The sequence below is a fragment of the Enoplosus armatus genome, chromosome 4, assembly GCF_043641665.1.
Source record: "Enoplosus armatus isolate fEnoArm2 chromosome 4, fEnoArm2.hap1, whole genome shotgun sequence".
In the NCBI taxonomy this organism is placed as follows: Eukaryota; Metazoa; Chordata; class Actinopteri; order Centrarchiformes; family Enoplosidae; genus Enoplosus; species Enoplosus armatus.
Window position 1 is genome coordinate 10,439,727 of NC_092183.1, and position 144,179 is coordinate 10,583,905.

Sequence of the window (144,179 nt, forward strand, 5' to 3'; positions counted from 1 at the left end):
ACATGCCTTATCTGCTTTCCTTTATGGCTACCGCTTATCAATGATTCCTTTCCAGACATTTCAGGGGATTAGGCCAGATTTACTTTAGGATTATTTCTCTTCCGGAATGCCATCCGTTTACACTATCATGTCAGGGACAATATGATAACACTGACAGCCTGAAACATCTATTTGTGGGAAAGGGAACTCAAATAAACGTCTACTTGAGGCAAACATTCATCCATTCAATTCCCCATGTAAAGAAAATCTGATTTGAGAGAGGATAATGGTCAATTTCTCCATTTTGGACATCACTAAGTGTGATCCGTGGCGCCCGCGACATTGAAGGCTGTTTTACAGAAGAACTCTTAACATGCTGTTTGTTTGTATGAGAGATAAGTACTTCCAATGATGACATACAGCTCTTGTTCCCATTGAGTTTAAATGGACTTATTTTAAGCTGTTTTGGGCAAGAACATCTGCCAAATATCCTATAATGAACGCCTTTCTCTGCTTTGCTCCTCATACAACTGCACTAAAAGGCCAAGACTCTATGGTGCAAAACCTATCCATTTACTCAATCTCCTTATGATAGCCGGATTAACTGTAGTGATTTCTTTTTAAATATATATATAAAAGATGGCACCTGTGAACACAGGCATCCAGTAAAGGACTAGTCTGCATGAGGAAGTTCAGGTTGCAGAGACTTCACTCCTAACTAGTGTTTTAATCAAATTACTATCAACACATAATTACAATGGGCTGTTCCAGGAGAGGCATTATATCAGGCACTGTATCATTGCTTTGTAGGAAGGAGTGTTTTTAACATCACAGGTGTAGCATTGCAGGCACCAGCATGAGCAAATCATAACACCTGATGGAGGGCATGGCCACATAACCTGGCACGCGCGACCTCACGCAGTTGGCAGTTGGCACTGGCAGACACAGCATCATCATCATCATCATCAGCGTTAAACCATAACGTTACACACACAGGCAACAAAACACACGCAGTAAATAAAAACCAGCTAGGCCACCGGACACAACAGTATAACAGCAAGTAACAACACAGCCACACACACACCTGCAGGAACCGCACAAACAGCAGCTCACAATGTGCAGCTATATGCACAATATCAACTAAAACAGGCAACACAGCGAGAGCAAAGTCTGTAAATGTCTTGCCTGTGATGACTGCACCTCAGCAAGTACACGGTTCCACTACAGTCCAGTGATTTAGGTCTGTTTCAGGGAAAGCATGAAGAAAGTTCAGACTGTGTGTCACCACTGACGGGGAAAATGGCGGTGCAACTTTGAGAATGACAGCTGATTTAGGACTTTATTAAAACTTTAGGCCAACTAAACGCAGCTAGTTTGATAGGCTTCCTGTCCTCTGAGCAGCGCTGCAGAGTGAGTGACAGCAGGATCAGGCCCACCTGGTTAGTCCTCCTCAGCCTGCGAAAACTGTTGCATAGTGTCCTCTGTGGCTCAGTCCGACAATGTAACCCAATATAATGATTGGCTTTGATACTACAAATTCTTTACAGAAATCCTACGTTACAAACTGGGCGTTTGGGCATTTATCCTGCAGAGAGGGTTCTAACGAATCGCGCCATTGAGTGGCATTATGGGAATTGTAGGATCCAATCTTGTTGGCTGTTGATCCATACAGGGAACCATTCTTTTTAATGCAACTCATGTGGGTCCCCTAACTTTATGGAAGTGAAATACTAAATCGCTGTGGTGCCACTTTAAGACAATCTTCTCCATCTCCAGAAGACTCCACCCAATGATGAAGACTGTGAGATGTGGTTAGAAGTTTTAAAGGGCTAGAAAGTCTTTGAGTTTAGTTCATTTTTGTCAAACTACTATTTACTATTTTTTTGTCACGATGTAATGTAAACTGTGTTCACCCGTCCACCTTGACTAAATACTCACCACAGATATTTTCACTTGTATCACATTAGCTTTGGGTGACGTGTGAAACCCATTTTTGATATCCTTTACAGTCAGCGGATAGGATGGAGACTTGTCAAGACTAATGAAGACTGACTACTTTGTCAATATCTAGTTCAGTCAAGTGAAAGCTGCCTAACAGGTCTCAATTCAGTGCATCACAGAGTTTGACTTAAGGACAAAAGAAGTTGATTATTGTGCTCAAAGCAGAGATCTCCTCTGGGGCTCAGAAACAACACAGAAAATAAGAAACACAAATTGAAAGAAAAAAAGACTTGGCATACTGTGCTGTAGAACAAAGGGACAGATGATTGGTTTCTGCTCAGTAACATATCAACAATTTAAAGGCATAAAGCAATCGATGGGAAAAAAGCAATCCCATAGGTCACCAGGACCTTAAAGATGATCAATGCAGTGGTCAATTCCATACATCACCTATGTGCAGTGCCAGGAAAACCTTTACATACGCCCCAAAGCACACTATTCTTGACAACACATTTTAACCTGCAAGGTTGTGAAGTGAATCATAATCAGGTAAGAAAACATACTTTTAGGAATCACTAGGACTAAGTATCCTTTGAGATTTTTTTCAACTAGTATCAATACCATCCCTACTGATACCAAAACTACCCTAACCTTAGGTTGAGAAATCTAAACATGTTTTTCATTCCACAAAATAAAAAACGTCTCAAGGCAACACTGAATGTCAAGCAGCCACACAGGAAATGTGTCTAAATAAAATAAAGCCTAAAACTGAGCAATTTCCTGATTTAGATAAAAAATATTTGATCAAAGAATAATAAAGTAGCATTAAAAATCTGACAGAGTGTGTCAAAGTTACTTAAGATATTTGACAGGTTTTGATACTCGATGCCACAGACACATTTTAGTTGATACTCAAAAGGTGATATCCAGCCCTAGGCATCACCTTAAGAAGTGTTGAGTCATATCCTGAGAAAACTGACACTGCGGTGATAAAAGGGAGAAAATGTGACAGTAATCTGATTAGGCTGCAACTACTAGTCTACACTATATGAGCAGGAGGGAGGCGAGACAGAAACAGACTATATTATTACCAGAGGAAAACCTAGTGCCCACCTGTCTGATTAGTATTGGCAGCACTCCCCGCAGCCTGCAGCATGATAAATACTGTAATACTCTGAGATGAGAAGCAGATTCCTGTCTCTGTTCTTCGACAGAATATGAAGTTTTATTTTTGTTGCACTGTGTCATCATCCAGTGATTTAACTTGAAGAACAAGTTGTGTGGCGGCGTTTTGTCACTTGCAATGACGGTGATATATGAAAGCATTTACGGGTTCTGTTAAGTGTTAGGTTGTGTGTCAAGTACTTGCCAAAGAGCCCTCAAGGACTTATGTTTTACAGCCTGGAGTACATCAAAGTAAGGGCGCACTAATGATTATTTTTAGTACAGATTAATCTGCCAAATATTTTCTCAATCGATCGATTCAACTTTTAAAAAGATGTCAGGAAATAGTGAAAATGCCTGTTACAAAAAGCAACACATTTTCTGGAACAAAAAGAAATATTTGCTTGAAAAATGAGTTAAATAATTTATCAAAATAGTTTTTTCCCGTCCATCGATTAATTGATTAATTGACCTATCATTTCATTAAGTCTGTGAGGTTGGACATCAGCACTTTTCCTCTACATTTAAACACACATACACACACACACTCCACATGGTGCCATTTATGCATGACGTGTTAATCGATCTCCTGTCAGTGCTATGTGAATAGAGTCAAAATGGGTTAAGGAGTTTAAAAGCCATTGTTAGTTGCCTCCATACAACTGTCTCACTTACCCTATGAAGCTCATTAATCAATGGACCAATGCGTGGCACTTTAATCAGTGGACTTTTCACATTCCTGTAACTCTCTTTAGTGGCCAACACGAGCAAGATGTTGCACAAATACGGGTGCACACAGGGACATTCAAGCTTGAATACCCATGGTGCCCATACACCCACTTGAAAGGCACGCTGTATGGCCACATAATGATTGCACATGCGTGGAACCTCAGGTTTTAATTACAGGCTTCAACAGGCAGACAAGAGCAGCCACTTCTAATCAGAATCAATACGCAGAGACAGATAGGCACTCACCCTCACACTGTCACTGATACTTTGCTGCTACAAAAGCCCTCACACAATCAGAATGACAGGTAACCGTCAAAGCACAGGAAAGGAAGGACATATTCAAAGTACATTTAAAGCAAGAGCTTTTACACAGCAGCATTTTACTTGTCATTATTCTCTAAGTCAGGCTCAATAAAAAAAGATTTCGGTGACTTTGAGAGATGTCTGATGTTTCGCTCATGTGTGGCAGGAGTGTCAGTGATCAATATGGGTAAACTTGTTGATGCTGATCATGTGGTTCAGGAGACAGACATTGCCATGGATGTCAGAGGGAACAATCTGTGAACAGAACTGCACATCTGTAGTTGGTCAACATGAAAGGTCAAACAGGATTACGTAAGAAATTGCAGAGAGATCCTCAAACACAGTCAAGGGCACAGTGTCGATTGAAGTTCAGTCTGTGAAGGTGTCACCAGTATTTGGGTAAAAGTCAACTGCATTATCTCAACAGGATTGTTACATTAATATACTGTATCTACAATAACAGGGTGGAAAGCTGCTGTCATACATATAGTATCACAACCATCGAATGCAGCGTATGTATTTGGAGAGAAAAGAATCACAAACTCATTACTTGAAAACTACTGCTCCTGTTGCCTCCACACACTGTGAGACATTTTAAATGCTGGTGTGGTGGATGGGATCCGAGGCTTCAGATAAAAAGTGTTAAAGGAGTAGATCAACAGTTTGCTTTCTTGCTGAGAGCTTAGCACAAAACCAGAAACAAGCTAGCCTGGCTCTGTCTAAATGTAGCAAAATCCGCCTGCCAGTACCTCTAAAACTCACCAATTCACATTTATATATAATGTTTATAAAATTATATCTCAATTGTTTAATCCATTCAAAAACAAAGTGTAAAAATGACACCTTTAGGACAGAGCCAGGTTAGCAGCTTCCCCGTTTCCAGTCTTTATGCTAAGCTAAGCTAAGCTAACCATCTTTGGCTGTAGCTTCATATTTATTGTACAGACATGAGAGTGGTATCAGTCTTCTCATCAGACGCTTGGCAAACAGTTCCATCTACAGCTTTTATTTTGTTGTTCATATTTTACAATGCTTTCCACATGCAGACAAATGTCTATAAATGCAGGTGCATAAATAAGAAAGTGAACAATTACTTAAAGTTTTAGAGAGAGGAACATTCCGCTGTGTAGTGATAATCTTTGAAACTAATCCAATGAAGAACGCAGGTTATAGATTAGAGCTAATCCGCCTGCTCTCCTCTGTCATGCATTCCACAGGATAATTAACAAAAGGCCTCGCCAATAGTCTACCTGTGGCTCTTATCTGTCTCTAAAGGACTACACCGGTAATAAGTGTAATAGGAGTGAGGATGAAAGAGAGTGGGAGAGGAAAGATGAATGGCTGAGTCCTTTGGATTAATAGTGCTCGGGAGGAAGAAAAGGCAGGGCTGGAAGTGAGGATGGGTGTAGAATCCTTAATCGTCTCTTTGCACTCTATAAGCCACTCAAGTGACCAGTTGCCAGAAGTACATTTATTCTCGAGCACTTAAGACAAATGGGTCGATGCTGGCCACTGTTGCCTTTGTTTTCTTGTCCTTTGGCATGAAAAAGGAGTTTGCAGCCAAACTTAAGGGAGAAGTTGTCAGTCTGTAGAAAAGTGTGCTAGATTTATTCACTTTGTAGAGCCTGTAGTTACTGAGCAGCACTGCTGGTACAACAGCTACATATGTAACCATTAAAAAAAAGTCTCCCACTTGTTTATTACTGCAACATTTTCTGACTGCTGCAGCATTTAAAGAACCCCAAGAGCAATAGTGTATGGAAAAAGCAATATAGCTTTTTTTGTTCTGTCAGCAGTCATAATAAATGGTCATCTTCTGTTGAATAACACATTGATTTCTTCTGTGTAATAATCAAGAGTTACTCATGGTATTAGTAAGGAAAGTACCTGAATGAGTGCACAGTATCTTTGATGGATCGTTCACTAGGAAGGTAGCTCAATGTTGCTAGTGGTTTTAATTTTGAAAGTAGAGTAAGACTGACATAATACAACTTAATACGAGGTAAATGGAAACCAGGAAGCTCACCTAGTCCAGCACATGCACATATTTTGTTTTTTTACAATTCATTTGAATTTGACAGGATGAATTGTAATCGTTTTGGTTAGCACCTCATCTTTCTATCAAGTGCCATCATCAGGTCTAGATTTCAGTTTTGTCTTTGGTTTATGACCAAATATGTGCAAAACTAAAGACATTACCTAAAGACATTATCAGCCTCAGCTGTACATTATACCTGGGAAACATTACGGCATTATGAGCATGTTAGCAATGATGACATTAGCATTTTGCTCAAAGCCCCATTGTGCCAAAGTACAGCCTTACAGAGTCGCTATCATGGTCTTGTTTCCCCATTCCCAGTCAATTAATTTCCTTCCCTTTCTCTGGGTACTCCCACGCCATTTTTTCCAATAAGTGCAATTCTCTGTGGTTATCTCCTGAATATCTAATCAACTCTTTCCCTCTTTTTCTGAGGTCACTCCAAAACCTGACAGTATATGCTTGCCATGATATTGCTCTTTCAGTGCACCCTTTCCACTACTATCTCACTACTACAATGTTTAGGTCATCAATGGTGCAGTATCCAGGGTAACAATTTGTCCATCAGGCAGTTATTAAACTTGATATTAGTGCCATGTTGGTATGATCTACTTGAAATAAACTCACATGTGTGTTTTCAGTTACGTGTATTTTATAATAAAAGTAATGGAAATACACACACAGTATTCACAATATTGGATGATTACTGCATTTTATTGAAGGCTTTGGAAAAAGCATCAAGAATTATATTCCATCAAAAACATAACCAAATGTTTAACCCAAAAACATCTCTCTACTGCGTGTTGTGTTCTAAACCTCATAATTACCATCAATAACAGAATAAGAGTACAGAAATCTTCTACTGTTAAACTACTTGAGAAATAAACATAATACTAAGAAAGGTCTTTTGAGTTACAAGGATAGGCAAGGCTGAAAGCATAAGGCCGTAATTCTGACCGCTACTCAACTCTATCACAGTGTCACAGGAGCTATTGTCAGGATTATCTCCGTCCCAGGGGAGGATGACCAACCCAATGAGAGCAAATGAAACCATATTAATCCATAAATTCCAGAAGAATAGATTATGAAAGCAGGGCGAGTCACGATTTTCTCTTTATGAGTTTCAAATGACAACAAACAATTTTTCTAGACCACGTTTCAGATTCTGCGTGACACAGGTCGACATGCCAATTGTATAAATGTTTTCATTCAACTATTAAAGACCTAAAGTGCCAACATTCTCTAATTTGTTATTTTTCTTTATAATATAGTTTTGCCAAATCAATAATCAATTCTTCTGAGAAAACATAGTGGAAAAACTGGTTCTTCTGTCTAATCAAATATATCAATGCTTCATTTCTACATTGAAAAAGTCATTCATGACTGGCCAAATCAGAAAAACTGGGCAGCAGGATAGCTACACGCAACTCAGTCACAGTGGCTCACAATGTGACTTCTTTAACAGCCACTTCACTCAGAATTCATAAAAGTCTTTCAAATTAAATAGTAGAGACACAACTTAATGGCATGTTACGTTTGCAGTCAGTAATTTCTACAAGTTAGCACTGAGACATGAGAAACAATTCAAGATGAGGGTCTTAATGCAACTAAAGACTAATTTGCACAATCTTGCCGCACTGCTCCAAGGCTTTCTACCACTGTGTTATAGTCCAATGATGTGAGCCGATGTACCACTGAGAAAAAGATGAAAACATGTGAAACAGTTTTTGGTTATTAAAGTGCTCTGACACACCATCAATTAGCAGCAGTATGTATTTACATATAAATGTGGTTCAGTACTTACAAATCAACCATTTAAAAATCACCCATTTTACAATCAAGAAAAATTCCCTCTAACGCAACTCAAAAAGAAAGAAAAACACCTTCGAGTTCTCTCAGTAGTTACTTCAACTTGACCTCTGGTTATGACAAAATTATCTTTTTTTTTTTTTTTTTTTTAAAAGGAAGAGAAATGAACAAAGTAAAAACAAACTAAAAAGTAAAATATCGTCATGCAGATTATCATCCATACTTTATATACATAGAAAATTACATTTCTTTTTTTCTCTTTTTAAGAATAAATTCTGTAAACACTGCTTTAGGTCCTTTAAGTTCTACTGTTTATCCACATTTCTGCTACGTTTTTTTCCGTAGAAAATAGTCCGAGGCTCCCGCTCTGGCACCTGCAGGTGATTTTTCCCCAAATTTTATACCATCCGTCCAATTTCTTTTTACCCATCCCACGTTAAAACCACAGAAAGAGAAGAAACTAGAAGAATTGAGTGGAAGCTCAAGTGTGGTGATGTTTTTATGTGGGCGTTTTAAAAATGTGAAGGTACTTTGACATTTTTAAGTACCCACATAGACCTCATCTTGATAAAAAAAAAGGATGTAAAGGAATCCAGATAATAGAGAAAGGGACATGGGGTGTTATAGCTGAAGACAGTCGACAAGGCTAGGTCTGAATATAGATAAGGCATAGCATGGGTAGAGGCTGGGAAGGTTTGGATTAGGAGTCCACACATCAGGCAGACTGTTAGCCTTTCCAGTACATTTTCAAAAACCAGGGGAAGAGGGCAGCATTGGGCGAAGATGTTTGTGTAAGGTAGTGAAGGATTGTAGATGTGATTCAGAGGCCTTGGAGGAACTCCTGGAGCTGCCTGACGAGCTCTGTGTCCACAGTCTCCATCAGGACGCCGAAGCCTTGGTCCCCCATCAGGGCCTGCTGCGCCTTCAGCTTCTCATAGACAAACTGCTGGAGAGAAACACTGTGCACCGGGTCCTCCAGGGCCAACTGTAGAGGAACAAAGACAACGGAAAGTGGGAAAATTACAGTTAGGACGGCTCCTGAGGAAGTGTCTCCAATCAGCCTTTTGAGAGAAAGACCATGGGTTACAAAGATATTAAACTGTAAATGAGCTGCTCGTATTCTTTCTCATGCACTTAGACATATACTGCCATCACAAACTATTCCACCAAAGTGACATTTCCAGTCATTGGTGGTGAAATGAATTAAAACTTTTTCTTGAAAAGAATGCCACAAATTACATGCAGACATAATTCATTTTTCAGTCTCCTCTTCTCCATCTCACATTTAATACTGGTGGGTCAACTGACACGAGGGAGAGGAGATACAGACAGATATTTTTTCCAAATTTCTTCAAATTCCAGGACAATTTAACACTACCCTGTGGAGAAGGCGTAAGGAAACTACACCGATTACAAAACCACCATCTTTGGTTGCTGTGCTGATACAGAAGCAGTTATTGTAGTTTATCTGCTTACTTCATGTTCAATGAAAGGACAAATATACATAGTATATGCTTGTTTGACTTCTACCTTACAGTCTGGAGCACAACTACACATTGCATTTCCTTTCCATTATGTAGAGTTCTTGGTATTACATAATATAAACAGTGGATGAATCTTTATTCACAGTATGACAGGAACACATAAAGGCAAATCTGTATAGAGGCGCTCTATCAATAAACGATAGACACATTCTTTTTAATACCATTGACTGGAACATTAGGTTCATTTAAAAAAACAAAAAACAACCTAATAATATAATTAGACTGCTTAATGAAAATGTAAATCGACAAATAGTTCTTAATCCTATCAATTTCTGCTGAAGTTGGCAAAAGTAATTGAAAAGGACACTCAGTTGTAACACTGAGCTCACACTGTTTTAGTCACTTTTGACAAAAAGGGAAGGAAAAGGCAACCCAGACAGGTCTCCATTTCCAACTTTGACATATACATCCAACACAAAATGATTCAGTATATGCAACTGCTACCATTCATCTTACGCAGAGGACAGCACAGGAAAAAGAATCCTCAACAATAGAGTAAAAACGCAAATGGAAAAGTTGGATGGCGGACTAGAGCCGACACATTTATGTGTGGAAACACATGGCCGTATATTTTCTGAGGAGTGAAGGAGGCCAGAGGCAAAGTATGAAAGCCTGCACTCTGTTTGCAAATTAATCAGAGGGGTATATGCGTACTGTGAACACCATTCCACAATCAAAACTTTACCATATGGCCAACTTTTAATGTAAACTGTACTTTCTTTGAGTTGAATCCGCCGTGCACCCTTAAATCACCAAATGCTTTTAAAGTGATATAGGTGTCGTGTGTGTGCTTGTGCACCTGCATACCTGCAGTTTGATTCTGGCTCTCACTTAGATCTTCCCCACAGATTAATTATTGTTATTATGTGATGTTGCTTGACCCTCCTCATCTGACCTTTTGAAAGCAGGTTAGTGTAATAAACTACACAAACACAAGCTCCCTCAGTGACTGAACCTCCTTTGCAATCAATCATACACAAACTTGATATTTGGACATACTTGTGCACTCTCACTGGTGCAGTCCCAGAAGAGCCCCACAAACCCCACAGACAAAAAACCCCAAAAAACTTTGGGTCCTTAACACTGGAAAGAATACTTGTCATGCTAATTAGTTCTTTGTCATTACAGTGCAATCAAACTACTGAACAGTGGCTGCTGGAGAGTGGCTTAATGGAAAAGCTGTCATCTAACCTGCATAATTACCTTCAGCACAAGGACCTGCTGGATGAGTGTGTGTGTGTGTGTGTGTGTGTGTGTGTGTCTCTCAGTGGAACCATGGCACGAACCACTCTAGTGTGTGTGTGTGTGTGTGTGTGTCTCTCAGTGGAACCATGGCACGAACCACTCTAGTGTGTGTGTGTGTGTGTGTGTGTGTGTGTCTGTGGCTGTGGCTGTGTGTGTTTGGAGCCAAATATCAACGTAATTTCTTAATCACTCTGATCCTCTTAAATGCCTAATCTAACTGGGAAAAGCATTAATGATGCACGTTGGCATAAATCCCAATAAATATCACATATTAGCTCTGGTTTAATGGGGAAACAGACAAATTCAAGTCAGTAGGTACAGTGTGTAATGTCTCAGCAACAATATGTCCAATCAAAGGGGACTGCGCACATCATATATACTGAATGACCTTATACACAGTGCTAAAGAAACAAAGTGTTAAAACAAAGAGAGCGTTTGCAGAAGTTGTGTAAATTGAAGGAAGGATAACACAAGATAAAGGTGCAACAGATGAAGAGACAGTTAAATTGAGAGAAACAGATGCAAACAGGATGTTATGAGTAGACATGAGCTTAGAGGCAGAATGTTTTAGATAGCTGACAACAGAGCGCTGAGATAAACAGCAATATGCTGAGGACGCCTGCTGTGCTGAGACTCTGCGCACAAAACAGCACTGATACAAACCAATCTGAAGAGTGGAAGCTACCAATAAGAACAATAAGCATGATCCACTGGGGAAAATCAGAGGCAGAGATGAAAAGACAAGAGAAGAAAGAACAAAGGAGGCGAGAGGCGAGAAGAGGTGAGGATGTGATTGCCACGAAGAGAAGGAAGGTGAAAAGGAAGGTAAAGAAATTGGCAACAAGGAAACACAAACGCAACAAGAGAAAGGAGTATTGACGTGCAAGAAAAGAGGTTAACCAGGATCTAGCATGATGACGTTGCGGCAGAGAACACCGTAAAGAAAGCGAGTGACGAAAACAAGATGACGTGGGACGCGGAGAGAGTGGGCAATCACAGCTGTACCTCATTGTTCAGGACAGAGAGGAGGAGGAAAGAGAGGAGTGGGAAACATGAGAGAAAGATGAAATGACAGAACCCGTGAAAGCCCTCATCTCTAATGCAATCCCTGGACTACTGCTGCCCTTTTCCAAAGCAAACAATGTAAAGAGTCCCATGCCATTACTGTAAAAACATCACTGTTGTACAACATCTGCCTGCGCCAGGGATTTGAAACATCTCCCATCTCTATAACACACACATTTAGTGCACATACACCCACAAAGTGTGCCTACAACCCAGACATGTTTATTGCTCTAAGCTCTCTGAATGACAGGCCCACACAAAGGCAAGCAAAAACCAGCTACATATCACTACTGTTGCTTCAGGAAATATGGGATTAACCAGCAGCCACAGATTCACGGATCATCAATTTACAGAATTAACACAAGTGGGCCTTTACCTTCTGACCTCTCAGACCTGTTCTTTTATTTCCATTCCTGTCTCTTTACCACTCCAATTCTCTCACAGTCAATTTCTCACCACAATAGGCTGCTCTACTCAGCGGAAAAGCATGTTTGTAGCAGAGGACATTAAAGGAAGTTAAGCCAGGCAGGCAGTTGCTAACTGGAGTTAATGATGCAACAACCTGTACTTTTCCAGCCTTTATCACATATCCCGTGGTGCCTCATGTCTAACTGCAAACACACAAATACAGTACATGAGTGTGTGTCAGTGTGATGTAATGAGCTGCGGGGCTGTATGATGTACTGAAGTGTAAACTAAGAACTGTATTGTGTGAGGGGATGCTGACAGCATGGGGTTCAAAGGATTACAGATGTTAATTTCATCAGCTAATTTATGACATATCATCTACAGGCCTCGCTAGCCAGTCGCCCTCGGCAATGCTGACTCGACTTGCAAGCTGCTCTCAAGTGGTCAAATTTGACTCAAAGCATCATATTGTTCAAGACGAGTGATTCTCAACACACGTTTTAATGGTTTCATGCTTATGTATGACAATAAATCTACGTGCAAAATGCAAAAAGGCGTGTTTCCCCCTGGTTGTTCAGTTGGACAGTCTGTTCCAGTCTGGAGACAGGTTTGAGGTTTACAACTGGAATGTGGATGCTTACACAACATGAGCCAGTGGGAGAGATAACAATAAAAACAAAAGACTTCCAGTTGCTCAGTGGGTTTTCTTTACATCTACTCAGTCACTGTGTATGTGCGCCTTTCTGAGCGTTGAAACCAAAAACTCAGAGCAAGTTGGTAGAAACAGTCTTTAAGTCTATCCCCAGCTTTGGTTTATGGCCAAATTGTATATATAAAGTGGTCTTCATCACTTTATTTATCTATATTTGGTCTGATGTTACTTCTTACAAAATGTACAAAACTCTCCACACAGATAAAGCACCAATCAAATGGGGTCCGATCAGTGCTGTCCAAGATTTCTATTTATGTCTTGTAAATGGACTTGTCTCTCTCACACACAAATCAATTAATCAATAGCCTAATTGAATGACACGGTGACCTATAAAACTTGCTGCTGTCACACATGATACCATGGTTACCATGGTGTCTGCACAGCCATTTCTCTTGCGTTACTCGAGACAGAAAGGATACTGGGTCAAGGCTTTTCTCCGCCTCTTTTCTTGAGGCTTAAGGTGGATCTTATTAACTAACTCTCTTGCTGATGTAAGGTTAATGTGGTGCATACCATGGTTCTGAATATATCTCTGTTTGGGATGCTTTTTTGAGTTGAAAGGCAGCTAAGTGCATAACTTCAAATGAGATTTATTTGATTCATTTGTTTTGTGTACAGGCATTTACAAAGGCATGAGGCCTGTAAAAAAGTGCCATAAAGGGTAAAATATTTCCATTACTTCACTGCTAATTAAATGGATTTGTAGGATTTTTGAATTTGACTTATCTGTTTAGGTTTAATTGAGCCTATTAAACATTTGCAGTACATACTCTATATTTCTAAATTCTTTAAATCTTACCAGTAATGCTGGTCATCAATAACAAAAAATAAAATCGTGTGAGCTAACTATTGAACATATAGCATCTCCTAAAATGAAAAGTCTACTGACATTTCTCACAGTGAAAGAATTGGTCAGTCAGAAAGCATTAAAAGCATTGATCAACAACTTCAGCTAAGACTCTTGTTTTCTCTGTAAGTCCCTTTTCAGTGTCCTGTCCTAACTCACTCATCTAAATATGGTTATTTTAAATATGGCGGTCTGATGCCCAGGACGAGAGACAAGAGAGAGATAAAAACTGATAATATGTGTTTATGCAACCCATCAGAATACAAATGTTTCAGGGTGAAAGTAATTTTATAAAGTGAAAGTATGTCTCATTTCTGTCATTTGCTAAGCTAGTTGATGCGAGTTCATCGTGTGAAACGTGTTTGGTTAAGATCATCTGAGGCAAGTTGACCACAAGAGAAGTAACCGTTTTACATTTTTAAGTTTGGCTTGTCAGGAAGATGAAACGGAGAGTAATCTGGGCATGTGGATGTGTGAGGAAAAGCTAAAGGCAGCAAAAAGATGGTGGGAGGAGAAGAGGTGCGATGAAAAAAAGAGTGTTCAGCCCTGTAGAGAAGTGCAGCTACAACAACTTACCAAGTGGAGTGAAAACAAGGGAGAGAAAACCTGACCAAATGATGAACTGAAGGACAAAAACAATCTGCATGAAGATAAGGAGCACAGCCAGCCTGATGGTGCACAAACCAAATACTCCTGTCAAGGCAAAAATGCAGAGGAAGGAAAGATGAGGCCGGTGGAGGCTTGAGGAAGAAGAGAAATGGAGTGATGATGAGAAGAAAGTAGTGATGGTGAGAGGAAAGGATAGAGGGAGAGTGACATGCCCCCTGCTGCGGCTCACTGATAAAGAAGCACTGGTCTTCATGCCTCAGAGAGCGTGGAAGATAAATGAGAGTCAGGATGAAAAGGAGAGAGAGACGGATGAGATGTGAAGAAAGTGGAAGGGGTTTGGTAGTTGCCTAGTTAGCCCACGATGAGAGAAAGAAGCAGAGAAGACAGAATAGAGAAGTAGGCGAGATATGCTAAGAAGAAAAAAACTGTAATTATGACAATGACGATGATGATGATGCTGTGCGCCCACGGCAGCAAAAGTCTGGCCGAATTTACCTCATGGAAAATGCCCATTAAAATAAACAGGTTAAACTTGTTATATCTGTACTGACATTATTAGGATTGTCCTGAGGTTGACAAACATTTTGTATTTCTTCTATAACCAGGGTTGTCGTGCAAACAACTGTTTTGACGCGGCACAGTTTCACAACTCAGTAATGTGCATTTTAGCCTTGAATCTCAATGTAAGTTTTATTGTCTGTGAATGAAGCCGATTGGTGCCAACTGGCTGGAGAGGAATACAGCTTGAGCACATACTGACAGAGTTTTGTAGCAAGATAGTACGCTTTGAAATGATCTTTTTTTTGATCACAGTATCCCCTCTACACTTCGGGCCCTGGTATTGTGCATGCTGGTTTGGCTTGCTGACACCTAAATGGAACAGGGCCTTCATTAATGATAGTAGCTACACCTGTTCTTTGGTTGGAACCAAGTGGCTTCCCCAGAGAGGAGGGCTACTGTACCTTCAGGAGTTAGATACTTTAGAAAAAGAAATACAGGAAAAGTAGAGTTTCCATACGTTTCTTACTGTCAACAAATCCCACAAAATGACTAAAACCAACATTAAATTGATCCTACTAACAAAGGACTGTTGCACTGGGTGAGATGTTCCTTTATAACCATGAATATGGGCACTTTATCTTGAGTCAATCCCACATACACCATTCTCCTGCTGTAACTACACACTAGAACACAAAATCCACAGCTGAAAATAGTCCCCAACAAATGCACTATTTACTTCCTGTTTGAGTAAGTAGTAAAACTACAGAGCAGAGTTGTTTTAGGCAACAATTTAGCCTTTTTAAAAATGTAACCACATACTTGTGACCAGTTTTTAAAGATTTATATCTTCAGTAGGAACAAATAGGCTTGGCGGTGAGTGCCAGAGACAGGAAAGTATTGAGAGACGGACTAACGCACTGTTGGTTTTCCTTTGTTCATGAGATTTGTTGACAATGAAAATGTAGAATATCCAAAGCCTTATCCTTTAAATACTCTGTAAATCCATCACAACTTAAACATTTGAGGTGGAACATTTGAGTAAAACTTGCAAAGGATTGTTTGTATGCGTGTATGCCAGTATTTATGGCTGCATATGTGAGTGTGTGGCTAATGGATATTATGCATGAGAGAGAAAGTCTCTCTATATGTGCTTGTGTTGGCAGAGCTGCACTGGCTTGATGGGAATGGGCCTGCTGAATATCCTAGTCTGACACTAATCCTATTACCTCAGGCTTCTCCTACTCCACCTCCTGCAAACATCAGCTATCTACTGTCGTCCCCATGTACACCGCCCTGATTGAAGGACATCTACAAACTTGTACACACACACACACACACATATATATATATATATATATATATATATATATATTTGCTGAAAAGAATTTACAAATCACAAAAAAAATCTCCTGGCCACAGATATTCCAACCTGATGCAGATGCCATCTTTACATTGGCTAGTACAAACTCTCAGATGATTCGTTATTCACCTTCAGATGGAGAGCAATGCCGTTTTAACATTGTGCTGCCCACCCCAGGTTCTTTATGCTCATAAAACAGAAACCCTGGGACCAGTCAGTCTTTCTCTCCCTCTCATAAAATGCAGTTCAGTCTCTCACAAGTATGCTGTGTCACTTATACACATACACTACCTGCACACAAACTGTTAGCTAGGTCCGGCATTAAAATCAACATTTCACACAAACTGCCCAGTGGAGGTTTACTGAACAAAAACCAGAATATTCAGCGCTCCCTCGACCAGATGAAAAAATAACGGAGCAAGAAATATTTAGAATTTCAATTTAAAGGTAAGCACTGTACAAAAACCAAAAACCATCAGCCTGATGTGTAAAGCAACACATCGTGGCTGTTTTGGTCTATGAACACTTCAAATGAAATTATGATTATCACTGCAAGAAAATATTATTATAATAATTTAATAATTTAAATATTCAGCTTCTGATATCGACGTCTTTCAAACTCTGTGCCCCAAGTTAGTAACTTTCTGTTGTAGTCTGCAACGCCTAGCTGAGGTAACCCTGATGACATCACTGGGGTAGTTTGTTCAGACTCATTCAGTGCCACAGAGGACATTATACTGTTATTATACTACTACTACTACTAACTGTTTTCACAGGCTGTGTAGTACTCTCCATGAATAGTAAACTGATTTTAATCTGTGAAATTGGTGGAGTTCCCTTTTATAATTAATGTAAATCATAATAAGCACCATCAACCTCATGACTGCATTACAGAGCTTCTAAATTGTCCCAATTATAACTTAGATTAACATTTCTTCATCCATGGTCATTTAAATGATTGCAATTTAAACCAATTTGGCTACACGGACTTGTTTTTGGCAAAATAAATTGTGTGTATGTGACTAAGTCTCTGTGGGTAATTCAGACTGTCTGCAAGGAATGTGTATTTTTCCAATAAAAAAAAAGACAGGTAGTCAGGGAGAGCAGATATGTGTGCGCTTTTTTAGCTTTACAGGGACGTGTTGAAGCAAATGTCCTATCTGATGTATACAGTCAGGATCTCTAATCACTGTGTCTGGACCAAATCAGTGGCTTAGCTCATCTGGACATGAGGAAGAGGTTTAAATGTGGGGAATGTTGGTAGCGAGTAGTTCTTGGGGGCCTTACCCCAACACTAAGTACACACTGAAAGGCCCTGGTTTTACTCCTTTTTTTTGCAAGTACAATTCTTGACATACCAAATCACAAGTTTTATACTTGCACGTGTGTGTAAAAAGAGAAAAAAAACACCCCATAAAAGATAGAAGGATATGTGAAATGACAACAACTATAATTTCTGATCAGTTATACAGAAACACAGAACAGGCAATCACACAGTTGAAGGCAACAGAACAAAGCTTTACCCTGGTAAGACCAAGCGGAGTAACCACCCATGTTTGTCAAAACACCCAATCTTCCCAACCACACTCTTTACCAGACGGTAGAAGTAATACGAAGCAAGAAGTAGAGATTTAACAATGTTTCCTTTGTTGTGTATTTCAGTGTTGATGGCAAAACTTTCAAAAACACTCTGAAAATGCTAATGTGAAGTATTTCAATGTGTAAACAACATTTTCAAATGCATTCACATTAGTGTGGACATGGCCTTAATAGCAAGTGGGTTCTAAGCTGCACTGACCAAACAGAAGAGAAACCAAACAAAGTCAGAGACAGAACAGTGAGCTGAGAGATAAGGTCATGTACATTCATCAACGTTATTATATTCAGGGATTGGTAAAGATTGATCAACCATACAGAAAATAGACAGCAACATTTAATAGTAATCAAGAAAGAGACAAGTGGAATTTAAAAAGTACAAGACAGGAGAGGTCAGAGCAACGTCATGGAGAAACAAGGTCAAGAAAACGGAGAGAGAGAGATTGCATAAACTGTCGCCCCCAAACGCAGACAAACACACACCTCTGTCTCCTTTTCTGAGGTTTCATTAGTTCATGGTCTCTTGACTTAGAGGGAGGATTATAATTTGATTGCAGTAATTTTCCTCACTAAATGAGGCGGCACAAATTGTAATACCCTAATTAGTATTGTAGTAGAGGGCGTAAATATAAGAGCCCTTTAGCAGTCTGTTATAAGGGTGCATATCACCAAACATACCTTTAAGTGTAGGAGTGCGTGCATGCATGTACACACATATGCACACAAGTAGATAGGAAATATGGGGAGAACTGGGAAGAGCTTTAAATCTGAAGAGAGAAGGCCACCCGCAAAATTGATATTGTTGTATTGAGTATTGTTGTTGAGAAGGACAGCAGCTAAGGAAGCCACCAAGAGGTCTACAGCAACTCTGAAGAAGCTGCATGGTTTGCCAAAAGGTGGAAGGTTCTATGGTCTGATTAGACAAAACCTCTGCATTTTAGTCATAATCCAAAAGGCTACAGTATAATATAGGCTGTTTAATACAGGCTTCGTTTCTACACGGTGAAGCTTGGTGGAGGCAGCATCATGCTGTGGGGTTGCTTCTCTGATGCAATCCCCAGAAAGCTTGTGAAGGTAGAGGGTTAAATAAATGTAGCAAAATACAGATGCAAAACACAAATCTACAAAGTAGTGACGTAATGAAATGTCATGCCCCAACATGTTGGGCTAAAAACGTGATACATATCACATCTTAGAGCTGAAAAACTGATCTCTTTATCAACTAAATCTTATCAGTTGGTGAAGTGAACTGTGCAGGGTGGGAGCCCGTAAGTCACTCCAAGATAAAGAGGAACTGCATTTCGATACAAAGACAAGTGAATGTTTATTATGCTCTGACTGTTGGAGCAGTTCAGTCCGTGTCTACTGGTCAAAAGCAGTCAATAGACACGTCCCCCAGCTGACATTAGTTGTGTTAACAAGCAGTGAATGCCCAGGCTTATTTTCCAAACTTACCACTTTCCTTTAAAACCTCTCCTTTGTGCTTCACAACAAAACTCAGAATAGCTAAAGCAGGCTTTTCTTTGCCTCAGTGTGCAGTGAATAGAGTGGATTTGCTCATGTATTCCATTCCTTTTCACTGTAAAATGCAACTGAATAGCCTCATTCATCACATTTACTTCAGTAAGTGGGGCTCGTGGTTTGCTTAAGGTTTTGGAGAATCTTAGTCCAAAATCCCAAAAGGTGAATTTGTTCATTATGCGCTGAAATGGATAAGAAAACATATATATAAAAAACATATCGAGCCCTGTATTGTCAACTGAACTGAATTGCATCGATACTGTAAACAATAAAATGTGAGTCCAAGGGAGTTGCCTATGTTTATAGGGATTGTGAATGTTTATGTGACCAGTGTACATGGATTAAGTGGGTGTCAAGAGTGAAATGAATCCTCAGCTTTGAATAATTTTCTCAGCAATTCCATGCAGGACATTAAATTAGCTTCTTTATTTTTGATCCCTTAAAATCAACTCAATGATTTTACAATGTACGAACCTGTAGGATGGTCTTGATTTTCTGCAACCTTTTTTTTTTTTTTTTTTTTTTTTTTTAAACTTGTGAGCGCAAACCTTCACAGTGCTCTAATGGATTTGGCTGAGCGATTGGCTGTGACTTGGAGGACTCTTGCAACTGGGGCTTTGAACGACAAGCTGGGTCAAACAGTGATATGTGGCATCCTGTCTGAAATCTGCCGTGCCATCTGGCTGGCACCGAAAAACCAATTTCTGCATTTATAAGATGGGACTCAGGAGTGGAAGGATGCAGTCAGCAACTTTCGCAGTTAGGAACTTTTAATGTCGTAGTTACAATGAGGGAATGCACAGCAAAAAGAAAGCACTCAGACTGAGGAAGAGTACCCCACTAACAAAGCAACATTTTCAATTCTTTGTGATATAAACTTTAAACTGAAGATTTATTATTATTGATTTCAATAGATATGAGTGTAATAATGTTTTTTTTATGATACACTGCAACAACCATCTTGGTGCTTAAATTGATTCACTACAATTTATAACCTATATGTAATATATATTACATATATGTATATAATATATACTGTATATACACACACATACACACATATATATATATACATATACACATATATATACACGTATATATATACTACCAGTGGTGGGGAGCCCAGTTGTAGGACCTTTGGAGGACACAATGCAAATGAATAATTTACTAATTCTTCAACTCATCTAAATCAACTCATTTGAAATACATAATTATGCAATGCATTTCATTGTATTAATAAGTATCAAAAGGAGACTGTTCTGTAGTGCATATGAAAGTTCAACCAAATCAAGCTCAATTAAAAGATTGCCTTTACAGGTATCATCAGTAAATTGATCACGACCACAAAATCTTGACCCAATACAGGTCTCTCTAGAAAAGTTCTTCTGAGGGCTTGTAACCCTCTGGGAAAGTATGTAGACCACTTATTGGGGGATATAGATTTGTTTTGGCTATTGAGACAATAAGTGCTGTCTGTTCCCCTTCCCCAAATTACATTTGCGTAGCATCACATCTCTTCAGTTTCACATTGTTCCACTGATTGACAGTTGGTGCTGTTACCATTGCAAAGTGAAAACAAAGCCAAGGAAAAAGAAGACTGGAAGCTAACAAGCGTTGACGTAAACAATACAGGATTTAAAGTAAAAAACGGCTTTAATGTTTTTTGAGGAAGGTAATGCATTTTGTTAGTTAGACCTCAAGGATACAGTACGCACAATATGTTATGTAAAGATTATTTACAATAAAACTGCACAGAGTCCCTTCAAACTGTGAGTTGGAAACTTTGGTTGTAATGTGTTTTAAAGTAACACCAGCACTGTTAGTCAATATTAATTTTTGTTCGGGACAGATTGATAATTGCAGATAAAGAATTACGTTTAATATTCAAGTGGTGCTGTCAGACCAATTCCCTTCCTTTGACAATACCACCGAGGTATCTTCTTTATTATTGTGCCAGCTCATTTCCCAGAGACAATTGTGTTGTATTTGTCAGTGATAAATAAAAAAGATAGCTTAGTAAAACATGACACATGATCCAAACAGAACATTTTGGTATTTCATGTATTAAAAGTCCATGAGCCAGTCCTGGTAAAATCTGAACAACTGGTGCATAAGCTGTAGAGTTTCTGAGGTCCATTTCAGGTCAGAGATAAATAGCATTGAGGATTCCACAATGCTGGTGAACAAACACTTCATGTCAAATAGAGAATGTGTGAGTCTCATAGGCTTGTTCAAATATTGTCAAATCTCAAGTCATGACACAGACTGAGAAATACCCTAAACTAATAACTTGCTGCTTTTATGCATGAGAATCTGAAGAGTAAACAACACGATGCTGTTGCTTCGAATTGTGAAGTTAAGGGTAGGGTTACATACTGTGAAGGGACATTTCCACGGGAGCAAACGGTGTTCAGTGACTGTTGCTAGCTATAAAATACATCTCTGGTCTCTCTTATCACTACAAAAAACAAATTATGTCAACTGCATGTACAAACTCAAGAGCAACCTAGTCAGTCTAACTTATTATTTACTGTCATGACTCATTTGAGCTTATGCTTGGTAGTTCTGATCTATTGGACAGAATTGTTTACAGTGCACAAGTTTGGCACTACTCTAAGTCTGAAAAAGTTACACTTAACTAAAGAATCTAATACTTAGTGTCAGTGTAAAGTAATCTTCAAAGTTGAGCTAAAAGTTTTGGTTTCCTGCAAACTTCCCAGTGATAATTTGCAGCATTGTTCTGGACACCTCATACTCTGTGGACTTTCTGCTTTAACAACATCTGTTGTGTGAGTGCCAGCCTTACACTTGAAGCTCAATACTAAATGAATTATATTTATATTTATTATTTCATCAAGAGAACAGTGCATGCTTTGAATCCCACTTCAAACTATATTATTGAACTGCAAGCAATATGCCAAGGGCTCATGTTCTGTAGATCCACATTTGCTTTCAGTCAATCAAGGTTAACGCTTTATTTGATTAAAAATCCACCTGTCCTGAGCAAAGATCAATAAGTCAATCATTTTGTCAATTGTCTGACAAGCCCTGAATTTGAGAGCAAAGGGTGAGAACCAGCAACCAATCAAAATCACAGTGATTGGTTTTGACTGTAATGAGCCACACGCAGAATGAATAAGCTTCACACTGGTAATTAAGATTTATTCAAATCAATTTAACAACTGAATTGTCAGACCAAAGATCAACTAATTAACGACGAATTAACTCCCCATAAATCCAAAGAGCTGACAGGTGAAAATACTAAACACACTTTTGGCTGCATCGTCATCTGATCTGTAACATTAACACAAAGACAGACAGAGATGTGAGTGAGAAAAATGATTCTAGCGTTCCCTGTGGTGCATGCTTTCCATTTTAATATCTAGCTACTCTCTTTATAATAGCAGGCTGCCTCCACAGAACAGCTTAGGATTATGGCAAACCTAATGATAAATGTTTAGGACTACTCTAATAGTCTCAGAATACTTACCAAGGTCCCGCACACCCACACACTGCTCATGTTGAAGATGGGTGGAGCTATGATGGAATTTGTGAGCTCGCTGGACTTAATGTACTACTACGAATGATAAAGGTATAATTTGTCCCGCCCTGACAGACTAAGAGAGGCGAGTCAGGGAGCTGTCAATCAAGCACAGCCTGTACACACCCACAAGATGTAATCAGCTAGAATCAGTACAGTCACCTGCGTGGGTTTACCACAAGAGATCTTTTCATACTGCAGTTACTATATATATATATATATATATATATATATATATATATATATATAGACATGTCAGAGCAGGAAAAGCACAGGTGTATCAGAGCCATTGTTAATGTTATTAATTACACCTGTTCTTTTTCTGCAACGAAAAGTCAAAATGTCTGCTGTGAAAATGGTCAATATCACCATGAGGGAAAAAAAAGAAAAAAGAGACGCTGGAAAATACAACACTGCAACTAAATTGCTCACCCCTTCTCCCTGTTCTCCCAGGGACACTCAGTTGAGGACGGCTTGCTCTAGGCAGATTTACAGCTGTGCCATATCTTTTCAGTTTTATCATTACTGCCCTTTATTGTACTCCAGGGGATATTCAGTACCATGGAAATATTCCTTTTTCCTTTACCTGACCGAAACTTGCCACATATTGGCAGTAAAGTTTTTTCCTTTGTCTTCATGATGTAGTTTCTTTAATTCGGTTTGCTCTGACATTGACTTAACAGTGATTATGACCTTCCAGATACAGATGTATGTAACCTATAATTACATTTAACCTAAAATCACTTGTCATACCTGGTGTGTCAGAGTATGGGTAAATACTCAAGCAATCAATTTCACACCTTAATGTAATTTAAACCAATCTGTAGATTTACTTTATCTTTGGCATAAAAAAAAAAGAAAATAATAATAAAAAATATATATATATAAATATACACTATATTGCCAAAAGTATTGGCTCACCTGCCTTGACTCGCATATGAACTTAAGTGACATCCCATTCTTAATCCATAGGGTTTAACATGTCGTCAGTCCACCCTTTGCAGCTATAACAGCTTCAACTCTTCTGGGAAGGCTTTCCACAAGGTTTAGGAGTGCCTTTATGGGAAGTTTTGACCATTCTTCCAGAAGCGCATTTGTGAGGTCACACACTGATGTTGGACGAGAAGGCCTGGCTCTCAGTCTCCGCTCTAATTCATCCCAAAGGTGTTCTATCGGGTTGAGGTCAGGACTCTGTGCAGGCCAGTCAAGTTCATCCACACCAAACTCTCTCATCCATGTCTTTATGGACCTTGCTTTGTGCACTGGTGCACAGTCATGCTGGAACAGGAAGGGGCCATCCCCAAACTGTTCCCACAAAGTTGGGAGCATGGAATTGTCCAAAATCTCTTGGTATGCTGAAGCATTCAGAGTTCCTTTCACTGGAACTAAGGGGCCAAGCCCAGCTCCTGAAAAACAACCCCACACCATAATCCCCCCTCCACCAAACTTTACACTTGGCACAATGCAGTCAGACAAGTACCGTTCTCCTGGCAACCGCCAAACCCAGACTCGTTCATCAGATCGCCAGATGGTGAAGCGCGATTAGTCACTCCAGAGAAGGCGTCTCCACTGGTCTAGAGTCCAGTGGCGGCGTGCTTTACACCACTGCATCCAACGCTTTGCATTGCACTTGGTGATGTATGGCTTGGATGCAGCTGCTCGGCCAGGGAAACCCATTCCATGAAGCTCTCTACGCACTGTTCTTGAGCTAATCTGAAGGCCACATGAAATTTGGAGGTCTGTAGCGATTGACTCTGCAGAAAGTTGGCGACCTCTGCTCACTATGCGCCTCAGCATCCGCTGACCCCGCTCTGTCATTTTACGTGGCCTACCACTTCGTGGCTGAGTTGCTGTCGTTCCCAGTCGGTTCCACTTTGTTATAATACCACTGACAGTTGACTGTGGAATATTTAGGAGCGAGGAAATTTCACGACTGGACTTGTTGCACAGGTGGCATCCTATCACAGTCCCACGCTGGAATTCACTGAGCTCCTGAGAGCGACCCATTCTTTCACAAATGTTTGTAGAAACAGTCTGCATGCCTTGGTGCATGATTTTATACACCTGTGGCCATGGAAGTGATTGGAACACCTGATTTCAATTATTTGGATGGGTGAGTGAATACTTTTGGCAATATAGTGTATATATATTACAGCCACAGTGATTCAATTAAAAAAATACAATAGGATGAAACCAAGATGGGTCAATAACTTTTTGTAAGCACTGTACTTTGTATACTATTCCCATTCCTTTAGAGTGTAATTAATTCTAACTCTACTGACAGCCATTAAAAAAAACCCAATACCAGCCTCAAACCTTTATAACTGAGATACAGGCTTGTGCCCTGCAAGGACCATCCATATAATATATAGTATCTCTGAGTAACCCTTCTAGCATGACTTACCCGCTGTCCTATATTTTTGGTTAATTTAAAAGGTGGAAAATTACAACATGTTTGCCGACATCCTGCCACACCCTAAAAATGTAGAACTCCCAGTACTCTCATATGGCTGTAAAGCTGAGAAGCGACAGAGATGGAAACTAATTGTGATAGTTCTGTATGCCTTAGGCAGCACAAAGGAGAATCTTTATATCTTGTGCAGCAAAATAACACTGTCAGGGAGGTCTGTTATTCAACAAAACCAAATTATGCTGACACTGATGGTCTGCTTGAGACTAGGAGCAATAATAAAGCAAGAATGGCAAGTCTTCATTACTAATGCTTTGTGTGGCCCAGAGTGAATTGATAACACACTGAAACTCATTTCCTATAAATATATACCTCTAGAGGACCTCTGGAGTCAGTTTGATTGTTCATTAAAATGAAATAATGTTGAATGACAAAAACAATTTCACGATTAATCGGTAGTTCATTAAAGCTTGAAAAAGCATTTTTGGTTCTCTCTGACCAATGACAGTCACTGAGTAATCATGTAATAGGTATCATTTTCTATCATTTCCTTTCATAAACATCAAAGCATGCACATTTAATGGACTTGTCGTTTAAGGGAACTAAATCGCTCTTATTGCTAATCTATGCAAAATAATGAAAATGAAGGGACAATTTCATGGCTAATTAATAAGTGCTGGAAAATGTTTTCCATTCAATCTGAGCAATAACAGCCATGGGGCAATAATGTAATAGGTATAATTCTTTATCATCCTCTTCTCAAATTTCAAAGCATGCACATTTAATGGGATGCCCTTTCAAAGCCCCATTCCATCAGAAAAAGTTTTACCGGAGGAGATCCTCTGATTGGAATTTTTACAATTTGGATTACAGGGCGAGGTGGGCGAATATTTACTATGCTCCATACTCCACACTGAAGTTGGGTATCACTTAGATTTTAGCAATTCTGATTCTTATCAGAAACTTGCTCAAATTCTTGTTAACTTTGTAAGAAAATAAAGCAAAACATGGTGAAAGCAAATATTCACAATATTTTCTACAGATTTAGGCTGCTGAGAAATGGTAATTAGTCACAAATCATGAAGTATTTTTTAGTAAAAAGATAAAATAAAGGAAAATGCAAGTTTATATGTAAATATTTGCTGTCCCACGCTTGAGTTTGACGCCTTAGCTGATTCTGAGGCATTTTTACCACAAGTGAGAACAATGAAAACGTGTTCTTCTGTATTCTTTTAGTCGGAGCTGCTGCCAACTTCTGCTGCTTTCAGAGTCATCATATGTACAGTACTGAGACTTCTTTTTTGTTGAATTCAAAATTAGCATGATCGCCTTTAAATCTGAAAACAACTGGTCCAACTGTGAGTCTAACGTTTATTATACTATCATATGTATTCACTATTACCGATACCAATCACAGGAAGACGCACTCCTGAAAACCAACTCATTAGCCTAATTGCCTGGAACAAAAAACTCATCAGTTACACATCCTGAGCAAATGCTATAAATGACTAAACCAAGCATTCTGTTCAAATAAATCGAAACTACATTAAACAACAAAGTACAGCAAATGGGACTTTAAAAAAGAGGGTTGGTCTGCACCTGGGATGCTGCCAACAGCTGTGATAATAAACCAGAAGAAATAATATGTCTGATGGGTATGAAGTATGATGCCAAGATGTGGCACTACAGAGTGAGTGTAACTTCTTAGGAAAGGAACTCCACATCCAGTCTTTTGTGGGGTGGTTTTTAAGACCAGATTTCCAATATTTGAGCAAAAACAAAAACAAAAATATCTGCATGGCTGCAGTAGATATCACAAAAGGTGTGAGGGACAACTAATCACAATCAGTTGAGACCTGCCTTCTAGCTTACACCTAAGTAGTGTAAACCATGATGCAGTACAATAGTTTGTATGTTTGGCCTTGATTCAATACATGATACCATGTTTTGCCTCCATCACCATTCAGGGAGGAGATTTAGCAACCCACCCCCTCATTTTATCCCAGTTCTTCCTGCACTATTGTGTTTAATAGGGCACATTCGTCTTCTTTTTTTATGTTGGAGTCTAATCAGTCATTGGCAACTACTCACACAAATGCAACACAATAACCTGTACGTGTGTTGTGCATGTACATTAGTCTTTAGGAAAAAAAAAAAAAAAGAGAGAATAGGCTCAAGTGGGTGTGTGCCACCACAGCACAACAGACGGAGCCCATGTCATTAGTACCCAGTGGGGAAAGTCTTTGATGTCGCCTATCCTTCTTGTTTGATGGTGCTGGCCTTGTAGATGAAGCACAAGAATCAAATGATGCATTATGTACCGCGGCCCAAACACAGCATCAGTTAGCCTAGTCTAGTTGCCTGGAACACTCAGATCAAAGTGAGGGGCCCTTACAAATCCCAGACAAGATAGAGTGGAACAGTCAACAGCTTCCAAAACACAAAACAAACTCCGCACAGAGAAACATGACAAGTTAAATTTAGGGAAAAATCAGATGACGGCAGCAGTGGTGAGGCAGCCTTGGCTCCCACAGAGACTATAAATCTTAAGAGCTGCACCCATGAAGACAACCTCTGAATGGAATGATAGATCGAGAGGAACGTCGAGTTACCCAGGACATCTATCCATAAGATAAACCAAACCTAAATATTTAAAGCTTAAGCATTTCCTTTTTTTGCATTTTCCTTAATTCTAGGTTTTATCAAATATCAAACTCAAGTGTAACAGGCCAGGTCTCTTCCACAAACACACATGTACAATGTGTTTGTGTAAAATATATTTCAATCCAATAACCAATAACTAACCAATAATGCATTAGTTAAGTTCAGTTTAGTTAAGATATTGAGTCTGAGTTTTTCAAAGAAAATTATTTGTTATTGTGAAATGAGTTGAGTTGTTCTTCATGCCCCCAAATTTGAAAAAAAACCTAAACAAACGCTAATTACTTTAAATAATGTCTAGTATGACACTTGTGTACTGTCTTAAATGTGAGCTAAACTGGTCCCATTTTCTAAAGATAAATGAACTTTATATTGAAATTGAGTACTGAGCAAATTAGAACCATTTGTGCATGAAATGGTACATTTATAGAATGAATGAATTAAGATTCAAAGGAGAGCCACCGTGTCCTTGTGTGGTTAAGACGCCGACCATGAACTGCAAGTACCTGGTTCAGATCCAGGTCTTTTGTTGCCATCTCTCTCTCACTCATTTCCTGTCATCTCTCTACTATCACTATCTCATGAGGACCAAAAAATATATTAACAGAAGTAAAATATTTTTCCGACTCATGGACCAATACTAGAGGAACATTAGCTTGCATTAACAATGCTTTAATGATGTGTTTTTGGTGCACCAGCCAGGGAAATCCCTCAACCATTCTTTTAGTATTTCTATAGTATTTTCAGCGTCATCATGAAAATACTTTAATTTATCATAAGACTGCCTAAACTGCTTACTTTTCAGGGTCAACACCTTTTAGTAAAAAATAGCCAGTAAAAAGAGAATTAAAATATCAATTACAAATGTAAATTGCTCATTTTCTTTCTGCCATTGCAGCACAAAACAGCTTTAAAAGCACTTTGTTTCTAACACAGTCAGCAAAACACCATTTGAATTTGGACTACAAAGTACATACATATGCAATAAACTGCATTTGCATCTTGAACGTTAGAAGTCACAGCCTTTAATGAGCTTTACCCTGGAAACACCCATGTTTGAGTTCATTAAAAGAAAAGATCAAATTGTTTGCTACAGTTGTGGGCTGTGGTACAATCACCGTCATCTTAAAAGCAAATTATGTGGCAGAGTGTCTTGTGAGAGAAGTAATAACTACCAGCACGTAAAAATTCCCAGAGGTCAAACTGGACAGACACACAGACTAAAATATCCGAGCTATAGGAACTGTAAACTAGTGACAGAGTGGAGAGGAAAATATTGTAGTGTGTGATGTGAGGACAGGTGATCAAGATAATTTGCCCTTTTTACCTGTATTGACTCTATTCATATTTTATGCAAGATTGCAGGTGATGGACAGGAAACTGCAAGCTAATTCAACAAGACAAAACAGCCTAAACATACAAATATCAGCTGCAGACAAGAGATGGTGATGCGAGAACGCTGCACAAGTAGAAGTGAGGAAGTAAGATGTGTGGGGGGGGGGGGGGGGGTATGCGAGAAAGGAAAGGAAGGTGGCAGAATTATACTATATGGACATGTGTGTACGTAGGCAGAGCGTTTAGTTTTCTTTTTTTCTTTTGTCTGCCTCTGCCAACTTCCACCACTAACCACTAAACATGTGACATAAATAACATCTGGCAATGTTTACTTCTTTTTTGTGTATACATACAGCGAACATTTTTGATAAGGATCCCTTAAAAGTATTTTCTAAAACAAATTGAGACCAAGAAATACACTGAGCTAGACATTTCACAGTTGAAGAATAACCTTGTCAGTGATCTGGGGTGGTAAAACTATGCAACTGCAACACTATTTCTAATGACCTCAAACCGATCTTTGGTGTTTTTGCAGTGCAATTTCTTGTTATTTATTGGCTGATGTATACACTGATATGGATATATCTGCAATAAGCTAATAGCAATGGGAAAGATTACCATGTAAATGACTTGCGAGTGTTCATGAATTGGCCATTTGAGAATTAAAATACTGTGCATTGACAAGACAATGTATGTATTAGTGCCAAGTCAAATATATTGGGGCTTTAAGAAATAAATTTAGTTTCCCCAGTTGTAATTATGACTTGGATGTTGACATGAACACTATTTACAGGTCAAAACTCGTAACTACAATAACCCCAATGTGACATGAACGCGGCATAGCAGTCTAGCTCTACTCAACATAATATCTGTTCTCTCTCTCTCTCTCTCAAAGTAACTAAAGGACTAATGTGTAGGATTTAGATGGATCTATTGGCAGAAATGGAATATAATACTCATTATGTTTTCATTAGTGTATAATCACCTGAAACTAAGAATCGTTGTGTTTTCGTTACCTGTTTTTGCAACCTCACCACTAGATGCCACTAAATCCTGCACACTGGTCCTTTAACATCCACAGAATTACAGACAGCAAGTAAGTAAGGAAGCATTTTACAGTGTACTTAATCATTTATATGTACCACATATAAAGGGGAAACTCAAACATAGTAGGGCTCAGTCAGGGAACCATGACTAGTGAGTCCAGACTCTATCCAGAACTTTGGTTCTAAGACTAGTGCTGTGTATAAAGGTGATTCCAACTATATCTTTTTGGTATTGCTTCACCTCCCCCACTCGCTCAAGCTTCTTCATTCCCATTCAAGTGACATTTCACGTCCCAAGCGGCAGCTTTCATAGCCAGGCTTCCTGCTTTTACCTGCTGCCACACAGCAGACCCCAACACCTAACCTTTCAGATGGTGGACACACATGGCAGCTTCTGATAAAAGCTGGCTGAACAAAAGTTGCGTGCCATTGAGTGAATGCATACTTTAAATATAATTGAGCAATGTCGATGTGATTTATCTAAATTCTAGCATAAAACAACATGTTGTATTGAATGACAGATGCACACAGTGCAAGTGAGGCATTGATGAACAAACAAGACAGTTCGCAGTTACTATTTACTATGAGAAAGTGATAAAACAAACAATATCCTCCATCTCTCACCACTTCTTTCAGACTAGCACAAACACACACATTTGTTTACACATAAATGCTTATACACAGATATGCACACACCTGCCAAGGAGAGAAGCCATAAGAGAGCCAAACTGGAGTCAATAAATGTTCAAAAATGTCACGGGTCTCCTTCCTCATTAACTTTCTCCTCAAACTGAAAACTGTCTTACGTGGGCACACACACACACACACACACACACACACACACGTATTCATGCACGTCTCTATCACACACACTCCGACACACATTAAGAAGCAGAGAGAGGTGCGACTTTAAGTCTCCTCTTCTCTATTCCCTGGAGCAAAAAGTCAGGGTCTGGGCTGAGGTGATAAGTGCACTGGGATACCGCCCAGCAAATACACATATACTCACACACAGAGAAAAACTCACACAAAGTCACCCTAGAAAATAAATACAGCTGTATTTCTTCATTCAAACACCAATGAAATTAAGTATGTATGTAAACTGAATTTTGCTCAAGCGCTCATTTGGAGAAGACCTCACACAACATCTTAATTAATCTATATTTTTTACATTGTGAAGTAGTGTTTCAATTTCTGAGGTTCCACAGCGTGACAGAGTAGCAGAGAAACGCATTCTCACACAGAATGCATGCTCATACATACATGCATCCCTGTTCTGTTTAACGGGTATACATTCATTCCCAACCTAGGGACCATTTATAGGTACTCAACAACATCCATGCTTACCTAAAGTGACTTGAAGCATGCTACTATGGCACATGCTTGCATCCACGGGCTGTACTTAAAAGTGATTATGAGGTGCTTTGCATGAAAAGCTGTAGCAGCTTTTTGAACAGCTTTTGAAGCGGAGAGGTGGCTCTGAATTGGTACATGACTAACGTAAGTGACCACCTTTCTCTGTGCTTACTGGAGAGAATTTTTTTTAAATTTTGTATTATGAGTGCCGATATAGCATAAAGGATACCAGAAGGGGATTCAGTAAATCAGAAAGCATTGTATTATTGAGCTATTTGTGTAAAATCTAAAATGAGAATGAAACAACAGAAAAAGCTTTCATGATTACAAAACTAGATCTTTACTGTGTGTGTGTTTGACTGACCAGTTTCTTCCTCTTGTCCTGCTCAGTTGGTGGCTCTTCATCATCACTCAGCTTGGGCTCCTCAAAATGGCTCATCAGCATGCAGCTGCAAACACAATCATATTCAACTCGATATCAATAACCACACATAAACCTGCACAGTAGGAGACAACTTCAGAGCAGGCAACAGACACACACACAGGCTCACAAAAAATGGCTGAACCCTCTGGCACTCTAGTGCACCTCTCTGTCTGCTATTCATATTGGTTCATCTGCATGCAGAGAGCATTACAAGCAAAACATTTGTGCTCAGTCCAAAGTCTGTGTATGGTCTTTTATTTCCTTTGTCCTTGTTGCTTAATCTTTATTGTGAATAGAGATAACGTAGTGGGGTCTTGAATGTCACATTTTGTGACTTTGACATGTAGCATTTGATAACTCGTGAGCAGAAATGTTAACTAAATTCTACCTGAACTCTAACTAATGACATTCAAACTAACAAAAAACAACTTACTAAAAGGTACCGGTAATATCTTAGTAACTACAATCCGGTCTCTCTCCTCTGGGGTGAACATGCCTTGAAGTGGCTATAACCAATAGTTTCATAATAATGTATCAAAGGAAAATATGAAAACAATTTGGCAATGTGAAAGGGGTCGCTCATAGTGATGAATCTATAGAGAATTATCACCCAAATATGCAGCTTCCCTCGGCTTTACAGAGCTTTAAAGCAAGTTTCAGCTCGCAACTATACTGTTTTGGAGCACTCTCACTAAATCGATGTTTTTGGCTGCAGCTGTTTTCAGTGGAAAAACACAAAATGGTTTTTCAAAAAAGTTTTGAGAATGACACAAATATTAATTTTCACAAAGTCTGCTGCCTCAGTTTTTATGATGGCAATTTGCATATACTCCAGAATGTTATGAAGAGTGATCAGATAAATTGCAATTAATTCGAAAATCCCTCTTTGCCATGAAAAGGAACTTAATCCCACAAAAAACATTTCCACTGCATTTTAGCCCTGCCACAAAAGGACCAGCTGACATCATGTCAGTGATTCTCTCGTTAACACAGGTGAGAGTGTTGACGAGGACAAGGCTGGAGATCACTCTGTCATGCTGATTGAGTTAGAATAAGCTTTAAAAGGAGGGTGGTGCTTGAAATCATTGTTCTTCCTCTGTTAACCATGGTTACCTGCAAGGAAACACGTGCAGTCATCATTGCTTTGCACAAAAAGGGCTTCACAGGCAAGGACACTGCCGCTAGTAAGATTGCACCTAAATCAACCATTTATCGGATCATCAAGAACTTCAAGGAGAGAGGTTCAAATGTTGTGAAGTAGGCTTCAGGGTGCCCAAGGAAGTCCAGCAAGCGCCAGGACCGTCTCCTAAAGTTGATTCAGCTGCGGGATCGGGGCACCACCAGTGCAGAGCTTGCTCAGGAATGGCAGCAGGTAGGTGTGAGGGCATCTGCACGCACAGTGAGGCGAAGACTTTTGGAGGATGGCCTGGTGTCAAGAAGGGCAGCAAAGAAGCCACTTCTCTCCAGGAAAAACATCAGGGACAGACTGATATTCTGCAAAAGGTACAGGGATTAGACTGCTGAGGACTGGGGTAAAGTCATTTTCTCTGATGAATCCCCTTTCCGATTGTTTGGGGCATCCGGAAAAAAGCTTGTCTGGAGAAGAAAAGGTGAGCGCTACCATCAGTCCTGTGTCATGCCAACAGTAAAGCATCCTGAGACCATTCACATGTGGGGTTGCTTTTCAGCCAAGGGAGTGGGCTCACTCACAATTTTGCCTAAGAACACAGCCATGAATAAAGAATGGTACCAAAACATCCTCCGAGAGCAACTTCTCCCAACCATCCAAGAACAGTTTGGTGACGATCAATGCCTTTTCCAGCATGATGGAGCACCTTGCCATAAGGCAAAAGTGATACCTAAGTGGATCGGGGAACAAAACATCGAAATTTTGGGTCCATGGCCAGGAAACTCCCCAGAACTTAATCCCATTGAGAATTTGTGGTCAATCCTCAAGAGGCGGGTGGACAAACAAAAACCCACAAATTCTGCCATCAGTCAGGATGTGGCCCAGAAGTTGATTGACAGCATGTCAGGGCAAATTGCAGAGGTCTTGAAAAAGAAGGGTGAACACTGCAAATATTGACTCTTTGCATAAAGTCAATGTAATTGTCAATAAAAGCCTGACACTTTACACTGCTTGTAATAATAATAATAATAAATCCACATATTTCCCTCAGGAGTAGGTGACCAAAAACAAGAAAAACACATGGTCACATGTTTACTTCCTTTTTAAAACTTCTGCAGTTTAAACTTTGTTGCACTTTTCTACAACTTAATCAAATGTTACATACTGGTCCTGTGCAGTTCAGTACAGTACAGTAAAAAAGACGTTTAAACTTTTAATTCCTTTTATAGCGGTCAAGTGGCAAGTGATTGAATTTCTACAATAACACTAGAGTACTCTGCTGAATTGGCTTGCCAATTGGCATGTTATTTCACTCAATTTATCCATGGCAGCCAGGGCTTTCATTTGTATTCCACACCACGCAAGAACAATTCCAAACCTTTATGACAACAGAGGAATAAAAAGGAATGTCTGTTCATTTCGAAACGCGCATCCACAAAAATGTTTTTGTCCATTATGAAGCACAACTGGGAACCAAAACAATTCAACACATCACTGGCAAATACAGAAACATTTACAGTAACCTTTCTACCCGACTTTTCAGTTTATTTCACACTGGCACATCTTAGGAGGGTGCTGAGCGCTTTTGACAGCAGAGAAAAGGTGTCTGCATGTAGGTTAACATCTACTAAGAAATGTGCACCATGCTACTGCCACCGAGAGCCAGAGGGGAGAGTGATGGGGCAGCAAGGGGGGTGGGGGTGGGGATGTCTCCTTTCGTAGTCAGCAAGTGTTTTCTGGGCCATTTCACAGGCCATTGTTTTTCAAGAGAACAAGTGTCCTGTCCAGCACTCCCACTCAGCCTCCTTCAGCACACTGTCATGATCCATTAGTAAGGGATTGTTTTTATATCATTCATTTAAAAACTTTCTTCAGATGTTTGTTGTTGATAAATTCAAGCTTCAACAGCACATCTGCAATTTCACTGCTTCAAGTACTTTCCAAACAAATATTTCAGTTGTCTTCATTTATCATGCATGAGCTTTGTCACAATCACAAACTTCATTCACTCGTAAAAGGAATGAGTGGAAGGTTTGAATTGCATGATTTAGAAGTATTTGTTTTTAGTTTTCTCCTCTTTCAATTAGAGAGGAGGAAAGGAGCATGCATACTTACTCTTTGAAGGTGCCTGTTTCAGGATCTTCCGTCATTACATCATGCAGCGCCTCAACAGAGATGTTGATGATTCCACAGAACTTGTCCTGGATCACACTGATAACACACAGACAAAACGGGCTCATTACATCAAGAGATCATTAATTTAACATCTGTTTGCGTGTGCGTGTTTGAATGACAGAGATGGGTGTTTGTCCAAAGAAGTAAATGGTCATCAAGAGCAGCATCACCAAAGAGAGCAACTGTCTTAGTTAAATCCTGGCAACACTGAAAGTGATAAAGTGCCTGTCAAACAAACATATGGCCATCCAGAGAAGAGGGTATCTATGCCATCCATCAACTCAAATCACAGCACACATGTCGAGGTTGTTTTCATGTATGTGACCCTCACTATTTCGCCTTTGCTGCTTGATAGGACCATTTTACTACAACAGAGTTTAAAAAAAAGAGAGAGAAAGGCAGAGGGTAATCAAAAAAACCCAAACCATCATGTGGGTAACAGTGCATTGAAAACATTTCTCTACTTTAATGGTCCTACAAAAACATGTTCCCATAGCACGGATCAAACACATCAGGGTGATTTTCCAGTTGTAAAGGCAGTTTTATTGTCTCAAAGCACACATTCAAGTGTGAAAAATTAAAATCGATGAGGCTTATTGTCTTAACACAGCCTTGCGGGCTGAGTCTCCAATTTGAATCGTAGCCACTATGTTGATTCTTCCAAAGCAGAAGCATTGTAGAGCCTGGGCTTGCTGGACCTGAGATCTTTAAAATATGCCGGCTTGCAACACCCACCATCCAGGCTTGGAAATGGGCAGCAGTCAATGATGAATTATTTGAGTCATTCTTTGAAAGCACTGGAAATGAAGTGGGTTTTCCCATGTCAATTGGAATAAAAAGCAGGGAGGGAGAAGAATACAAAGACACAAAGATTGAGTGTGTGTGGGTATGGGCACTGATGCATCAAAAGGTTCTGTCAGTTCAAGTGCTTGGCTAGGTAGACCCCAGGCGATGGTGCATAAACTTCACTGAGCATGAAGTCAGGCAAAAAATGGAAAATCAGTGCATGACAGACACATACCCAGCCAGTTAACATAAACCTGCCTCTTATTTCTGTGGGAATCACTACTGAAGCATGTGGCAAAATTTGTATTTATCCAACCTACTCCATATTTACAAACACACTCACACATAAAAGTATATACGAGTATAAGTCCCAGGTATATAACAAGTAAATAAGGAACATTTATCTGAGGCTAATAAATACTGTAGGCAATTTTTTGATTGACTTAAAAGGGAATTGAAACCTCGTCCAGGTGAATTTTAGGTAGTTGTTCCTTTCAGTCAGCAACATTTCACGACAAAAATCCTGGGAGTGTAAAATACATCACTGAAATTTCCTAATAATAGTCTCAAATTGGCAGCCATAGCAACAACTGGATGCCGGCCTCGTATTAAAGATCCCTTATCACACATTTAAACATGTCTGTCAATTCTAATTCTATCCGTCCCAACACCTCTCCAGTGATTATTTTCTAATGGCTGACTAGTGCTGCTGCTTCGTGCCTGTCATTCAAATCAACATAAGTGGAAGCATGATCTGAAAGCTGACGGGCTGCGTGCAAAGACAAACTAGTCGCAGCAACAAAACCCTCAGAATCAGAATTGACTGTCCTCGTGTCGTCCTCACTCCATAAGCAAGAGGAGTATGCAGGGCAGCAGAGGACTGTGACAAGGGAAGGCTGCATGCAAAATGAAAGTTTCATGTGAATTTCTGCCCCACAGCGTGTTCATCCTAAACAGAGTGCTTAATTTTTTTAATTCAAATTTTATCATATTAGATTCAGATTGTTTTCTGTTGAGTGGCAATTACAGATCAGCTGTCTATGGTAAAATCTTTCCTCCTTAGAGAAGCAGTGCCACACTGCGATAATACTTCCTCTAGTCTCTCCTCTTCCTAGTTATTTATACATTATATAATAATATAATAATAAGTTATAATAATGAATAATAATATTATAGTCTTTCTTTAAAAAAAGCACATATATTGGATATATTCCAGCTGAGCTTGTAGCAAATGGATTTCAAATAAGCATCACTGATTACATATGATCATTGGTTTTGGATCATTAAAGTAGACCCAAAAATAGCCCAAAATAAATAAGTGTTTTGGTGGTGTAAGTGGCGAGTGCATAATTGATGTCAGGACTAGAGATAGAGCAAAACTTCTTAAATTTTGCTGCAGCTGTTGCACTAGAAAATTGAAACCATGAGGTACGCAATTTATATCAAAGCTACTAATTATATTGGGGAATATTCTAATGGCAGTACTGAGAAATAACCCACAGAGGCAAACAATTAAACATGTGTAATAATTTACTGGCAAAACGTGAAAGGCACACAAACATGGATATATTTAAGTTACAGCCAGGTGTGCATTTTAATCTTTATGGGCTGTGTGACATTGTTTAATTATAACCTACATTTGTGGTTCCCGAGTGCTACAAAAAAGCACAAGTCAACAGAGCATATCAAATGTCTGAATTTAATATAAAAACATTCTTTGCAAGAAGAATACTTGATGTGCCAACTTTGAGACACTGTTGAAACGATGATTAAACAAAATGTGAGAACAGCAGATCCAGGTAATAAAGATGTGCATATTGATTTATTAAGGTCCTTCTTCTTGTTGAGTATCGGCATTTCTTAACAGACGCTTTGCCATCTAAAAGCAAACTGTCACTGATGATGAACTGGTACTGCAAAAAAAAAAAGCTGAACAAGAGGTTCTGACTAAAGCAGTCTTCTGTGAAAATGACCTCATGGCTCTGCATGTTAAATACAAAATTAAACATTCTAGTGTCCTTAAATTGCACGAAAGTTTCAGAAAGTAAGAAGTACATCTTATCAAAGGACAAACAGGACATTAGCTCATTCAAAGAACAAAATCATTAAAAAAAAGACGACAGTAGGGCTGCACAATTAATCGAATATTAATCGCGATCACGATTTTGGCTTTTGAAATGCGTGCTCCGCTCGTAGAAACCTCCACTGCATAGCATATCATGTGCTTCCTAAACTAACAGCCAGCTGCAGGGGAGCAATGGAGACGTTTTGGTTTCACTTTTGGGATATTCTTGCATAGCCACACACTTTATTTTAGCGCTGTACAAAAGTACAGTCTTTGCTTTTGGAGAGTTGTCATGCTGCTGTGTGTGCGCTCTGCAGCGGCAGCTTGTGCAAAAATGTCCTGGATGTTGCGGCTGCAGTCCAGAGAAGAAGAGTAAAATACAACAGAGAGCAGACGGACAAAATGAAAGTCAAATGTCTGGAGCAGAAGGCAAAGATTTAGTCCCTCGAAAGGGATGATCATCCGAGGTATTTCGGATTTCAGGTGATGCACTGTGAATAATGAACAGTGCTCTGTTTATTTGAATGTGAAAGTGCAATAAAATATTTTGTCCCTAAAATCAATGAATAATAGTGATAAATAATTGTGCTCTCAATATTGATCAAAATAATCATGATTCATTTTGGCCATAATCATGACAGATTCAATAAAAAGCAATCAGTGAAAAGTAACATCTGTCCAGGGCTATGACAAGGTTATCTGACCCTGATGAGCAACAACGCAATCATCTGAAAACAGAAAAGATGCTATTGTCAATGACAGCAGGTACTGTAATGTGATGCATAATGTGCTAACAACAAAAGTTCTTGGACAAATTATCCATCCCCTATGTGATGTTCTTGACTGGTCCATCAGAGTGAAGCACCGTATCCTACACTGAGTAATAAGAAATGCACAGAACCGAATACCTCCCTGTGCATCACATGCCTGCAGCTGTTTCACAACCCTCTAGTGATGCCTTTTCACTTAATGCCTTGAAGCAAACTCCCAGCAGTGCATTTTACTGTACAACTGTAAAAACTGAGTGAATATGTAAACCAGTATTATGGGTTTACATATTCTCTTTTAGACATCAAAATGAAGGAGGTAAAGATAAGTTATTAAATGCTGCAAGTCAACACAATGTATAAGCAAATGTCACCAGCATTACTACCACTAGTATATGCTCCATTTTCAAATATTGTATCACGAAGGACTTGTATGAATCAGGAACAACCAAAGATTCCACCTCCATTTAATGGACAAACTCCACTAATGTGTGTTGCTGTTCCCAAAAGTGCTAAAATACAATTCCTGTCCCTATAATGACTAATGTTTACAAAATATGGCATAACTGAAACACAGACCCAGTGCAGTTACGGATATGCAACAAACAGCACTCTTTGATGTTAGTGTGGCTGCTAAATAAAATCAACATCAATAATTCTCATTACCAGGGACGACCTTAGAAGCAAGGAAAGATCTGTCATTTATTCATAAGTACTTTTATGCAACACATTTAAATACCAGTCAACATTGAATGACAACATATTTAATTGTAACCTAACACCTATGCGGTCTACACACGAGCAAGGATTCCTATTTCATATTCTTCATGCCCAGAATAATCTTAGCCATTGACCTCCTGTTTGTCTTTCTTTCCAGATAGAATCACTTTTTCTACATAAGAAAAAAAAGTTTGTAAATAATAATAGAATATCAAGTGACAGGCCTCACTTATCTGGCAGCCACATTTAATCACATATTTAGGCTACACTGTCCTCTAACAAGCTCTTATCTCCTGTCTGCTAAATATAACAGCATATTTGTGGTGCTAAATGGCTGCTAGAAAATCGTCGTCAATTTTTTGTATCATTAGGGTGGAAAAATAATAATTTCTCATAAAACATTGTTCAATGCCAGTAAAATGTAGGATTTAGGCTCCCTGCATACATTCCTACATCTTATATAAAAAAAAGACTATTAGATTATATTAAGGGCAGCTATGAACAAGTTATGGACCTCTTCCAATTTTAGTTGTGACTGTATGTGAGAAAGTTGATTTGTCATGCAGCACTTAACTAGCCAAGGCTGTCATAATCAATTACTGTTGGAGACCAAGGATGTGGGCGTAACAAAGGATTTCATGCCTGTCTACATCTATGATTGCCATATCTGGATTGCAGAAGACCGAGCTTCCCAAAATCTTGATAAAAACATGCATCACCATACAGTGAAATGGGACATCACAAGAAAAGTTTATCATTAAACCCCACAGTGACTCCTCTGAACCACTTCAAGAGAAGTTTCACTTAGAAAATGAAATGAGAAAACTCTTTTGATGGTGAGTGAAGAACAGCTTTCTTTTTTTTTTTTTAAAGCATTTGGTACTCAGCCTTCTTGTGCACCTGTCACACTTGGGTGTAGATAACAGCCTAATGTCTGACTGAGGCAAGAAAAGAACATTTTATTCTCACATGAAAATCTACTCCATCTTATAAGATGTTGGTTTAACTTTGGTAATTTGATCTAGTATTAGTAAACAAATGTGGGAGCACAATAAAATGTTTTGACAAAATGTAGGACTTTGCAGAGAGCTTTTTAAATAGCCATCCTTTCAGCCAAACCATAGCAAGTTAAACCAGTGCTTTTATCTCCCATCATCATTCCGCATAAATGCAGAGGACAAATGGGTCCCACTTACACTCTGCTTGCTTTCAACCTACAGAGCTGCTAAGTGCTGTATTGTGAATTTCTCCAGCATTGCAGACAACAGCCTTACAAACTGCACAACATCAGATGTTTTCATGTAAGAGGGCTTGTCTTCTGTGTGTGTGCAGGTTTGCCTCTTCGTTCACATGGTGAGAGATGTTGGCCCTGATGGTGTTGCCTCTCTGTACCATAATCTACTATAATTCAACTAGTTGTGGTCAACACTTGATGTGGTCCCACGCGCATTCGAATAATCACACATACAGATAAGAGGACGCACACACTTGACTCGCAGAAGTAGGCACACACAAGCAGAGAGATGTCTCATGGGCTTTGTAAAACCCAATCATTTACAGATTAAAGTCTTCAGTCTCTCAATATAGACTGCAGTCCAAAAAGAGACGTGGTGAGTCAGACAGAATACTCATAGAACATGTTTTTGTGGTTGTATGTAAAACTATGTGTCAACACCTGTCTACTAGTGTCCCACATTCTGTTGGGCATAAAGTTGTCTCTCTCATAACTCACTCTACTTCCTGTAAGCAGCATGTAAACCATATCTATAATAAGTTTGCCCTGGTGTCGGACACTTGGAACAGGTTCGTTCAGATGCCAACACAACAAGAGATGAGCAGCTGTTCCCCACCAAAGCCCGGTGCAGATTTATTTAGTACATGGGGAATAAACCTGATAAATTCAGCATCAAATTTTGGCTGGCTGTGGATGTCCAATCAAAATACATGCTGAACAGGGATCCGTTTCTGAGAAAGGAGGAGACGTGGAGCAGAGGTCAGCTCTTGGGAGAGAGTGTGGTGTTGAGACTGGCGGAGCCATTTCTGGGGAAGGGAAGAAATATTACCACTGATAATTTCCTCACTTCTCTCAAACTGGCCTTACATGCCAAGAAGACCAGCCTGGTTGGCACCCTGGGGAAAAAGAAGCATGAGTTGCCCCCCTCTGCAAAAGAGCAAGCGGAGCTATTCAACACAAAGGTGCTGATGCGACGCTTACTATCTACCAGGGAAAGCCGAGGAAGAATGTGTGCATTCTGAGCTCCGTACACATACAAGGGCATCACCAATGGGCCGAAAGTAAAGTCGGAGCTGATGACGTACTATAACAACATTAAGCATGGCCTGGACGTCCGAAATCAGATGGCATGGGTATACTCTGTGAAAGGCGCTACACGTAGGTGGCCAGTGGCTGTATTGTATAACATCCTCAACCTGGCTGGAATTCAATGCTCATATCCTCTTCAAGGAGTGCACCAGCAGCAAAATAGCCCAGAGGAAGTTCATGCTGCAACTGGCAGAGAGGCTGAGAGTGGAGTTCATGGAGGAAAAAATGGCAGCATGGCAGTTGGCACAAGGTCCCAGACAGCAGCAGAAGCAACCACCGCAGAAGACACCAAAACAGAGGCAGTGCCAGGTTCAGAGAAACACACACAGTAAATCTGTGTGTGGAAATTGTGCAAGGAGAACAGCGGTCACTTGCGATAAGTGTGGAGCTTAAATAGCCAAGCACGCTATTGATGTAATTAGTTAATATAAAATTACTATTATATCATTGCTTTATGGTTCTATAGTCTAAACTTTGTTCTTGGCTCCTTTTTTGTTTTAGATCAGCTCCTTTCCAGCTTTTTTGATTCTTTTCTGTGTTATAAATGCTGCATATGATGGCTGTAGGGTAAAATCTGTTATCTTTATCAAAATGATAAAGATGTTAGTGACAACCCATTCAACAGCACAGACCTCCCAGAGAAAGATAATTTCACCAGCTATAGTCTGTAAAGATAAGCTGAATAAATAATTTGTTAGGTATATCTCTTCACCTTCCCCGTATTTGCTCTTATGTCAGCTGTGCTGACAGGGTGAATATGCTCAAAGCCATGAATGAATGATAACTATTTCTCACTTGTTGTCAGATGGTAGGAGGGAAAGCAGAGCCAGGGAGGACAGCTTCCTCCTCTCAGGCTGAGTGATGTTGTCCATGCGGTCGACCCACATCTCTATCACACTGCCCAACAACTGGTCCATCTGATGAAGGGAGATGAGGATGAAGGAAGAGAGATGGACAAGAGGGAGGAAAGACGGAAAGAAGGGTTAATAGAGGAAGAAAGAAGAGATAAACCAAGGAGCGACAATAAAACACAGAAAGAGGTCAGAATAGAGACATAAACAGTGTTTGACAACTTAAGATACAGTGTACTGATTGTATTTTAATGTTTAAAAGTATGTGTCTAGCGTTGTCATAAAAGTCAGCAAAACTGACCTTCCCTGCTTGTTCTGCCTCATTTACTTCCCTGCCTTGTCCTCTGTCATCAAAAAAGAAGAGCTTGGCATGACGGAGAAACAACTTCGAGCGACAACTCTAGGCCTTTCATTTATTTAGATTAAGGCAGCAACGTCAAAACAATGCAAAATCTATTTTGCTCTGGGTCAGACAAAAACAATGTCAGTGTTTCACAGTGAAGGGGGACGACTCTAAACTTTAGGGCTTGAGAATGTTACCTTTTGCAGTTCTTTGGCTCATTATGTTTAGCCTCATTCAGAATGATTCTCTATTAATAGGCACTTTGCAGTTATGTCTCTTTCAGACATTCAAAGAGACTGTGCTGAGACGACAGAAATGAAGGGCAGAAAGCAAGTCTCACCTTCTGGCTGCACTCAGAGGCCATTTGAGTGAGCAGAGAGGAGAAGAAACTGGAGTTCTGGAGCAGGACGCGGCCCATGATGCCTAGGTAGGTGGACATCACCACGGGATATCTCTGTACAACACACAGGGGCAAATGATTTTACATAAAGCAAAGGCCATTAATGATGATAAGGGGAAAAAAGATTAAGTAGCAGAATCCTGGAGAGGCAGCCTATGACCTTTAGCTGAGTTGAATTATCAATAGATGCCACTATATAGTCTCCATAAGAATTTATTTTTACATGACAGAAAAGGACAACTGAAAGAACATAGAGGAACATTCTCTTATTAAGTGAGTATTTTAAGGTTTAATAAGGTTAAATGTTTAAATATTCCGTAAAATAAGATATAAAATAGGTGAAAATGCATCACAGGTAATAACATATCTTTACAGGGCCTTTGATATAATCCCAGCCCAAATCTGTGCAAGATGTTAAGGTAAAACTCACCTCGCCGTCCACAATACCTCTGAAGACAGCTGGCAGCAGGGGCTGGAACATGTGGGCTCCCAGTATGGGGCTAACCTTTAAAGCTATCTCTACCACCTGCAGAGACACAGGGAGAGGGAGGATGATGATGATGATGTGGACAGTACTCAGAGAGGAACAGTAGCAAGGAGAAACACAAGAACAGACAGGGAGAACTCGAGAGAGAACCAGAGAGGAAGTAAAGAAGAAGTGTGCAAAGAGAGAGACAGTAAGGGTCAGACACAGGATGATGTAAAGACAGAAGTGTGGGAGGACATACAGAGGCTTCTTTGAAAGAGATAGTAAAAAAAAAAAAAGTGCAGAAAATCCTCCTTTTAATTGAGGGTCTGACCTACAGTATGTGGCAGGCAAGGTTAGTCCCTTAAGTTTTAGTTTCCCAAGAAATTTGTATGAGCTCTCTGTCAGGAATTAAAGCTGAAATAAAAAGAATACTTGAATTCAAAATTCAATAGCTTCAGTAAAGCAACAAAAAACAAGGCCACAATATGAGTAAAGAAACATTTAAACGTAAAAGATAAATGCATCTATGGCTCCTACAGACAGTACTGTATGCATACATGCATTCAGCTGTCACTTTATAAAGCATACCTGTTTATAAAGCATACATAGCTAAAACCAATGCAATCTAATACAACTGGATCCAAACCAGTAAAGGACCATTGCATCCTCATTAGGCTTACCATGATTAGACCACAACATGAATACTGACCACACCAACATAATGATATAACACTGTAATGTTACAAATGGTATTCTCGCAAATTAAAAGGCTCAAATGAGAACTCAAAGGTCAGCGACCACATACAAAGCACAGATAGAGACTGTCTAAGAGTGCATGCATATGAACTTTTCAAAGATTACTCTGATCCCTCTGTTCTCAGGGTGCCACATGTGTGGTAAACTGCTGTGTGTCCATGTGTCCATGCTGTGTAGGTTGACAGGTTTATTGTCTGCTGGCTCTCCTTTCCTCAGAACAAAGGATTAGCAGGAGCCAGATGTGCAGTAATGCCACTGAGCTTTACTAAGCTAAAGCTCTATGGTCTTATGGCCATTCTGTGCACATAAACTACTCAAGCAGTGTAAATAGCACATACACAGCCAGTTGTAAAGGCACACATGCGGAGGCACATGTATAGTAACACACATATACACCAACTGGAAGTCCGAGAGTAAACCAAGAGAGCTGACAATTCAAAAAGGATAGTCCTGCCCACCTTAAGCCATCATTTATATCACCTACTGATGTAACAATCGCACATGCAGCGCTCACCCATAGTGTGTTAAGGCTTAAGGCTGATAGCATCAAGTTGAGAATGAAATACATTTGCCAGTAATAAAAACAATCACAGCCAATTATTTTTTGGGAAAAACCCACTAACATCCTGAGGCTGTTATTGTACAAAATCGAGCATGGCTAAGCACAGAAAGGTCCTAAAACTAAACATGACAGACTCCACCGATATGGTGATCCCCTCTGATTTATGATAGCCAATGTCATTAACATGGCCCCCGCCTTTAAGACACGAACCAACTGTGGACCGTACCAGATATCTCTACCTGAATATCTAACCTATCCAGTAGTATTTCATGGTCAACAGACCAAAGATCCAGCGAGACCAAAGCTGTTATCAGTACTCAGAAGACTGTCATTTAGCACTTTTATCAGAGCAGTCTTGGTGCTATTATGTGGTCAGATGCCAAATTGAAAATTGTCCATTTGTTGAACAGACACAGCTTTCTAAATAACTAATTTCAGAAAGTTGTGATTAACATGAAGTTCATTACATAGTTTAGTTAACAGCTTTGTTAGCCTCTCTCCCAAATCCATTGTTTTGATGCTCGGATATAAAAGGTGGCTGGCCAAACAGAGATGAAGAGTAGGCTGTGTGAGGTACCCTCTGCAACACTTCTCAAATAATGTATTAATAGTGAGAATATCAAGGCTCCTCTTGCATTTTAATCTCAATTCATAAGCAGCACTGTCTGTGTATGTCTATGTTTGTGTCTGTGTATACAGCATTTCATGCCACTTCTAGTGCACCTGCTATTCAAAAAAACAAACACTGTGGTAGAACTTAAGAAGTGAGGATGAAAGAATGAACCCTGAGACAATAAACACAGAAAATAAACAAGTAATATAGTTGTGTGTATGCGAGAGGGATGGCATGACAGTACCTTGAGCACTTGGACCTGTCCCTCATTCGTGATGTCTTTCAGCAGGTCACAGAAGGATCGACACAATGATTCTGCATAGTTCTGTGAATAACAATTCATATGAACATGAGGAAGTCCAACACAATGCATGCGAATTTGTGTGTGTGTGTGTGTGTGTGTGTGTGTGTGTGTGTGTGTGTGTGTGTGCGTCTCACCTGCAGGAACTCTGTGGCAGACAAGTATATGTAGGCATTAACGATCTGAAAGCACGTGCGCAGGTTCTCGGAGCTCAACTCTGAAACAGAACATCAGACGTTACACTTTACCAAATTGGAGAAAAGGGTTTAATTGATGGATGCAGGCAGAGAGGGACGACAAAGGCGTTTGTTGATAAATTATCCTACTGAACACATTTAGACTGCATTGCACACTGGATGGATGGTTTTACTGGCTTTGTTCAATGAGAATAATCATTAGACACATATGTTTTGCTTTTGGAAATGTTCAGTGCTTACAGGGTGTGGTGAAAGATTGTAAAAAAAGTCCTAATTTCATCCACTGTGACTCTAAAAATAATACATGATAAGTCCACAGGAAAGAGGGGTATTTTTAACTAGCACTGTGCATCCATTGATCTTTAATATTAGTACAGAACAAATGAAACCTTGAGACTGAGGCACTTCACACCAATTTAATAATTGAATGTGTATTGTATGACCCATAGTATAATGCATAATTAAAACACCCTTTTGAGGACATCTAGTTTTGCTCTTACATCCTGAAAGGATATTCAATCAACACAAAAAGAAACAAAACTGACTTACCACGGTGACTTTCAAAGAAACCTGCTCGATGAGCTTTTGTTTTAAAACACCCCTTTCAAGATATCCATGATGCAACAAATGAACATTGAAAAGCTTTACAAGTGGCTGCTTATCTGCCAGCATTGATGAAAGGTTGTGAGGATCTATTAAGAACTACACGCTAAATTATTAAGCATGCTGTTGCCTCTGCAACATCATTATCCCAGCATTAAATATTTTCTACTGTGTCTCTGATGTTTGTCTGACCTTTGCTGTCTAAGTTTAGGTGATGCCTCACATCAGGATTTCTATATATACACAATGTCTGTGAAGTATTTTTTTCACATTTTAGTACATTATGCAGACTTGAAAAACACAAAAATAATTATTTACACTTAACGCCAGCAGGGGCGGTTATAATTCATAAAGCTACATTCAAACAGGAGAAAATAGAACCATGACCTAGGGATAAGGGTTGAAACAAAAACTCAAGACAAATGGCTGCTGTAAAGGAGTAATGAAAGAAGACAGAACATTTTATCATCATAAAAGAGCAGATATGCTCTGACACGCTCAGCAAGTGTAACCTCAAAAACAATTCAATCTGAAAGAGTTGACCATTTTGTACATACATGGTAATGCATTTAGAAGGAAAATGCCCTCAAGGTAACACTACCAAGCACATAACTCTGCACTCCAGCCTCCAGTGAATAACTGTCTGCAAATGGTCCAAAGAATTGACTTTTGGCCGGTACGTATTGTGTGTACATGCTGGAGTCCGAAGTCAATATAGTACCATAGCTCTAATTGCTAATGGCCTCTTGATCCATGGAGCAGAGAGAAAACAACATTCACTGACACGATAACTTTGGTGTTACAACCTGAAGTGGATTCTGAGTGAACGATTCGCCACTCTGAAATACTATGTGACGCTCTGTACTGTAGACAGAGTGCTACGTGTGAGTGTGTTTACATGCTCACACATGGAAATATGTTGGGAGGGAGGAATGACAGCTTTGCAAATTGTGCCAAAATTTTAAAGTATTTACAACAGTTTGCTAAGCGGCGGAGCAAAAGTACAATGAAGAGGGCTGCAGAGGACGACAGCAGAAAAACACGCCAAAGAGTTTTAAACCACAACTAACATTTACACAGTAGGATATACGTTTGACAGTAATATAGGCTGGCTTCGAAACAAACCTTAACACCTAGAAAAGCCTCTGCGTGGTGTATACATACAGACACACTTACACATTTAACACACAAACAGGTGAGAGGTGACAAAGAAAAGACAGATCCTCAGAAAGATTGACAGACAGGAACTAAAATACTCACACACACATATCTGCATGCCGGCACAAACACCCACAGTCAGTCACCCACACAGCATCTATACATACACCGAGACTAACATGTGCATGAACAGTTTGAAAGTAATACGGGCTGACAGTGTAGCTGACTCTAACACCTAGAATAGTTGTTTACTTCATACAAGTTGACAGGGTAGCTAATTCTAACACCCAGGATAGCAGTTACTTCTCTGCGTACACACAGGGGCCAGATATTGTGGATATATAGGCCTGTGAATACATACATGTATTCATAAAACATTATTTTTATGTCAAGTAAAGTAAAATTGTTTCTCTCTCATTCACTCTTTAGCTGTCTTTCCTTCCTTCTTCCATCATTTAACAACAGTAAACAAACCTCTCATGTCCAGTACAGGATTTATTAATAAATAAAGCAACATAAACACATGAAAATAAACTTATTTCAGGCAATAAAAAAAATCACAAACACTATTGACCAATGCACACTTGGATCTGCCTAAGAGCATCCTTTATGGGTTTGTGAAAAAATATCGTACAATCAGAGACCTGTAACCTCTGATGCATTTATTTTGTCAGTCTAACATATTGTTCCTCTGTCTTGTTATTCTGTATACAGCCATGTTTTATTTTCAGCCATATCATGCGTCTCTTTCCAAAGCCGAAGTTTAAAACAAACCTTCGGCATTTCATAAAGCACCTAAACCTCATGAATGTATTATAAATAGAGCGTGTTCTCATCAAGGTTTGTATGGGAGAAGATTAGAAGTCAGTGGTGAGTAGTAATGGAGGAGGTCCAGTCTGACCATGCTGGTTCACACAGGTGACATTAATGTTAATGTATGCAATATGTTCTGTCTTGCCATCTGCCAGCCACGGGAAGGTAATGAAAATAATGTATGCTGCCGCCTGTTATTTGTGCAGGTACATAATGTATTCCAGGGGCCTATTTAGTCAGCATATCACCCTACATGAATATTCAACACGACAAACATAGTATGGAGCAACATTGTGCTCACATCCCTGCACACTGCATGTGTTTAATGTAGACAATGATTGTTTCCAAAAACAAATCAGCTCAAAAGATGTGCGCAAAAACAGGAGGAGCAGAAACAGCAAAGACTGATGGTCAAAAAGGTCGACGTGACATTGAATGTGGAGTAAAGTCCACTGTCATTTTGTACATTACACTGTATGGGTACTGGAATGTAGAGCATCATGAGGAAATTGACAGGGAAAAGATGAAAGCTCCACTACAACAAATGCTTTCCTGTGGTCATTTTTCTAAAGAATGAAGCAAAGGCAACAGATTGCTTAACAGTGGGTGAACAAGGACACGCAGAGTCATCGGACACGGAAAGCATGACAGGTCCGCAGTACTGCAGCGGCGGTGAATGAATGATCATGGTTGTTGTGTCCGTACACACTGCAATGACTCCTAATGACCACTACAGGATAGATATGAAGTGAAGGGAGAATGAGTGCTTTAGTGCATGCAACCTTTCTTCTTAAAACTTACTTAGAGGCTGGATAATCAGCATATGTATTGCATGTACATTTTTTTCTCTCTGTCACTTGATATTATCAGAAGCATCTAAGTCAGACAGAAAAAAACTATCCACTTAGAGCAGGAAATTTGGGTTTTTGGTTAAAACTGGCAGGGCATTGTTTATTTGGCACAATCCCAATAAAAATGGACATTTGGAATGGTTTATACCGACAGTTTGATGCTGTTCACGTGTGTTCACATGCTGATTAAACTAGGGCTGTTGGCGACTGTTTTTTCATATAGACGATCAAGCAGTGTTTTGTTGAACTGCCAGATTTTTGAACGGGGTTCGGCGGGACGTTCAGGGTGACAGCGACATTCATAGTAAACAAACCAAGTTAGCCCTCTGAGCTAATGCATGCTAACCACTGTATCATATTAAGTTGCTGAGAGCTGTAAATTCACCACTTCCATGCAAAAGGCCTAAGATAACGTTATCTTGGAGCCTGACTGGACAAAGCCTCTCTTCCTGCTGCCTCCTTCTCACTCAGACTCACTGTGGCAGACATCTGCACCGAATAGACTGGATGACTTGACTTAGCGGAATGATTTTATCCTGAAGAGCAGCGTGAAAGTGAGGATAGCTCACTCTGCAGCCAAAATATCCCCAGAAACACACTGCCTGACTGAGAGGTGTCTGACTGATGATTTAAATCTTCGACTTTCAGGGGACAGCCCTAGATTGAACATTTGTCTTCTGTGCTCAAGACAATTTAGACTATATATTCAAATTCACTCAATAGGGACCGAAATCCTTTTATAATTTCCGATTACTTTCTTCTCTTCAGGGGACCTGAAGGTAAATAAGGCAGGTGAGTGGTTTCAGTTCTATTGACAGGAGAATGACACTTTCATCATCTAATATTAAATCAATTTCAACTGAAAGTAAGTCCCACTAGCCTCACAATACCTGTCCACAACGCAAATTATAGTTTACAGGAACAAGAAAAATACTACATACATGCTTATTCATGCAAACAAACACCCATCCACACTGGAACACACCCTTGAGAAATGGCTTAAAGCAGAAGCTGGCCACAGTATGAGAAACCTGAGAAACTCATTCATATTGTGATGAAAATCTGCATTGATCCAGAATGTGTAACTGTAACAAATTGAGAGTCTACATGAGGAGGCGGCTTCAAACCACTGGTGGCCTCCAGCTGGTTGAATATACCTGAACAGCTCTCACAGCAACCCTCTAGCGACAGCTTATCAGCATCTTATATCATTGCTTTGAGCCGAGATGCCACCAGTAGGATTCCATAAGCCCAGAATGACGCAAACATGGAAGGGAACATTTATGAGCGAGCCAACACCCCAAGCACAGAGAGAAGGCTACTCCAGTTCAGATGGCAGGGAAACTATATGAGCTGACAAATGTGACAAAAAGATAAATCTGGAATGAAGTGTGACCTTGGGATGAAGAGCCCCGGGAGAAGACCTCAGACTAGAAGTGACTGGTGCTTTTACATAGAGAAAAGCATTTGTCCGTTACATACTACACTGCACCAGCTACAGTAACTTTGAGAAGAAAATCAGGCTCTACCACATTTGAGCTTTTCCAAGAGGATAAAATAATAATCCTAACGGGTTGGTTGGAGATGACTGAATAAGAATCAGAATCAGTGAAATAAAAAACTTTTGTTGGTTTAATTTATTTCAGTTAGCAAAATGTGTGCTACACCTGCATGAGTGCTACAGACTGTGCTAGATAGTGCTGTCCTGGTGTTGGGAGTCTTTTGTGTATTATTTCACTTGATTTCTCACCTGTATTTTTCATCATTCACATACTTTTTACTTGTATTTTCTTCCCCTTTTACTAACTTTGTTTCTTTTTTTTTTCCTTCTACAAATGATATTGCAGGCATCATTGGTAAGAGACACTGTAAAGACAGCCTGGTTATTATTTCACTGATATGGCTGGGGGCTTTCATCTTGAATATGGTTAAATATAATGGAAAAAAACTTCATGGAAAATTTAACAGGAAAACATATGACCTTTGGTCCACTGAAGTAACTTTTATTTGTTTTCTATGCATACTTAAAAGGATGATCAGCAATGTATTATGCTTGACAGGCCAGCTGCAGACCACAGACACTAGCTGCTGCTCACTTAGTGCCATCTCAACAAGTACACATATAACAGACCAGCAGGGTTTGCTTAACAACTGTTAATCAAGTGCGCAATACTGTACAATTTCCCCCCTGGGGATCAATGAAGTATTTCTGATTCTGAATACTACGCTATAGGGACTGAAATCCTCAACCTTTGGACAAAGCTTCATAGGTCAACCCCCAGACAGACAATTCAAAACACAATCATGTAATTTCTGTTCATGCAAATATAACCTTCAGAAATACGGTGGAACTCTAATTCAAACACGGATCTGAGAGCACATTGTTTTCTGCTGTGCCTGTGGAAACATTAAGGCTGCCCCCAATAGTCGAACAAACCACCAACTAGTCGACTAATGGCTCGAATTAACGACTACTAGTTGACTAGGAAAATCTTTAGCCAGCCCATTTTATCACATCTGAGTGAGGCAATATAATTACACTCAAAACTATTTAATCTTTTATCTGCACATGGTCTACTTGCTTTTATTCCAAAGGCAAGAAGGGAGGAAAATACATGCCTTTGACAGCTTTCCAATCTCTGGCCTTCCACAATGCTACCACCACAACCACTGTCATTACTTGCCTTGCTGATAAGCTGTGCACATACTGTAGCAATATCCTCTGAAGGAGAGTTTTGTATGAATATCAATACAAGAGGAGGGTGAGGTACAAGTAGTCATATAAAGAGGGAAAAAATGAATTGAATTCTCATTCTGGGCTGGAGGTAGGTCAGGCAGCTCAGAGCACTGAGGCCTGGACTTGATAAGACTTTCATCATCTCCCCCCTCACTACTGCAAATGAACCCGAGGCACCCCAAGTGCCAATGTATGAATTCAAACACCCTGACAAAATAACACTGCATCTGGTTATTGGAAGTAAATTCACTTCCATCTCCAAACAGCATCCCCAAACTTTTTCAGTGTGACACTAATACGACAGGGACAATAGGGAGGTGGATTTACTGCGACTCAACTCAGCTTCTGCATTTCTGTTTCTTTTCTGCAGCAACGTAGCAGCCTGATAAATGCTATTCTTACCATTGTTGTTCAAGAACCCCTACTGGGCTCTACTTTGTGACTGGTCTCTCCATTTTCACAATTCAACTATTGTAAATAAACTGTAATACTACAATAAATAAAAAATTGTGATCATAAAGTTGTCAAATGCAACTTGATTGTCAGCAATCTCAGCAATAATACTACTGTTGTTATGAACTCAATTACGCTTAATTTTTATTGAGACTGTTAGAGAGGTGTTAATTGAAGTATTGTCATTCCTCAGGCTTTAGTTGGATTTGGATAGGATTGAATTATACTGAAAGGTATTCTAATATTTTGTTCTCCCATGCATGTAAATGGCCATGGACAAAATATTAGAAACCCCTTATGAATATTAGCCAAAAACAGAATAGGCTGTTTTGCCAAATCAATACTATAAAAGCAATTACATTTTCACAAAGACACAGCAAGTGAGGACACAACCACCCCCTTCACTCACTCACACTCACACACCATCATTCGCTATAATCAAATAGTCACAAAAACAGCTGCTAAAGCACTGATTAAGCTTTATTCAGTACATCATAGCCCTGGGCATATGCTGCACAATCCGCTTCGGTTATCAACATTAACAGGAAAACGAGCCTCACATCTGACTGTGATAAGAGCCTCTGAAGTGCCTCTAATGGTTGTTGGGGACACTGCAAAAAATTTGGTCATCTCCCAACCCAATTTTTGCTTTACAGTATGTGATGGGGTTGACAATGTTTACTAAGTGAGGAAAGTTAACAGATACCAAAAAAGTGGTGCCAAAATATGTACTGCTACAAGGACATACAGTGTTTGCCAGGAACATTCAAGCCAGCCAGCTACAAACGGTTTGAGCCTTAGGTTACAGGTTTAACAGCCATAAAATGCATGAAATGAAATTTAAAAATTATTATTTTTATTGTTTGTTAGATTTTTTTATTTAGGAAGAAGAAGAAAACTCAGAGGAAACCTCCGGAGAGAAGTCAAACCATGTTTTATTGTAGAATGCCGATGATAGCTTTCTGCATAGCTACCCTTATTATAGCTAAACTCCTCAAAGGCAGAATGAGTAGGATTTGTCGGTTGCGGTTTGTAAACACAACTTTCAAAGTTGGGGCTCATAACTTCCTCTTGGATGCGTGCTGCCCAAAGGTTCACGGCCAGAAATGTCGTGACCACGGTAAAATAAGAAAATGCACCTTTTTTTTTAGGAAAATTCGACTCATTCTGCCTTTAAAGACTTTCTTAAGAGTAAAAAAAAATACCCCTGAAGCTCTACAGAGACGGCTTACTTTGCCAGGTTTTAGTGCACACAAAGGACTGACTGCAAAAAAACATGAAAAACAACATGGCCAACAGGAGCCTCGGCTACAGTTACAAGACTCCCTTTGGTGCTCGAGTCAAGTGCTCAAGTCTTCGAAAAGTCATGGATGAGTAATCATGCTTGAGAGAAGTGCAGCAAGGGATTCAATGAAGTGGCAAAAATGTTATAGGGACAGCGCCAATGTATGAGATGACAGCTTTAGACAAATTAGAAAACAGAAACCTCCCAAGCACTACGGCCAGGAAAAATCTGAAATTTCACTTTAGTTGATGCAATGGCAGCTCAATGCTGAAAGGGGCAAATAAATCTGAAGAGATTTAGACAACAAACAAAAAAAGGATAATGATCATGGATCATTATAATATAAAAATATCAAACATTTCTTCCATCTCTGCATTAAATGTGGCCAAATATGTCCAACATCTGCGATAGCTGTAATCAGAGTCATTACTTCTGGTTGAGCCTGTAATAAAAAAAAGTTGTCCTCTGATGGGGATGTCCAGATTGATCCATGGAGCACATAAGCTGGCCAGTTAACTGAGAGACTACTTTTGAGGAATGTTAGCGATTTCTTCGCAGAGCTTTCACGGGCAAAAGATGAGGCTGAAAGCTCTCTCAACACAGTATCATTGATCTTTGTGGGGACAGTCTGACATGTCTTTGGCTGCACAAGTAATTGCTAACTGATGGGATGTTCATCAATGTTTTGCACTGCCCAACCATTATTACTTTAAAGCCACTTCAGCAAGATCATGTTGCCATTGTCTATTCTCATTTATTTACCTTAAAATGTAGAGACAGGCTGTTAGTATGGAAATGGTTAGTCAAAAATTAATCACTAACTGTTTTTATAGTTGTTTAGTCATTAAAGTTAAGAAAAAATACAAAACATTTAATGGTTCCAGCTTCTTAAATATGAGGATTTACTGCTTTTTTCTGTTTAGAATCACTGTAAACTGGTTATCCTTGAAATGTGGACTGTTGGTCAGACAAAACAAATTATTTGAATCATGAATCATCAAGCATCATTGTGGATGGATCATTTGGAAATTGTCAAGGATATTTTTAATAATTTTAACGATTAATCTGTTGATAAAAAAAAAATATCAACAGGTAATAATGAAAGCTAAAGGCTATGAATTAGTCCTTTATTCCTAATCTCCCATGTTTTGTAAAAGTACTTTATCAAATTTTAGTAAGAAGCTCCCATGTTTTCTTATATTATCCCATTGTTGTGTTAATTTGTTGTTGCTGCTCTTAAAGCAAACTCAACATTTCCTGCATCTGTTTCAGATTGAAGCCCTCCAGCAGTTCAGGAGCCATTATGCTTGTGAATCAGCAACAACTTTTGAGTTTTCTTAGCATTGAAAAAAAAATAGCAAAGTAGTATAAAATGACATGGAAATGAATGGATATTTTAGCTTTATCACTTGCTCACACTAATCAGTGTAATGCCAACAAGGAAAAAACGTCCCTGCTTACTCTCCATCATCACTCGTCAGTGCACCACACACCGCTGAAATGTGTCCTAGTTCAGAGCGTGGTGGCAGTGATACAGAGCGTAGTGCTAGTCTAACAATTTAGCCAAGGCAAGGCTCTTGACATTCTAATTAGGGAATTTGCTGCTCCAGTTTAGCAGTGATGGAGCGAGGCTCTTTATCAGGCAGGCCAGGCCGCACACCTGGCAAGCTGCGACACCATCCCGAGCCAGACTCTCAATGGCCCGCATCCCTCCACTGCTCTCCGTGGACAAAATAAATGAACCACCGGATGTTCTGGTGGAAACCAGCCAAAGATTATGACCGACCAGTTCGACGAAAGAGACTAAAAAACAAAAGCCAAGTTAATTACCTCCATGAAAACTTTCATCAATATATGTAAATAAATATAGTGCTGAATGTAAAATGTACCTCCACTTATTTTTGAGTTCACAGAATTAAAAAGGACAAACGCTTTTAAAACTGTGTGCTAATTTGTTCTGACCTGCGACTTTACCTCTGAGCTATCATCTTTCATCACAGCAGCTTTGGATTTTCCCTGTAAGACTTGCATTGACAATCTAATTACATTCTATGCAATTAATGTGCTTTAAATGTGCTAATGTAACCTTTAGAAAAAAGTGTTCTTCGCAATAACAAGAGAGACAGAGACACAGTGAAGGAACGAGGGGTGGAGAATACTAAGGGCTGACAAGCGGCTGCAATGCTGCAAAAGGTAAAAAGGCAAAGGACTATGTTGGATGATAATAAGATAAAGAAGATACTGATGAAGTGAAAAACAAAATCCCAACCACACAGTTCAGCAGATTTTCTCTGGAAAGGAGCAGAAGGGTTTGAAGTCCACTTGTTACAGCAGTTACTAGAGGTGAGATAGTGCAAATGTGGAAAACAGAGATGCAACACAGAAGCGGAGATAAAAGGCGGCCTGAACTCTGATTTACTGAGGTTCAAAGATCATTCTTGAAAACAGCAGTTCAGAAGAGAATCTCAGATGGTTCAAAGGTCATTTTTGATATGACAGAAAGCTACAAAGCAGCTACTAAATGGATCCAGTGTTTATATCACTTTGTCAACTGCTGTTTGGAAGGCCATGGATAACCTTTGAGTGAATAAGGAAGTCATAGTAAAAGAAGTAGAAAGAAGACAAATTACAGGAAATTTAACTTTTAACATCTACAATTCCATGACAACTGGGCAAATTCCATCTTTTAATAAGGATCATGATGTGACTGAAAGCTCAACAACAGCTACTAAATGGAGCTTGTGGTGGGACAGTTTTTTTCAGATCTGATAAAACGTGTCAGTCAAGCAGTTAATGATATACAGACTACAACCACAGGTTAAAAGACATTAAGGAGCTTAAATGGATTTTAGACATAGGGTCTGATTTAAATACGAAAAGATGACAAGTTTGTAAGGTTGACATGACATTGGCAGTCAGTAACAGTAAGTAAGCACGATATAAGTGCAACATCAGAGCATGAACAAGATGTTCAAGCACTGAAAGACACTGCAGTGAAAACTGCTTAAGTGGAGTTCACATTTTTCTCATGGACAAATCGGACTTCCACAAAGAAGCAAAATGGTTGGAAAAGGGACAAAATACCTCCACCATGCATTTGCTTATAATTTTGTGGTTTTCACTTTTCTAATGGAATGCTGTTAGCTTGTACCTTGGAGAGATGTGAAAGCTTTTTCCTTTTCTTTGCTTTAATGTGTCAGTCTCAAGAAAAGCAGCACTCTTCTCCACTGAACCAAATATTGAAAAAGGTGACAAATGTGACATGTCTCCATAGTAAACGCAGAAAATGATGATAATAATAGTAAGCAAAATCGGGTCACAAAATGAGCCTATTTCCAAGATATTATGTAGACCAAGATGGACGTGGGCACATATCCCCTACAGGGAGAGCAATAGTTTGTCTCTGTTGCCAGGTTTGATGAGAAATGATAATCTAATAATAATCTGTTATTTTCACGATTAATCAATTAACATCAGAAAACAGTGAAAAATGCTTGTGAATGCAGCTGAAAACATTTCTAGAGCCCACGGTGAAGTCATCAAATGTCTTGTTTTGTCCAAACAGTCAAAAACCAAAAATTGTTTTACTATTATGTCAGACAAGGAAAAGCGTAAAAGGCAATTCTCCCATTTGAGAAGCAGGAACAGTCAGTTTCTTTCTTGACATTTTTGCTTGCATAATGACTTAAAACGTCTAATCAATTATCTAGACAGCTGCCGACTAATTTGAAGCTAATCGTTGCAGCTCTGATTTGAGCCCATAACTGTTAGATTGCATATCCGGGAGATCTGAGATAAATGGTGAAAATGAGTTCATATCTGCAGGTAAATCTATGAGCTTTTGTATAATATAGTCACAGTAGTTGGAGTGGGCTGCTGGTAAATTTACAAGCTGGTATAGTACCCATGAAAGTCTTCATCATTATTAACATATGCCCATCTTTTCTATACATCCTTCCCTCCTGGATTCTGTGCTTCCACCTCCATCTGTCAACCTCTAACCTCACACCATCTCATCCGTCCATGTGTTGCTGTCTTTCATTTCCCTCCCTCCAACCTTAAATTTTCTCTGTTCTTCAATCTTACGTCCTCTTTCCAATTTTACATTCCCTCTTCCCTCCATCAATCCATCATTAAAGCCACTTAAACCAGTAATATGGCAGCTGATCAGTGTGCACTAATTACCTGACAGATCTTCATCAATCATGTAGAGGCAATGAGGACTGACGTTCCCTCACTACTGTCAGACGTCTATGAGTGTATGCACGTTATTTGTGTCAACTTTTAGTCTATTTTCATTCTTACTCTGTCCATCTGCCTTGCTTGCAGAAACAGATGAATGCTTCAGAAATGTTTCAGCCTTGTTGTTGTGGAGTCACAGTGTGACAACCCTTTCCCACATACTTACATTGAATTTAGCACCATATTTCTTTGAAGTTCGCCAATGCTGGGCTTCTGCATGCCTTTGTGCAAAGGCTTCTTGGCTGCAGAAGTTGTTTTTGTCAACTTCAAGCCCCTCCTGTACAGTCTGTGATTGGTCTAAAATGTAACATTGTTGTGCTGCATTGTAAAAAAGAACTTCTCCTTCCCTGTTCATTGCCTTGATTTACCCTTTCTGTTCAGCACAAGATAAGAGTAAAATGGGCCTCTCTTATCTTTCCATCCATCCATGTCCAAGCTCATCAGAGTACACCTCCAACGTATAACCTTCTTCTTCATTAATTTTCCTGCCATCACTTCTAAAATCATTCATTTTCATTCTCCACCTCCTTGTTAAGTCTCACCAATCTCCCCCTTTTCTTGATCCTCTTTAAATCCCTCCTCCTCTATTTCATCCATCTGTGACTGTCTTTCAGAGTCCTTTGCCCTTCTGTGTCACATGGATTCCCTAAACACACTATAAGTGATCAAATGCTCCAATCAGGCTAAACTAGCGTTCATATTAGTCTGACTCACTCCTTATGTCCAGAAGCACCAAATCAATACTGTTCCTCATCACACTGAAAGTCCCCCATACACACACCTCTACACACTATGGCAATGCTCCAGGCCTGTGATAAATCATCCAGCCAGTTCCATTCAATCTGCCACCACTCACAGCTGCCTACAGACCCAGAGTAGTGGCCCTGATGCCTTGAGGCTATTGCAAAGCCATAACTGTGATCTTTACAAGCTACAATAGCCTGAAGTGATAAAACTATGGAAATTAATTCCATGTCCACGAATTGCATCAACTTTCTTTCCTCATTCTCTCAGTTTCTACAATTTAAAAGTATTTGATCATATAATGCTGGCTTGTGCTTTCAGATTGTGAATCTTTTTTTCCACATTGCAGATGTTTTGATGTGAAATGTTTTTGTGTCTCTCTAAAACCACACACACTCAAAATACATATCCCTATTACAGAGGAAGCATAACCTAAAACTATCCAAAATGCATCATTCTTGATGTTATTGTGATACCCTCCTTTCCAACCACTAATTCAATATATATGTTGATGTAAAACGCCATGAAGTTACTCAAGAGGGAGGAAAATAATCCAAACTCATTTTGCACACACATCACACACACAGGTACAAACACACATGCATAGCCAAACAACAAACAAATAAATCTCATGTGAGCTCACCCAGCAAAGCAGACATGTTCTGGAAAATTCTGAGCAGCTCCGGGGTGATAGCTGGGCTGTTCTCCAAAGTCACTAACCTGCATGATGAGAGGGAGGGGAGGAGGAGAGCAGGCAGAGGGGAAAGTAAAAAAGAAAGAATAGAGAGAGTGCAAATAGAGAGGATAAAACAGAAAATTGGCGGAAGTTGTGAGAAAGGAGTACAGAAGACATAGATTAGAGGTGGCAAAAGAAAATGGGAAGAGAAATATAGCGGGACAAATTACAGAGAGAGAAAGAAGAAGAGAACACGGGCATCACAAAGGTGGAAAATAATACATGGTGAAGTGGGTGTAAAAGGAAAAAAGGGGAAAGAAGGAGGCAAAGGAAAGCTGTGTTAGTGGTTTGCTCAGTGTAAAGAAAAATCTGATAAAAAGAAACATGTTACATAAATCTGATGATTGGCTGATTAATCAGTACGTATACTGACAAAATGTCGACAGTTTTACACATTTTATTCTAAAATAAAGGAAAGTTAATTGAATTTTGGAGGATTTTGGCTACTGGTCAGACTTAGGCAGATAGGCTCTTGTAACTTATAATGGGCTTTTGACATTTGACACAAAAAAGATAATTGCTGATAAAAGAATATAAGCGTGAGATGTTCTTAAGTTTTGACTGCCTAAAGGAAAACTGTACATCTACATTAAAATATGATGATGACATGAATTCACCAGGCCTATCTCCTCATCTCTACTCATATGGCAGTGGACTATAAAACTTTATTTATTTATTAAATAAGATCTATTAACGTGCTCTAAGCTACTTTAAGTGTATGTCTGTAAGCAAAATAACCTTTGAGATGTTGCACTTATTGCTTATAGGAAACACTCAATTATCAAAAACCCCAGATGAAGGTTGGTGGATTTCACCTGCAACTACTCAAGAAGGTGAGACATGACTGATTTGATGCATGCTCCACAAACTAATAGAAAAAGAACAAGACAGACAGATACTGAGAAGGACACAAAGAGAGGAAAACCATCTGATAAAAGTAAGAGAAAATGACATTGACTTTGTAAACAAATATTTGGGGCACGACTGTTTATCAGGCAGGATATAAGACAGGACAGAGACATAAGACTGTGGGGCTTTGTGCTACAAGCACACGCAGCATGCTGAACACTGCAGCTCTCCACGGGCATACAAAAAAAAGAGATTAAAGAGGGAGTTAAAAAGCAAAGAGATGTGGGAGAGGAACACAAGGTAACCAGGCAAATTCTCTTCTATTGAACCAAACCTTTTGTGGGTATAAAGCATTTGCAAAAAATGTGAGCGTACTGTTTTGCAGCAGATTCTTGAACTTTAAAATGGCATGTGCCGAAAACAACATAAAGACAGAGAGATAAAGACAGCTATAGGCATAGTATGGATGTGTAGGTGTGTACGTGAGTGTGGTCTGAAGTGCGAGGGAGGAAATGACATCGCTAAGTGCTTCACAAACGTCTGCCTCAGGGAGAAATGTGTAGTGTATATGCATGTGGAACGCGTGTGTCCGTACCAAAGCTCCAGTCCATCCTCCAGCAAATACACATGCGGCGGCTGGGAAACATCGGTGCTCAGCTGGATGACAGGAAGAAGGAAAGCGTACAGGTTCTTACTCTCTGCCCCCAGGCCCTGTGGGAACACACAGAAAGTCAATACCAAATCAGGAAATCCTGACAAAGAATGCAGACGGGGGGCTTTAAGAACTGTACTATATGTGCTTTAGCTTAATGGGTGTTCCTCGCAGACCGTGCAGAGTGGAGAAAGACTTATAGACAAGTTCAATATACCGCTGCTCTGACTCACCCCTTGTCAGAGCACACTGTCCCCTTGCTCCACTACTGGTGCGAAACCTTTTTTACAATAAATAAGATGCATGTAGCAGAGCCAGCAAGGTGCAGGGCGTGTTCAAGCGTTCCCACTTTCAATAACAAGGAAATGTCATAAATAGTGGATTTTTGTACACAAAGCACTTATGTTTGGCTGCAGAATACATGCCTTAAGGTGCAAGAGTTGTTTACAACATACAGCAAACAGCATGGGCCTGTTTACATCAATAGGTTGAGAAAAGACTCAAGTATAAGTGCAGGATCTAAATCAATGTCCATTTAGTGGTCATACACATTTTAATGACATTTCACGTGACATGGGGGTGAGTAGGAGACGGCAGAGTTTCCCTTTGGGAAGAATTCCTCTTTAAAATGGTAAATGGAAAGACTGCATTTATTTAGCGCTTTCATCCAAAGCGCTTTACAATTTTGCCTCTTATTCAAACATTTATACACACCAACTGTAGCGAGCTCCCATGCAAGGTGCTGGCCTGATCAGCAGGAGCAATTCACCGTCTTGCCCAATGACACTTTGTGACTGACATGTGGACAGGAGGAGCTGGAGATCAAACTGCCAACCCTGTGATCAGCAGAAGACCTGCTCTGCCTCCTGAGCCACAGCCCCACGTGTAATGTATGCACTCATTTGCTACATATGATCTCTACAGTACCACGTGGCTTTTAACTCACGGAGGACCGCGGTCGAGGACTTTGGCACAGGGAACACAGTTCAAGACTTAAAAACCAAAACAATTAACGCATTATATCAAACAAAATAGTAGACAGAACGCAGTTCACAACTATAGCATGAGAGTTCTTCCAAACGATTTTCGAGTGACCATTTGCAATTTGGATTCTGCTTCCCTGATCATATTTATCTGTGAGGAAACTAAAAAACTATTGTACAGTACACATATTTCTACTTTGCCTATACTGCTGCTCCTTCTCTGATACGTGTCAGTGAGTTCCAGCCCTGTTGATGAATTGAAGTAACAATGATGTTCTATTATTCTTTATTAGCTGTATCTGTAATATCTGTATTATTACAGGCACAGAGCCTATATCCATTTGGCTACATAAAATATACTTCTTTTCTAAAATATAACATCAGCATTATATTGTATATATTAAAATCTAAATTAGTATGCGGTTACACGATTTGCTAATCCAAGCCCCTTCAGCTGTACACCTTCAGTGCCTCCCACAGTTTGCCAGATGTGTACTGTACTTGTGCTACGCTCTCAAAGGAAGTGTGTCTGTATCACTGAGCATTTCATCTCCCACTATGAAGCAACGCAGCGGCAGCAACACAGGGGTCCAAGACTTTCTGCAGGCTATGACAGGCTGCTTCAATGGAGTGCGGAGTCATTCTCAGGCTCATTTTCTTCTTAACTTCAGTTAGTGATAAACCTGATTGATATTGAGGCAAATGATTGAAAATAATGTATTATACATGTTGCCCTACAAACGCAACAGAATATTTACACTTCACAATGCTAAAGAGCATAACAAATTTGTTTCAGTCTTTTGGACATACGTTTTAATCTGTGGTTTACATGTAATTGTGTGAGCAAGTGAATCTCAAGTGAGAATAACAAAACAGGAAAGACAGACAGAGCCTCTCTTCAGGTTCCCTTATCCAGCCAAGTCACAATTTCTGGCAGACGAGGGCAACGTAAAAAATACAAAAACATTTCTCACAGAAATCCAGTCATTTAGGGGAAATGCACCTGACCCAGGTCTCCCTAGCAGACATTTTGGAACTCAGCCTTAGCAACATGTGGCCAGACAAGTAAACCCACACTTACTGCCAGATCCACTGAACAGTACCACCTGTCACACTGCAGAACCCGGTAACTCCACTCACAATGAACAATAAACATAATAAACTTTAAATGAAAGGAGCTACCTAACTGAACCATTTATTAAGTTAAACCTCAGTTTTATTCTCTGCAGTGGCTTTTTGTAACCGTTTTTCTTAATTTAATTCCAATTTTTTTTGTTAATGGGCTCTTTTCTTGTGATCCTGGGAGAGAGATGAGAGCTGGCTCGCTGCAGTCAGCCAAATTAGTGCTGTGGATCAAAACCATGAGTGGTGAGTTTGGTATTTCTATCTGACAGCCACCGTATGAAGGTCCGGTACAGACAAACATCTAGGCTTGAGCTGCTGGATAGTGCTGTTGTGTAGTCTAATCAAGTAAAATAACATTGTGCTACTATTCACAGATGATTAGAAGGGGAATAAATGATAAACTTAATTATTAATTACTTAAAAATGTATCAACACTTTTGGTGCTTTACAACCACTCACTGAAAAGCATTTCTATTTAAGTAGCTGATATTTGTTGGAGTTACACAATGATGTTTAATTTTGTTCCATTACTTTTATTTTAGCCAACAGGTGGCACATGTGTTAAATGTGAAACACACACACATACAGAAAAAGAAAACTGCAGCTGTAACACTCATTGCCTGCAGGTGACGAACATTTCCATGCATGAACACTTAGGATATATGTGCCTTCTTTAACATGATGCACAAACATTGGAAGTTGGGAGTGCACCATACCTGTACCAGGTGGATGAGTGTTGTGAGTATGGCACATCGAAGCATGTTGTGTTCTTCCGATTGCTTCCAGAGCAGGGGCAGGTACTGAACCAGACAGCCTACATACGGACGGATCTGAGGCAGAAGAAAATTAAACAACAAATGAGAAGCAAAGCACATAATACTGAAATTCAACCTGCATCTTCCACAACAACCAATATGTTTAACTACTATCAAAGAGTCAACTGTGGATGACGCAGAAAATAAAATTTGGGAGCAGTGACAGGAACAAAGATGTTCTCTGAATTGTTCCTGTCTCAGTATATTAATCAAGATACCTAAACAACCGTTTATTTGGCCTTGAAAGCATGTTATCATTAAGTATATAGGATAAAAAAGAGCAACTATGCAATTAGTGTAATGCTTCCCCTCAAAGCTTTGTATGTTTGGTTTTTCTAGCAGTGAATTCAGACCCAATTCCCTTATTACTCTTTGCCTCCATCAACCCCTATCAGCTGCGAATGCTTCAGTTGAAAATACAGAATATATTTTCTTCTTAGTGTGACAGTGAAAATCAGAACTCCGCTGAGGTGATCTCTTGACGTGTCAACTCTACAGTCTGTAAAAGTGCTTGTGGAAGTCAATTTAGCCGACACATGATGTAAGTGCTTGTAGATCTGTGGCACGTATCAATTGATGGCAGCAACAATCACAGCTGAACTCAAGCGTAAAGTAGCATAATGACGTTCAGATTCTCCAGTATGCATTTTGAAAACATACCAGCTTTACAAGTAAGCTTTCTGATAATAGCTTAATCATTCTTGCTGTGCCTACTGGATTATACCATGGGCAAATATGTATATTGTCAATGGCTGATTGAAGGGGTGACAAGTGGCTTTTACATTTTGCCCATTATAAACTAAAAAAAATCAGTGGGCGAAACACCTTTCTTCTGAGGCACTCAGCTGACTAAAACAGAGAATATGAAACTGTGCATTGTCATACAAAATATTGACCCCCACGTCCACAGTTGATTTTATTCCGACATACTTTTTCTGAACCCATGCTCTATAATACAGCAACCTCCACCACAATCTCTTTGTATAACAGAATGGGGCTGTATTTCCCATTATTCTCTCAATACTGAGTCATAAATAACTAAAAACGAATATTTACACGAACGAATACAAAATTTATTTTGTTTTAAACACTAGAAAAATGTCGGTGGTCAGACACCAAGTGGATGCTATCACTCTCATTCCTGTGTGAAATTGGAAAATGTTATGGCACACTGTGTAATTTAGGTGCAGTTGCTGAGCAGCCAGCCAACTCTAAGACATCCAAGTATGGCACTGAATTACGGACTTCAAAAATTTTTCTGCCACATTCTTCTGCTGACTTGTGCTCACCCTTCGTATTCCCTGTAGCGGCTGTGTGGCCGGGCTGCAGACCCCACAATGGGATTTTTTGCTCGATTACACCTTTATAAGGGGCTGGCTAGGAGCAGAGGGAACAGTAAAAAAGAAAGACGGCATACAGCCTTGAGGAGAAAGATAAAAAAGTGAGAAAAACAGACCCACAAACCCGCCTAGGATGACATTTGTGAGACTGCGAGCAGAAAAAGGAGCTAAATCTCATCATATCTGTCATCATGTTCATTTCAACTCAAGCTGCATTCGTGGTTTCATTGACTAGTTTTCTCAGCTGCTGCCACTCTTTGTGGGTACAAAATCCCTTGTGAGAAGGGTTAGAATATTAATGATACTTCCACTGACTGTAGAAGTTTAGCCAGGGCCAGTGACTGGGGAAGACTTAACCAGACTGACAGTTCACAAGGATGAAAGCCATTTCCGTGACAGATTTAAGTCAAGGGATCGTTTAAGGGAAGGTGCTTAAAACGGATCTGAAAAGAGCCTGGGGGGGTCAAGAGGAAGGTCAATTTTTTAAGGGTTGGCAGTTAAGTGGATTAGAACGACTTATTGGATGCTCAGAAAAAAATAAAATCCATATTGCCACAAAAGCACTGCGGTGGCAGAGGGGAGACTGTATCATCGTGGTAAATGAGAGCAGACATCAGGACAAGGGCTGCCTTAGGCCTTGTGATTTACAAAGAGTCAAGAATTGGACTTGCAGTCGATTTTCCAGTGCCAGTGTCTCAGGATGTGAAAAATCATTAATGTCTAGCTTTCTTTGAGGACAGACCATGGTGGTCTGGGGCTAGTACAGGGTGACAGATGTTTTGTATCTGTGTTATAATGTTTTTTATAGCGTCACATGTCCCCTGCAGAGACCAAGTCAATTACTACAATTTCTGCAGTGTTATTCTTTACAAAGCAGCAGAAGAATATATGTCCCCTAATGTACAACACAAGGGCTCCTTCAAAGACATTTTAGAGTTTGACTCAACTTAACTTTACATACTGTAACTGATAATAGTAAAGAAATGGTAGGAAAAATAATATGTGACGTACGCTCCAAACACTTCGTTGTTTGATATCTCAAATCTCACCTGGATGTTTACTCTCTCAATGACGCAGGAGATGACATGCAACACCTGCATTTTAGTGTCGCACTCTGTGACCTGCTGCAACAACTGGAAGAGCAGCCCAAAGATAGACTCAAGGTACTAAACAAAGAGAGGAGAGTTGAAGAGTTAGAAAAATGGGAAATGAACACCTGATAATGATAATTTCTTCATTGGATTAAAAGGATATATAGTCATTTCCACATCAGTGATACATGTACTCACTGGGAGGAACTGCTCTGTCCGGAACTCGAAGTCATCAACAGGTGGTCATGCGTTAAGGATGAAATCAAACTGCTTATGAGAAGTATGTATAGGTATTGCTTTGGCATAACAAAGGACTGAAAAAGCTTGCATGTCATTAGATGCAGTGAGGCTTAAATAGCAAGCATAATAAGAACAGCATGATCAATTTATTTGATGCAAAAAAATGATCAAGTACAGGAAGGATATTGAGCTTCAGGGTTGTAGCTGTCTCAATCCGCACCTGTGAGAAAAAGAAGGTAAACATACAGCTCATTAGAAAAGCACTTTAGAAACTAGGCATTTTATTCCTCTATCAGTACATCTAGATTGTTAGCTAATCAAAGCTAACAAGAGAGAGAGTAGACGTACTGATTTTGTAGTGAACTATGCTCAGAAAAATAGACAGAGAGAGCAAAAGAAATATAGAAATGGATACACATGAACAGGCGAATGATTGCCACAGCTGTACATGCAGCAATACAACCAGACACAAAAACCATAATTACATTATGGCGGCCCCAGAAAAACCACAACAACCAGTTCTCACTTTTTTAACAAAAGCTTTTCATAACTGAACACTCTCTGAGTGTGTGCGCCTGAAGCATGTTAGCTAAATACAGGCTGTCTATTGTTATAAAAGGAAACGGGACGCTTCACTCTTATAGACTCTAGCAGTCTAATCTAGTGGTGTCAGAGTGATGGAGGTGGAAATGTACACCAGGGAGAAAGTGATCAGATGGAAGAGAGGAGATTAAAGAAGGTAAACGAGTGAAGAGAGGTGAGAGACTGAAAACTTAATCACAGCAGTCCTTGCTTTCAACAATTTCACAACACCTTTAAAATACAAAAGACATGAGTCCCTATAGGTAGATAAGTAAGAGTGTGTGTGTATGAGAGAGAGAGAGAGAGAGAGAGAGAGAGAGAGAGAGAGAGAGAGAGAGAGAGAGAGAGAGAGAGAGAGAGAGAGAGAGAGAGAGAGAGAGAGAGAGAGAGAGAGAGAGAGAGAGAGAGAGAGAGAGCCTTGCAATCAAACGTTATCAACATTGTCCAGTCTATTAAAGGTCTTCCTAAGCTTTGACATGTACTTTTTGTCTCCTAACAGCTACATTATTCCTTAAGTCTTTAGGTCCTATGACTCCACACCCTGGTCTTTTTTCTAGCTTGCCACAAGACTCAAAAAAAGTGTTTAGGAGCCTTTTTTGTGGTATTTAGATAACCTACTTTTTATTGTCCCGAATGCCGACTTTATATGATAAATAAAGCAGGTCTGAGCAAAAAATAGTGGTCTGTGTAATAATACTGGCTGGAAAAAGAAATCCTATCAATCCTTGTTTTCTCTCAGTGCACATTTTCACATCTATTAAATATGGTAAACCCTAGATTATAATCATGTTGTTTTGCAAGACAGCCTACATTTGCAGGAAGAAAATGTGTTTGTTAAATATTTTATTTTTCAGTTAATAAATCATTAATATATCCATATTTGTGGTTTAGTCTCTTAAAACACACAAGTGAAGTGAAGTGGTTGGAGTTTCTCTTTTTAGACTTTATTTTTCATAATTTCATACTTTTAGTGCCAATCAATTCACTTCAAAGGTAAGTCAGCTTTCTGGAAGTTGCTTATTTTGCACCGTGTTTATATTTTTGCGCATCACACCGAAGCACAAGCTCAGTAGTATCACACTTTCACATTTTCCCACTTTTGTAGTGACTGATTTAAATCAGCAAGAAGATTTCAAAAAAACAACTACAGAGAGTGATAACAACAAGGTCACGATTTCAGCTTTAAAATGCATGATGACATTTATACTTTTTATGACTAATTATGAATAGGATGTGACAGATTGTAAGGCTGCCATGATACTATCTGTCTAAAACAAGCAATAATATTGCAATTACATGATTTAGCATGGTTTTGTCAAAGGAGTATATGTCATCAATATTTGACACGTAACAACAGCACTGATTTCCCTTGTTGTGACTCAAAAATGAGATCTGGAGACCAGAAGTAAAATGCTGTCTCAACAAGGCAAGTTTCATCTCTCTGAGAAGAACAGCATGGCAGAAAATTGCTTCAGAAAGACAAGGAAGTCTTTCAAGTCATTGTGAATCTATGAAATATATTTAAATGGACAAACTGGCTTAATTGTCCTCCATTCACAAGAATTGCAGAACACTCATCCTATGTCCACATATGAAGATGAGCAAGACCACTGTAAAATGGACGTTCAAGAAATGAAATTGCTTAAAAGTTGAATTTGAGACATAGTTGGATTTAGAGACCCCTTGTACAAATTCCCTCCCCATGTCTGCAACATCATAAAATAGAGAATAATGTTTTCAGTAATGCTGCATACATTAATAAGCAACAAAAGGAGTATGTTGATGAACGAGGCCCATCAGTTGCCATCAGCACTGGCCTTGTTGGCAATTCAAACACTAATGAGAGAAACTGCATTTCAATTCCACAGCGAAGCATAGAAGATAATAGATTGCTTGATGAAATACTCAAATGGGTCTCAAACACACATGCACACATAATGGCTGACAATGATTCAGTCGAAACATTTGCTTCATGTCATTATTCAGTCTCAAACTGTCTTTGAGGGATACTAAAAAGCAGCGGGTTCAAGCTGAATTTAAAAGTGCTTAAAAGTGAAAATTAAATTGAACCCCCTCACTGAATCTAAACAAGCCAAAGAAAAGCTTCAATTTAGCAGCAACTACAAATGCACAAACTCTTCCTTCAGGAAAATAATTCAAGCAGTGCTCCACTGGTATAAACAAATTGCAGTTATTACCTGGACCTTAGACACATTTAATACAGATGGTATCAGCTAAATCAGCCCAGCAGAGGGTCAAAGCTTCATTGTGGCCTCATAGATAGAGACGATACACATGCATTATCTGGAAATTAGAATTAGAGCAGATATTTGCACAATTTGTAGCTACAGCTGGCTTATCAGTAAAATCACTGGAAATAAAGATAATTTATGATAAGCTTTTTCAAAGAAATGAAAAAGTGATTTACATATTGTGTCAGATAATTGAAGTAATAATTTTACAATGATTTAAGAGTTACACTGAGGACAACTACTTATGTTTGGTATGGGGAGAAAGCCACCTGATATAATGGCAACTTCTGATTCTCCATGACAATTCACTCCAATTCCATCTTTGCTACATCCTCTCCTTGCTGTCAGTGTGTGAACTTCAATTAAAAACCGATGTCAGTCTCGCATTTACTGTACAGTAACCAAAATGCGATTGTGTGGGTTTATAATCATTAAGTAAAAAATCCATATTTAAAATGCCTCAAAGCTTTTCTGCAGTCGAGGAACAGTGAGCAGAAATGGGACAAACTGTTGACTAAAACATCCCAGCTTGATGTCGTCAAAGCTGGCTTAACAGCAAATTCTAGAAAACATTATTACCTCCTGCAGGGAATGCAAATGGCCTGAAAACAGAAGGAGTTAAACTTGCCACCAAGATTATTTTTAGCCTTCACTCAGAATCTGTGAGTAAACATCAGAGAAGAATGCAGCTGTTGGGAGGAAATGAGGATTCAGCTCATGAATGTCATTGATAGATGCCAATGAACTGTTACTGTGTGTGCATGCACATCTTAGTCTCACATACAAAGCTCCCAGAAGACATAACGTTACCACAAAAACCTCTAATTATTGTAGATATCTCCATCATTTCATTCATCAGAAATGATGGAGATATCTACAATAATCTACAAATCTACAAATGTTTGACATTAACTGATGTCATTCAGGACACTTAAACGGAAACCCATTCAGCCCACATGTAGTTCAATGACCTTTTGATAAAACTGCAACCCTACTCACTCAACAGTTTTTCCGATAGTACTACATTAATGAAGATATCATTATTTCTGCCACCACTCTCACTCTCTTGTATTCTCCTCTTTCTCTCATTTAAAAAACAGGTTATAAGACAATGAAAAGGGGCAGCTACATGCCCAAGTGGCTGAGCTGAAGCATGCTCATAGGAGCAAATCAATACGTCCCTTTTGTCGATTACTCTTTTCAATAAAACTACAGAAACTGAAAGGTCAGAGATAAATATAACTGTTATCTTGAATGATTCACTGAACTGAACACAGAATAGCAATAGAGATATTGATAACCAATTGGACAGATTGATAGAGGGCAGTTTTCACCATTAGCCCATTAAAAGTTTATGATCAATAATTAATTCTGCCCAAGAGGTTCTAGTTGGCCCAGACAATATTGATCAGGAACCACAACATGATTAGTGAGCAGGGCAGTGATGTAACAGCAAGCTTGTGTGAAGAAAGACCATTAAAAATATAAGAGCCTTAATCAAATTTCAATGTACTGTATGTGACTAGATTATAAAAACTGTGTGTCTTTAATTTAATTTTACATTTTACAACTATAACTTTGGCTGGCTGGTTGGTTTGGTAGTAGACAGGTTTATGCAAAAGCAAGGAAAAATGTATTTCTTTGAATAATATCTATATCCCCATGTGTCTTCACTAGGAGATAAAACGAAGATGAAATGGAAAACTTAATAATGAATTTAAATCCCTACCCTCCCCTTTGTGACATGTATCTTGGTGCAGATTAACTTCAAGATGACATTGAATGTGAAATGCATAGGGAGACAACTGGCTATATGCATATAATGCTACATGCACACGTTTAATTCCACTGTAGCTGCCTGTTAATCATTTTACTATACAGCCAAATACTAAAATGTGACCTGCCTCAGTTAATTGGTATCCATAACAACAGGTGGCATCAGGTCCCATTGCAGTGTAAATGGCTGTGAAAACAAAATTAGAGTGCTGCAGACCTACAGTGGGGCAAAAAAGTATTTAGTCAGCCACCAAATTCTCCCACTTAAAAAGATGAGAGAGGCCTGTAATTTTCATCATAGGTACACTTCAACTATGAGAGACAGAATGGGGGGAAAGAATCCAGGAAATCACATTGTAGGATTTTTAATGAATTAATTCGTAAATTCCTCGGTAAAATAAGTATTTGGTCACCTACAAACACTCAAGATTTCTGGCTCTCACAGACCTGTAACTTCTTCTTTAAGAGGCTCCTCTGTCCTCCACTCGTTACCTGTATTAATGGCACCTGTTTGAACTCTTTATCAGTATAAAAGACACCTGTCCACAACCTCAAACAGTCAGACTCCAAACTCCACTATGGCCAAGACCAAAGAGCTGTCAAAGGACACCAGAAACAAAATTGTAGACCTGCACCAGGCTGGGAAGACTGAATCTGCAATAGGTATGCAGCTTGGTGTGAAGAAATCAACTATGGGAGCAATTATTAGAAAATGGAAGACATACAAGACCACTGATAATCTCCCTCGATCTGGGGCTCCACGCAAGATCTCACCCCGTGGGGTCAAAATCACGAGAACGGTGAGCAAAAATCCCAGAACCACACGGGGGGACATAGTGAATGACCTGCAGAGAGCTGGGACCAAAGTAACAAAGGCTACCATCAGTAACACACTACACCGCCAGGGACTCAAATCCTGCAGTGCCAGACGTGTCCCCCTGCTTAAGCCAGTACATGTCCAGGCCCGTCTGAAGTTTGCTAGAGAGCATTTGGATGATCCAGAAGAGGATTGGGAGAATGTCATATGGTCAGATGAAACCAAAATAGAACTTTTTGGTAAAAACTCAACTTGTCGTGTTTGGAGGAGAAAGAATGCTGAGTTGCATCCAAAGAACACCATAGCTACTGTGAAGCATGGGGGTGGAAACATCATGCTTTGGGGCTGTTTTTCTGCAAAGGGACCAGGACGACTGATCCGTGTAAAGGAAAGAATGAATGGGGCCATGTATCATGAGATTTTGAGTGAAAACCTCCTTCCATCAGCAAGGGCATTGAAGATGAAACGTGGCTGGGTCTTTCAGCATGACAATGATCCCAAACATACCGCCCGGGCAACGAAGGAGTGGCTTCGTAAGAAGCATTTCAAGGTCCTGGAGTGGCCTAGCCAGTCTCCAGATCTCAACCCCATAGAAAATCTTTGGAGGGAGTTGAAAGTCCGTGTTGCCCAGCGACAGCCCCAAAACATCACTGCTCTAGAGGGGATCTGCATGGAGGAATTGGCCAAAATACCAGCAACAGTGTGTGAAAACCTTGTGAAGACTTACAGAAAACATTTGACCTCTGTCATTGCCAACAAAGGGTATATAACAAAGTATTGAGATGAACTTTTGTTATTGACCAAATACTTATTTTCCACCATAATTTGCAAATAAATTCTTTAAAAATCAGACAATGTGATTTTCTGGATTTTTTTTTCTCATTTTGTCTCTCATAGTTGAGGTATACCTATGATGAAAATTGGAGACCTCTCTCATCTTTTAAGTGGGAGAACTTGCACAATTGGTGGCTGACTAAATACTTTTTTGCCCCACTGTACCTATATTATTTAACATTAGTTGTGTCTCCATAAACGTATTTTTATACTCACATATCAGTAGAAAAGCAAAAAAGTTTTTTTGCCTTTGTTGGAAAAAAAAGTTGAGTTGGGATATGGAAACACCTTTGCAGAATAAGTTCTGACGTTGCAAACATTTAACTGACATGACTGAGCAGCTATTTCCACTGAACTGTTCTGATCCACACTCCAATCCAGAAGTTTAGTCTCCAGACAGCATGAAACATGGCCAGTACTAGCTGACATGAAAGAACAAGTAAAACCTGCCCAAAAGAAACAAATAACTGAGGACCTCTCTCCATTTTCCTCCGGTAAATGGGTTAGATGGCCACGGTGACTTGTTTTGTTTTCGGTTCGCAACCTCTACATCATGGGTCACTAACAGGCGGACCGCGGTCTGAGTCTGGACCCAGACGCCGTCCTATACGGACCCGGACCTATAATCAATAAATTATTAAGGGATTTTAAATTTTGACGGGGCGCTCCTATTTTAACCGGCGCAGGTTTTTTAGTCTGTACAGCACTGGTTTAGCGGCTCAAGAAACTCACAGAACAATTGCATACGAGTTACGCCAGCCCACGTGACGCTACTCAGCCAATCAAATCTGTGCATTCCTGAATACACTCTGAATACAGACAGACGAGAGAGGTGAGAGGCGAGTGACAGATGATAAGACGAGTGAACGATACAGGGAGAGAGACTGTTAAGTCAAGATGTGAAACAGTTAAAGAAAAAGGTAAACTCAAGCTGCTGCTACATTTTATTTTGTTTTTCTAAAATTAAGCACTTTATTTTAAGATGCACAATTTTTCTAAAGCTATTTTATTTATTTTCTCTATTTTATTTTTAAATGCAGCCCTTCTTTTACTTAAAGAGAGAAGAACATTAAACATATCTACAGTATTATATATCTGTATAGTTCAATGTTAAGCGACAATAAATATTGTCAGAATGTTTTTGAATTGTACTTTCTTTATTTGATTTGACAGTCAGTTGTTGATTACATGCAGACGTTGATACAACTGCTAGGCTACTTCAATATATATCACACTAAATCTCAACGCAAGTTAGACATTATGATGTTCCGGACCTTTGCTTGAGGAAATTTTCTCTAACTGGACCTCTTCGAACTTTAGTTGAATACCCCTGCTCTACATCTTCTACTCTGTTTAGCGGATTACAGCCATGCATAAAGCGTAACCTATACTGCCAGCTTCTGACAAACATACATTTTGTAATGAGAAAATGGAAATACGCCTAATTCACATTTCTTTTTTTGTGGCATTTCAAAAGTTTGCTTAAAATTCAATTGACAATTGAATGGAAACACGGCTACTGTTAGTGTTACAATGTGTGCTTCTGTACCCTTAATATAAAGAAAGAACCCAATGGATGATGCATCATACATGTCATAACTGGGGACATGCAATTAACATTAGACAGCTCACAAATGTTATTGAGTTTATGCTTCCTTCCACCACATAATTATCATCAGAGCATGGTGTTTGCGTGGGCTCTGACTTACATTCATTATTATCTTAATTATGTTATAATCCTAATTACATTATAATCACATTATATGTTTATTGCAACTAAGGAAGGCAAATAAACACACATCTAAAAGTTCCTCCACACAAAGATGGATTATGGAGCAAGAGAGGAAATTAGACGCAGAGAGATTGAACCCAGTTACTCATAAGGGTTCAATCCAATGGTGAGATTATGTTGGATTGCACTGTAAATGCATAGAATATTTCACATTCCTTTGAATCAATATGAATCAAAGAAAACACTTAAATCCATTGCATGGCTCATGAGGCAAGAAACCCGTGGCGGAATGTAATTTGAGTTGAGGATAACTTTGTCATAATAATAGCCACTTTTCCACAAATAGGATCACACATGGGTTTATCAAAGCCATGGCTGAATAAAAATGTTAATGAGTAAATAGAAATCGAGCTTTTCAACCAAAACTTATATGTGTGTGTGTGTGTGTGTGTAGAAAAATAGAAAACCTCAAATAGTATGTTGAGAAATCAGATGACAAAACCCACAATCTCTGACTGACTATGTTTGACTTTATTTGCAGAAGGTTGGCAGCATAATAGCTGTAGTTCCATGCTGTTAAGCAGAGAACAGTGTTTGTGTAGCTGACTGTGCACTTTCACTAACACCCCATTTCAGTCATTACGACGACAATGTTTTCTGGGGAAGCAGGCAAACCAGTCATTATAAGCAGTTTGCAAACCAAGTGTCTATAGCCGCCTTACCACCAAGTCAGGATCCTGCATGAGGCTCAGGATGACCTCATAAAGTAAAGGTCGAAGGTCAGATTTGAACTTGACAGAGATCCACTGTCCTATAAGCCAAATGACTCGTCTGCGAATCAACTTGTACCTGGAGAGAAAAGAAGAGAGGATGGGAGAGATGTTAGTTCTGGTTGCACTCTTCATCCACATCATAATTTAGAGATCTCCACAAGGTAGCTACAGTATTTATGGATCTATTTAAAACAATTGAGCCAGATATTTAAATGATGAGTGCTGTCATTGCTTATGGCTCATATTGAAATTGCTTTTATCAGTTGCTTACATATGGCGGAGACTGCAGTATAATTTGTGCTCTGAGGGAGAGAGCCATATCACTGTCCCTTTATTACACATATCCAACTCCAAGACTATGTCTTATTCAACCCACACTCTGGTTGTTCACATTTCAGTGTGCATGTGTATGCCACCAGATTAGGGTCTTCAGAGAGGTAGAGATAGTGGCACTATCAAACAGGATAATGGAGACCAAGGTGGACATAAAACTGACTAAAAACACAACCAAAGGGACAAACTGAGAAAAAGAAGAACTAGGTGAAAAAAGTGTAGAATGTGCATGTTGGGTGTGTATTTGTTTACATTAATGGATGCCAGCAAAGCCTGAGGGACATTGTGACCAGTGACAGAAAAACTAAATAAGGGAAATAGCCTAGTTCAAAAACTAAAATGTTCAAAAATCCTCTGGGGCTAAAAACTGTGGGATATGAATTAAAATTCCCTGCGCTGCATGTTCCAAATGTGGGGCACTGCATATTGGGAACTGATGGTTTTTCAACAGTTGTATTGAGCAGGCAAGAAGTGTCCCTCTGCATCTGCCCTTGTTTGTATCCAAGGCAGAAACTGTGTCTGAGGACCACCTTGACAGAAATGAGCGGATGGAGGGATGAAGGAATGAGAGGATAAAGGATAGGGGGATGTCACTCTTGTTGGCTTCTTGTCAAATATCCACAGGGAGCCAGAGACCACAGTCTGGGCCACTAGCCAGAAGACACTAAACAGCAGCATGACTCAGGACTTGGAGACGGCAAACAACACTTTGTGCATGTGTCAGTCTGTGTTTGTGCATATCGGCGTGCAAGAAAAGAGAAAAATGGATTGCTTGTATAAATAAGCACAAAAGCTTGTTTCTGTGTTTTGTTTTGATAAGTGGTTTAATTGATATACAAATACATTTTAAATAATTATTTCCCAAAAGCATTTTGAAAACTAAAACTTAGCCTATAGATTACCACTAACAATATTAAGCTAAATGCATTTTGGACTTGAGTTCTCATCATCTTAAAAGCACAAGATGGCGCTCAGACACTCCTGGGCTAAACTGCTCAGGCGGAGAAGAACATGCAAGGAGTGTAAGCTAACATCCAATTACTTTTAAGGCAAACAAAGGCAGAGCAATCAGATTTTCTACAAGCTTTTATGGAGGCAGCAAACATATGGGATGGTTCCAACATTATAGAGCAGATACGGCAGTGCCAGTGGACAATGGCCATGGGCACATTCCCAGAGCTCTCCCTGTATTCAGGTTCCAAACAACAGCTTGGCACCAAAATACTGGCACTCAGATAACAAGTCGGTGACATGAAGAAAAAATAATTAAATTACAGATGATTATCTGTCGTCACAATAACGCTCATACAGGGTAAATCTACAGGATACCTTCGCTTTTTGGTGTATTCTTTAACACAACAAATAAAGAAAAATATGTCACAAGTTCTTTTTATATAAAGCATAGTCGACAACCATTGGCAAATATGTGTTAATGTGAGTTTAGACTTCAGCGCACACAAAAGGAATCCTGACAATCGTCAGTGTTACTTCTGACAACATTATAATCCATATGCTGATCATGGCATCTGTTGAAGTGACTAAAAGATTAGCGTTCCCAACTCTGCATGCAATATAAGAGTGTGGCGCATGTATGCATGTCTGTTACTGACAAATACAGAATATTTGCTTCACCTGGGGAGACTACAGCTGGTAGTGTTTATTATTGGTGTGCTGGCAAAGTGGAAGAAAAGGATGGAAAGGCAGATGGACAGGCAGGTTGACGGGGTTATTTTTCCGTCAGTCAAAGGTTAGACATGACTCATTCACACTAAACCTGTCTCCTACTCCATAACTTCACACAGCTGTCAGCGAACCTGCTCATCATTCTGGCAAACACATGAGAAATCCATGCGGACAAAATATGAACTAAATGAAAAGCAGAATCTGAATTTTACATCATCCTTGAACAAGTGGACACACTGTTTCTTTGCCATTTTAGGGAAACATGTTCAAAAGGTAGTGGGAAAGGGTGCGAGTCTAAGGCCTTTGTGTGATGCTTGTTTTGTTTCATATTTAGTGTGTTTGTATGTGCTTAAATAATGTGGTTACTGGCATCCATCTGGATAAGGTAATCTAAGGTAAATAGTTCTCAATCTGAGGATTTGAAGAGTCTCTCATACAAACTAAAATCAACATTAGTAAGTAAATATTATTTGTAGTGTGTAACTCATACCACTTCTGTAGAAAAGCCCGAAAATGTATGTTTAGAATAATCAGAATCAGAATCAGAAATACTTTATTGATCCTGGGGGGAAAGTGTACAGGAGAATAGGTTTTTGCATTGGGTCAAAAGGTGGTGTAAGGCCTGGTGTAAGGTTTTAATGGCCAGATAGGTATTCATGCGGTTTCAACAACACCTCAGTGTAGCTTTTTAGCTCCTGCACTGCGAGCAAATGTCAGTATAGTCACTATAACTCGAAGACTATTCGCTTAATGGTGCCAACACCAAGTGAAAGACCTTGCGAGTCACAATGGCAGAACGTACAAGAGAAACAGAAGTAAACAGAATTACACTGAAACTATTAACTAATAAGAGGGAAATCCCCAAAATGCAGCCGTCAACCAATCCACATTTATAGTCAGACAAATTGATTGTGAGTCATGAACCCAGCTGTGTGAAAAAGTCTGATTCGTTCAGCTAGCCAGTTTGCACATAGTGCAGCAATGACAGCCCAATGCGGTGCTTCTTTTTGCTCATACAACATTTTACCTGCGTGAACATGACAAATTCAATTATGTTTGGAGTATAAAGCAAACAGAAATGAATCCACAGTGGCAAATACTAGCAATAAGGGAATATTAAGTTCCAATATTAAGATCGTCTCGCATAGCCAGACCTATCTCCACACTTTGGAGAAAGGTCTGGCTTAACTGATTATCATTCTGGGATAGAGGAAATTTCTTTAACCAATCACAATCGTCTTGGGCGGCGCTAAGAAATCGTTGGCCAATGGCAGTTGGCAAGTTTAAGATACCCAAAGCACAGAACCATTTTACAGCATATATAGGTCACCCAGAAGAGGGACTGACTTTTCTAACAAAACTCCACACAAAAGGTCAAACCACAAAAGGCAATGTCAAAATGCCAAAGTGTTTCGCAGCTTTCTATGCTGGCAGCGTCTGACAGTAGATTGATGGAACACACTCTGTATCTGTATCTCACTGTCTAGGTGACACAAAAGGCTCCCTCTGGCTATTCTGAGATGTCAATGTGAATGATATTAAGGGTGTGTTTGGCTGTGTCCAAGTAGGAGTCATGGGTTCTGTGTGTGTGTGTGTGTGTGTGTGTGTGTGTGTGTGTGTGTGTGTGTGTGTGTGTGTGTGCATGTGCTCAATGATGACTTGCTGTCATCTCTGTGCTCTCAGACAAGATGATTCATCACAGGTATGACAACTGTTTTGGTTGAGGCAGAGAAGGGAGGAAAAGATTGACAGCAAGTCAAAATCTAAGTGTGCATGCCGATAAGTGTGTAACTATGACTGTGTATACAGTATGAGTTTGTGTAGTCATTATGTCAAAAAGTGACAACCAACGATTTTTAAAGGGAGCTTACTAGCGGCCCGAGGCTCAGCCACAGGTGTAAGTCACACACAATAGTTTTGCTGACAGATATGGTTATTAATTTTTAGACTTTTGCTGCGTCATATTGAGTGATACAGACAGACTCAAGCAGGGCTCAATATTAAATCAGTGAAACCTACAAGAGGCATAAAGGCACTTTCGAACCAAAATAGGGGAAAGATTACCAAACCTGGAAGTAAATAAGTAAACACATACACAGTTTGTACATGTACAGTAAGGGATAATACCCAACAGGTAATATGTTTCAGAATTGCAATGGATGACGCAGAGGCTGACCTGACATGAAGTGGAGGGTGATTTGCCTCGCTTGCCTCGGAGGGTATTATCCCGCTTATACCATAGCCACACACAACAAAATGCCATTTGTGCTCAAATTAAAAGTTTCAGTTGTTCAGTTACTCTTAAGTAATTCTGATATCGCTTTTAAACTTTGTGAAAAATAGTTCCTGAGCCTAAGAATTTCTCTAGTTAGCATTGCTCAGAGTTTTAAAGTTTTGAAATCTCTACACCCTCAGATCCGCAGGCTACCAGCTTCACCACAACTACCGTTATTTTAAACGCCCTTTTCTCTTGCCAATCAATAATCCAGCAAAACAGCAAACATGAGTTGATACTAAGACCTCATTACCTTGACTCTACACTGCATCATACTGATCAAAGACCATTTGAATCAATCAAGTACACCATCTCTACCCTTGAGGACAAGAGGAGGGACACCTGGATGTCAACCAGCTTGTCAACACAGAAGCTCCACAAACCGCTGATGTCATGTAGTGCTCCTGGCTCCCCATCTGGACGTAACATTAGTCCATCTCATTCTCTCACGGGTTTCTAAGAGGTCTGTGTGGGGCACGACAGCCTACAGGGGCAACAAAACCCACGGCAGATGAAGGTTCTCTTACATTTTCTTTCTTGTTATCCAAGGCTGCAGGGAGACATGCTGTGATGCGCATTTGCAGAGCAGGCTGTATAGCCATTTATTTTCAAGCCATAAAATGGCAGGAGATGCAACATGACAAAATCATAACCAATATCTTTGTAACTCTAGAACTATATTATAGAATGTTTAACATAAATTATCAATCGGGCATGGATAGGGCAATGACAGGGCTTCTGTCATTGCATTGACATAATTGGCTTAGCTAGAACAGACTTCATTACAGCTCCATACATAGCGAATGAGAAAAAAGTAAATTTGCCATCCGTAGTAATATTGCCTTATTGTTGATGGTGATAACTGAGCACTTGCAACACCTAAGAATACCACAAAATGTCCCAGAAATTGATTCAGAACCAGGATTTATGAGCATAATCAGGATCAATAAAATCTAAATGATATCCTGCCCTAGGGAAACAGCATGGTAACTGATACAGACAAATTGCGGGCTCAGAGGCAAGCAGGCAGCAGAAATTCCTGCAGGTGTGGGAGCAGGTGGGTGTAGACTACTCGTCCAAAGGTTTTTATTATTTCTTTTTCTTTTTTTTTTTTTTTTTTTTTTTTTTTTTTAAATTGTATCTCTCCTGCTTAGTATAACGTTGTTAATGTTTAGTATTTTATTGTTCTTTGTGAGGTGGATCAAGGTCCAACTAAGCAAGCAGTATTAAACGCTCCAACAGCCAAAACCCAGAGGGCCAAGGAAGGCAGGCAGTGCAGCATGATCTGGGAATGCTCTGGTAACAGCGGCAAATGTGCACCAGGCAAGTGTGTCGGCCAGAAAATCTGCTTTGAATGTGGCAGATGCCAATGTAGGCATTGTCCTTCTGCTTCTCATGAGATATTGCCAAGTTGGGGAAATATTTCAGCCATGTCGCTTCTCTGTTTTAGCTGGCTTTACTATTTTCCCAGTGTTGCAAAACTAAATCAGATCAGGGTAGACTGCTACTTTTAGACGTAGATGAAATGTATACCTTTAAAGTAGTGCTGATGGGTTGAATGAAAACATATATCCTTGGATAATCACCTTTCATGTCTGAAAAGCTTTGTCCCCACCTTTAAGAGACGTGTTGGCCCCATATAAAAACTATTAAGTAAAGCTGAGAGTTAATTTCATATTATTATTGTTTTTCTATATTTTCTTTCATAGAAAAACAAACTATACAGTGTGTGAACACACAGTATGTGCTAACCTGTTTGCAGTGGAGAACAGCAATAATGCAATACAATGGCTACAGCAAAATGCTTATGTTTCCCAAGACGAAACATAAAAATTGTTCATATAAAATAAACAGACTATGGACAAACAACCACTAGGCTGAATTCAACTCCACTCTTCCAACATGGCCTTCACCCCAGCACACTCGAGCCAAAGCTCAACAGTTCATCACACACAGAGAATAAATTGATTAGAAAAACGGACTCCTTGCTGAGGTGACAAATCAATCACCAAGAAAGACTTCTTTTCTTTAAAGAGAAAATACACTAAGTGACTAGAAAAATATAAACCCTGCCTGCACAAAAGCAGTGGATCATTCCTGATTTGCAAACAGTATGTTGTTGCATAAACAGGTGCATGAACGGATATGGATTGCAACGAATAATCTTTAAACATTTACATTTTGCCTGCTAGAGCATATATATCTGCTTGGTAAATCACTTATTCTATGTCCCCCTTTGAGAAAAAAAAAATCTGGAACCAAAAGGGAGAAACCACCATGAGCCAGACAACAGCCTGCATCAGAGCCACAGACTTTGAACAACAACCCACATTACCTTTCCTGCTAAAGTCTCCTTCTTATCTAACTTACAAACAGGAACATGCTTCTTGTCCTGCACCATAGCTTGTTGAACAAGTGACCAAACACACATTCACAGAGGGAAAGAGCACTGCATATAGGCTACAGCGCAACTTTGTCTCTTGGCATTTTTTTTTTAATGTACCAGAGCCCAAAACACTCGAACAAAATAGAGATAAATCAGCACAGGTTATTACAAGTAATCACACAACAGGTTCCCACAATTCCAAGATATTAATCCACCTTAACGCCTTGGAATAAACTTGAAAACAGCTTCAGTAAAAAGGAACACCCACCTATAAACATTAAGCAGTTGCGCAAAGCACTGATGTCTGCATGGTCAGCTTTGATACGAAGGCATATAATATATAATTCCAGACAGTGAGTTTTTTCAAACATCTGAGGAAGTACATTCTTGTGACTAATATACTCCACTGGGAGTTGAGAATGAGATATAGAATTCTGACAGGATGTAAAACATGCTGACATACTGACAGCGTGAATGCAAGCACTTAGGCAAAAGGTGCATGCACACACACACAAAAAAAACACAAGCCTATGATTGCTACAGAACAAAGAAACTCCACTCAATGAGGGACATCATCAAAAAGGTCCGTGTTTTAATATCCATACCGATTATATATTCTCATCGCAGAAACCTCTTCAAAAAGACTGTGGGAACATCTCAAATCTGACAGAAACACAGCCTGATTCAGCACCCACGAAGAGAGGAATCAATGTGAGTTGAAAAGTTTACCTACTGTCATTTATACAACTAACCTTGGTTTTACTAAAACTAATTTAAAAAAAATCCTCTTAGCACAAAGCAATAGATTATCATCTCTGTTGTTTTGAAAAGACCTTATTTTTTTGGAATCATATTTTCATGGTTAACAAGGAGACTAAAACCAACAATGAATTTATGCTGCATACATCTATTAATTGTTTAGCCACAGGCTGACATCCTTCTATTAAAAACAGAAACAGAAAGCAACAGAGGTGGCATTAGGCTGCATCCATGTGCTGTTTGCTTATTTGTTTTCATTTCTGTTCTCTATTCATGTGCCCCTATCCTAGGGTGAGGCCTAAGTGACATCCCTAGATATTATTCAATTTGTTTAATACAAAAAAAATCAAGTGAAACTTCAATCAATAGGAAAATATGAGTCACATAGTGTGGAGGTGAACTGAACTTTAAAAAAACCCAAAGCAATAAGGGCCCAGGTACAAAGTGGAGGGGTTATTCACACCTGCACTGTGTGGGAGCAAAGCCACAGTGACATCAGCACGCCTGCACTCTTGACGTCATCACCAACCTGAGTGGTCGACCTTTTGAGTGCTGCAGGCTTTTTGTTTTGATTATCTTGGGTCCGTGGGTGCAGGGCACTTCTTTGTTCTTCATATCACTCTCACCAAGTCGCCTCTGGCCACTCTCCCTCTTTCCATCACTTTTTAAATGCATTCATCTATCAGATCAATGCTTATTGTTACGGCATCTGACCGTCAGTAGACCCATGATGAGGTTTGTAGAGTTTGTACAACTGTTTTTCTACTTAAACTAACCTGGTACAGTGCTGATGCTGTGACACATTTAACTGTCGCTTGTAGAGTGATTGTGTGAATACAAGCAGCAGTCAATGTGACCATGGCAGGCATTGACTCAAAGCATCAGTTGGCTACTTGTGAGCCTTTTGGCATGCATTGACTGTGCTGCTGATTGTAATCAATAGCTGGACAGAGGTTAATAGTCAATTAGCTTTAATTACACTGAAAGCAATGTTAACAATGGAATGCATCTGGCACCAATAACGTCTGAAAGTGAGCTCACATAGGAGTAAAACAGCCATTTTAAAAAGAATTGCCTAACTGCCGTTTCAAGGCTATATAACATAGGTGAGATAAACTCAAGAGTCATCAACTTACTAACAGTGATGCATTTAAAAATAAACTCAAATTGCAAAAATGCAATACAAATCTCCTTAGGGAAGCCTATGAAATAAAATTTTGAGAAGGCGACTCAACTCTGCGGTTATTTTTGAAGCCGACTTGGATGGAAAACATTTTAGCTGTTTTCTAATGTTGATCACACACGAATACTTTACAATATAAACACTGTGAGGTGTTACGAAGGCAAACGGATGGAGTCCAACTCCTCTATGACAGTCTCAACAAAAACTCAGCATTAAAAAGCTTCACAAATGTATTTGTATTAGGTGTTGGTGTTATTTCACCCTCTTAGAGCTGGTATTATTATTTATCTTGAGGCGTAAAAGTGATTCTTTAGTTTGTGTACTTATTTTGTACTAAATATCATGACAAAAGGAAATAGGAATAGGAAAAAGGAAATGAAAAAAACATGCTGAGATAAATGTGCAAAAAAAGAAATGCAACACAATACCTGTGATGACTGACTTGCAGCTCTCCAAGAAGCTGATTCTTGAACCACTGGTCAAAGTCCACGTTGTCAAACAGCTCATAGGCTGCCAGTCCCACCGCATTGTATACTGTGGACAAAAACAATCACAATGATCATCATCAGTCACATCATTTACAATTGGACTGAAAATAAAGTGCAGTACACAGAAATTTGCAGTATGACCAGTCTAAGTTATGAGAGAAATTTAAAAAAGACATACAAAAATCAGCCATGTCATTGGCTACCTTCGAAAGGAAATTACTGCATTTTGTCAGCATAGGATGTTCTTGCTCGGGGTCTATTGTTTTAACTTAACAACATGTCAGGTTTTATTTCAAACATTTTAAATTTGATTGTTTTATGTGGGTTGTGACAGACTCACAACTACAAAACGCATTTTCTGAAGAAGTTGTGGTGGGATTGCTGCATGCTGAAAAGCTGATGCTGCACTGCATTGCTTGAAAAGATAGGAACTGAACAGCACCGGACTGGGAGCTAAACTACATTGCTGGCTTAACTTTGTATGAAGGTGCAGCTGAAGGAGCACGAGGAGTTGGAATAACAAGAAAAGGATAAAGGGGGCAAAATATTGTGTAAGCAGTGAAAGGTGTTGAAATGAGAGGTCTAGTGTAAGGATTTATCTGAGATTTAGTGTATGGAGAAGGAATTGAGGTATCATTCAAGTGTCTAAGATGGAATAAGGGTAAACCATATACTATAATGGTGACTTCTGCATACTCCTTCAAATATGCAATCCAATCATGGGCAACATAAAATGAAATAAAAGATTTTTCAGCAGTAACAGTATGTTGTTGGAAAGCGTATCAGGAATAGGGCAAAACAGAGAAACAACATTAAAAAGGGCAGAAATCGGTGTAATACTGCAAAAATATAGAGGAGGGCACTAAAAAGACAACAGAAAAAAAACTAAAAGATGAGATTACAAAAAAAGATGACAGTATGAGAACAATATGATATAGACAGATAAAGGGACATAAGGCATACAAGTGGAAGAGATGTTTCCAGTAACTATTTATATCTTATCTTAAAAAAGTAATTAATTTTGAAGTGGCAAAAAGAAGAGGATGAGAAAGAGAAAAGAACAAAGACAGAGGAGGGAAGAGATTTAACAGAGAGAAATTGAAACCTTCCTCATGACTTTAATTCTGTAATATTATGCAAGGCTGGCACTGGGTTGAGTATATTGGGATCTACAGAATGTCTATGTGAGCCTGTGAGAGAGAGAAAGAGAGAGGAAAGCCAAAGCAGAGAAAGCAAGGAAGAGATATAAAACACTAAAGGTTTCTCAGCGGAATGATCCAAAAACTTATAGAGCAGCTAAATGCCTCTGAGAAATATTTTCTCTCATTTGTCATGACAAAAAGACGGATAGATGGAAGGATAGGCAGAAAAGATGGATAGTCCAAAGGTGCTGAAGCAGTGGCCTTGGTCCTTATCACAAAAACCAAAGCTATGAAGAGATGCTATTTATAGGTAAATAAAACTTACAGGAAATTGGAAACTCTCAGGAAGAGTACAGTGCATTTCTCTCCTTCATCGGAGGGAAGACTGGAGTGAAAAGGCAGCTAGCTGTAGTGTCACTATCCTTAAGTCTTTATTAGTATTTTGATTATTGCATTTTGTTCTGTTATTTATAGTCCTATATTTGTTGTTACGGACACAGTTTAGCTTCCCTTTGAGGTGACGTATAGTTATTTCCTGTTCTACAGCACTGCTATTTTATTCTGGCTCCCTAAAATGAGAAGTTCATAAGTTTTCAATTCAGTGGTCCAAAAAAGCCTCTCAGAGGTCTAATGGTCTGCTAAAATATACTTACCCAGTTCTAATGTACAATATTTCTGTAAGTGGAAGTTAATGTTGCTGCCAGTGCACCATTAAAATGACAAATATGGGCTGCAAAAAATATGTAAACACCTTATGGATGTCTGTGGCAACAAAAATTTAAATAACTGCTACAAGGGTGGTTCATACTTGAATGTCAGTTAGCAGCTACAAAAAGGGTCTAAGCAGGTGGTCTTGGTTTTGTAGCAAATATGGTTGTTACGTATTACATATAACAAATGTATTTTGTTTTTATAGCACATAGGATGGACTAATGTGCCTGTTCCAGTCTTCAGCTCAGGCATATAATGTTGGGTTGTGGGCTCAGAAAAACACTGGACCTCCGTTTTTACAGCAGCATAATTAAGGTCTTAGTCTATAATTGTATTGGCACTATTATAACTATTGACTTATTTATTTCCTTGAAAAAAAAAAAAAAAAAAACAGCACATGCTGTTATTAAGCACCCCTGTGGCTCTTCAACCAGCTTTAGCTCTCACAGCCACAATTACGTGTCACTGCTGCTACTACCACAGCACAGCTTCATCATCCAGTGATGTCTGTGGTTTTATCAACACTGTCAACTGGCTGCTGGGATCTCTACAGGCATCTAGCTTTAACAGAGGCCCTCTTAGCAGGCAATCCCAACGGACTGTGATTTAGATGTGTATGCTATAAAACCAACAGCCCTGACCTGCCAAAGAGTTATAAATACTAAAAAGGAGGTTGAGAGAGGAAAGAGAGTGTGTGAAAAATATAAAAGAGGGGAGAAAAAAGATGTCCATGGACAGGAGAGAATACGTGAGTGAGAGAGCAGTATAGCAAGAACGTTATATTCAGACTTTATAGCGTAGTTTAGCTAAATCAGACTTGGGGATTCTTATGAGTCCAGTTCAGAATTTTGATACACCTGGCATGACAGATAATAGCAGTTATTGAACCAGCAAGAGTGGGTAATGCCTTCGACTCACCTGCATCCTTCATTAGCAACTGAACGGGGTCTTCCACATTGGTTGGGCCTGCAAAGACAGATATACTCTGGATGTAACATCGGTGACAAACAGACTGTATTTGGAAGATAAGTGTTATAATAATGTGAAAACAGTTCAAACATTTTTCAATAATAACAGAAGATGGGTAGGATTTCATGGACCCAGTGACCACATCATAAGACAGTTGGAGGCCTGGACTCCACTATATCAGTCTCCGAGGGGTCTGTTTGCTCCCTCTCTATTAGTCCTTGTTGTGTACTCAGGTCTCAAAATCAATAGCTGCCTCCCTTCAACCATAGAATTACCCAATCTGGCGTCTTCCTTTCTCCAGGAGAACCCATTTCCACTCTGTCACTTGAAAACGAAAGCAGCTTGGGAGACAGGCCGAAAGCAGACCCTGTAATCCACCCGTTTGGGCAACGGTGCACCGCTAATTCAGCAACAGAACAAGAACTACATGCCAGTACCACCAGGGGACCAGTGACACTGTGTGTGTGTGTGTGTGTGTGTGTGTGTGTGTGTGTGTGTGTGTGTATATGTGACTGACAGACTAGGGAGTTGAGAGTGGTTATACTGGTGGAGGTCGTCACCAGGGAACTTAAAGATGCTGTCATTGCATTGCTATACATTGCATGTTACACACACTGTGAGTGCTAAAGGCAACATGAACAAACCTATATGCCTTGCTGATTCCTGATATATGAAATATGTATCACTTACTGTGAGATCTGAGGCTCATTTTGTGTTACAGGAAAACTGAGGCACACTGTATGTGCAGTGCAAGGCAAGTCAGCTTTAAAAGACAAAGGGAATTCAAAGTACTTAAGGTGTGTAAATGCATTAGGTAAACAATAAAAATTCACAAGTGGGATAAAATACATGAAACGTGGGATCTATCTATGATATAACTGGGGTGGACAAATTAGATAAAGACCTCTCAGTATAAAAATAAAATCCAACAGCACCACAAACAGCCTCCAAAATGACCAGAAAATTTAATCTTAACAGCTTCAACAAAAACTGAACTTTATTACCTTCATGACGGTAAGATTTATTCCAGATCTGTATTAGAAAGCTATATTTTTAGCTAGGTATACCTAATAAATTGGCAACTGAGTACATGTTTTCCTTGCATTGAAAGGATGTTAACAGGTTTGCTGAAAAGAAAGCAGACTATGCTTTTGGCACGTAACAATATTTGAATTGACATTTAACTGACCCTGGAGATTCTGAACCATATCCAGTAGCACCGGTGTCAGTGTCTGGCTGTAGTTGTGGAAGATATCCAGGAACAATACTTCTGTACAAGGCTGAATAGAAGGAGAGGAGCAGAGGAGACAAAAAGAAAGACAGTTAATTGGCAGAATAGATGGTACACTGCATGCAAAAGTCATCAGAATCATCATCATTTCTCCCCTTTCTGAGCAGCCTGTTGTGGTTTTGTTGGGCACTCAGTGGTGGTGAGGGGGAATAACAAGTGCATACCTTCAATAAACACAAAGAAAAATTTATACAAAGAGGCATGTGCACAAACACGCACACACAATGGCAAACAATGCCTTAAGCTCCCGGTTCAATAAAAAGTCAATGTGACATTGTCAGGGGATTTCTCTGTGTGTGTGTGTATGTGTGTGTGTGTGTATGTGTGTGTGTTCAAAGAGAGAAATTGTAGTCCACCCATATTCAGTAGTTCATTGGTTTTAGATGTCAAAACATCAATATTAAATTAAGGTGTAAGAAATCTGACAACACAGGCCAAGCCAATTCATGAATACATGCTGTGTGCTACAGTATGAGCACATGTGTCTGTGACATCTTACAGCATGTAGATATTATCTTTCTGCCCTGGTGGCAAGAGGTCAGAGGTCAGAGGTCAGATGACACTTCTAAGATGCCAATCCAACACAAAACCCTTGTTCTTTTAGGAAAATATAGACAGGTGGTAAAATTGAAAGGGTAAGGTCGTCTATAATTAGGCATTAGAATTGGTGACCATGGCAGGAATAGATGGACAGTGACTTGAACCATCCTGAGAACCACAATGTGCCAATAGGAAAGGTCAAAAGAGGGCGTACACTGTGTGGAGAAGTTCCTGAATCAATCTATATACATACACAGGCAGGAATGTGTGTATTCTAGGGCTGCAACTAACAATTATATTAATTATCGATTAATCATTTAGTTGATAAAATGTGAAAAAGTTGTGAAAAATGCTCAAGTGATGTCTTCAAATTCATTCTTTGTCCAAGCAAATTTAATACAATTTACTATCATAAATGACAAAGAAAAGCAGCAAATTCTCATTTTTAAGAAGCTGGAACCAGCAAATGTCTGACAATAATTGTTTGAAATATGGATTAAAATTGATTAACAAAATTTGCTAAATAGTTGGTAATTAATTTTCTTTCGATCGACTAATCTTGCAGCTCTTGTTTATTCAGATGCTATGTTAGTACTAAAGATTAGCCTCTGTAACACATAAATTTATCCTTCCCTTCATAGATCTGCAGAGACGTTGACGTTCTTCACAAAGTTCCAGTCTTAGAGAATGTGATCGTTTCTACATTATAAACTCACTACATGAACTCCAAAAAAAAATGAAGGTGTGTGAGAAAGCAACAGCAACTTGAGTACTGTTGAAAACTTTTAGGCCACTTTACAATTTATAATCAAATCTCTTTTAATTGAGCAGCTGGTGTTTATACCTTTAAAAAGGTGTTCATCAGTTAATGTGTTTTAATAAAAACACACTGCTGACCTATCAAAAAGGAGCACTGATGCAATATAAACTGAGAAAAATATTCAGCATTTTCTACAGAGAATTCTAAATTAAGTAATTCTAAAAAGTAATTAGCTGACTAATAAGCTGTCACACACTAATGACACATTATTTCTGCTGCAGTGTGCTTTAAATGAATAAGAACTTTTACAACAAGAACTTGAGATTCAATGAATGAATGCGTTCATGTACTTCAAAGGAAGAGCAGAGCAGACATTTGCCATCTGAAGTGATGAAACTAAGTAGAATGGGGCTCAACACAGAGAGGGAAGGGAAGAGAAAGGAGGGGTAGACAGAGAAAAACAGAGAAAAAAATAAGGATTGGATAAGAGATTATGTCATGACTAAGAAAAACAGCTGAAGACAAGCTACTGCCAACTAAAAATACACAGCCACAGAGACAGGATCTAAAGCCCTGGGGACCACTAACCATTTTATGATGCTGCAATGTAGACAACCCTGTCAGTGCCACCACATAAAACACTGCTTTGAATTTTTGAAAATAAAGCACACACTAAAAAAGTAACATTATAGCAATTCTATTAAATTGAAATCTTCTGCTGTTATGGTTCTTTTAATCTACATTTTTTATGGTTTCAAGGGTGAGTTCTGTGTTTTTTGTCTTGCAAAATGTAAACTTTAATCTCGGCAAACTAGAAATTTTACGAATTATGTTTTTACCCTGGTTGAAACACAGGGTTTCTTTTTAACAACAGTCCTCTTCTCACTGCTCCTAGATGCTGTCAAGCTAGGGGGGTACCAGTTGAGGACTGAACACAACAGTACTTGAAATCCTTCTGCCTCTACAACAAAAACATGGAGGACCACTCTGTCTGAGTTTCTGTTTCCCCCCTCAGGTAATTAATATGAAAATATAACAGGATCATATCTTAGTGTGTGCATGTGTGTGTCTTTACTTACCCGTAGACTGTATTTCCAAGAGTCACCACCTGTTTCTTCAACAGCTAGAAGAGAAGAGAAGAGACGAGAAAAGTTTGAGACTGGCAAACTAACACTGCTACAGGCCTGAGCTATATTCTGACATGACAAATGGTTACCTATTAGGAAATGCTGGTCTGGAGATTACGGCTGAGGCTGTGTAGCAGAAACACTGTACATCTTGTCTGAGCAAAAGTGCAAATGTATTTTTACATGCTTGTGTGTGGTTCTGCCTGTAGAACTGAATCCAAATTTCAACACTCTGAACTTCTATTACTGCATTGGGCCCTCGGCTTTATAAAGTGCTGTGTCTGAGTCGTCAGTGTCATTACATCAAAGTCTGTGAGGGCACTGGGCTACAAGGAAAATAAAATCTGTTACTGACATCTCAATCGCTGCCATAGCTGCAACGTCAAGATCTCTCTCCCTCCGTCTATTTCATTAAGCATTTTTCCAATGAGAATCCACATCAGCACTTTAAAAAACATGTAGTTGTGTAGAGTATTGCTGCTTTAGATAAATCCCAGCGTCTGACCACAAGTTATAATGCTTGATAAAGATTGGTTTTAATAGCACAGCATTAACACTGTTAATGTTGTAGATATTGTAATGAAAGCCATTTGTTTGACTGCATGAATACATTACCACTAAATCAATACATCAATTCAATAAACAATAAATTCTGGTGAAGCCTGCACCCAAAAGTAACATTGCTGACTTCATGAATTGTAGAAGTAGATAACACCCGCCTTTTCTGGACTTTCCAAGAACATGCCTGTTAGCTCTGCTAGTCTGCAGGTCCAGATAAGTCTCGACATTTGGATTCAGCTTGTGTATCTGGGGATGTGCCCTTACCAAAGCTCTCAGGGTCCTCTTCCCACATTGCCAGCTCTTCCTCTGTGAGAAGGAAGTAGTGTGAGACGAGCCGGCGCCCAATTTCGGTCAGAGTGGGGTGTGTGAAGAATGCTGTTTTGATCTTGTGAGCCTCCAGACTCTCTGGTTTACTGTCTGAGGGAGGAAAGAGGGAGGAAGAGGAGGAAGAGTAAAAGAGAGAAAAAAGAAAGAATGAAGAAAAGAAAGATATTTTATTATCCATTAATCTGTCATACAGTCCAAGTAAGTGCATTAGTTACCTAAAACAATCCATACATCACAGTCATATTAGCACTACTATCTTCTGTTTGTACTTCTCTAAACTTTAAATCTAATTTATCGTAGAATTCACAGAAATAGTTTGTAACAGCAAAAGACCCCTTCTGCAGTCTACATGCTAACTTTAAAGTTATACTACATCTTATTATAGTTTGTAGTGAAAACATATCTGTGCTATGCTGCTCATCGTCCCTTCTAGTTAAAATATGGATGATTTAAGAATATATTATTTTAACAAAAAACATTCTGATATACAGCAAACAATACAATCCAACTTGACTTCCAAAACCAAACCAATACTCCACCCAGCAGCTTGCTAGTCATTTTACTTTCAAACCTCCACTTTATTTGGGGCCCCTGACCCCAATGTCACTACTGTTGCAGTCGTAAGGGCCCTGTTCTGATACTCTCAGTATGGGTCTTCCTGTCTGTCTATCCGACTGACAGCACAAGTCTAATAAATAAGTCAGAAGGCTGCTCTGAGCTGAGCTCCATCAATCACCGCTCAACTTTCCCTTAGCCATATAACCTTACCACTCAAAATACTTAATTTTTGTAGAAAGTGGGAAAAGGAAAGCAAATCTGAAGTCAGCCTCAAGTCTGGTGCCTCGGCACACTCAAACATTTGAATGAAACAACAGCAGTAACACAAGAGCCACAAAAAAACGTGGCTCCGCTCTCTGTCAGCTAACGATTGCATGGGAGAAAGATCTTCAATAAAGGCACACCAAAGACCGTACTAGCTGGCAGAACAAAGACAGAGTGTTGTTTTCCATGGCTAATGAAGCACTGGAGGCCTCTGGCAGCCTGAAATAAACATGAGCCATGGTGAGGTACAGTGACGCTGACGGTATTACAGCATTGTGCTTTTCAAAACACTGTCAGTGATCAGCTTTGAAAAACTAGTGGCGTTTTTTGTTGGTCTCCAGATCATAGATCTAAAATTCAGATTTGACTGTACCATGTCCTTTTTACTCGTACTTCATTCGTCCTTTATTCTCCAACGTTCCTCCCAAAGCCCTCATATCCTACCATCAATGTTCTTGGCAGGTTTGTAAGCATCGTTCTTTACAATCATCTTGATGAGGTTCATGCATTGAACAATGAAGCGTTCAAAGGTCACTCCCTCCCCTGCAGGTGTAAACACGTAGCTGACGGCAAATTCCAGGGAACGCTGGATTAGGGGTATAAATGCACATGGATGGTACTCCAGGAAATCTAACAACTACATGGAAGGGAGGAAAAGTACAGAAGAGGACAAACATAGGGGAAGAGGAAGATAAATTAGTTAAATGCTATAATTTGTCTGCAAAGTCCTTGATGCAAAATATAAAACCTATTCATTAATAATGAAACAGACAAATGTCATATATTATCACATATTAAAATATAAGTCAACTCACAACTTTAGTGTAAAGTATGATTGTCTTCTCCAGCTTTTCTCTGCATGTGCTATCAGGACCAACCTGCCGACCTGAAACATAAAACAACCATACAGGATTGTTACTTAACAGCAGCAGTATACTTTATAAGATACAGCATCCTCAGGCAATTATCAACATTTAACAATATAAAGATGGTCCATAGTTGTTGGATCTAAATCCAAGTAATCCAGGTTTGTCAATAATGTGATTTTTGATTGTGAATAGAGTGTAATAACAATAATAATAATCATATGGTAATATATTGCTCTAAACGTCATACAAAAGAAATTCTAATTTAGTGGAACATTAGATGAATTAGAAATTATCGTAATTGGTGTCTGATCTTGTCTATTCAATTCCAATATGTAAAAAGGTAGAAAAAACTTGAATGGCATGAATGAGTAGGAGCAAGATTACAAGAAGGACAATAAGAGAAAGACTAAGATGTTCAAGAGCTATGCAGATACGAATTTATCTTGGTATGATTATCTACAAGAAACTTTTCCTCTTTCTTTAAGGTCAAATGCCCACTTCACCTTGCTGCCATGTGAGAGTCCCATGGGTCCATTACAAGCATTGGTGTATACAATAAAGTATAGTAATAAATAAAGTATAGTAATAAAAGAACTGATGTAAATTTTGGCTCCATAAAACCACTCATGATGCAAGAGCCAATAAAGATGTCCCATGTAGTTTACTTCCTTGTCAACCTCATTGATGAAATCGGCAGAGACCATAACAGTCTGTGGCATTCCTCCAATCATTTGTGAACAGCCAGGGTCATCGTTTCCTCTCCCCTTACAAACATTCATATCAGCAACTACTAATTTAAAATGACACTATATTGATTAAAAGTCTAACTGGCTCAAAGATTGCTTTGTCTTGCTTCTTTCAGATTTTGTACAGATCAGGGATATGTAGATCAAAACGCCATTGCATTTTATCGCCTTTGTGTCCATGCCGTTGTTTGCTTGTTTGCAGGTGTGCGACAGCTGGTAATGTAAGCAGATGTTGTGTAAAGTCATCAAAGTCACTGAGGTCATACATCTGAACCAACAAAACCTGCTAATAAAATCCATAGAGAAAGACAGATAAAAAAAAAGAAAGGCAGAAAATAAAGAAAGAACGCTGAAACTAAAGGGTATTCAATATTTCTGACCGATACGTAGCTGAAAAAAGTTTTCAACAATGTAGTGACTGACAGAAGTAGAGAGGTGACCTCAGTTGGAGGACAAACATCTAACAGGTAGAGCCAGACATCTGAATGGACCACAAAGACTACCCAAAAAACACCAGTTTATTTTGCTGACCTTATCAGGCTGTACAGAGCTGATATTTCTCCACAGCCCGGCTGTGAGCTGCCTTACTGTTTCCCCTATCAGCCAAGCCCAAATACCAACAGGACTCTGACCCTGTCTCCGTTGCCATCAGCAGAGCAAATATTGGAAGTGATAGTTGTGGCTGATATCGCAAATGATATTTTGGCCGTTATGGCAGCTCATGGAGCTGTGTCTGAGATTCATCTTTCACTCACTGGGTGTTGCCATGACAAACTTCTATGGAAAAGAAGAAAGGACCATTGATAGTGAGATCAGACAGTGAAAGTGAGCCAACGTAGCTGCCACTGAACTGGATAGCTACCACTCAAAGGGTGTCACTCGTTGGGTGTTTCCACCACAGGAACTTTCCCAGGGGATGAAGAAGCTTTTTAAGAACTCAGGAACTTTATCTGTGTTTCAACTATGGACTAAATTTACCTGTACCATAGTTCCAGGTGCCCAAAAAGTCCCTGCTCCTGGGGGTAGTACTTTCCAATGGTTCAGGAACTATGGGGGCAGAGTTTGTGCGTGTGTGCGAATGAGCTGAGCACATGAGCGAGCGAGAGAGGGTGCAGCAGTCGAGAGAGCAAATTTGTTGTTATTTGTTTGATCGTGGTTACTTACTCAAGCAGAAATAAGTAACAATATAACACTGAGATTTTCTAATTTGGAGAGGTGCCTCTCTTTTCAGTTTTCAGTCTCTTTTTCCACCTCTGCACGTCTCCTTTTCCTTCGTTCATTACATCCGCTCAAACATCAGAATCACGCAACAGCAAATGCAATAACAACAGGATGACGTTTTTTAATTCAACATTGTTCTAATTTGACTTATCTTCCTGGTTCTTGAGATGCAGTGGAAACATAACACTTTTACTTCCTAGTTTAGTTCCTGAGTCTAGTTCCTGTGGCTATTAGTACCTGGAACTATTTGGTCTAAGAGGGCCAATTGAAGGGAGTAGTTACCGCTCAAAGGGTGTCACTAAGTAAAATACAGCGTTAGACTCGTCTCCCTCTCATTTCTCCATATTAAGAACTAACACCTCCAACACTTCCCTTCACTTAGTTACTTGTATGCTCAATAAACAACCAGCACCGTAAAAAGCTTATTAAAGACACCATTAAATGGCCTCTAAGTTTTTTGAGTTTCAAGTTTGTGATTTCAACTGTAAAAAAACACAGTTCAAATATTATATATCATATTAAAAATTGATGTTGGTTGGGGACACAAAATAGTAAGGGATAATTTTTACACATAACCAATGAAATATTAGTGAAATAGACAAACACTTTGATTTGACAGGAGGGACAGAAGGGTGAGATTACTTAATCATTTTTTGGCAGTTTTATTGCTTAGATTTTATGTTCACATCTACTTGTGCAGGTTGCGATCACCATCAAAGATTTTCCTGGAAGACACATTTCTTTCTTCAACCTGCTCTCTCAAGATCTAACATTTACAAAGATTCTCACTCCTTGGGAAGTACAGTGAGCATAAGGTCTTCTGTTTTCAAATTATTTTTTATTTAAAAACTAAATCCACTGAGGATGACTCGGCCTGAACTTTTAATTTGACACCTACATTATGCAATGCTTTTATATGATCTTGGGTATCCTAAAGTATCTTAGACTTTTAAGTAGGTGCCTTCAGCATGCATTAGATCAAGCACCTGTAACTGAGTTTGGTACTGAAAGGAGAAGCCTAAGATCAGAGATTCAGGACAGAGAAAGAGACAAGTACTCACAGCATTCCAAGAACTGTTTTAGCCTTTCAAACACTGCATTCAGGAAACCCTGAAAAGAAGGAGATGAAGAGAGGGTGAGATAAAGTTTATCTCCTTGACATTTCTAGTTGCAGTTGAATCACTCATGATTGCTTCATCAGTATTGCCCAGAAGCAGAAATATTAACAAGGGAATAACTTTAGTGTGTGTGTTGTGTATGTGTGCGTGGGCCTCTGTACTCAGGAGTATAAATAAAAGTGTGAGCTACAGAGTATGAAAGAGAATCAATTTTCTGTAGCCTGGTGTAGGCGCGGCTTAGCATGGGAAATTAGATGATAGATGGAGATGCAATCTGTTTAGTTCTGCATTAATGTTCAGCCGTGAGGTCAACAGCAGTGTCATTAATCACACATCCAGCCAACACAGCCCAGCCAGCGACTATAGCTCCTAACAGAGTTAGTGAAGAAAGAGGGGGTCACAACTGGAGCACCGAAGAGAAGGTGGGAGGTTATGGAGAACAAAGTTCATGGCAGGCTTTTGTTAAACTAATGGTGGGATCTGGAAAAGGAGAGGGAGGGATAATAAATAAAGAAATAGAGAAAAGTACATAAATACCAAATTAGAAACAAGTAATGCAAAGGGGGGGGGTGGATCAGTCATCATGAAAAAAGTTTGACAACTAAAGAGGAAGAGAAGTGAGGCTCACGGCACTGTCGACAAAGAACACACCAGGATGAAGTGAAAAGTAAATGAATGTCAGCAAAATGGATTGAGACGGTAAGAAAAAGACGGAAAAACTGAGACAGAGTGGTGGGAGTCAAATGGGAATGTCAGCAGTAGCACAAGAGGTAGTTTGTAAAAGGAGAAGAGAGTTAAGGCGGCAATTTAAGACTGAAATTAGGTGAAAGTTTTAGCAGTGTGTGGTCGAGTCTATGCGCCCAGACTTGGTCCAGATTTAGAGGGTTGTAATAGATTGCATATTACAGTGGTTCAACTGAATGTGCCTTTTTAAATTTATAGTCACACAAAGATGCTTGTTAAATCTGGATGTTGCAAAGTTACCCACATACTGTGTAGCAAGGACATAAATCAAGAAAAAGAATGAAGTGATTTTTGTTTCTGATGTACAACCTCTTTTGAGTTGTCTATTCTAGCCTCCCTCCTGAAGTGCTTGTTTGAAAATCAAGTCAGGAAGATAAACGTCATTCAACTGCCAAATAAGTTTTAAAATTCATCACTGTGGCAGCCTGTGTGAAAACTGACAATGCACTTCATTCTTAGTGTCAGTGTTTTCCAACTCACTGCCGTTCTCCAGCAGTGCTGCCACTGCGGTGATTAGAAAATAAACCCAATCTATCCAAAATGCTCATGTCGAGTGTGAAAATACTGGATGGTTTATATCACAGACCAAAGTGTGAATACCATTGTCTTAAGGCCATGACACACCAAACTGAGTTCAAAGAACTAGCCAACAAAAACAGACGGCTGTGTTGCCTCACGTCTTCTGTAAAAAGTTGTATTTGAATACACTGCAAAGACTAAAGCCAACAGCCAGCTGACTTCCAACATACACAGATTCTGTGGCTATGTCCAAGTAAATAACTAGTTAGTTGTCTGTATTTGTACTCCAAAGAGCATTTTGAAAAAAAAAGCCTAACAAATCTACCTATCTATCTCAAAAATACTTGAGAATATGCCTTACGAAGAACATGCAACTGGCACTGACATGGGTTTACTAGAGCTGTTGGGACCAGAAACGCCGGAAAAAACAATGGCGCAGCTGTGCTATACATAGCCCAATGGCCGACTGTCAGCTGGGTGTGTCGGGGCCCTCACACCTATATTTGGAGCAAACAGTGTTTCAAGTTCCATAAATGAAAAGTATGTTACCAAATTTTCCAGTTCATGTTGTATCAAAATGTCTTTCTGTTTTTTTTTCAGCCAACACCAATATATTTAAGTTAAAATTGTAGACAACAAAAAATAAACAAAACAGCCAAAACAAAAATGGCATGTAGTGACAGTGCACAAGTCTGGGTGGCACAGAAGTCACTAACAAAGGTCCCTTTTTGGTGTTTGTTCAATACTGAAAAAAATATAAATAAGTTTTGCGTCATTATTTTAGTTTATAGAAAAAGTGCTTTATTACCTGATGGTAGTGAGTTGTGTGTTAGTTTATATTATCTAATTATTTATATTACACAACAAAAAACACATTCAATTGAAAATATATGTGCTTCCATAAATAAACAACTTCCAACACAGAGGCCGAATATTCAGTGTTGAAGTATACAAAAACAACAAATTAAATGGTTAACAAGGCTATTCTCAGCAAGATTGCTATTATGCATAATAAGGAGATATGGGACAGGCTTATTATCAAGATTCACTGTTACAGTTCAGGCCTGCTGCGCTGCAGACCTCTGAGCTACACATCAGGACTTAGTTAAACATAGTTACTCTTTCAGATTGGTTCATTCAGTTCTTTAGCAGGTTGCTGAATTACTTCTTTGGTAAATAACCCGTCCCCCTCAGAAATAACCTTGAAACAGATTAAAAAATTAACTAATGTAATATGATTTCACAGTTTTTACAGCATCACATCCATCACCAAAGGAATAGCAAAATGAGAGGTGACACCTTGATGACCTAATCAATAAGTCAGATAAAAAGAGCATGACACATGTTTTAACCATCACAGGAAATATTTGAAAAATTGGTTGCAGGCATTTTATCTGTCCGAAACCATTTAAACTGAAAAGAAATCCCAGGAAGTATTTAATAACAGTCCAAATGATCTGAATGAGGATTCCCATTACCGGATAGAAAAACAAGCTGTGTAATCAAAGATTTCTTTTTCAGGAAAATGGTTCGGTATTTTAAATTGCATCTAATAATCCTAATTTAATAATAATTAATTTAAATTACATTAAACTTGTCTGACTAACCTCACCTGTTCCTATTAACAACAATAAGCTTTCTTTCAGTTTAATTTGTTCCAGGTCGTGAAAGCTGATGCCAGACACATCCAGGTTGAAATATGACACAAACGTGTTTTAAGTTAAATGTGCTCATCCCCAGGCTATAGAAGTTTGTGCAGAGATGTAGAGACAGAGCAAGTGTCAGGGTTGAAATAAGAGAAACAACGGAGGTACAGTAAGCTATGATCAGTCTGAGATAGGTGAGTAACTGGACGCATGATGTTGCTTATTTGTTTCTATACAGCAGCCAAAGAGACAAGAGAAAGCCACAACCTTAGTATTGTTTACAAGATTACGCCACCTGCTGTTATAAGCAGTGAAATAAATCTTAAAGATGCCTTCCAGACATGTTTTAAAGACTTAAAAATACTCTGCTTGGAATAATAATTTGTGTTTAATATCGTTTTTCCACAAAAGAGTTAAATTACCAAGTTTCTGAAAATGACTTCTACTCCTTCTCCCTCATTAAAAATACAGAATATATGAATATGCAAATATTGTTAATTTGAAAGGTTTTACTACTCGTCATGTCCTGAAAAGTCCATTCAAAAGCCTTCAAGTTTCTACATCACATTTAAGTGTGAGTTGCATATTGGACCACGATTGGCTAAATTAGTTGTGATGTCACAAAATCCTGCTTTAACATACACGTGTTAAACTCAGCTTTGAGGTGCGCACAGACAAAGTTTCTCCCTTCAGCAGATGGATGTGAAAACAGACTTTAACTGTCAAACACTGCACTGCCAGACCTCTGCACAGTGAAGGTCAAACATCCAAGTAAAGTAACAAGCAAAACGCAATTTTGAATGGAGGGGAGCATTAAGCACAAAAAAAGAAACATTATTTGATTTTAAAATAGTTTGAGGTATAGCCACAACCTGAATGTCGGGACAATAGCTAGGTTCACAGTAAGTATATTTATCTGTCAACACAACATCAGCTGAATACTAAAATAAATGTGGTATCGACAAGCTAAAGTTGGAAGTAGTGATCTAAATATGAAATATTAACTCCAAACCATTACGTATGCTCACTGAGCAAGAATAACCAGGAACAGCTCAAGGCAAATGGCATTTTAATGTGACTATTTCAACCATTATACAACCTTCAGCCTGCAAGCTAAAAGCTGTCTCATTTGTGGAATAATAGAGCAGAGTAAACAGAATTATTTCTGTCATTTAAATGATCAATTCAGTCTATGTATGTCAAAAAAGAAATAATGAATTATACTAAGCAATGCTGCCACTATGATGTCTTAAATTTTCATGCTTTCTACATGTACATAAAAACTACTCAATTTATAATGATAAAAAGCAAACAAATCCTAGTTTTTAAGCTGTAACCTTAATTAGCCGTTACTTAAATTAGTTAATGATTGATTATTCAATTATTTTACTAACACTAATTAATTACTAAAGTGCTTATTTCGGCACTAATGACATTTCTGACACAGGTACAAAATCCAAACATCATCCTACCAATGGCTCCGTGATCTGTCTTCATGATTTCTTTAAACGAAATCACTTCGATCCGCTCCAACCAGGGTGCCATGTGCCTCCCTTAGTTATGTTAGTTAGGAGTGGGTAACTTTGGGTAGTTTACCCTTTTGTTTTGTTTGGGGGTCACAACTCAATTCAAAAATGTATTTTTCCTACCACGTGTATCTGTCTTTAGCTACCTTGACTTATTTTTTTAAAGAAAAATTCTTGTACACCCTTTATTTGCATATATGTCAGTTGACAGCAACTTCAATCAAGAGCAGGTAACTTAACTGCCTGTTATGTTTCATATTTCAGCAGACCGACAACATGAGTAAAACCTTCCAGTGTTTTCAGTACCCCACCCAACCATGGAGCTTTCTAGCTTTAAAATTACAAGCACAATCCAAGGGTATGTTTCTTTTGTTTGAAATAAAAAAGGTTACTTCAAAAAAGTCCTTGAAATCTCACTAAGTATTTTACTTATCAGTAACAAATTTTTAGCAGCCTTCTTCTCTAAAACATTTTTTAACCAAACCTTGATTGGAAAAATAGAAAATAGTCAGAATTTGCAGCTGGAGTTCAAAGGACTGGGACATTTTGCGCAAATGATTTCATTAACTCTGAGCCATGGAGGAACCATAACCGTATCCAGAAACAAACTTAAGAGTTTTTATTTATTTATTTATTTTCACCAGAGAGATTTAGACAAAATTGAATTAACAGTTTCATGGAGTTGGACTTTCTTCACACCGAGTGGGAGAAAAGCTCACACAAAACTCTTGACTCTTTGAACCGAGACAAGGCTTAAGGCACTTTCAATCTTCACGGCCATCCACATTTTGCACACTGTGATTGGAGTCATTTTCAACTCAAAACACCAACAGCAAAAATATGAGCTTTTCAAAAATATGAGAGGTTTTATAGCAGCCAAAGCTGAAATAACTTAAGACTCACCATCACTTCCATATTCTGTTGTGGCTCTTGAAATCCGTGGACTGTCAACTTGCGAAGCACTAAGAGGGGCAGATAGAAAAATAATCAGTATGCAGGATTGTCAGTAATTGCAATTAACTATAAAGTGAACTTCATGTAATTGGTGTTTCACAAAGTAGCAGCACAAGTGAATATTTCCAGAAGTTCACAAATTGTCTGCTTAATTAAGTTTTTGTCAATAGGTGGGGAAAAATTATTATGCAATATGCAGTCAGTTATGTAAGGCCATGATTTACATATAATTTTGTATGCAGTTGTGTCGTGTGTGTATGGGCATGTGTGAGTTTGCGTGTGTGCAAATGTTGCTACCTTTAAGGGAGAGTAGCGTCCTCTCCAGGGAGCTGAGCGCTGCAGCCTCATCTCTGGCATAGATCTGCTGGAGGAAGCAGTCAGTGTGATGGCTCCACAGGGAGCATGCAAAGCTGTAGATGCCCGACGCCAGCTGCCAACATACACATAAACAGTACAGTCAATCACACACACATAACATTATTCTGGATCAGTGATCACATTCAACAACAAGCATTTCAGGTCATTCGGTTGAACTCTAGGGCTGCTCGATTATGGCAAAAATCTTGAGATCGCGATTATTTATCATGATTACTCACTTGGAAACATCATACATTTATTGAACTTTAAAAAAAAAAAAACTTTTTAAACAGTGGACTTCCTTGAACCTTCCTTGAGCCGTCGAGGGGCCTTTACTTTGTGACCACTTTATGACTGAATTTCAGATGATTAAACAATTAACTAAACATGCCACAGCCTGGCTGAGAGTGAGTTTGGGTTTTTAGGGAGGTAAAATAACAAAAGACAAAACGAGAGCATCATTGCGAAATGGAATGCAGCACAATAATCGTTTTATCTAAAAGATCCGTTTTCATAATCATTGGAAGGCAAAATCGTAATTGACAATAAAATTCTATTAATTGTCCAACCCTACTGAACACATGAAATTAATTCCACCAGATTTACATGCATGCACCTATAACGTCAGAGACTCAGCGAAGTACGCTGATGCCGATGCAAATAAGAAAGACCTTCTACAAAACAGAACAAACACACACAGGGAGCAAAGAGGGACCTCTGAGTCACAGGTCTAATTTAGCTCTAAATGAACTTCCTATTACACTGCCATAACATTATTTGGGCCCAAACCAATTACATTTTTTTCCATGGAGACATTCTCCTGTAGAAGCAAAACAAGATCATCAAAAAGGTAGACAAAAGTATTCTGTCCTATCAACAGTGAAGTATATTGTCTGGCCCAGTAGCTCAGAGAATATAACAACTCTGCCATGGCACAATAATGACTTTTGGATTATGCTTTGTTTGGTGTTGTCATAAAAATAATAAAGAGAACAAAAAATAAGTCAACATTACATCTCAGTAACTATTCAAACATAGTGGCTCAAAATTATCAGTGTGATGCTTAACGCTTAAGGGAAGCTACATTCTCAGATATTAATACACGTGATGTTTAAAGAAAGAAATTCCCACTACTCGATTAAGGTCCTGAACAACTCATTGACAGAAGAACTATATGTTGTGGGTAATACTGAAGTGTCACCCAGTGGTTAGGTTGGTGACGTACGGCTGCTGAAAGAGAAATCCCTACTTTGACAGCACAGCATAGGCTTTGATAGATTCTTAACAGAAAACTGCAAGGCTGGCAGGTTTCTTCTTTTGGAGAGATTTCTCTAGAGCTTGGCACTTTCCATTCCTCAGATCCCAGACTAATCCAATGCATGGAATCTAAAAGTGATGAACCAAGTTTAGGAAACAATCTCAAATTCTTCTTTTGACTTCCTCACTCTTGGTGTTGTGTTTTCAGGCAATCAATTTATGTGTGAGCATGTGTCTTAACACTTTTCTATGGGATCATTTTATATTCTGACAGCACAACTAGATACACCTACAAATGATACACTGGTGGTCAGTACACAATGTTTTCCAAATGCTATGGGACTTACTAAGGTGTGTTTGCATCCTAAACACCTATTGATGCCAGAAGTGATATAATCTAGTGTCCTATAGTGAAGCTTTCAGTTTTGTCAATGAAATAAATATATTACATGATGGTCAAGTGCCAGTCATTTAATGCTGAAATTAAAATCTCAGGAAAAATTACAATCATCATCCAAACTGTAATTATAGCTCAACGAACAGAAGTGTCTTTAAATAACTTCTAAAACAACTTTGTCCTTATACTCATGACTAAAATAGCTTATATCGATATATTATCCCAGTAAATTAGTCTAATTTAACCTGTAATCCTTTCTCCTCCAGCACACTGTATAGCAGCAAATGATAGACTGTACCTCATATACTGTGCAACAAGCACCAAAGTATTTATTATAAGTCAGCAGCTGACGGTGAACCAACGAACCAACCACATGTAGACACAATAGGTGTGTTTTTCACATGATCAAAAAGATCAGCATGGCCAAAAGAGGCCTTTCGAAGCTTGATGCAATTTACTGAGCCAGATTACAATCCCCATCATGGCCCCAGGTGGCACACTACACTGAACAGCATTATGAAACAGCACAGCAAGAACTGTAAGTACATCTTGTCACACCTAAAGTAACCCTGACCACAAACTACCAGAGTGCCTTGACAACAGATTACATTTCTAACATGCAACTTACTGACAGTGGACTGACATCCTCAGTCCACCCTCCTGATAAGTATGTCAATTAAGGCTCCAATGTTATATTTTTAAAGAAGTCGGCCAGACAGAGAAAAGCAGTTGGTTTAGCTGGCTGCCAGTGATTGGGGAACCATCATTCCAATTAATGACTTGTTGCTGAATCATTCAAGAAAGAATTCCGATGCATCTAAGAATCAATTCTTTTTCCAAACTTATGTGGTGCATGAGTCGGTGTGTGTGTGTGTGTGTGTGTGTGTGTGTGTGTTTGGGAGTGCTTTGGAAAGCACCGCAGTTGCAAGACCTGTGTGTATGCTTGTGTCTGCTCCTTTTCACAACTGCAGACAGAGACAACAGAGAGGCAAATTTCAATAAAAGCAAACAATTTCCTCCATCTGCAAGCTGAGTCCCTATTCCAGCAGGAAAAAAAAAAACTCACTCAAACCAAAGCCATCCCAGAAAAGCGCAGTTCATTTCATTTGACAATCTGTTTATGAATAGCCATCCTGTGGGATATGGCCCCTCTCTTGCTATTCAAAAAGCACAAAGCCAGACGCTGGTTATCACCTGCCCCATTCCTTGCTTAACTTATTGCATCTTTGAGAGTCACAAAAAGCAAACAAGCTCAATATAATTTCAATGGTGTATCTTCACAACAATGAAGTGTCTTTACGGCTACCCCACAAGATTTTAAGTGTAAGCTGAAAGCGAATTGAACAATAACTCTCTTTGTTAAAATAATGCAGTCTCATGTAAGCCCTTTACTATATAGGAAAGTGAGTTTGATGTTTTTTTGCAGATTCTACGAGTGTGTGTTTGTGTCTGTCATTGAAAGTATTTAAAGCATTTTGGTCACAGCAAAAATATATTCTATTGCTGTATCTCTCTCAGTGTGGTTTCAAAGGTGTTTCTGTGTTGGTAAATTCAGTAAAGTAACAAATGTGGGTGTTTGAGTTGAACTTGCCCAACATATGACCCACTGGCCTCTGGGAAACACCAGATATACAGTATGTACACCTGACGAATGACAACAACTGACATCAACCAGCCTGCTGGGATCGAGTTCGACACACCTGTGTTGAGATCCACTTTGATGTGCATACCCCTGAGTTATATTTATTTTGATATGTCATCTCATCTTCCATGCTACTGCCCGGGGCCAAATATCATCCAAAGATAAAATGGTAAGATTGAGACTGCAAAATCATGTTTGGTGGCAACGAGTTTATTACTCAATAATACCATTTTCAATCGTACAACTGCATTATGAAACATTCAAGTATGGCCTATTTAGCAATGTGAAGCTTTTCTCAAATACTGACCACTTGTGGTGCCTGTTCCTGAATCCATTTTCAAGATTAATAGTTTTTAAATTATTTTAACTTTTTCATCATATTATAAGAGGAAAATAATGCTGTTATGAATCTCTGCAAATTTGCAGTGCCAATTTTATTTTTCTGTCCCATTTTTTAATTTTTACAAATAAAAAGGCAGCTAGTACTGAGTTCCGCCCTCACTGTCTCCACTTCTTTCCAAACATGCTTTAACTAATGCACACTTCTAAAAGTTGGGAGGCAGCAATCACTTCTAAAAGTTGGGAGGCAGCAATCACTTCTAAAAGTGTCCCAATTCCATCCTCCTTCTCCTTGAATACAGCCCTGACTTCATCTTTACACCATTTTCTTAATTACTCCATAACTACTTCTTATGTGATCCCTCTTCCTGTCATCAACAGCCCTTGGTAACTTCAATCACTTCTTCTCCTCCTGCACACCCACGCCTTGCCTTTTTATCACCCCCCTCTCTCTTTTTCTCCCACTATCTTTTTCGCTCTATGTCTCACAAATCAGTTGAGTTCACAGCCTAAGCCTCAGCAAGTGGGCCGGTAAAACAAAGAGCTAGTTAATGTACTGCTGTCAGTGCATCGTCTCCCATGATGCAGTCAACATGGTCTACCAACTGTTTTAGCTGGGACGAAGGACTAGAGAGAAGTGCATATACTCATCAAGTACAAGAAGACATGCTCAAACACCCACACACACATAACAGTACTTATGTGCACATTATGTCTGTACTAAATAGAGTGAGAAAAAAAACTGTAAACATAGAGGCTAAAAGAGTGAGCTTAGAAATGAAGAGATACTTAGCTGTCCAATGCAGCCTCTGTGAAATCTGATTTTTTTTTCAATACATTTCTGTGAATAAAAGGTAGCAGTGGCTAATCACAATACAACCCTCAATGAAACAACTCCTCTCCGCAAATTAATCAAATAATCTTAGGTAGATTGATTTAATCACTTAAAAATGATAACATTTATAGGAGCTTGACAGTGCCACGATCAGACTTTTGACAATTCTAAACTTGCCGATAACAAGGCACAGAGTAGATATGACATGAAGTGTACAATAAACACAACAAGCCCCATGAGACACTGTACTGTATGTGCAACACGCACCCAAGTATTTACTAAAAGTTAGCAGCTGATGGTGAACCAACAACACCTGCTGTTTGCCAAGAAGCACAAAACAGACAATCCACCTATTGTAAAGGTGTGTTTTTCCCATGATCAAAAAATACTTGATCAGCATGGCTGAAGGGGAGGCTTTTCAAAGCTTGATGCAATCTACTGAGTCAGACTATAATCCCCATCACGGCCCCAGGTGGCACACTGCAGTGAGAGGCATTACAAAACAGAATAACAAGAAGTTTTCCTTGTTTTAAAGTCTCACAGTTGTCTTTAGCGATGAAAACAATAAAGGTCATGTAGGGTCATAGTTTTTCTTGCCACTGTTCAGACCATGATTGAACAATTAGATGTGTTATTTGGGATGGTGAACAGAGCCTTACCACAAGATGGAGAAAGTACTGACAGGTGTAGCGATGTATAAAAACGACAAACATGAGAAATACGTACAGCTACAGAAACTGAGGTCATTTAAGGTTCAAAATCAGAGAAGATGTCCTATCGTCAGATTTCACATTAAAAATGCTTAGACTCAAGGGGTGAAGCGTGCCACTGGAACTGAAATTAACAGTTTTGCATTGTCCTTTGTCTCGTGACCTCTTCACAATGCGTGGTGTGTGTGCACATACTGGCCACCGAGCCAGCTATGTCGTGACAGGGGAGAGAGAGAGCATTGCATGGGCCATTTAGCATCAAAGTCATCATTTAAAAACTGCAGTGTTTAATGGGGCTCAGGCTGCCTTTGTTCCTCGTATTGCCTAAGGGCACACATTTTGGCATAGAGGATGCCTCTGCACAATGTCCAACTATTTGGTCTCAGTCACTGCCTCTGATGTCCACTGGTCGGTCTCTGTCTTCTCTCTGTTGGTGTGTTTGATCATCTTATTCCCCTTAAACCCCTTCTCTTCTCTGCTTAAGTCTTATGCTTTTAAAAATCATGGATGGCAAAAAAAAAAGAGCATTTGCTCTGATTCACTGCCACTTTGAAAGAAAAAATAACTAACACAAACAACCCTCCCTCTAACACAATGTCTCTTTACACACACAACTACCAACACAGACAAATCTATTCCCAAACACGTCAATCACAAGCTTGAGTCATGCATGTAAACAGACACCCATGCATGCACAGAGAACCTAACTGCCATAAATCTCGTATTTGACATGTCTCATACAGCAGCTAAACAGCATCTCCTTCAGGCAAAATATGAAACTGAAAAATCGGCAACTCTCAAGATAATCTTACTATTAATCTATTCACATTCAAAAGGTCTTCTGGGGGAAAAAAGGGAATAAAAGAAAAGAAGGAACATGACAAAGTAAGAAGGCGAAACAGGCAAAGAAGGAAAACTACAAAAGCAGCAAAGTTCAGTGGACAAGTTCTATTTTTCTTTACTTGTTGACTTAAAGTCACCTTTGTTCATGTGTGCACAGCTACAGCATCAAGTGCAGATGACAAAAAGCCAGAGAAGGATAGTGAATGACCAAGAATAACAAGCAATGAGATTTAAAAAAAAAAATAAATAAGGTTGTAAAGAAGTTAAGCTGAGAGTGGTACAAAACAACCGACAAATAGCTAAAACTGTGAACTTACATCCTGGAAAAGCCTTCTGTCCTGAGCCAGACGCTTGGACGCTAGGGTTTTGGTGACATGATAGAAGGTTAGCAGCGCTCTGTGCTGCTGCAAGCCATCCTGACCCTTCACGGACTCGAGCAGAATGGGGATGAGTTCAGGCCATTGCCTGGGGCAGTCCAGACGGGCCACCTTGGCTATCAGTACTGCAATCTGAGTCGCTATCTGTTGGAAAAACACAGAGAGAGAAAAAAATGACCAGGGGCAAAGCATAAACACAGCAGAAGGTGGTTATGACAGGAAACTTGATAGGAATTGTATTACATCTAGAACATTCTGGATCAATTAACAATATAGTACAATGTCTTTGGTATGATTATAAATGAGCAGTTTGGACGAGTGGGACAGAAATGATTAAACTATCATTTTGTATACAGCATAGTGTACATACTATCCTACGTCAATCTCCTGTTAGAGATGGATTCAGTCACATATATTAAGTTTATTTGCTTGTACACGTGTGTGATTATAGCCTTTACTAGTAGGTGTATGTCTGAAATGTGTGTCACATGACCTTGTGAACACCACCTTTAATAACGGACTTTTTTTAACACCATATAAACATATGCTGAATTTGATTCAACAGCTGTGGTGTACACCTGCAAAAATACTTCACTTGTCAGTTATATTGTAAATATGGTATTAACATTAACATCCAGTTGAATCAGCAGGTGTAGTTTATTTGTATCCACATATTAGAGATGTGGTGGAAACAACAGATATACACTCAGTTGCCAGTTCATCAGGTACACTCAGCTAAAACTTATGCAGTCTAATGCAACAGCCCTGCAATAAATCCTACCTTCTTGGGGGTTATAATGTTCAGTTTTTGTTCAAACAGTTTTATAGAGGTCTTGATTTAACTTTATGGTCACTTTGGAGGCTGCAGTTTGCGGCGATGTTGAATTGTATTGTGATATACAGAGAAGCATTTCTAATATTTTGTCCACTCTGTCTATATTAATAATGGTAGACATAATGTTGATGGCCCTCTTACAACCCTAGAAATCACACAGTTAATTTGTAAATGATACTAACAGGGGTTGTAAAGTTAGAGCAGACCTAATATTTTCTGCCATGCCATTTGAATCTTTAATTACCAAATCCATTAATCTAGCCCATTTTTACAACAATTAAAGCAGCAATGGCAACTTCTTAACTTCTAGTTCTTTTGATTCCCATTATCCTTTTACAGTTCAACTCACAACAAAAGAATGAGAATTCATGGCATTGTCTATATAATGCATGCTTTGATAAACACACCTATATGCCTTTAGCAATCTAATTTAACCAAGTAATAAATAATCAGTGTGCATGCAAATTTAATTTTCAAGTATCAATAAGTCATTATGTTTTCTAAGAAAGCTAGCTGAGGTCATAAAATGTGCTTGGCTTGTAGAACTTATTAATGTAAACTGTCCACACAACACTGGAGCACCCACACTCACATGCACAAACACGCACAATCCCTTCTGGAGCTTTGATTTGACACAGAGAGGCTGTGACTAGTGAGACATATGGTGTTAAAATGGCATTCATTGCTAGCCATATGGACCCTATGAGTCCTGATGTTGGAGGGCTGTCCCTCAGGGACATACATGCTGTAGAAACGAGGATGAATGGCCACAATTCAGGGCCACCTTCCATATCCCCTCTAACAGATGCAATACACACCGCTTGCTTTCTGAATTATTTGTTTGTTGCAGCATTTCCCAGAGAACTGTAAAAAGAATGGCTCATCAACACACTTTTTGACCCTTGAATGAATGTCCCCATATGCACAATTAGTGTCTTTAATGATCCTTTCTAACCCTCTTATTCTATTCCTATTTAGATCATTTTGGGAAACAATTTTAACCTCAGCATGTCTGCAGTATAGGCTTAGCCATATAGGCATTTTACCGGTTGTTAAAATGAAATTTGTCACTAAAGCTTAAGCACATAAATGTTAAAGTTGGTGGCTGCTTCATTAATGTTATTGAAGAAATATAATTTGCAGTAGTAATAATCTCTACTATAAAGACTATTATAAACACAGTAGGGCAATTATTTCACTCTTAACCTAAAGAATGTCATTCTAGTCAACTTGTTGTCCTTAAAGCTACCATTACCCTTATATCTGAATTTATTTAAAGGAGACAGGACATACTTCCTCCTCCTCCCCCTCATCCTCACTGTTTGCATCTCTCAAATAATAAATCCGCATAATTCAATTTCCTCTTTATTTGTGATGAGATCTGTTTGTTTGGATGGAACAGCAGGTCTGATCTAACTGAGTCTTGATGCCATCAAAAGAATCTCAACAGTTTTGGAGACAACAGGTGTTTGCAATACATTGGCAGTGTACACACCACTTCCTTAATGAGAACAACTGGGTTTCTTTTTTCTCCCTCTCACATGATTCCTTGAATGCACAAGAAGGATGCGTAGAAAACAGAATATGGTAAGCCTTTTTTTCAGAGTCTACTTCAACAAATTATACAAAGAAACAATGACCGATATTTAATACAGTTTGACATCAGTGCAGGTATAATTATAGTGGAGTGGACTTGCATGATTTAAGTCAAATTTGGTGATTTTGGGCAACATTAATCAAATTGACTTGTTCATTATGATCAATAACCCATTTCAAGCAAATGTAAAGCTTCTGCAGGTATAGTTTCATACCGTAATGCAATCACTGCACAGTACAATACAGAAAAAGAAAATGTTAATTATTCCTAAGATGCTTTTAGTCAATTTCTTTGTACATTATGATTTTAGACAAAGTAATCTTAATCAAAATCAGGGAGTTTTTCATTTTTTCACACTAACCTGATTGACAGGCTCATTGAAGTTTGTGATGAGTCCAGCGCGCAATGACGTCTTCTCCTCTTCTGATAAAGCACTGTGAACAAACCAACCACAAAGATGTTCAGAAGAGGTAAGGGGGGTCCAGAAAGAGTGAAGAACAACACAATATCTGGACTTACTAAAGGAAACATCAACACAAAAGCATACAGTACACACATCAATGTGTGGCACAAATCGCAATAACTATGTTCACCGGAACTGATTCGAAATGATGGCCGCCAAATACCAGTGAAAGACACTTTTCAAGCATTGCCAACAGTTTCTTCAGTCGTGCACGACTTGAGGGAGCTTTATTAAATGGATGCAAGATTTTATTCCCACAAAGAGAGACATAGAAAAATGAGAAACGAAGGAGAACGAAATATATTAGGATGTGGGTAGACACATGGAAATTATTCACAGAGACAAAAACTTGGCCAAGTTTTGAATCCAGGACCGTCTTCCTGCAAGGCGAGAGTGCCTACCCACTGAGCCACCATGTCGCATTATGACAACAGGGTGCCAGTCACTCTGGTATTGTCAATTGCAGCTCATACCCTAAGAGACTCCTTATAGTTTCATTTCAAATTCTGGACATGCAAACCTCAAACTTTAATATGGTGAAGATATGAATATGACATCAATCTGCCAAGTTGTTATGGGATCAATTAAATCCCTGTATAATATAGTATGAGACCTGCCAGCTGCCTGATTTAATCAGTAAGCTTTGGATAAACCTCTTGCTCTCCTCCAACTCACAGCTTGTAATCTGCAACATACATGAGTTTTTGAAAACAGGGTAGGGGATGTGTGCAAAAGAGTGACAGTGTGAATCTGTTTAAAAAAAAAGAAAAAGTTTTACTTAATTTACCCTCTGTCTACTTCAACTGCTGCTGAAGCGAGATGGAGTGGGAGAGTGTTTGATGTGAGGAATGAATCACACCGTAACCTTGGGCAGAGAGAGGAAATATGGGTGGAAGACAAATTACTACGGGGGAGAGTGTGAATTAGCGAAACAAGATTTACAAAACACATATATTTTGGGAATCTGGGAGCGAAGCAATCTTAAAAGAAGTATGGGATGACAGATTAAAAGATATGTTAACATAAGCAAGTGTGTGTCTGGGCCTTGTAAAGCTATCCTGACACAAGAGAGAACAGCAATTGGCTTATTTCAGTTCAGCCACATAACGTGTTGGTAGGGATACATTTTCAATGTAAAATACAAATGCACAGTTTAATAGTTCATCTTAATCCAAGGAAGTTTGTCTAAATGTTTTTGATCACCTAAGCCAGGTAAAAAAAAGAAAACAAATAAAAAACAAAAGCAGATTGGTGTGAAAACCTCTTTACAGCAACTGTAGGTAAAAAAGATGAGGTTCTCAATACAGAAGAAATCTCTCATTTAAATTTGCCCCTGCCTTTGATTTTCTACTTCTGCTTGTTCTCACAGGTCGTTTTTTGCAAAAAGTTTGAAAATATTAATCCACAATCCAACTGTCAACAAATAAATGACTTTGATTCTTTATTTCAACGAGCACATTACTTTTGCAGGATACATTTTGGTTTTACATATGTTCTCTGCTTTTTTTCCAGGCAATTCTCAGCAATGCAATGAAAAGTATTTAAAAACCTTTTCAATGAAAAAGCATCTCAGAAAACAGGAATGAGCATGCTTGTCAGCATTTTGACAGAATTATGCAAATACATGCATTCTGGACCTGGCTTATATGAACTTGTGGTGTCTTATAAGCCTGTGTAGGCTGGGCACGTTTGTATGCATGACACATTAACAAAAAACATTCAAATGTCAAACTATGGCACACTACATTTGCTAAACAGACTGATATGGCATTGGGGAGATGCCTCACATCACATCAGTCAAACGCCAAGGTGTATGTCCCATAGAAAATATGTAAAATGAGATAAACTGTAATCAAGCGCAACAACACCACAAAATACACTCACAAAAATAAATAAATTAAATCAACATTCATTTGATCACTTTCATAAATGTCTTCTTGGTTGCACAGCAGTTGTTCTGGTTGCGTTAGATCAGGGATTTTCAAAGCACAGGCGCACGTAAAAGTTTGAAAACCTCTGCATTAGATTGTACACGTTAATGAAATGATGTCCACCTCCTATAGGTTCCTTTAAAATAATTTAAAAAGAAAAATCAAACCTATGAACGATGAGTCTGCCCTTTTGTATGACTGCAGACAGAAACTGCTGTACACCTGATAACTCATCCACAATTTATATACATTATTATGACTTGACCTGTGAGTTTTATAAATGTCAGTTTTAATAATTGTATTTTTAACCTGGCCAACACCTACATACCTTTGCAAACTGAAAGTTGATGCAGCACAAATCTAAAATATCCAATTGTTACAATAATAAGTCACAACAATTTATTACATCACTACTGACAGAAAAAAGTGTCTAATTCTGGCACTAACAGTCTAATCAGCCAGGAGACAGCACTGTCTTACTCTGTTTTACTAATAATATTTAATCAGTGTTATGTTGTGTTCAAAAACAATTCTTGGATGAAGTACTGTGATTTTCCATATCTCCTAATATACCTTGAGATATAAACAAGTAGGTGGAAAAGACAACAAAGATAGTGAAAACATTAAGGCTACTCGGATAAAGTCAGTAATTCAAGTCATCGGGCAGGGAGCACCGACAGTTACTCATTTGAAGCGTCACTTTTTTCCCCTGTAAACTAGGACCTTAGAATGGATGTTGGAAGTGTAAAGGGAGACTGAAAACACAGGAAAGACATGAGGTCTTTTTCCAAACCTGGCAAGGATCTGCTGAGTGTTTATTATTGTGGTTCTTTTTCTGTTTTAAGATGAGATGAGAGAACACTTTGTAGATCATGTGAAGTAAGGTACGTGTTACGTAAAGCATACAACCCACAATGAAACAATTAGCAAATTAAGCTATCTAAGTTTTAGTTTCTTTTCTCTCACTCCCTCTCTGTATTGTTTTTTTTTAGATTACTTCAAAAATGTTCTATTGTCATTTATACATGAATTACATGAAAATAAATTCCAACCTCATAATTCCAGCATTATGGACAACTGGCAGGCCAGGGCACAGTCCTGGATAGCATTAATAAAAAGGCATGAGAGGAGGTCTTTCAAGTTATGAAAAAGCAATTGACCTTTCTCACAGCAGAACTTTTGACTTGTCACAGACGAACAAGCCCAGGTAGAACTAATAACATTAATGATGGCTCCATTACACTCAAGTAACCCAGTCAGCCATGCCAGTGAGCAGTATCATACTGCATGAGGAATACCTTACGGCATCATATCATCTAGATTTGACCAGTTTCTCAACAACATGCATTTCTAAGGATTTTGACAATATTTCAGCATGTTAGATTATTACTTACGGTTAAAATAAAGAAAATTATTAACTCAGTTGCAATACATTACTGTAAATCACAGAATTAAAATTCGTAATGTGGCCTACGTTTGTATAGAGATACCACATGCATTGTGCTGTCCCACGCAGCATCCAACTCCTGGATTAATGACAATGGTCCAGAGGTAATCACATAAATAACCCAAGGACCAAAACCCCTTGCACAGCACTCTAGAAAATGAAATTCAGTTTACTGAACTACTGACAAGAGTGAAACAACTTTAGTAAGAGAAGCAAACTTTAGAAGGAACAAAGAGAATAGCAATAATTTGAAGTGGTCAAAGAGTGGCCACAGAGTGCTGAGGCAGAACTGATTACCTCCAGCCTGCCGCTGTCCTGCAAATTTAAGAGCAAGTGTTCAATTCAAATCCAACAAAAGCCAGCTAGTCAGGCACCCAAAGACAGACCGTGCGTGGGCTTTGAATACTCAAAGCCGATCTACCACCAAACAAAAGAGACACAAAAGAATAAACTGAGTATAAAATCAGAGCACAATGATATGAATAATCAGGATGGAAGGTAAAAAAGAGAAAGACGAAAGCTGCAGAAAGTGGTGGAGACAGAACTGCAGACGTAATCGATAACTGGTAAAAGAAAAGACAATGGGTAAAATGAAGGCAATGGGGGAAAAGAGACAAAACAGAAAAATGCAACTACAAATCTGTGAGGAAAAAAAAAAGATCTGAGTAGAATGACAAAGCCTCAAAAACAGGCACAGAGATTAAGCCTGAGGAATAGAGGCAGAGTAGGAGTGAATGAGACAATGAATGAGAGAATAAAGATGAGCAGTGGAAGAGAGAAGAGGAAAAAGATGGAAAAGTGAGAGAGCAAAGCTGAAAGCAATGGGTAACAAGAGAGACAAGCAGGCACTTACTGAGGCGCTACTCTCCTCCAGTATCTGTCAATGCCATTTTTGAAGTACAGCACAGCCAGCCACCTGACGTTCACATCCAGCATGTGGTTATTGAAGATATTCTATGGGGGGAAAATAATATATATATATGCTTAGCTAACATTGTTTTTGTGAGCTCAAATGGGTAATACCAGGCAATTTAAGGACTGACTCACTTTAATGACGTGTGACTATACTAGAGAAAAAGAATAACAACTCTAACTGAATTAAAAAACAGTGACACACAGATATGATGTAGTCAAGCAACACTTTAAATCCATTAAAATACAGGGCACACTGACTTTGTGATCTAGAGTGTCTAAGTTGTAGACACTAATGTAGTTTTATGTCTTATACGTGATAACATTTCTGAGCCGTGAAATGTAGCAATAACCCCAGAAAATCTGGCTGAGTCGTGTCACAGTGTTTCTCAAAGTCACTCAGAGAGCACAGTAATATCAGAGATTTGAATCTTGGCTTCTGTATTTACAGGTTTAATAGATTTAGGAACAAACGCAAGTTGAGGGTTAAGTAAGGGTTTAAGTTGGATTTTTGCGTTAATACAGATAAACATCCCTCTTCTGTATCAAGGGAACAGGAGGCCACTAGCAGGGCTGCACAGTAACTACTGACTTGAATATGCAAGTAAAAATCTGCCCACTGCCACTAAACTTTAATTAGATGCATTAGGGCAACTGGAATTTTGCTGGCCAAGCCAACATTTCATTTATTGATGCTGTTCCTCCTGTACCATCTTTGAATTGATGTACAGAGACATAATTCTCTTAAATTAAATGAGACAGGGCACACTGCGCACCTTTGGCTTAATTGATATGGACCGTGGCAGCACAGGCAGCTACACAAAATGAAATGTCGAAGCATCAAAGTCTCCAATAACATTAAACAGGGGTTTTCAAAGTCTGAAACTGTGGGCCAAACTATAACAACTGACTTCCCATTGTTTTCAGAAAACAGGTCTCACGTCCCTCTCTCTCTCTCTCTGTGTCCCCCGGGAGGTGCACCTTAGACTTTCAAAAAACCTCTGATCCAAGAAAATGGCAAGGCTGCAGTCCAGAGCCAGGAGTAGGAGCAGTCATATAACACACAAGGGCCTACTGTATGCTTTTAGAATGGCCAAGAATGACCTCTTACTTGGCTTTGTTACTTACAGAAAGTTCATGTTTCACTTTCTTTGTTGTCTGCATGTTCTTTTGACTCCATAGTAAATGTGATGGTAAAGAAACAACAGCAGACTGAAATGCCTCCAAACCTCAAAATGTTACTATATTTCTTTTTTATTTTATTTTAGTCTTTTAACTTTCTCTCATTCCTGTAAAACAGACAATCTCTTCCTCACTGTAATTCACATTTAGTAATAATAAAAAAAACAAATGTGTTTCTCTATGTTAACAGTTCACCTGGAATCTCCGAATCTGATACATAGATGAGGTTTAGGCTTACAAACAACCCTTGTATTGTTTATTTTAGATTGCAGACTGTGTAAAGATTAAATGATTAGCCAGACAAGTCAGACAAATGACATGTTACGCAAGCCACATTAATTTTATTGGAAAATGTGCTTTCTAAGACATACTTTGACTTGAACAGGACGTTGTGTTGTCTGTTGTCTCTCTTTGCCACAATGTATTCATGTAAAAAATATAGAGAATAATGAATTTTCCTGTGAATTGAACAGGTCTTTGTGCTTAGCTAAGCAGAACACGTCCTGGGCCAATTTCTCTACTGAATGCACAGAGATGAAACTGAAATCCATCTTCTCATTTAAACCTGGCTGAGACAGTAAACAAACTCTGAGTACTCCCGTCAGGATCGACACAGGCTCTGCGGTGAATATACTGCTGGTCTGGGCAGAGAAGATGACCGGACACAAGGCTTTGTTGAATAACTTTAAAGTACCACTGACTTTTCCACCACACTTATATATATATATGATTATAGACATTGAAAAAGACCAATTGTGGTTAAAACATCTGTGAATTAATTCTAATAAAAATATCAAATGGAGATTTGAGTATTCCTTTCAAAACAATTGCCCTCTTTCTCGTTGTTTCCCCACCTCTCACAATCTCATGGTTTACATGATTGTACAATTTCCCCCTGGGGATCAATAAAGTATTTCTGTTTATTGCTATGATTACAGTTATTGTGTAAACTTACCAGGATGAATTGTCACATATGAACAGAATGTATTTACCTCTCATCTGCTATTGTCATGCCGACTGCAAGATTTTCCCCTCCTATTAATAACTGATCTACAAAGAGACACTGCCGTATCGTCTGAATTACTTCAAAACTCAGCACTTACTAAAAAACTAAAGTGCATTAGAAATTAGCACAAACCCAACATCGCCCTGGTTTCTGTAAAATACACCACATTTGTTAACATATCCATTCATTTAAGTTTTAATTGTTTTCACTCCAGCAGATTTTTGTTATTTGATAACGTCGCTCACCAGAAGGACAGAGTAGAAGCCCGGCTGGGTCTCCCACTGTCGGAGCTGTTCCTCCGCAGGCTTCAGCACAGCTGTGTCCTGACTGGTAGCTTGGGTCAAGGCCTGCAGCACCACTGAACTGGCACCGTCCATATCCATAGCTGGATATATCTGCGGGGGAATACGAGAGGGGAGGGGGGTAAGGGAAGAAAAACAACAAGAGAAAAGATTGTATTGCTCTTGTTGTGAAAAGTTGTGGCTGAGTTGAGAAAAAAATACCTTTTAAAATAGTTTCACCGTAGGGAAAAACAGCAAAATAAAACATCAACTGAAAGCTGAGGCAGTCAAATTACATCTACAAAAAAATGTCAGAACAAGGAATATTCTTTTTTTGCTTTGTCTGGCTTTATCCCTTTCTCCTCCATTTTTATTATAGATCAAGCAGCGCTGAAATCACTGTCAAACATAGTTAGAATGAAACAAATCCTTCGGAATAAAGAAAAGCACACCTGATAGAAATACTGGCAGTCAATCTCTACCACGCAAAGAGCTGTTCTATGTCCCAGATAATATTCAGGCACCCCAGCTTCACAGGTCCAAAGGAGTTTTTCAGTTTCAAAGGAAGTACCTGACTCAGTCGCCTCTGTGCCAGATAGAATAATAAACCGTTGCCTAACCAAACCTACTTTGGGATCACGAATCCTTCCTTATGGAGATCATTTCCAGAAGAGTTTGTCAATAACAGAATAACTATTGAGAAAAGATAACATGGTTGTTTATTTCTTTCCACAACAAAACATAGCCAACTTCTCTTCTTCTTCAGTTTTAAGTGCAATCCCAATTATCCCAGAGATTATCTCTTACAAACAAAAGGAGTAGCCAGCCAGTGTGAAAAAAAGTAGGCAGCTAGGGGGGACCGGGAGCATGCTAAAGATTTTGGATATCAAAGCCCAAATCTGGTGGCCTCTGGCACATACTAATGCCATTATTCCATCATATAGCCTACACTGATACGTAATCATATATATTACTGCAGGAAGTTCCATTACATTTCACTTCTAAAGCATGACTTGGGGAATCTGATATTAGTTTGCATAATTAGTCAATGGTAAAAATAGCTGACATTTTCCTCATATGACTTTGGCCTGTTACTTTGACAATATTGCCTGTTTTAGTATGTTTGCAATACGTCTTAGAGATGGCTCTGCTGTAAAAAGTGCAATGTAAATAAAGATGATCATTCATTCTTTCATTCATTCATTCATTAAGCCCATAAATGTCTTTCAGTCTTTTTAAAGCTTACTGCGCAAGTTGCTGTTTTCCCGATGTTTTCCGAAGTAGCCTGTCTAATGAGAATGGTCCCGTCTGTGCAATCAATGGAATTCTTAATGTGTTTAGTCATGAATTATTTTGCTAATATTTGAAACTCTGAAGAAGACTCTCCGCTCTCTACTCGGCAAGACATAACCTCTCAGCTGAGCCAGTGCACACACAGTCATATAGAGTATGTTGGGGCGAGACTGATACAGACAGGTAGGCAAGATCCTCTATCATCATGCTCGCATGGTTTTGAAGCGGAGGCTAGTGGTCGTAAAATGTACACTATTTTATTAGAATAAAAAATGTATATAATAAAGTAGCCAGCTGGACTTAAATAAGTAGTCAGCTGTTTGGCCATGAGCCAGCGTTTATGGAAAGCTCTGCACAAGATGAAGAACTTAGAAAACTACAAAATAAATAAATGTCTTATGGCTGTCAACTAATCATGTAAATATACTGGAGTCAGGAGCTACAAGAAGCAGTTCATTCAACAAACTGTTAAAAACACACTTCTCTTTTCACAAAACAGCCACATTATCTGAGTAAACAATTAATTCTCCCGAACAACTGACCAGTAGAGGTAGTGTGGTGGAAGTGAGTTTTCATGAGTATGTTTCAATAAGAGTGGTGAAAAATACTGAGCAAGGCTGCCATCTATAGTCCAGAAAAAAAATATTCAGCAACGTGATGCATTGTGTGCTTTTGTAAATGGCATGTGCATTAGGGCCATCTCGATACAAGAATAGAGTAGCAGTGCTTTGGCCACATCTGTTGTCACATAACAGAGACTGATTCTTTTAATAAACAGTCCATGAATCATTAATTCAGTAACTATCTATGGGGAAGGTTTTTTTCTGTTATAAGGGATGATGGTAGCAAGAGTAGTACCAGTCTGCTCTTAATGAGATGAATGAAGGGCATTTATGTCACTGCTGAAGGAGCTTCCTCAGAGATAAAAATGCACCTGCAAACCATAAAACAATGCACATGCACACTAGTATTTATGTAGGATCAGGTATCCTGGTTATGTTTTTGTGCATATAAACATCATATCCTGGTTTCAGAAACCTGGATAAGCATTTATCCCAGTTTTTAGAAACGCAAATACACTTGACAGAGTACCTCGATGGAAGCCAACAAACTGTAGCTGTAAACACCTACTCCAGGTTTCTGAACATCAACACATCTCTGCTATGTGTGCAGATGCATCCATTCAAGTTACAGAGTTGTTAGCTTGTACAACTAAAACATATAGCTAATGTATGAAGCAATCGTGATCTACATGCTGAAATGAAAGTCTGACATTGTCATTTTAGAAGATAAATTGTATTGTTGGTGCTCATCTTCCATTACTGGTAAACAGATTGAGAGGCAGAGTCCAGAAACCAAAGCACGCTCATCCTTAACTGCTGGGGAAACTCAGCTGGGACAGAAACGTGACAAATAGAGGTTGGATGTGGAGCAGTCAAAGATTGGTGCTTGCAATAGTGCAAACGATCAGACAGCTATGTTCCAACATCATACCCCAAATATGATCAAAACCAGGATAAGACTCAAAACCAGTGTGTAGCGATGCAATGCCATGGGCTGAGCAATGTTCACATATTGCGATTTTGATTTCACAAAACAAGTAAATATTGCCCATGTATCTTGCAGCGCAATGAGAATGGGCAGAAACAAATGGTTTTGGGCATGCTGTAATGTGATTAAGGAGAGTTATCTTTAAGTGTTTAGAAAACTCTATTCCCATCTACGAGCTGTTTGGTATTTTGAGACACTGTAAGGGACAACACATGAGTTGGGTGGAAATTCTCAATGCGGACAATGTCATCGCAAGGCTCTTAAGATGATAATTTAGGTTGCTCAGCTTAGGTGATTTACTCAAAGTACGAGAACCCCACGAAAAGGACAGAAATCAGTGTAAGGTGCCTCCAGTAAACTGGTTGCCCAGTCCTGTGCATAATGGTACTATCAGTTTAAAAGCTGTGTCAAACCTTGACAAATCTTAAACTGTCCATACACAGTTGAAATGTGGTTAGTTATTGTTTGTGCTACCTCTCTTGCAAGTCCACTAGATCTGCAATGTCATAGGCCTCTTTCACTGCAACATTTGACTTGTCATGGTAGCAGAATCACGCCTGTTACTAATAACATTAGTAGTAGCAATGGCTCCATTCTATTAAAGTGTCCCAGTAAGCCATGTCACTGTGACAGTGAGCCAGCACGCACAATAACAGGACCCTGAAAACAAAGCAGCTAGATGCAATTTAGCCATCATTATTTTCATTGTTTATACCTATGCTTTTAAAAATGTCCTGTGAAAAGGGCCTATTGCCAGATTTTAAATAGACTGTCTAATCAAAGCACAATAGGTCGCACCTGTGCACACGTCATCCGGATTAAGGTTACATACTGTACATTGATCAGGTCAGAAATGCATACTCTTACCAAGAATACAAAAAAAAAAGTCACAACATGAAACTTGCTTGTTAACTGCCTGCTATTGACAATTTACAGGGAAAATATTTAACAGGTAACAGGTAACGTTAGCTTGCTAACATACAAGGTTCAGTATTGTTGCGGTATCGTAGCTACACCTGAGTGAACGAACCTCTGTGTGTCAACACTGTTTGGTGGGGGTCTTATCCAACGTTAGCCAGCTAAATGTCTGGTGTTTTGCATATGCAATGGCCTCTGCCGCTAACACTAGTTAGCTAGCTTATTGTCGAATGCTGACTGAGTGAAGTAAGCTAGCGAATACGTAACTTTATCTGCTAATGAACGCTAAACGCAGACAGGATTAGCGCCACCAACTAACTAAAACGTTATCTTGGATGCGGCTAAGAGCCATGTTATCATCTTCTTGGCCCTTTTACAATATACACAAATATGCGTCCACGAGCTTCTATCACAGCACAGAAACGTCGTTACGATAAAGATGTCAACATCATTAATCATATGCTTAGAAATGTGTCTATGACGTGGGTTAGTTAGTTTGCTTTTGAAGCGCAGACAGAACCAAAACAAGCTCACTGGTAAGGGGTCAGAAGGGAGCAGAAACTGCACCATTACATTTACAGTATTTTGATTCACAATTGAATTTCATTAGCTCTGAAACGTTGGCAATATAGTCCAGGTTGCTTCAGTGGCCCTTTCTGCGTGTCATCTACTATGATAATAAGACATCCGCCCATTCACTAATGAAACGGACGACACTGAGTTCCCAAATTGTGCATACCCCAAACACTAAAGCTAACTTTGGGCTAGCTAGCGAGCTAAACTTATTCACTGCGAAACCAAGGGCCGACAATGTCTGTGAAGCTAAATAACGTCTTTCCTCAAGAAAATGTCTCAAAAAAGAACTATGAAACCGGACTCACCTAAAAGAACGACAGCAGAAACAGAATATAACGTTATGCTTGTAACAGTGGCTGCTAAAGCTCTGCCAATGGTAATGTAATGGGAGATGGACACACACGCTTGTAGGAATGGCGCGAGCAACACAGCAGGCGCTTGCTGATGACGTTTGTCCTATGAATATGAATATAGCCAGCTGCTGCTGACATCCCTCCTTCTCATCGACGTTGTTGTCTTTCGGAAAGTACGGATACCATAGACAACATTTTAGGAGTTGTGTTACTTTGTCAAGCAACATCTGTGTAAATCTATAGGATTTTAGATGTATATAATATACAGTATATAATAATATATAGCAACTTTAAAGCTATAAACAGATTTTAAATTGAGTTTTAAATTGTTCAGCCAAGTAGTTCCTCGATTAATCGTTTGGTTTATAAAATAAAGTATTTCTGATTCTGATTCTGATATTATATGACAAGTGGGCACATTGTGTAGTTTTTGCTCCATTTGATATTGTGTGTGAGAGTATATGAGTGAGCCCAGTGTTAAATCTCTTGTGTGTAAAAGTGCACTATATAATTTTCATTATTGTTATTTTCAAGTAAAAAAAACTCTTAATTAATAAGGTAATTAGGTTTTGAAAGTATAAATCATCACCTCTGAAATCATAATGGTTGGGTTTCAATCCTGACATCTTTTACTTGGAACCTCAGTAGCTAAAAAGCATTGCAACTCGATACAACATGTGTTTGCATACAAGAGGTAGAGTGAGAGTCTGTGTGTGTGTGTGTGTTCTTGAAATGGGAGTGTCTTCTAGTAGAGTTATTCTCTCTTTGCGTCAAGCTTTATTTTTTGTGAATCACGGAACTAAAAACTCTCGGAGCAGACACAAACACAGAGAGGCTTAAAATCAGTTTCTTGTTGTGCCGGACAAGCATGGATTTCATGGAATTGTTTTTCATTTCTCTTGGTTCTGCAGTTGTTGTCTATTATGGAGTGAAACTGCTGCTTTTCAGTAGGGTGCTTTTTCCAAAAATGTGGTTTCCACTGTCAAAGTCCTTTTTCACCTCTATGGGAGAATGGGCAGGTGAGCTATGTACTATATTGTATGTCAGACCTGCAGTAGGTCATATTGTGGCTAACAAATGGATGGATGGGACAAGTAGCATCAGCACAATTTAGATGTCAGCCACCATTATAACTAACAATTTAATATGTTCTGTGATATGTTTAGTTTATTGAAAGTTCACGTGTCAGAATGTGCCTGTGCATGCAAAAACACACACAAAAAATACAGTTGTTTTCTTATTTGAACTCACTGTTACATAAAAAAGTTGGCAGTAAAACTGTAAGAGAAAAAGAAGAGTGTCAGGTTCTAGACTTGTTTAGACTTTCCACTGTCAGACAAGATTACACTTGTGTGATGTTTGAGTCCAAAGTGACAAGTTCTGACGTGTTCCTATGGAGCAGCTGCTTACATTTACAGAAAATAGATCTTAACAATGTTATTTATGTGTCTACAAAACATGTTGCTATCCAAATGACAATGTTCACTGCCAATGTGGTTATAGTTGAATAATGATAATTGTATGACAAAGGAGGCAAACTGGTGTCACTCGTATCAAAGAAGAATAGTACACAGTATTAACAATAGTATAAATTCTTCTAGAACATTTTGCAATAAAGTGCATTTAGGGTAAATTGACAGAAAGGATTAAGGATGATAAGGAAGGCACCACTGCTTTCTCCTGCTGGTGCAGGCAATCAAACTTGTAACCATATAAACTTGAAGACAGTGTCAGTGTGTTTTAACCTAAGTACAACTGGGGGCACACAGCTAGGCCTGGCTCGCCCCACAGACTGTCTCCCAGTAATTATGCCGAAACATTCCTCCGCAGGTCCCAGAGCAGTCTCATTAACTTACAAGAAATCCTTTGGCATCTTCTAAAGAGGTTATTCAGTCTCCCACAGTGCTAAAAGAAACCTCATAAAAAAACACAGAATACTGGAAAGATCTCTCCTTTATTCCCAAAGCCCCCTTCCATTCCATTCCAGCACAGAGTAAAAGCTGCCATCAAAACAGTATGTTCTAGGCTGCATGAGGTCTATCCCTCTGCACCACATTTGCATGAGTTTGTGTCTCCTTCAGAGTTAAGTCCTGTCAATTGCAAATGTCCGAAGATGTATCATATGGTTCATGAGTCAACTGAGGACAACGTGTATATGAAACGAATGTTTGCAGAGTGTGTGCGTTTGGTTGAATAGTATGTGTATTTGAGGACAGTGTATGGGCACAGTTACATAATAACTGTTAAGCCAAGTTAAACATTAAGATGACAAAAGAGCCTGTGATCTTTGAATCAGGGTCAGGGGGAGATGGGAGAACACTCAGAAACAAGCAGCTCTTGTCTGTTCTCAGCAAATTCTTTATCAGAACTAGGGAACACACTGTATTAGTACAGTCTATTTGAACAGGATGGATTGGGTATAGTGTAAACAAATCCAAACAACAACAATCCTGGGATTTGTCTGACAGCGGAGGAAGACAGATGACGGAGTGCAGCTCTGATTCAAAGTGCCCCTAGTGTTTAGGATGGGAACTGCAGGAGAATGTGACAACTGATGGGAGTCATTCATAACTAATCCCTTAATCCCTGTTTTAGTGGTGACTGGTGCTTCAGAAGGCATAGGACGAGCATACGCATTTATGGTAAGTGACTGTTTAAATAGCTCTGCTTGTGTTTGCATTTTCATTACTTGAAACTGAAGTATAGGACACCAAAGGTGAATACATTTTCAGACTATCTGACATTCTCTCCTGGTTAGAATATTTACTATTTATTTGTTGTTTGTTGTTTGATGAGCAAATTTTACTGTACATTTTTTATTTCCGCTACCATCCACCACTGTATTAATGCTTCTTCTACAGCTGGCTGAGAAAGGAATGAATGTGGTAATCATGAGTAGAACCAAAGGTACATTGGATCAGGTGGCTAAGGAAATAGGTAAAAACTTGCTTTCTGTGTTTACCAATTTTATTGTGTCTGTTTTTAAAACTAAAAAGCTGTTTGTCATCTATGTACAGTATATTGCTGACCCCACATTTTCATTCTTCGTAGGTGATGCCACAGGGCGAAGGGTGAAAGTGATTGTATCTGACTTCATAAAGGAAAACATCTTCAGTGAAATTGAGGATCAGCTTAAGGACCTAAATATTGGTGTTTTAGGTCAGACTATGTTTTATATTTCCATGTAACGTTGGAAACATTAATTGCTTTCACAGGCACCAAATGCAAGAAAAGGGTCATTATGTAGGATACTAATATCTGCTGATTTTCTTCTTTCCTTTGAAACTGGGTTTTTTGCTACCCCAGTCAATAATGTAGGCCTGCTGCCCAGCTTAATCCCCTCCAAATTCCTTGAGTCTGCAGAGCTGGACCAGGTCAGTGGTACCTCAGCAGTTTAGGTTTTCTTGTAAACAAACAAACACCTTGAGCACTAACAAATGTGTTGAATGTATTTCCTTCCTCATAAAACATTTGCAAAGACGATTTTAAGTGTTTTAAATCCAGCATTGTTTACATCCATGTTTACTTGCTAGAAGTCTTCTTCTTCCTTGTCTTTGCTGGCACATTGCTGCATGTCTTGGTGTGTTACCACCACCTGTAGATCAGTGGAATAGGGTGAAACCATTGGCAGGACTATGTATCTCGGGATTGTGTTAACATTTCCTTTCCCATAATTATCAAGACAGACTGCTTACTGGGGACCCATGTTTATTTATGCTTTCAGACAATTACAAAGGTGATAAACTGCAATGTGAAAACTATGGCCAAGGTAAGAGTGTGTATTTGCTGTTACTTTTTGTTAAACAAATTAACTTGTAATTTCAAAACAGTTCTTTGTTTCAAATCTGAACTTTTTTCTCCAGATGTGCAAAATAATCCTTCCAGGCATGGAGAACAGGTTTCCTACCCATGTTTTCTAGTGTAATACAATAAAATCATAACATGTTGATTAACATTGAGTTTCTGGCCACAAATATAAGACCACAATTGGGGTTTTTTTCTGCCTCTACAGGAGAAAAGGGGTGATTGTGAATATTTCGTCTGGCATTGCCTCTATTCCATTCCCCCTGTTCACCCTGTATGCTTCATCTAAGGTAAGTACAACAACATCAGTACACCTCCTTATTCACATTTTATGATCATTCATGCTCTGATTTGTGTTCTTATAGGTGTTTGTGGAAAGATTTTCTCAAGGTCTTCAAGCTGAATACAAAGATAAAGGGATTATTATACAGGTACTTAACTTTAAAGTGATTTTTTCCCCCTCAAATCTTGAAAATCTTGTCACAACCTTTTCTTTCTCTGCATTCATCTCGTATTTTCAGGCAGTGGCTCCATTTGGGGTGTCCACTCGCATGGGGGGTTACCAAAAAACCAACACAATAACTTTCTCACCAGAAGACTTCGTAAAAAGCTCCCTGCAGTACCTCCGAGCTGGAGATAAAACACATGGCAGTGTCAGTCACACAGTTCTGGTAAGACGTACTGGCACAACCATCTGATTAATTATAATAGATTAATATAAAATAACATGGAAAGAGACTGATCTGTGCCTGTGATTATGGATGTGTGTGTGTGTGTGTGTGTGTGTGTGTGTGTGTGTGTGTGTGTGTGTGTGTGGATGTGTGCATACAGGGCTGGGTGCTGCAGTCTATTCCTCCCAAGGTTCTCTATGCAGAGTCTGTGCTACACAGCCTACAAGACTATGCCAATGAGAAAGTAGCAAAGAAGGCATCCATCATGAAGAGCAAGTTTTGAAAATGGTCAAAATAAAAAACCAGGAACAGCAATGTAAAGACATTTGGCTTGAGTATTTTGCACTGTAAATGAAATCACAATTAACCCTGTAAAGCCTGAACCATGATAATAATTGCCAGAAAATTCTAATTTTTTGAAACTGGAGTGTTTATTGAATATCAGTTTGCATATATGAGTTTAAATTTGTATCATTTTTGTACAAAAACATATAAAACACAACATTTTAACCCATTAAACTTTGAGTTTCAATGCCATTCTTTCTCACATCAGGGGGCACACTAGAGGTTGCCTTTTGCGGGGGGGGAGGTGTTCCTCCTGCTTCTGGAGAGGATAGTGGTCTGCCACAATTGATTTTGCCCTTTCCTGCACTTGTGAGAGAGGTGCCAATAGCAGCTTGAAACCTTCGCAGGGGAATGGGTTTCTGCCTGGGCTTCAATTTCTTCTGGTGCACTGCATGTGTCTGATTGTATACATCAGGTTTTTCAGGGAAAAAAATATCACACTGATGATGTAGAGGTCTCACAAACTCATGTATCAAATATGATACACTTGGCGTTACAGGGTTAAGGAACATGTGTTGCCAAACCTATGTTTTCTGTTTCTAATTTAAACGTAGAGTGTTCTAACTCATGAAAGTAAACTATTATTATTATTAGTTGCTGAGCAGTAGCACTTTTTCTTTGTATATTGTGTTAAATTGTGGGTAAGCCACCCTCAGGAAAGTACCTTTATTAATGGTATCATTTTCTTTAGCTCTTCATGTTTAGAAGGGTTAATACATCAGTATTTTGTTCTTTTTAAAAACGTTCAACTTCCCTGGCTCAGTGTTTATCTTTACATCTCTGCTTTATTCCAAATATACTGAGTCTACTCTTACAATAGAGAAAGGTACACCTGTACAGTCTAATAAAATCCAATACAACTGTTCTGTCTACTTTTAATGAAGTAATGTGCAAGTTTCCCTCAAATTTTATTGGATCTTATTTACTTGTATTTTCTGTTGTTCCATGTGCTCCATTTTATTGAGTTGACTTCAAGACTCTTTGTCAGTGTTTTGGTTCATTTTGAAAAAGAAACATTTAAGAGTTTAATGAAATCTTAAGTAAAAATGAAACACCAAACTCTGGTTACATTTTGTGTTACCTTGTCATGTGCACTTGCATTGTGCGTTCATCTTTTCAAGAGTTAACTGTAAAAGAAAATGCAAAGACGATGATTAAATAAGTAACACACATTAGTTATAATGCAGCTGCAGTTGCTTATAAAATGCTTTTGATTAAACAATTTTTCAATGATGATGAATGCTGACTTGACTTTTTCTTCTTGGCAATAGACAAAATTTATGAGACAGAAGCCATAACATGCCTTGACATTTCATTCACCAACCACACCCACATCAATCAAAAAACCCTCATACACCTTTACTACCATAAACACCCTAAACTACACAGCTGGTACTCCCAGTATCTTCAGACAGGCATGTAAATGCAATTAACTAGTTAATGTTTCAAACTACATTTACATTAATATTAACATTAATTCTAATGTCCTTCAAAGCAGAAATCACTAAGCATTTATTAACAGGTGTGTGTGTGTGTGTGTGTGTGTGTGTGTGTGTGTGTGTGTGTGTGTGTGTGTATGCCCAGTATCCCATAATCATAAATCTTGTAGAGGAATATGAGTGATAATGAGTCTGGCGCCTTATCTACTGAACTGAAGGAAGCGTCCTGTTCTGTTTTTCACCCACCCACCCCTCCACCCCCACTCACACACCATGCTGTCAGATGCAAACACACACACACACACACACACACACACACACACAGAGAAACACACCTGTAGCTGTCATTAGTATCCTCCTTTCCCCTCTGGGATGGAGGAAACATTTGATCAGATGAGTACACCACCAGATGACTTAGCTATGGTGTCAGTCACCATTCTGATATCCACAAAAACAGTTGGGGCTGGAAGAGGATTGATGAGCTTCTACCTAGTTCCTGAGAAATGAGAATACACTGGAGACCTGGGTTTGATAGCCTGCTGCTTACAGGTTGATGTACAGTGTTTAAAGCATGCACAAGCATTCCCTCATCTGTGCACGTACATATGCAGAAGCAGACTCACACAACCATTTGAATTAGTATGCGCTACCGAGATGTCTGACCTAAAAGGTCACTATCATGAGGTGACGTGGCTGTTTAGGCAGCCTTGATGAATGATCTTCCTTATGAGAGATAGTGCAGAGAGAGAGAGAGAGAGAGAGTGAGAGAGAGAGAGAGAGAGAGAGAGAGAGAGAGAGAGAGAGAGAGGTCAGAGTGACCCTGAGCTTAGATGATCCATGTCTGGCCTGATTGTATGAAAAAGGAATTATGGAATTGTCAGCTATCATATTTGACCTTCCTTAAGCAGGGTATTTAAGGCATTCAAGTCTTTGAGATACTCTGATGTGTAAGTTTCTTGGTATTGATATGTATTACAGTACAGTACATGAATGTTTTTTTTTTAATGGATGAATGTTCATCTGTAATTGTTTAATCTCTTGACATCCAGTTTCATTTCATCATTAAGTACTTTAAGGTTGGAAACAAAATCTGCTTCCACTCAATTTTGTTTATTATTCCTGCACCATTAACTTGTAAAGTATTTTGCATCGTTTCATGCACATTTCCCACAAATTCAGTCTGACAATATTTGGTGTTTTTTGGAAACTTTGGGATATCCACTTCAATTTAAAGGTTCTGTGGGTTCGAACAATGTTTGACTGCACAGCAGAAATTTCGAGTCCAAATTAGCTGTGTATAAAATGTAGGATTGTCAAGCCAAGTCAATTTTACTGATTTCTATTACTGTGTAATAATTTTCAAATATGTATTGTCCCTGTTGAATAAACTCCATAGATAATGTATCTATATCACCTTATATCACAAATGTGAGGGCTTTACAGTCCGTACAACACATGACACCCTTTATCTTTAGACCTTCGATATATTCATTCATTTAAAGCACATTAACAGTGTCATGTGTTCAGTTTCCTACGCCTGTAACATTCAATTTAGCCACTAGGTGGCACAACATGTAAAGGTTTGCCTTCTGATTACTGTTGTATGGATCTGCAGCAGGCAGGACACTCACACACTCATTATTTAAACTGATAAAGGGTTGGGTATTATATTATCCTGTAAAGCAGATCTGTTGTTACCAATTACATCACACTGAACATAGACGTACAGCAGACTTACTTTCAGGAGAGACACTACGACATATATTTTCCAAGTATCTAAAGTTGCTTTAGAAAAAGTCACATTTGTTTGCAAAACCCAAAATTAAGTCACAAACCAGCAAAATTGCCTCATTGTCAAAAATGTTTTTTTTTTATTGTAATGTCAATGTAATGACACTACACACATAACTGGGATTTTCCAGGAGGTGTGTTATCTGTAATGTTCCTATAGTTGCACCTCCTTCAAAGCTGCAGTCTGAGCAGTGCATGTGTGTGTGTGTGTGTGTGTGTCACCTGCAGCTGAAATCAAAAGTTGTTTACCTTGGTTGCTCAAGAGCAGGGACTTTCCTCCCCTGAGGTGATCCGCAATTTAGCACATTTATGATGCCTTTTAATTTACCATTTTCAAAGGCTCTCTAACATCAAATGAGGTTCTCAGAGATGATCAGTCAATATTACTGCCTCCATAATAGCAGGTTATGGGTAGCCAAGATAGTTCTCTTCCTTTACAGAGCATCAATGTGAGAGAGCTCCTCTCCAGCACTTGCAGAATAATGGTTTTACCATCAATGGGATCATATTTTAGCACAAATATTAAGTCAGTCTGGCTTCAACATGTCTAACGCCTCTAGCAGATGAGCAATTCATTAAGAAAAGGGTCAAAGGAAAGTCAGCGTTTTCATTTCACTGGGTGACCATGGCTTATGTGGGTGGTCAGAGCTCCGAGGACAGTCTCTACATGCAGATTGTGTGTGTGTGTTCGTCTTTGTGTGTGTGTGTCTGAGCAGGGGAAAGAAAAGGAGAGAGGTGCTGCCTTTGAGGATGCTCCCTGTGTGACTCCTCTCTCCTCCCTGGACACTGCTTGCTTGTTGTTTCAGTAAACAGAAGGGTCCAGAGATGATCCAAGACAAGCACGCAGCCACTGCAGCCCACCCAGGAGCCAAGGTCAGGACCACTAACCTTCAGACACATGCACACACACGCTAATACACTAAACCCGCCTCGGGAATCATTTTCCAGGTTGACCCAGGAGTTAAGACTGGAACTCATTCACCTTAATGCTTGAAAAGAAATCCAATCTAACATTGTAATTGTTGAATCAAGATAGCCATTTTCCTCCAACACTGGATGATACTGAACTCCCAATAAAAATATTTGAGTGAATTATTGGAAAGCCTTAAAACCCCAATAGCCAATTATATACACTATGCATTTTTGACTTCATATTTCCTTCAGTGGCTTGCTCTCTGAACATTTTCCATCTCCTGAATGAGCTGTGCATGTCTGTATGACACACCAGTATAAATATTAGAATATTTATACCAGCTGAAATATTTCTGTGACATAATTACCACCTTGTCTCTCAAACTTTGTTGCTGAGCACACGGAGATTCATTCTCTCAGAGGATTCTTTGGGGTAATTATTTCTCACAGGAGTAATAATACCTACCACTTCTCTCCTATTCGGGACAGAGGTCTTTGAAACTTAAGAAGATAATTCCAACCCTTCATCTTCTCCAAACGAGCGGGGCTGTCAGGGACGGGCTACACTGTCAGCAAGGGAAAGCAAACAAGACGAGGGAAGGGGGACAGGGAGGATAAAAGAGAATGGAAGGAAGGGAAAGAGAAAGGGTGAAAAAAGGAAGCGTTTCAAAGAGAGAGATGGATCAAAACAGGCAAAAGAAAAGGCCAGCGACTTCTCTGATGGCCCAGTACTCACATATGGCTAGGCTTTGCTTGTATAGCCTCACTTCAAGGCGAAGGGCCCTGCAAACATAAACAGTAGAGAGGCTGCAGCTGGAGCAGGGAGGCAGCCGCTTGCTTACCGAGACCTCTCTACACTAAACAATGGATCAAGTGACGCACAGGCCTTTGGCAGTGCAACAGAGACCCGGGCAGCTCAGAAAAGCCTTTCTTCCGTACGTTTATATCTCTGCTCTCTCAATATTTACCCCATGGGAAAACACACAATTTTCCATTCCTTTTGTTCTGAAAGGAACGAGAGAGTAGACCTCCCTCCATTCCTGTCATCTCCCACCTTCAAGACAGGACAGCGTCAGAGAGGACAAGTGTCTTTTTGTGCAAAATAGGACACTGTTTTCAACAATTATGCAACTCTGTCTAGAATCCACTTACTCACTCCTGCAGCTATGAACAGGTGTTGGGAATGAATAGATTTAAGCCGTTAACTTTCCTTCAGTGCCATTCATTGATATTCACACGCATGGCCTGTTTCCAGCCATGTTGAGGAGAAGCAAAGAAAATGAGGATTAGTCTCTCTTACTGTGTGCATTACAGCATTAGAAACTTTCTGCAAGTGTGTGTGTGTGTGTGTGTGTGTGTGTGTGTGTGCGTGCGTGCATGAGTGTGCATCTGTGTTATATCTCTTTTATGATGGGGCACAATGGGGAACGGAAGGGCCCAGGAGCCAGTGAATTAACCCAAATTACAGCTAACAGTTGCCTGGGTAACTGGATAGGAATGAGGGGCAAATAGTGTGTAATTTCCTAATGAAGGGAGGGGGGGAGTTCTTCTTTTTCACATTTAGAGACCTCCTCGGCCTGTTACCGTAACAACAGGAGGACTCTGTACCCCCCTGATGCAGTTGTTTACTTGCTGAGTCACCTAAATGTTTTTTCATGGGCCTTAGATACAACCTATTTATCCTGTTCCCTCATAAACACCTATGATGTTCAGTTATATCCAAGTTTTTAATGATAGTTGCATTATTACAGTTGCCCTGAGGGGAGTTACACACTAATGACACATGCTTCTTAAGACGTAAAGGCCAAGAAATTCCATCACTCAATAACCTTCTTGCTATGAGCGATGAGATCTCACATGAACATGCAGTTTTCCGCTTAAATGAGAGATTTCTGTATTTGTGTGTTTGGTCTGCGCTCTTCTCACTGGTTTGAGTTAGAAAGGTGATGTCACATACTTCTGTGGACCAATCAGGGTTTAGCAACATTTAAATTAGAATTTGGTGACAGTTGTTTGGCCACTGTCGATCAGGATCAAACCACTTCCACGCAGTCCTGATGAAGTTTTTGAGAGTTAAACTCTTAAAGTTAAATCGCCCTCCGTAATGTGACAGAGTTTCCGAACGATGCGAACAATGTGCACACTGCACAAGGTAAACTCACATGATGTGACTGGATTGCTCAAATGTGGGCATAGCTTAACAAATACAGCGCAATAAGGAACTGTTGAGGAATTGCAGTCTCCACCCACACCTCCCTCACCTATGTTTTTTGGTCTGGAGGGGGCGGACAAGGGGGAAATTAATAAATCATATCTCAAACACACTCTTTTGAAAATGTAAACAAAGTTTTTGCTGACTGAGATCCTGACAAACACACACCTTTGACCCACAATATTACTCTGCCAGCTACTACAACCCACAAACTAACTGTCAAGTGCAGTTTTATATGATGGCAGTGGTTAGCTTGTCACAGCAAATCATAATTGATAAATGCATGTATACACACCAGAGTTCAAAAATAGTGTAATGATTTACAGGAAAAGAGAGCTTTTGCTATAAAAATAGTCATACTTAAACATATCTTTGTCACATACCAAGAGATAACTGAACAATTAACACAAAGGCATATGATGTGTTTAAGAAACGTGTCTCAAGATGTTTTTTTCTTCTTCTACTTCTTGTTGCTAATTTCATGGATATTAAATAGAGAAATACTTTAGATTTGAAGCCAAATGTTCCGGGGCTTAATGCATTTGTACAAGAACTAGTTCCTAATCAGCGATAGTTTGCAGACCTCTTTAACACATTGCAGAGTGAATGCATGGAAACCTGAGCTGAGATGACTGGAGGCCCAGGTCAGCATGGGTCAATACTCATTCACGGCTTTTTACTAATCAAATCAAACTAGGTGTCACAGTCTGACTTCTGCAAATAAACCTACACTGGCTGGGCCGTCCTTCTGCCGCTCTGTGTGACTGTCCAGTTTATAGCAGACCCACAGACAACCAGGTTATAGTGGCAGGATATATAAACAGACTTCTCACCCTGCCCTTGACACAAGAGACAAGACAATAATGGGAGAACTGGAAAAACACACTGCCTCTTTGGTGGTATTTCTCGTGACTCCTTATAGATATGGGAAATTGCACCACATGGCATGCAATGAAATAATATAAAATCTAATCAGACTGACTTTAGAAATTGTCACTAATCATGATGGTTGTGTGTCTCAGTCTAGATTCAGATAAGAGAGTTTTGTTTGCCACTGAGCCATGTTAGCCGGCCCACATTAGCCTCCAACCACTGTCAGTCAGTTGGTGAGCCTTTCTATTGTCAGTAAAATGCTAAGCCTCTCAGCTATCTCACTTGAACCAGACTATGACTACAAAAAGACAGATAGGGATCTGCAAATCTCAGCTGTGGGTGAAACAAAAGCAGAGAGGGAAGTGGGTTTGGGGTTGGGATAAGAGAAAGGGCTTTTTATTCTACGCTGTCTGTGATTTGAACAGGTGTGACAGATGTGTGGCTTCAGTTCATGTGTGTGTAAAGATAGTCATGATATACCACCCAGAAGGTCAACATGCACACGCACACACACATACTATTTACCAAGCTGCATGTTCTGTTGAGGCACGTAGTCGTTACTCTTGTTTATTGATAGCTATCAGCACTTTCTCATTTCTGCTAAACAAAACACAACACTTAGCACAGAGCAGCTCTCTATTTACTTCAGTGCCACAGCTGAAAGAGGACAGACACAGCTGTGAGGTTCAGCACATGCATGCGCACTCACGCACATACACACACAGTCATGGGCAGTGGTGGAAGAAGTACTCCCAAGTAAAGGTGTACTTTTACTTAAAGTACCACACTGTGAAAATAACTAAAATTCCTGCATTCAAACCTTACTTAAGAAAAAGTATCATCAGGAAAATGTATTAAAGTAAAGTATTTTCTATGCAGAAGAATGGTCCCTGTCAGTGTCATACTATTATATATGCTGTTTCTGGATTAATATTGAGCATCATGTATCTCTAAAAAGTATTTTCATGAACTCAGAAAAGCAGCCCTGTTTTCAGCAGCAAAAAACATATTAAATTTAAGACGTAGGAGAATTTTCTCAACCATAAAGAAACACATAATCCTTCAGTTTATCAGAAACATTAAAAATCAAAGTCACCAAATTTGCAGATACATGGTTTTCAGTGGACAGGAAGGGTATGAAAAATTGTACTGAACTGAAAGCTGTAAGTAAATACAAGTACCTCTAATTTGTACTTAAGTAAATGTACTTCACATTACAGCTAAACTATGAGTCTGATATGTCAATAACTTTTTGCTTTATTGGAGTTGTGTAAATAATTGGGGAGTGTGAGAGGACGCCATCGCTCGTCTCCCAGCTCCACTACGTCTTCAACTGCTTCTTGTTATTTCACTAATAGCGCAGCAGCTTCTACTCTGAGGGGCGTTTGAGGCACAACTGAGCTGAGCCACAGACTGATCAGATTACTATGCAGTAAACTGTGCGGGGAAACCACACCATTACACAATATGCACTGTCGTGGGGAGTGGCGGAGACGTTACAGCCATTAAGGCATTGTGATATCTCCGCAGGGCCACCAACAGTCCCCGGGTGGCGGTCATGGTATCCGATAACGATAATGGCTAATGGCTACAGCCAGTTGGGTTTTCTCCATCATCCACTTAACATCAGATCAGGTGCAGCACCAGTTTCAGCATTGACACTGTCCGTTAACTACAAATGCACACAAGAGGCATAAACACATTTATATATAATTTTACTTGTTGTAATTATTGTAAACTCTTTTCTCTGACCTTTTACAGTTATAATAACAACAATTATAATTAATAATGAATGATGGAAAAAGCCCTATATTACACTATTAACTTGTTTTTGGCTCATTCTTTTCACTCTTTTATACATGAGTAACTGCCTCTGTGATGAGACATTAGAGTGCTTCTCCAGGGGTTGTGTGTGTGTGTTGGGTAAAATATAATTTTCATAAAGTATACACAGGTATAAATTCCCAGAGTGAACATGAAGCTAGTAACTCTCTAATTCAAAGAACACTGAATTAATCAACATTTATTTTCAAATAATTAGAGTTAAGACATTTTAAAAAGGTACAAATATTTTAACATAAAATAAAACCTGTCTGAAAAAAAATATCTATTCAGACTGTTTTATACATCTCCTTAAGAACTGCTAAAGCACAAAAGTGTAAAATGAACTTTGAACACTATCTAATTGTCTCTCCTGTATTATTTCTTCCACAGGAACTTCTCATTAGTCTTCCAGAGACACTTGCTCTCCTCCTCTCCAAACCTTCTTCTAGCTGCAAAGTTAGTGTTGATGCAAATCCTCTGCACTTCTGCCGGGTCCGTTAACCTGTCGATACTCTCCTCATTACCATCATTCAGGAGGTCCCAGAAGTCTTTGCGACTGCCCTTTGATACTGCCCGGTGTTCAGGTGCTGTGTTTGGCTTTGGAGAGGACAGAGAGTCTATGAGGCCTGCTGAACCAGAATCAGCATTCAGAGAGATTCTGGATGGAGAAGGTGTGGTAGGACTTTTGCTTCCTGGCACGGAGGAGAGTGCAGTGAGTGTTTTTGGGGTGCCCTGTTGTGCAACCCTGTGTTTGGGTCTCAACAAATCGTCAAGGATTGAGGTGTCTCCTATCAGATCTGTGAGGAAGGAACGATGGCTGGAGGTAGATGTGGCCTGCTCAGGAGGGGAAGGGGTCTGAGGTTTTTCTCTCCGGCCTTGAAAAGTCCTGGAAGAGCGTTTTTGCTCTTGCTGCCTTCCCTGTGCTGTGGGTTTGGATATCGTGGTGGACCTGCCATGGCTGAGGTCTGGAGAAGAAGGGGTATCTCTGTCTGTGTGGTTCAGGAAAGCAGCAGCCTCCCCAGACCCCAGACCACTGCTGCTGGCCTGATCCAAGCCAAGACCACCACCAGCTCTGAAGGCTCCAGAACTAGAAACACTACCCCTCTTTGTCCTCTTATGTCCTCTGGCACTGCAGACTGTCTCCTCCTGCTCCTCTGACTCAAGGCTTGGAACATCACTGAGAGGTTCAGGAACATTCGTTTGTGGGATCTTTTGCTTTTTCTGGGGTTCGAGAACATCATTTTGTGGGTTTTTAGGCTTTTTCTGTGGCACAGAAACATTGTTTTGTGGGGTTTCAGGCTTAGTTTTGAGTTCAGGATTTTTCTGAGTGTATTTAGGCTTTTTCTTGGCTTTTCGAACATCCTTTTGTGGGGTTCTGGTATTTGTGTGAGATTTTGTGGCAGCTGTTTTAGTGGATGTTGAGGGGGTAGCAGTTGAAGAGGAGGAGGTCTGTGCTGAATCAGGTTGTGGGAAGCTGTTTGTGACTGTATTAGCCAGGTCAGGGTGGTTCAGTGAAGTGTAATACTGTCGTAGCCAGGCCAGTCTCTGGGCTGAGTTTCTTCTCAGAATCTCCACTGCAAACTGATGGATTGAGGGAAATTTGAATTTTTCCACCATTTCCTCCAGCTGCTGCCTACACACAAGCACACAAAAGACACAAAGACAGGAGTAAGTGTGAAAAAAACATGTAAAAAAAAAACCAGACATATTCACACATGTATAGTTAGTACGAGGCTAGAATTTGGCACGTGAGCATACTGTAAGGTACTTTAAATCACATGTAAAACAACGTCTTTAAAAAACCACAAGGCCTATACTATTAATCAGATATTCTGCGGGTCCTTCAGGCTTAGCCTAAAAGTTCTCCACATATTCAGGCTCACATCCAGACAGTCATGCAGTATGAGGTGTTTTTCCTGAGCTTCTAGGCAGTCATTAAAACTTTGGTCTAACCAGACTCTGGGACAGAAATACTTCAAAGTCACTGGTGGTGCAGCTGCATTATGGTGTTATTGCCATTTGAGGCTTTCACTGGAAAAACAATAAATAAAAGTAACGGCAGTAAAACACGACGTGCATGTGGATTTAAATCATTAAACAGCAATGTTAATTGAGGGGATATCAATATAACTAGTGTGTGTTTTCACTCCCTGGTGAGCCTCTGGGCAGAGATACAGTGTTCCCCTTGGGGAGTGAGATTGGAGCCACAAAGGTGTCTGTGTGTCTGTATATGAGTGTTTGGGAAGGTAGGGGGCGGAGGTGATGCAGCAGGACAGAGGTGTGTATTTGACTACTGTGTGTGTAAATGCTTGTTAGGACGTGTGGGAGTATCAGTGTGGGTTTGGAAGTCCTCAGGCGATCATTTTTGGTTAGTCTCAGGAGGGCTGTGGTTGTGGAGGGGAAAACTCCTGCACTGTTGTGCCTGAACGTAACTGGGTAATCTTTGGCATGATGCTGGGAAATAGGTGGAAGGGAAAGCTCAGAGGTGGTCTCATACTAAACACACGCGCGCACACACACATACACACAATTCCTGAGGCCCAGGTGGGGGCGCTCAACACCATATCTGTGGTGAGTTTTGGCTTACTTCCCTACACTGCCAGGAATTCCTCTCTTCCGACTACACTCTTTACACCCCCTCACCTCCTTTCATCCACTGGCCTGCTTTATTCCCATTCAAACCTTTTCTTCTTTCCTTCTGTAATTTTTCCTTCACTATGTCCACCCATGTCTACCCTACCCTCTTTTACCCTTCTCATGGTAAATCCATCATATCTCATCTTCTACAATACGCTCTTTGTCCCTTCAGGTTTGTTAGCATTATCCTAACTGCTATCACCTCTGTTCTTTTCTCCTCACCTCGCCTCCTCTGACACCCTTTCAGTACCTGCGTATGCCCTGGGGAGTCTCTCCAATGATGAAGGTGGTGTGTCTGGTGTGGTGCACACTCCTGTTGGCGAAGGTGACTGGATGGTCCACACTGGGCTTCTCCAGTCTGACAGTAGGTGGGCTCGCTGACAGGCTCTGGTCCAATCAAACAAGAGTGAAGTTTTATAGAAGCAGAGACCAGTGCGTTTTGCCACGGACTCAATTTGTTTTCAAACACAACTTATATTAATCCACCTAGCTTTAATCAATATAATATAATAGCATTATTTGGAGAGAATAAATTATTATTATTAAGGATTAAGGGGCCTGTTCAGCCACACCATGTCTCTTGTGGAGACTTCAGCCATTAGCCCAATACAGCAGAGATCAATGTCATATCAAATAATAATACTTCTATCTCTAATCCAAATATCAAGACAAAGTAACCCAAGTAGTACAAACCTCATTTGTTTGAAGATATTTTGCCAAGTTTGCTCACCAACTATCTCGCTGTCCACGTGCAGGCTTATGTATCATAGTGGATGTAAACATGCTCCACAGATTTGAATATAGGCAACCTACACTGCTTCTACTCATCAAGCACCACCGAGCTACAGTTAAGCTACAAAGTATTGAAGTATGAGTTTACATCCACGCTCATGTCCTAGGGAGTGTGTGTGCGTGTGTGTGTCTGATACAATACCGGCACGCAAATCTGCAACTGCCAGACACATTTTGGTAGAAAACAGGTCTAAATGACACTGTTTACAGCAGGGTCTGCGGATTATTGAGTAATCCTGTCACAGTTTGTGGAAATATATATTCCTGTTGAGTTTTTCAAATGTAATTTGATTTATCTAATCCAATTTGGGATGGCAAGAAGTCATCCCAATTCATCTCCAAGCAGTGACAAATCAGCAAAACAAACTATAACATTCCAGGTGACTTTTTTTTTGCATGAACTGATGGTAACTAGCCATCAGTACATGGGTACAGTGCTGGATTGGGGGTGTGGTAGATACAACCTCAATATTATACGTTTGAAGAATCACTGAACCAGTACCTCCTGGGTGCCTAGAAGGTGATTGGCCGGGAGCTGAGAGTACATTTTGCGTTCAAACACGTCTCGTACTGCAGCTCTACTGATCAGCTCCTCTGCTTTGCTCCCGCCCACCACACGCTGGTTAGAGTGGGTATACATCACCCCCTGTACTCCCCCTTTAAACAGAAATATACATCATTAATGTTGAAATAAAGTTCAATAAAAATGATTAGCATATAAAAATGGTATTGAAGGTATTGAATCTGACCTAGCACACTGTCGATAGTTCCATCCTTTCCTTTGGATGCTGGGGATGTCTGACCTTTCAGACTTGTAAATGAAACAGCTTTGGGCATCCCTGCTGGTCTCTCTGTCCTGACGGTTGTTGCAGTTTTTGGCAACTCAACTCTGGATCTTTCCGTCTGTGGAGATGACCATTCTGTAGATCTCCCCTTCTTAACAGGAGTGTGTTCATCTTCTGATGATGTGAATATCTCGATGTCTTCTGTATATTTGGATCTGGCCTTGTCCCTGACACTAGCACTTTGCTTCTTTCTGTTGCGGTCTAGCCTTCCTCTCCCTCTGTCTCCTCCTCTACCATGTGAATTTAAAGCATCCCTCTTGGGCCCCGTCATTGCCTCTATGTCCAAATCCTCAGATTCGTCTGAATAAACTTCAAAGCGGTGTACTTTCTGAACTGCAGTTTTGTGATTATCGGGTTTCTTTTTGTCTGGTGAGGAATTTTCATCACTCTCCTCATCAATTGTAATTTTCTTATTTGTCCGTCTCTTTCTTATAGCATCATCACTCTGTTTTACCAGAGAAACCCTCCATTGTCTTCCTCCATCTCCATTCTCCCTGTCTTCTCTGTCTGAGCTGCTGGTGTCCCGGGTTTTCGTTCCCAATTTAGGGAGACAGACTGCTCCATTTCCTGTATTGGAGCTCCAGGTACCCTCCCTCTTTTGGTTCTCAGCATCTTCCTCAGAGGGGCTTTCTTCGACACCCGGACTACTGTCCCCTTCTCCTAACTCTGGTTTTCTGTTGACCCTTTCAAGGAGACTGGAGAAACCATGTTGGAGGAGACTCATTCGACCAGGACCAGCTGCAGCATTCCCACCCCTATTGCCATCCACTGCACTGGGGTTTGGCACTTTCCTCTTAATACCCTGCTCCTCCTCATCCTCCTCACTCCCACTGCTGAAGTCCAGCACCCCTCTGGGGACCTTTGATGCATCGCTGTTCTCCTTGGCTGGTTCATCGTTGGGTACAGGGCCATCTGTAGGTGGAGAATCTCCTGGTTTCTTAAATAAAACAGTAGAAACAAACAGCTAAAGAACTATAGGGACAGAGTGCCACAGAAAGTAGTACAAGGGAGATAGTACGAGAACGGAAATTTATATATTTATATACATTGTGTGAGAAAGATTTACCTACATTTACATTTCACTAAAAGGCCACAAATTCTTCACTTCTCTTGTTCGTACCATCTTTCGGTGGACCAGTCCATGTGAGATTTCATTGTGTAATACAAAACAGATGGTTGTACCAATAAATCATAATAAACATCAATGTGACATGTGCCCTCCATCATGATGTAATATGAAGAAAACAAAGGGAGTCCTGGAGTCATATGAATGGGCCTTTATGGGAGCGACCACCAACAGTGATTCTAATTTCATAAAATTTGCCAACTGCATGACTCTCCCCCAGTTCTGCTGTACTCGTGTGCATGCTGGTGCTTACACGCCTCAAGCCTCTCTCTGTGCGTGTTAAGGCACCCCAGTGAATTCTGTATTTTTGAAAGAATCTGAAGAGCCTCAGTGGAGCAGCAGCCCTGTATAAAGGACCTGGCTGGGAACAGGATGATAAGGGGTATCACTGTGTAAATAAATAGCTGAAAAGCAGAGGATAGACTTCAGTGTGGTCTGCTGCTTCCATTAGGACAGGCAAGTAATTACATCCAGCTGTTTCACACAGCATCAGAGAGAAAGTGAGAGGCAGACAAAGAGAATCTCATCCTTCAGTTCGGCTAAAATACAAAGAATTAAGTGATTTTTTTGAAGAGTAACAATGATAATGTGACATGAAAGCAGTGTAATTAGCTATATTTGGTTAAAATATGACTACTGAAACAGGAGTGGTTTGAGATATTTACATTGATCTTTTTGTTACTTTTTTCCACTGTAAAAAAATAAAGCACCATATGAATCAATTTTAAGTGCCTGAACTTGAAGCTAACCACAGCTCCTGTGTGGAAACTACAAACAGCCACCTTTAAAGCCTACAGAAGGGTGAGAATGTGATACTGACAAGAAAGATTTTGGCGGAAGTATGTTCCTTTAACATAATTTATCTCATTTTGAGAATTTTGTCATAGTAGAAGCTGTTTTTTTAAATAATAAACCCCATAAAGAGAATAGGAAGATTATAAGACAAAGAAGAACTGAGGAAGCAATGAAAAAAATAGAGCTAAGGAGGAAAAATTAAATGAGATTGTGTGGGTTGGTTGACT

At 39.3% G+C, this 144,179-nt stretch overlaps 3 protein-coding genes across 4 annotated transcripts in view; 1 reads left to right on the forward strand and 2 right to left on the reverse strand.

Annotated features, from left to right (window-relative positions):
- Positions 1–8,626: 8,626 nt before the first annotated feature.
- Positions 8,627–119,297, reverse strand: ipo11 (importin 11). Its single transcript, XM_070904488.1, has 29 exons — positions 119,160–119,297; positions 116,668–116,768; positions 112,335–112,407; positions 109,482–109,685; positions 103,082–103,214; positions 102,734–102,792; positions 97,339–97,387; positions 94,257–94,327; positions 93,886–94,078; positions 92,557–92,709; positions 91,684–91,727; positions 89,203–89,293; positions 87,963–88,010; positions 85,132–85,237; positions 76,034–76,160; positions 67,505–67,538; positions 67,277–67,317; positions 67,037–67,153; positions 64,549–64,662; positions 61,668–61,783; positions 60,131–60,207; positions 46,542–46,621; positions 46,348–46,428; positions 44,134–44,229; positions 43,644–43,757; positions 42,905–43,026; positions 35,389–35,484; positions 32,085–32,169; positions 8,627–8,948 (listed from the first exon to the last, which is right to left on the reverse strand). The coding sequence occupies exons 1-29, from the start codon at positions 119,295–119,297 to the stop codon at positions 8,784–8,786; spliced, it is 2,928 nt and encodes a 975-aa protein (XP_070760589.1). The 3' UTR covers positions 8,627–8,783.
- Positions 119,298–124,754: 5,457 nt separating this feature from the next.
- Positions 124,755–129,192, forward strand: hsd17b3 (hydroxysteroid (17-beta) dehydrogenase 3). Its single transcript, XM_070904685.1, has 11 exons — positions 124,755–124,905; positions 126,482–126,528; positions 126,748–126,823; positions 126,938–127,045; positions 127,193–127,260; positions 127,611–127,655; positions 127,750–127,784; positions 127,899–127,980; positions 128,056–128,121; positions 128,212–128,361; positions 128,522–129,192. The coding sequence occupies exons 1-11, from the start codon at positions 124,755–124,757 to the stop codon at positions 128,642–128,644; spliced, it is 951 nt and encodes a 316-aa protein (XP_070760786.1). The 3' UTR covers positions 128,645–129,192.
- Positions 129,193–138,010: 8,818 nt separating this feature from the next.
- Positions 138,011–144,179, reverse strand: part of ercc6l2 (excision repair cross-complementation group 6-like 2) — a 12,323-nt gene continuing 6,154 nt past the window's right edge. The window contains exons 17-21 of one of the 2 annotated variants that reach the window (XM_070904236.1): positions 142,048–142,968; positions 141,936–141,984; positions 141,689–141,843; positions 140,645–140,781; positions 138,011–139,390 (exon numbers count right to left, since the gene is read on the reverse strand). In XM_070904236.1, the coding sequence (XP_070760337.1) occupies positions 138,133–139,390; positions 140,645–140,781; positions 141,689–141,843; positions 141,936–141,984; positions 142,048–142,968 (2,520 nt within the window). In that variant the 3' untranslated portion in view covers positions 138,011–138,132. Of the gene's footprint in view, positions 139,391–140,644; positions 140,782–141,688; positions 141,844–141,935; positions 142,969–144,179 lie in introns of both variants that reach the window. The other variant, XM_070904235.1, reaches the window with a different exon arrangement.

What these genes read in the sequence shown, in the direction of transcription:
- ipo11 (XM_070904488.1), bottom strand. Translation starts at nt 119,297, where the DNA reads ATGGATATGGACGGTGCCAGTTCAGTGGTGCTGCAGGCCTTGACCCAA. An exon ending in GACGCTACTCTCCCTTAAAG is followed by an intron (nt 102,793 to 103,081) that starts GTAGCAACATTT and finishes TGCCCCTCTTAG; the next exon opens with TGCTTCGCAAGTTGACAGTC. An exon ending in TGCAGGATCCTGACTTGGTG is followed by an intron (nt 67,539 to 76,033) that starts GTAAGGCGGCTA and finishes TTTTTCTCACAG; the next exon opens with GTGCGGATTGAGACAGCTAC.
- hsd17b3 (XM_070904685.1), top strand. Translation starts at nt 124,755, where the DNA reads ATGGATTTCATGGAATTGTTTTTCATTTCTCTTGGTTCTGCAGTTGTT. An exon ending in AGTCTGCAGAGCTGGACCAG is followed by an intron (nt 127,261 to 127,610) that starts GTCAGTGGTACC and finishes TTATGCTTTCAG; the next exon opens with ACAATTACAAAGGTGATAAA. An exon ending in CCCTGTATGCTTCATCTAAG is followed by an intron (nt 127,981 to 128,055) that starts GTAAGTACAACA and finishes GTGTTCTTATAG; the next exon opens with GTGTTTGTGGAAAGATTTTC.